The 144,179-nt window shown below is 38.3% G+C and overlaps 6 protein-coding genes across 11 annotated transcripts in view; 3 read left to right on the forward strand and 3 right to left on the reverse strand.

Annotated features, from left to right (window-relative positions):
* LOC121941493 (homeobox protein Nkx-2.3-like) overlaps positions 1-925 on the forward strand; it is a 3,710-nt gene extending 2,785 nt beyond the window's left edge. Inside the window, exon 2 of the mRNA XM_042484289.1 lies at positions 1-925. This exon is cut by the window's left edge and continues 226 nt beyond it. Within this exon, the coding sequence (XP_042340223.1) occupies positions 1-418 (418 nt within the window). The 3' untranslated portion in view covers positions 419-925.
* Positions 926-18,894: 17,969 nt separating this feature from the next.
* On the reverse strand, positions 18,895-31,023 carry LOC121942542 (mitoferrin-2-like). Its single transcript, XM_042485778.1, has 4 exons — positions 30,542-31,023; positions 23,280-23,508; positions 22,459-22,515; positions 18,895-20,586 (listed from the first exon to the last, which is right to left on the reverse strand). Exons 1-4 carry the CDS (start codon positions 30,881-30,883, stop codon positions 20,003-20,005), a joined length of 1,212 nt encoding a protein of 403 aa, XP_042341712.1. The 5' UTR covers positions 30,884-31,023; the 3' UTR covers positions 18,895-20,002.
* A 3,143-nt stretch (positions 31,024-34,166) lies between these two features.
* LOC121941584 (ectonucleoside triphosphate diphosphohydrolase 7-like) lies at positions 34,167-49,436 on the forward strand. Its single transcript, XM_042484409.1, is given in 14 exon segments — positions 34,167-34,171; positions 34,360-34,536; positions 37,323-37,459; positions 37,462-37,533; positions 39,461-39,552; positions 39,555-39,622; positions 40,527-40,627; positions 41,078-41,127; positions 42,526-42,692; positions 43,961-44,162; positions 44,338-44,457; positions 44,555-44,640; positions 47,019-47,180; positions 48,571-49,436. Coding segments are annotated over 14 exon segments (1,656 nt in total). The 3' UTR covers positions 48,788-49,436.
* A 17,586-nt stretch (positions 49,437-67,022) lies between these two features.
* LOC121942120 (CREB3 regulatory factor-like) lies at positions 67,023-103,799 on the reverse strand. Of its 6 annotated transcripts, none has more exons than XM_042485230.1 (10): positions 103,717-103,799; positions 92,446-92,524; positions 90,213-90,277; positions 89,964-90,080; positions 87,638-88,376; positions 78,938-79,111; positions 76,676-76,865; positions 71,851-71,924; positions 68,416-68,544; positions 67,023-67,459 (listed from the first exon to the last, which is right to left on the reverse strand). In XM_042485230.1, the coding sequence occupies exons 3-10, from the start codon at positions 90,219-90,221 to the stop codon at positions 67,344-67,346; spliced, it is 1,548 nt and encodes a 515-aa protein (XP_042341164.1). In that variant the 5' UTR covers positions 90,222-90,277; positions 92,446-92,524; positions 103,717-103,799; the 3' UTR covers positions 67,023-67,343. The 6 variants fall into 6 exon arrangements, with proteins under 6 accessions (XP_042341164.1, XP_042341163.1, XP_042341166.1 ...); XM_042485229.1 differs by having other exon boundaries at positions 103,002-103,799; XM_042485232.1 differs by lacking the exon at positions 103,717-103,799 and adding an exon at positions 102,230-102,984.
* Positions 103,800-114,564: 10,765 nt separating this feature from the next.
* On the reverse strand, positions 114,565-122,772 carry atpv0e2 (ATPase H+ transporting V0 subunit e2). The gene is made up of 4 exons (XM_042485396.1): positions 122,577-122,772; positions 121,005-121,052; positions 118,439-118,537; positions 114,565-116,147 (listed from the first exon to the last, which is right to left on the reverse strand). The coding sequence occupies exons 1-3, from the start codon at positions 122,678-122,680 to the stop codon at positions 118,444-118,446; spliced, it is 246 nt and encodes an 81-aa protein (XP_042341330.1). The 5' UTR covers positions 122,681-122,772; the 3' UTR covers positions 114,565-116,147; positions 118,439-118,443.
* A 2,422-nt stretch (positions 122,773-125,194) lies between these two features.
* Positions 125,195-144,179, forward strand: part of LOC121941585 (STI1-like protein) — a 24,447-nt gene continuing 5,462 nt past the window's right edge. The window contains exons 1-9 of the mRNA XM_042484411.1: positions 125,195-125,419; positions 137,798-137,880; positions 138,087-138,170; positions 139,695-139,754; positions 141,034-141,207; positions 142,467-142,595; positions 142,686-142,731; positions 143,759-143,849; positions 143,985-144,126. Coding sequence (XP_042340345.1) covers positions 125,374-125,419; positions 137,798-137,880; positions 138,087-138,170; positions 139,695-139,754; positions 141,034-141,207; positions 142,467-142,595; positions 142,686-142,731; positions 143,759-143,849; positions 143,985-144,126 — 855 coding nt within the window. The 5' untranslated portion in view covers positions 125,195-125,373. The remainder of the gene's footprint in view (positions 125,420-137,797; positions 137,881-138,086; positions 138,171-139,694; positions 139,755-141,033; positions 141,208-142,466; positions 142,596-142,685; positions 142,732-143,758; positions 143,850-143,984; positions 144,127-144,179) is intronic.

Below are 144,179 nucleotides of genomic sequence, written 5' to 3' on the forward strand. Positions count from 1 at the left end.
GTTCCAAAACCGCCGCTACAAGTGCAAACGGCAGCGGCAGGACAAGTCTCTGGAGGCGGCGGGGCAGCACCACCCTCCGCCGCCGCGCCGTGTCGCAGTGCCGGTGCTGGTCCGAGATGGGAAACCCTGTCTGGGCGGCGCGCAGAGCTATGCAGCCGCTGCTGCTCCTTACGGATCCAACCCGTACAGTTATAACGGATACCCGGCGTACACATACAACAGCCCCGCATATAACACCAACTACAGCTGCACATACACCAGCATCCCCGCCCTCCCTCCGTCCGGCTCCTCCAACGCCTTCATGAACATGAACTTGGGAAACGTGAGCGGCCTCGGCGGCTCCCCACAGGCCCAAACACATCAAGGGACAGCGGTCACATCCTGTCAGGGCTCCCTGCAGGGGATCCGGGCCTGGTAGCCTCACCACAAACTCTTTTTTAATGGAGCTTTTTCATTTTGGTCATTTTTTTTTAGAAGTGTGTAAACTTGGTCAAAACGCCTCAGAAAACAGTGTTGCTTGTATAAAGGATGTGAGTTTGGATTCACCTGTCAGATTAGATGAAATTTCATCCACATGTCCGGCTAACTCGAGTGTATTACAGCCTAAATTTGTGGGCGCAAAAAAAGCTAAGCGTCAACACAGAGGCACACGAACAGTCACAGCTTGGGTGAAATTTGATTTTGTGGTCCGAATATTTGTTGGTGCTCTAGTTTGGCACTGAAGCGCAGAGGAGGAAATTACGCACAAGATTGCGCATTTCTCCTTATTGAACTCAAAAGATGATTTTTTTTTTTTAAACATTTGTTTTAACATGTTTTTAGGCTCTGGAGAGACTGAATTGCTTTAAATTGTTTTTTTTTCCGCAGAAAATAATTGTTTTAGTCTATTTCACATCTATTCAAATAAATCAGAGGAATGAGAAAAGGTGCGTTTGATTCTATTCAGGCAAACCTTTTTGTGTTGTTGAAATAACTGCGGGAACTTTTCACTAATGGAAAGAAATAATAATTCATACTGTATATTATAGCTCCCATGCGGGGTCACATAAGTGAATCAGACGCACGGAGGCAAATTTTGCTCGTAAACATATTAAGGGGAGAGCTGCTGGAGGAGGCCGGGCCACAGGAACTCTTTGTCCCGGTGCCAGGCGACGTGAAAGGAGGAAGTTATTCTCCATTTGAGGTCCTTAAAAGGACGCGATTAAGCACCTAAAATACCCCCGAAGAGCGAGCTGCAGCCGGGCCAGGGAGTGGGAATAATGGCTCTTATTGGATTGTCGGACAAAAGGTGTGTGGTAGGCAGAGCCGGGCACTCAGCAAAGACAAAAGCGCACGGGGGCCGCGAGATTGACGTCCTAATATTCCCATTTGAGGGACAGGCAGCGGGTTATTCTGCGCGGAGAAGGGGACACGGAGGAAAAATGTGGTCACTTTTGTTCCCCTTCTGGAGGCTTTTTTTGTTCGCGGAGAAAAGCTCTCCGAGATCCCCAGCCGCGAGGCTTCGGGGGCAGCCGGGCTGGAGGTGATGGCAGCGGGGAGGCGTTTGTGTGAAAGAAGGGGGTATTATTGCTACAAGTTTCACCATTTATCCCCCCAAAAATGGACGGGGGAATTTTAAGGGGAGGAGGAGGGAGAGAAGTTCGTGTCCTGTGCGCTATTATTTCAGTTTAAGGGCGTTACTTCAGCTCAGAGCGACGCTTTTCTCACAGGTAACAGTCTAACCTCAGAGGAAAATCGACTGCAAAAATCCTACAAAAAATAACTTTGATAAAAATATATGACAGAAAAAATCGAGCAATTCCGCAGGTGTCAAAGGTCCTGATTACACACGACAGAAAGAGAGAAAGGGATATTATTGAGGGATTCATGCATCAGTAGTTTTGGGGTTATAAAGACGCAAAATATCTATTTGGGGTGATCAGTTATTGATTAAATACGCTAAATGATCCACAAATTAAACGAGACAGTTTTGTTTTTTTGGTCAAAGTTTTAGAGCTGAAATCATTATTAAATGAGTCCTTAAGAAAATTAATTGACAACATTTTGTCATTTAACCCTTTGAACCCTTATCAAATTGGTTAGATTTGTTGTAGAAACATTGAAATTAGCAGGAAAGTAGTTTAAAAAAAAGTAACAAGAAAATTACCCGAAAAATAAAAGAAAAGGAAAAAGAAGTGATAACACCAAATAATCCTCAAAATATTAAAAATACATAAATAATTATATCTTTTTATAATAATTATAGCCCACATAAAGCACTCGACGCATTTTTTTGTAGAATTTTTAAATTTTAATCTTTTTTATACCAATTTTTCAGGTAATTCTCTTGTCACCTTTTATAACATTTCCAGCCATTTGCATGCCATTTCTGTCTGTGTTGCTCATTAGCCTTTTTGACTCACGTGTTCATAAGAAATAAAGCCAATTTGCTCGAGTTTCAAGGGTTAAAGAGCTTGTAAAAGGCATATCAGCACAGCGCAAGAAAACTGATGGAGATCCAGGTTTCAAGGGGTTAACAAGCAACAAATGCCAAATTTTTACCTCTTAAATGCGAAAATTTGGTGCTTTTTCTCTGTTTTCTATAATTGTAAATTGGACTGGTTTTATGAAGATATAACTTGGGTTTAACTAGGAAGTTTTTATATACTTTTTACTAGTTTCAGTCATTTGTAAAACAACAACAACAACAACAACAACTAAATGATAAATGATTATTTGAAACAGCAATATAGAGCTGAAACCAAAATGAGAGGCGTTTATAAAGTTAGAAGGCTTCTTTATTTAAGGTCGCGCAGCCTAATTGGCGCTGTTAATTAGCCATTACGCACAAATAAGGGCTACAGAAATTACACTCAGGGGTCAATTTCACACCAAACTCGCCTCTTATCTTTGTTTTCTCAAAAATCTGACGATTTATTTTCTCGACAAATTCTTGGGAACATAAAAGATCGTGAAAGTTGTGTGAAAATGAAGGAGGGAAAGCATCAATTGCCGTTTTTTTTTCCTCTGCGCGTTATTGTTCCTCCTGCCTGTTGTTTCCTAAAGCCATTCTTGTATAATTGCAGCCACACTCATGTCGATTATGTGCGACAGCAGCTAAGACTGAGAGCAAACAGCGGGAGCCACTTGTGCTAAAATGTCTCCCACTGAAACCCTCCAGAGTCCGTTTATTCCTATTCATAGGGGGAAAAAAGTTGGAGCAGTTCTGATGACTGACAGGAAATCAGTAGTTCCTCAGTATAATAAAGATTATTTTTAAAAGGAACATGGTCTCACAAGTGCTCCTTATGCTGTACTATTTTAAGTTATTATTTCCCGACTCTATAAATAGCTTACAAGCTTTACGCACATTTTTCTCCCACTTTAATTCAATTAAATCTGATTTATTAGGACCAAACTGATAAATCTGGATGTTATCGGCAGTGATCGGTGCGTCCCTCCGGCTCCTCTCCGTGCCAGACAGTCGGTCTCTAAACTCAGATTGAGATCTGTCAGTCTGAGCTGTTAACCAGCTGATCTCCTGTTTTAGGACAAAACAGAGATAAAGTCCACTACAGCGGCCTAATGCCCCCTCTTTACTAATGGGGATTAATAGAGAGGTAAACAGAAAGCTGATAAGCTGAGCGCCCCGAGGTGCTGCCCGGCCGCAGGACAGAGACTGATGGAGGCAAATAAAGACGAGACAGAGAGGCGTCCGGCAGGAAGACACCGCTACCTGCCCCGAAATACAGAGAATATATAATAATAATAATAATAATAATAATATAATGATAATAACAATAATAATAATAATAATAATAATAATAATAATAATAATAATAATAATAATAATAATAATAATAATAATAATAATAATATCACCATCATGGTTGGTTCAATAATAATGATAATAATTCATATTTTGATTTTTTTTATTGTTTTCATGGGAACATTGATTTTTGTTTTGTTTTTTTTTTTTAGATTTGTCTAATTCCACATTAAAATAAATACACAAATAAATGTATTTACTCCTCAACAAATCAGTGTCATCTTAAAAAGTTAAAAGTAGAAAATGGGAATCAGATTTCTGACAATATTTGCAAACATATTTTTTAACTACAACCTCAAACATTTATTCAAAAAGATTAAAAAAAAACAAACAAACATTTTATCTAACTTTACTAAAACTTTACTTAAATTAGCATTATTGTGGCACTTGTATCATTGTTATTACAGCTATTAAAATTAAGACTGATTTAACATTATTGTCATACAAATAATATTCTTAACTGAACTTAAAGTACCACGATGTAAAATACTCTATTACAAAAAAGTCCTGCACTCAAAATCTTTTAAAAGTCAAAGTTTAGGAGTGCCAAGTATCTAAAGTGCTCATTTAAACCGCAAAATTACCTCTCAGTTTTATTATTTTATATTATTATGTGGACAAACATGAAAGCCTGTTTTTGAGTAACTACTTTATGTTCTGCTATAAAAATGCATCATCTTATATCATTGGTCATACATTTTTTGCGTGCAAATGTAAAGTAACCATAAATTTAAAAAAAAATATATATATATAACAATTCCTCTTCACTAAATATTGAGCGGCAGAAAATGAAAATACCCCAGGAAAGCACCTCAAAGTTGTCCTTCGGTACTGAACTTGAGTAAATGTACATATTCCACCACTGCTTATACTGCTATTTTCTACAGATGAAGTTGTGCAACTAAACTTTTATTTCTGCTGCCAGTCTTACTTCATGAACACCATCACTACTCATCCCTAAAGGCCATTCATTCTTACTCACAGACAAACTTGCGTCACAGTTTTTATTATTTGCTCCATTTGTTTACTTTCCACGCAGCAGCTAACCACAGCTGCTCATCAAACAGACACCAGTCATCACCCAGTGCGACGCGTCTCTGTTAACATGTTTGAATTTTAAAAATCTGATTCTTTAAATCTGGCTGAGATTCTTTTCAGATTTACTGTAAAGTTTCCCACAAAGATGCGTCTTTTCAGTTTGGGGGTCTGAGTGTGGGAGGTTGTTTGGTGTACAGAAACCAACTGTGACACACAAATCTCACTGACATGCTCACAGTTAAATAAAGATAAACTCAGCCTCTTAATCTGACATCTTAACACAAGTCTTCAAATCCAAATGTTTATCATGAAGAAAACTATTCTTTTTATTTCAACAGGATATAAAAAAAACTTACCTTGCATCATCAGTGATGAATAATGCAGTCATCAGCAGGACTCTTGGTCCCCGGCTGCACACGGCACGCTTCCTGAAGGTCCGTGCAGCATTTTGCACTAAAGACATGGGGGAAACAGTAACAGTTCAAATCTTCTCCCAAAGAGGTTAAAAAAACAAATGTTTTAAAACTTTAATCAAAATAAATAGTTTATACAAATAAAATTTGTAAATTCATTATTGGTTATTATCTTTAAAGCAAAGATTATCATGCGTGTTTTAAGGGAAAAAATAAATTTAAAAAATCCTCAAAAATCATCTTGTAAGTTTCATCTAAAACTTGTTTGAGCTGGACGCTGTAGGAATGGAAGAAAATATTACAGTCAAACACTGAGTATGATTCTTATCAATCTGTTTAAAAGTCAAAAATCATAATGATTTTAGATCTTATATATGAGTGGAAGACCATAGTAAATACACACCATTGTGAAAATTTAAAAAAAAAAAAAAAGAGTGGGAAATTCCCAAAAGCTTTCAATTTTCTATCACATGTCATTTCATCACGTGTGGTGGAATATCTTTGGAGAGCTTAAAAACAGAGATTTGGGGAAAAATAAAACTCTAATGCTGCTGAAAATACATGAAAAAAACATTGTCTATGCTGTCATTAATAAAATATTAAAGCTCAACATGTGGCGCACCCACGAGTTAAGTTCCACATATCTTTATTGTTCTGTCATTTTTCAGTGAAAACTGAAAATAAATAAATGTCCTCAGTTCACATTCAGCTCCTGCATTATCATTTAGCCCCAATAAACCTACAATTATGAGTTCATTCAATTAAAACGCGCTTTGTGTCTCATCCGGGTGCTCACACTTCAGTTAAACTGCACTCTGTGTCTCACAGAGGAGATTTAAGTGCTCTACAGAGTCTAATGAGAAAGATCTCATGTTAAATGTTTCTCTTGTTTTTGTATCACTATCAGTTTGGAGAGTGTTTCCTGGCTCGCTCTCTGTTTCTGTCATAACACCCTCATGTTGTTGCAGGAGGTGCAGTTAGTATCTGCTGCAGCCTCCACTCACACGGCTCTTATGATTGGTCATTAAAGGAGCGACACTCCTCCCATCAGAGGAGGATCAATGAGCCGCTCAGGCTGCAGAGCTGAGTGCCGACAGGCCCGGACAGGCCGCGTTTACACCAAGATACTTCAACTTATAGCACAGTGATCTGAACTCACTGCAGAGCCTCCACAGCAGGCAGATTACAGTATTAATACTACTGCAACAAACAGTACTTCTACACCTACGCTTTTCTTATAATCTTACCGCCATACTACTACAACTGCTGCTTCATCACCCAGATGGACGTGATAAAGGGTTCTGTGCATAAATAAGCTGCTCTCCACTCACTCTACAACAAGAGGCAGGTTTCCATAAACCCTGAAATTGTGCATATTTAAATTGTGAATATAAAATACGTCTAATGGAAACACTACAATTTTTAAAAAATTGATTGCGATTTGAAAAAGCCATACTCTGCAAAACTGCAATGAAACACTTTTTTGTCTTTTCTAGGTCACATGATGCAATGGCTATGAGCTCACCAGTAGGAACTGACTCCCTCATGATGCAGCAGGAGCTGCAAGAGCTGTTATTGCATCACGTAACTCTTCAAAAGTTCAGTGGATCATCCTGAAGTTTTGAATCCACAATTCCTCTGTGAAATCGTGGACTATCACCTCCCAGAAATCCCTCATACGTAGTTGCTCCCACATATAAGCGGCTCGCCTTTCCATCATGGCTCCATAACACGCCTACGTGGCCTTTGATTGGAAATAATGACAGCTAGTGCGGCGGCTGCAACAGAAATAAAGCTACTAATGTTTTGAACATCCATCGAGATGCTTTTAGGAATGTTATCACGAGATCAAGTCGCAGAACATCACTGAGCGGAAACACAGTCATCTTGAAATTGTGGAAAACATCGTTAAAGTTTTAATGAAGTACAAAAGTCAGCAGCACAAACACAGATTGGCAGACCGCCATTGTTGTCATTGTTGTCACACAATCGGCTCATTGCCAGTTTACACAGTGACAGAAAGGGCGTGTTTTCCAAAAATTACGCTCTGGAACCCGGCTTCAAAAGTTTGCATTTTCAGGCCCCCAAAACGCAGATGTTGTGTGAACAAAAACACAAACCGCAACAAAAGTTTAAAGCTTCACGCAAGAAATGTTGCTGCGTGAACGGCCCCTTAGTGGGCGTTCTATCAGTCAGCTCAGAAAAAGATTTTACACCTATGAGGAGTCATCATTTAACATATAACAACAGAAATCCAGCTTTACACAGAACCAAACAACGGCAGCACCAGTGTTTGATTACGGACAGCATGCCGGCATCAGAGAAGCAAAAAAAGATGCTACAAGCATGACAAGTAACACAACAACGTCTGCCTTGAAGCATGATATAAGACATACGTAACGCTTTGTAAACAATAACAATGGCATAATAATATCACCTCAACAGACATTTGGCACCCGCCTTCATTCACTGATGTGCGACTGTGCCCTTACAAAGTAGTCCACGAGGAATTTGAGATATCAGCACAAATATCATTGAGTACCTTGGTGTCTTGCTGGAAGACGTTGCGTTGCTGCAAGAACTGAGCCTGGTTCAACTTTTCTGTAGGACGTCTCTGCATTTGCACCCTCAGGGCCCTCGCTGCGTCTCCGGACCAGCTCCATTCACATGATTAAGGAGGCTCATTTATAAGGCCTGGGATTTTTTCCTGCAAAATCAATTTATATTAATGAAATTAATGAAATTGCTGCCATGAACTCACTATCAGTTAAACTGTAGAAAAACTGTAAACTGTAAAAAAGTATGATTAAAATAGTATCTCAAAGGAACTTCAAAAATGTTGGTTAAAATACTGTATGCATTGTGGGAAATGCGATGTGGTGAGGTCATAGGTCAGTAGCATTGCGAATAAGAGCAACATGGCTGCAGACAACGAACGTACGACTCCACAGTAACGACATCTTCACGTTGTCCTTAAGACCCACACGGTAATTATTCTTTATTTAATTGATGTATAATGTTGTTTATGTGCGTTACATGGACATTGGTGGTGCATTTTTGGTCATTTTGTTTTACTTTAGCACATTTTTGTCATGCTGGTTGGACTTCTCAACGATGATAAGATTGAAAGTTGAGCAGAAAATGTATGTTTTTCAAACTTTATGCCTTTTTATTTTTGTTGTAGGTTTCACGGTGTTTGACGGCGTCTGAGGAAACAAAGGAGAAAGGGAAATGTTCCGAAAACATCGGTGCAAAGCATGGCCATTAATTCTTTGGGCTGCTGTACCCATCCCGACAGAGCTGACCTTTGAGGGAGCGGAGAGCTGCGGAGTCAAAAATGGAGAAAGCTAACAGCTTATCAGCTGCATTGCAAAATCCTCTTTTATTTAAGCTCTTCTGTCGGAGTGTAAACTGGTCCTCAACAGAGCGATGGTCTGCAGACATTTATGAGACAGGAGTCTCATAACACAGCTAATAAGCAACAAGAGCGTCCTCGAACTTGTACTTTTCCGCTCTCAGCACCATCAAAAGTCACTGTAAAGCGTGCATGTGAAAGTTCACGGCAGCAGGATGCAGATTTTCTTCACCAATACAAATGAATCAAAGTGTTTCAAATCAAATTTACTTTTTGAGTATTTTATTTATATATTTTAGTCTTTTTTTTACAAGATTATGTATAATTTTTAACATTTTTAAATATTATTATTCGCACTGTTATCCTTTTACTTATATTTTATCTACTGTTTCTAGAGTATTTATTTATTTTTATTGTTTTATCTATAGGTTTTATCCTGCCTCTGGCATTTCCTCACTTATGGTAGTGTTTCCTCTGCTCCCGGTTTTAATCAATACTCTTATTTTAGTCTTTAAATAATGTCAAAGTTTTGCTTTTTTACCCATGTGTCTGTGTACGTGTGTGTGTGTGTGTGTGTGTGTGTGTGTGTGTGTGTGTGTGTGTGTGTGTGTGTGTGTGTGTGTGTGTGTGGTGGTGAAAAGTGCTACACAAATTAAGTCTGACTGATTGTTAAAATTAGCCCAGGGGGACTATTAGATATGATAAAAGCAAATGAGGGAAAAATACGTGGAAAACTATAGTTCGAACTCTCTTAACCTTTTGAAACCTGAGAAAATTGGTTTGATTTCTCTCAAAAACATGGGGAGGATGAAACCGTAACCTAACAAGATACGTCCCAAAATGTTTGCCAAAAAATAGTAGAATTTTACCTGAAAATAAGCACACACAAAAAAGTACAAAAACAAATATGTTTATGTATGGTATGTTTTTTGGATGATTTTCAAATAATCAGCTTTTACTAATTCCTTTCAATTTGTGGTACATTTCTTGCCACGTTGGTTATTACCCCTTTTCCATGTCTTCAAAAGCAATCAAACTAATTTTCTCAGGTTTCAAAGGGTCAGATACCTTGTGGAAGGCGTCTGAACACAGTTCAAGAAAACTTTCAAAAGGTTAATTATATATTTTCAATTATGTCCAAGAAAAAAAGGGAAAAATGTTTTCAGCACTTTCTTCAGGTCATTTTCTTTCATCTTTTTCTTTTCTTTTTTCCTTATTTTTAGGTAATTTTACTAATTTCTTGCTAATCTTTGGGACATTTTTTTTGTCACTCGTTTTCCATGTTTTTGAAAGAAATCACACCAATTTGCTCACATTTTTTTGCTCAGGATTAAAGACATTATTGCCTCTTACTATCAGCAAACACTTGTCGGCTCAGTCCACATTTGTAAAAACTCTGTTAAATATCAGCGTGAACTCCTCTGTGCTGATCTCAGGGGATCGCAGTCTGTGGGAGTTTGACACTTAGATGAGATATCCACCAATTGAAAATTTGACACCTACAAGTTTCAGTGTAAAGTGCTCTTCAGACACTGCACAGTGTCTTCATAGTCGGCTCACATGTAATGCTCGCTGACGTCAGCGTAATAGATTTTGCAATGGACGTGGATGTTTGGAAATGTCTTTTTAACTGGTTTCCCGTGTCCTGGGATGGGAGACAGGAGGAAGGCGAGCCAAGAGAGCGGCTTCGGCTCGTCCATCAAGCCGAGATATCTAAATATTTATCCAGTGATACACATTTATCCGACCACTGGTGCAGCTTTCTGGGTCAAAAACGTTATGTTTCTGGGAAGATACACGAGTATACAGTGTTTATCCAAATGCTACCCACAGAGATTTATCCTAAACTGTCACGGTTCACAATAACACACATAAATTGCAGATTGTGTCTGACTAAAAAAAAAAAAAAAAAAAAAATCATTAGAATCATTAATTTGAGCTCTGCAGCAGCTGGGAAAATCTGTGCAGAAGTGAAAGAGTAATGCTTTGGCTTCTATCAGCAGCTGATAGCCCGGTGCTCCTGAGCAAGGCACTTATAACAAAGCTGATGAAGCCGATTAACCCTTCGAAACCTGGATCGCCATCACTTTTCTTGTCCTGCTTTTAGACTCCTTTAACAAGTATTTAAGCCTTTGAAACATGAGCTAACTGGGGAAGATACAATGAACAACTTGGCAAGAAATGTCATGGAAATTGCACGATTTTGTAGATTCAGAGAATTAGAAAAAAAAATATTAGAAAATGATCATAATAAAATATGAAATTATGTTACAGTATCAGCACTTTTTTTCTGTGCATTTTATCATTTGTTTTTACTTTTCTTTTCTTCCTTTTTTTCTAAACTCCAGTTAATTTCTAGCATGTCTCCTCGCTTTTTTTTTTTGTAAGAAAGAAAGCCAGTCTGCCGACGTTTTTAAGAATTAACCAACAGCTCAGAAGTGTAGCTCTACCATGAAAAAGATGCATGTCGATTTTAGTAAAAATTAAATTGCAGGGATTTAACACTCTAAAAACCTGGATCTACATCAGTATTCTTGTGATGCATTTTGATGCCTTTTACAAGCATTTAAACCACTGAACTCTGAGCAAATTGATTTCTTTCAAAAAAATAGGGAAAAAATAATCAGCAACGTAGCATGTAACATCCTGCAAATTGCAAAAAAAAAGGGTAAAAGGTGACAAAAAAAAGACCTGAACATCAGTTTAAAAAAAAATTATCAATTAACAAGGAAGAAACGTCCTAACATGGGGAAAAAAATGCTGCCACCAACATAGCATGTAACATCCTGTTGCAAAAAAAAAAAAAAAAAAAAGAGTAAAAGGTGACAAGAAAATAATATGAAAATCAGTTAAAAAGGGAAAGAGACAATCATTGGGAAATTATCAAATAACAAGGGTGAAATATCAAGAAAACTATGATTATTTTAATAATATATTTAAAATTAGGTTACAGAAAAAAACGACATATTTATATTATTATTTATATTTATCGTCTACAGGACATCTCCAGTTTTTCTTCTTTGACCTTTTTCCAAGTAATTTGCTGGTGACTTTTTACTAATTCCTAGTTAGTTTTAGGGTCATTTTTAATTATTCTTTGTCTTCTTTACATGTTTTTAAAAGAAATCAAGCCAATTTGCTCAAATTTCAAAGGGTTAAACAGCAGATACATGTCTACACCCACGTGTGTTTCTAGAGGATGAAGAAAATTCATCTTTAAGAGGAAATAATTGGGGCTTCGACCATGGGCAGGGTGTGGTGCACAAACCCAGACACTCGAGTGGGAGGTTATGGATAAAAAGCGTTTAGTAAATATGGACTAATTCAAACATGAGGACACTGAGGAAGTCATGCATGCTCATTTTGCGTTGGCGTATTTTTATATGTATTAGCTATTATTGACTAATGGGATGATTCTATTCAGTTTAGAGCCAGGATATTTAAGGCTACACCCTTTCCATGGAAATGTTTTTTGCCTTTTTATGGCTGGAAGATTTTTTTGTTTTAAATGTATATAACATATATATCATGATGTTACATAAATTTAAAAGAGCAATATGAGGCAGTTTTTCCGGAAATGTACATGGAAGAATAAATAACAAAAATATTATTTGGTTTTAGTTCCAGTGTGCAGGATTTAGAGAGGTTTACTGGCAGATATGGAATATAATATAAAAAGTATAAACGCCTGAAAATAATGCTGCATTCGTGTGATGCCGAAAGGTCGAAGCTTCTGATGTGGGAAGTCGTTTTTCAGACTTTATTGTGTTCATGAGCTTTGGGATCGTAAAGTGGGAAAAAATCATGGAAGCTACAAAGATGGGTTATAATGCTAAAAAGTTTAAACAAGAGGTTGATAGCTGTTTGCAGTTTATTTATATATTATTCGTGTTATATATTTTATATTTTGATATTTAATCTAAGTCACTCTACATGGACACCATATTACACTTTATATGTGATCAAAAATTAATATTTGATACAAAAATGATTTTAAAAGTCTCTTACCGTTGACCAAACATTGAATTTTGCCCGCCATGTTTATGCATTTATGACATCAAGTCGGCAACTCGTGTTTTAAAATAACATTATCAATGTTATTTTACTCGCCTTGCATGCATTATAGTTCAAAATTTGCTTGCTTGCTGCAGCTAATAGATGCAGATACTAAAATGCACAACAACTAAAAGTAAATGAAAGCTACTAGGAACAAAAAAACTAAATATAATTTTTTTTATACCGTCAATTGTTGACACAGTTTCTGCTTCCCGCCATTTCTGCTTCCGTGAAAAGTCACGCAAACATCACAACGTGGCAACTCTAGCATCATCGAAATTTCATATTGACTTTGGAGGGCCGCTCATGTGCCCGTAACTCATAAATACGATATTTCCGAGGAGCATGTGAAGGAAACATAAGAAACTGCTGTGTTTCTGTTACCTGAGAATGAGCCGGTGCTCTGTCACTGAGTCTGTCATGTTGTTTCTAGATGTTTTCGAGCCCAGAAAAGTTAGAAACCAAAACCTTTTTCTTAGTATGGACCACATTTGTGAACCAGCCTGCCTGAAGACCTGAGGGCATCAGAGAGGAATGATATTTTTAAGAGTAAATTTAATACTAATCTTTACAGTCTGGCTTTTAATTGAACTTTATCTATTTATTTATTATCTATTACCTATCTATTTATTATTTATTAACTATACATTTTAATTTGTTTTACTAGATGGTATATTATTTTATTATTTTTTAACATTTTTATCAATTATACTTTGTGCTGTTATGCTTTCATATAATTCAGAGTATTTTATTTATCATTATTAATTTATTTATCCATTTTCTATCTTTTTTATCTATAGGTTTTAAATCTGTTTTCCTCACTTATGGTTGTGTTTCCTAAGTTCCTGGTTTTAATGAGTACTCTTAGTGCTTTTATTCCTCACTTGCTTTTTTATCCATGTGCGTATGTGTGTAGGGCAGAGGGCTTTGTGATTATATTGTATGAAGCACTTTGTATTATTAGTTTTGCTTGGATGAAAAGTGTTAAACAAATAAAGTCTGACTGATTTCATAAAGCTGTGCACAGTAATTGGTGTGATATTTTGCTCTTGACCTCAGACAATAATAATGGAGATGATTTGAAAAAAGTCAAAAGACAAAGACAAGTTTGAGCAAACAGACCAACAAATGACAAAACTGTAAATTAAAACTGTAAAACTAGTTTTTAGTAGACGGTGTGTGTGGAGAGTAATCTATCACTGCAGGGGAAACACATTAATCATCCTCGGTGGCTTTCAGGGTTTGTTCCTCTGGAGTGGCCCGACTGTAAAACATGGCACTTCATAAAGCAGCCAACATGTGGGGGAACTAACGCTGCCACATGCCACCCTGCTACCCTCAATTATGATTAATGCCGTTTCTGCTAATCCTTAGTTATATGACACGAAGTAGCATCTATATTTTTGTGACCTGCAGGTGGAGCGTCACCGATGGAGAGATTATCATCAAACATTTTAACACAGAAGAAAAAGCATCTATCAGAGAGGATGGCAGGGAGGCGTGTTGGTCCACATCTTGTCTTTTTTACCTAAACATACACATAATCTGGATTTAGAGTGATGTGCAGAAGGTGAGTTGGGTTGCCGTCACCTCATTTGTCTTTGTATTTCTTCCACACACACGCCTGATGTTGACCTTGGCTCTGACCAGACCTGCTGCCGTGCGCCCTGCAGACGAGGGCCTGACCTCACTTGCAGAGACCTTCCTGTCCCGACTAAATGGATCACCTTACGTTTCAGAGCAGCGGCGCTGAAAAGGAAGAACAGAGGGAGGAAAAGGCGGTGGCAGGGAGGGGGGTGAAGTCAGAGGAGAGACGAGATGAAAGACAACATTTTAGCTTGTAGGCCGCGGGGAATGACAACAAACACGGGGCCTCGAGTGAAACAGGATCCTCTGCAGAGGGAAGGTGGAGGTGCTGCTTTCTGTCAGTCTGTCTGCCTGTCAGCTTTCAACCAGGAAGAACACAAAGATTAATCTCTGCAAAAAGACGTGCAACAGCCAGTTTACCTACGGAAGACCTGAGGGGACAAAAAATAACTATTTTGCAAACTTTTGATGTTGTATCATCCAAGTAAACATCCATTTCTTCAGTTTTTCCTTGTTCTTGAACAGGCTTAAATTTGGGACACGCGTCTATATAAGATGGGCTTTAAATCAATTTCACGCAAAACTGTTGCTCAGCAAAGATTGGAAAGGCAAATAGGCTACAGAAGACTGTAATGAGCGACTAAAGAAGAAATGACCCAGAAATTAGCGAGAAATCTGTTAAAAGTACAAGAAAATTAGCTTAAAAATGTAGATTTGGGGTGTTTTTTGTTGTCTGTATATTACTTTTTTGTCTGTCTGCTTGGTTTGTATGATAATCACTTTATTTTCTTTTTTACAAGTTTAAAAGAAATCAAATCAAATATGAAAAAGTTTCTCTGGTCAGGAAACACTCATTGTTTTGAAGAAATCTATATTTCCATTGATTTAGTTATTATTCATTAGGTATGGAACTTTTTTCAACTTGCTGGTTGTGTTTTAACAGTCTATAAAATATTCAGTTCAATTCCTTTGAAACCTGGATTGATATCAGTTTTCTTCCGCAGTGTTCAGATGTTTTTTGCAATCATTAAAACCTTTGAAACCTGAGCTGATTGGTTTGATTTCTTTTGAAAACATGGAAAAAAAGATAATGAGCAACTTGGCAAGAAGTGCCTCCTATTTTACAAAAAAATTGATAAAAGGTGACAAGAAAAATTATGAGATTAAAAAGGAAAAAGAGAAAATTAAAGAAAACTTTTATTTTCACAATTATATTAGATTTTTAAAAATATATTTTTGTACTTTTTTCTGGTCATTTCATTTTTTCCCCTGTGTTAGATTTCTTGTAAAGTTTCTCATTGCCTTCTTCTTATGGTGACAAATCATGCCAACTTGCTCAGGTTTCAAAGGGTTGAAAACTGAAAAAAAGTGAACTGAAACCAATGAATGTTTGGCATTTTCTTGATATATGCCTTAAACTGCTGATCAATTAACAAAATGTCCCACAATTTACAAGAAATGAATAAAAGGTGATAATAACAATGACAAATAAAAAGATATATACATATATATACATACATATATATAATAATAAATGTATATATATATATATATATATATATATATATATATATATATATATACATTTATTACAGTTATTGTACAAAATATTTTACATATTATTTTACCACTTTTCTCTTGGTTATTTCTATTCCTGTTTTGTTGGTTTTTTAATCTTTTTTTTTTATTTACAGGATTTTTTTTGGTAACTTCAACTAATTTAGTATTTTTTTTTTTGCTATTTTTGGGGGTGGGTTTTGGGTTGGATTTCTTGTAAAGTTGCTCACTGCTTTCCTCTTATGGTCTTTAAAGAAATAAGGCCAATTTGCTCAGGTTTCAAAGGGTTAAAAACAGAAGAAAGTAAGTTGAAACCGGTGAATGTTTGCTAGACAAATTCTTTTTAACAATTAATCAATTGGCAAACTTTTTGGCATCTTTCTGCCCCATCAATTAATCAAATTTATTTTTTAATTAATCCTAATTTTAAAAAAGCATCTCTACTGTCACCTCTGAGCTTCCGTAGTTTCGGTTTCCTGTCTTTAGCAAAACAAACGATTACTGCTGCAAGTAAACACTGTCAGTGGTTTTTAGCTGATGTAAATCATTATGGAAGAGGTCTGATCTTTGAAGAGTTGGCCATCATTCCTTTTGGGTTGTCATAACATTGCAGAGATCTGTGCACACTAACTAACAGATTTGTCAGTGCGGGTCATGCCTGCGTCAGCGACTCCTGCTGGTTGGTTGTGACGCCTGCGGCATTAAAGCTGCGCTGGTCGTCTTGCACGTGTCGTCTCAGCATCTGCAGAAACGTCTGGTCGCACTGAAACTTTCCAAACAGCTCGGCCCTAATAGAAAGCTTCAAGCGGAGAGAAATTGTTAAACATTAGATGACAAACTACAAGCACCACTGTGGCAAAATAAAACAGGGAATTTTGAGAAAGCTAAAGGGAAAGATGTTTTCTGATTCACCTGCAGACATATATCAGACTTAAGGGGGAAAAAAGGTCACCACGTGGAAGGAAAGGAGTGAAAAAGGAAGACAAGAAGACAAATTGTAATTTCTCTCAGCGCTTTGAGAGCCAGCACCAAGAGAAGACCCTGCTTCTGCGAGGAGCTGCCTTAGCGAGTTTATTTACAATTCACAAAATACAGGTGTCGCTCTCAAACAGTGTTCAAGCATTTCACATTAGTGCCGTCATTCGACAAAACCACAAGTTCCTCCTCTCCTGCGTCTCCCTCTAATGCTCTCAGTCTTTGGTTTCCCAATTTTGAAACTTGGCTTCACATGAGCAAACACTCCTACAATCATTTTTTTAAATACTCTTTACCCATTCAATAATTTTCCACTCTCACATGGTCTGTCTGAATTTGAAATAATCCAGTTTTTTTTTCTTTGTTGCTACCTTCCAGGGGAGGATTTCTGCAGGCTTTCTACAAAAACCTGAATTTACAAGCTTAGTCTTGATAAAACTCTTCAGTTTCATATTTGTATAGTTCAACGTAACTTTAAAACTTAGCTGGTTAGAGTTTGGGTTCATCTATATTTGTCCATATATATATTTTATGTACAATTTCATCCTCTTTTATGGCTTCAAAACGCTATATTACATCTCTATCTGAGGATCTCATTGTAGTAGTTGTGCGTTGGATGTATGGCGGCTAACTGAAGGCATGTGCACACGTAAAGTTATTCTGTGTATTTGTTCAAATGTTACTTTTTTAAATCCTAACAATGATGAAGTTTCTATTAAGTGCTTGAATGCTGTTTAAAAAAAAAAAACACAAAATAAAACTAAACATAAAAGTGATTGTCAAAGGTGAATACTCATGCTGTTTCTGTTCATTCTCCATGAGATTTTTGCTCTAAAACAACACATAAGCACTGTTTTTCTTGTTTGTAATGCTTACATTTTGCTTTAGAACAAAAATCTAATATCAAATGTACCAGCATGAGTCTACAAACCTAACATTAATGTGTCCATCACCCTACTGGCTGCATCCGGAGACGATCTGCAGCCTTAAATTGTGCGTGAATTCGAAAGCACCGGTGCAAAAATACTGATGTGACAACATGAAAACTTGATGCAAAAGCCTGTTTCATACTGAGAAGTTTTACTGTCTGATGCTGACCAGAAAAAGAAATCAAATTATTTTGACCCACTTTTATATTATGTTACTGCATTTTACTCTGAAGGACAACGCAAAGTGGATCGCTCAGTTAGGCCTGTCACAATAATTACGTTACTAACTTAAAAAACGGAAATGACATCTGCCGTTTTATTTGTGTGAGTGTATCCCCCTTTTAATTATCATATATCCCCTCTCTAAATTCGGATGTTTTCTCAGATCTGAACAGGCAGAATATATCTTGAGTTTTTCCTCAGCTGCAGTTTGAGGTGTCGCAAGATGAATCATTGATCAGTAGATCCTGTCACAGCTGATCAGACTAATGGATGAGATCAGCAGCTGCAGTGGAGGCAAGAAAAAGCAAACTTTAAGACCAAGCTCAATGAATGGTTGAGTTTCATTTTTGCTGCTGCTCGTCTGTGTTCGGTGTGCTGCAACAGCATATATATATATATATATATATATATATATATATATATATATATCAACAGTACTTCTGCTGAATGGTCCAGCTCCTTCAATATAAAATCAATACGCTGCAGCAGATGTTTTAATTGTGGCAAATCACCACAAATAAATGGATATGTGGGGAAATCCTGCATTTCAAAGACAATTTGGAGCTACTTCTTTAAAAAGGTACAATAATTTCATCTGAACTTTCTTGTATTTTAACTACTTTTTTAAAAATATGCTTTATATTTTTTGTATTCAAATTCCAATGTCTGAATATTCTTCATAAAATTGCTGTTTGAAAGGGTGTATTTTTATGATTATGATATTATGATATAATAGTGACATAAAATGGTCTATCGACAAAAATATGGATTATCGAAATTATTTTTCGTCCCACAAAAGTAGTTATTGTGACAGGCCTGAGTTGAGTTTAAGTCGCCGCTGAGCTCTGTGGCACTCATCCAGTCCCTGTAAAAAAAAAAACACACACACACACACACACACACACACACACACACACACACACACACACACACACACACACACACACACACACACACACACACACACACACACACACACACACACACACACACACACACACACACACACACACCTGCTCCACTGTTAAATCCTTGAGTATTTTTCAATCCAAAACTAATTTAGAATTTTAAGTTATTCCTTTTCTTTCAAAATAAATCGTCTTTAATATATTTTTGCTCCTTCCTCTGAGTGGAGCGTTACTTTACATCACAAGTTTTATTAAATTAATTGTATATTGCTGATTCTGTAACCTCCACGAGTTTGTCCAGTTGTTAAATGTTTGAGCTGTGCGCCCCCCTGTGGTCAGAATATGGTAGTTCATACTTTCCAAAAGTGCAACATGTGCAGTGAAGAGAGAGACATTAACCCAGTTCTTAAATTCTTTTTTTTTTGTTTTGGCGCTGTACTCAAAAACACTGGATTGCAAGCATGAGGTTAAAGTACTGAATTTCAAATCAGTTTCAAGTGTAGGATTTCTAGCCCTTTTTTATCCATTTGTGGGGTTTGTATAAAAAATGCTACAATTTCTACACAGTTCATTTAAAGTGAATGTTAACACCCTCAAATTAAAGCTCTAAATCAGCACTTTAACATCAGTTATTTTTAATCCAACGCACTTGAGTTCAGAGCCAAAACAAACAGTCTAAAATGCACTAAAGGTGGTTGATGAGACGCGAGCGTTTCTTTGTTTAAATGGCAAAATTCAACTTTGCTTTATAAATAAGAAGCTTTTTGAAAGCCAATACAGGGAGCCTTTCAAATTGAACACTAGTGAAAAATAGTTAAAGCATTGCAATTTAGGGAATCACGACTTCCTGTCAGCCATCTAAAGGCTCTTTTCTTACCAATGCGCACTGAGGGATATTTTGTCAACCCCACATAAAATAAGTAAAGTATTCCTGACAAGCTGTTCTCTAAAGTTGTACGTTCCCTCCCCTGCTATTAACTAGATCCGACCGCGCTTCATAGATCTCAGTAAACAAAATAAAAAGTTTGCTCAAAGAATCTAAAATTCTGGAGCTTTTCAAACCTTTAGATGTTTAGTGATCAATACCGATAACCGTGTTCGGTACGGTGCAATAACCCTTTGTGTTGCCAATACTCGATCCTACTGCCAGGTGGTCATTTGTCGCCGTCACGATCTCCACGCAGCCGCCTCTCGTGCTGGCGCTTGGTGATGATGTATTTGAAGAACTCGTAGACGGACCAGCTGATGGCTGTGGAGGGCATCTGGTAGATGATCCGGGCTTGGACGCCTTTAAAGAAGGCCGGCATGCCTCCCATTCTGTACACCGTCCGAAATGCCTCGCCAAGACCAGAGATGTGGCGGCTGCCGGTGGCGGCGGCTGCACCAACCGCTCCGGCCGCTGCAGCCTCGGCCTGGATCACATGTATGGTCTGAGCCTCCTGAGTGTTGAGGAGGGTCTTGCAGACGTCGAGAGGAGTGGTGGCAGCGGCGGCCAGAGCTCCGGCCAGCGCGCCCGACACAACGTGAGAGGAAGGGTTGTACTGTCTGTGGGGGTTGAGGAGCTCCTGGAGGTACTCGTAGGTCATGAAGTGGAGCGCCTGGAACGGTATGTTCATGGTCAGCTGGGTGGTGTAGCTTCGGTAGAAAGCGGCCGGGCCGTCGTGCCTCAACAAAGAGCCCACACAGTCAAGCACGCCACGGTACGGAGAGTTAAACATCTGCATTCTCTGTTTCACAACTGAGGAGGGAAAAGAGGGGAAAAACCCAATTACATATTTTACAAGATTCAACATGGGACTGAAATAAAGGAACACTAGAAAGAAAGGGAAGAGTAACCAAGTGTTGCCTCAAAGACATTTTTTTCTTAATACAATAAATAGCAACAACGAGTTGAACACAAACAAAAAATAAAAACCTGTTAAACAGAATCATTAAAAGCCAAATTCTTTAACATAGAAGAATAGAAACATAACGACTCCTTTAATCATATTTAATAAGCCTTTCGTTCATCAGAATGTGCTTCTTGTCGTCTTAGGGGACGATCACACAGAGACGCGTTGCTAGAAAAGCCTCGCCAGCAAAACCACTGTTCCCTGGGGTACAGCGCACCTGTCGGGCGCTCCTCTCTTGCTGCTGAGTGATGTGTTTTTTCTGACAATTTTGGGGCACGCATAAAAGTTAAAAATATTTTCAACTTTTTAGCTCAAGGTGCAGAGTCGCACCACTCGTCAGTGTCAATTTTTGACCAGATGCGTGATGCGTCTCGATGTGATCAGCCCCTTATCCATCCATCCATCCATCCATCCATCCATCCATCCATCCATCTGTCCATGCGTCATCCGTCCATCCATTTATCCATCCATTTGTCCACACATCCGTTTCTGTCTATGCATCCATCCATCCACTCATCCTTTAAGATTCTTTTTAACCCTATTTAAGACGGATCTTGACTCTTTCAAACATCGCTGGTCAGTATCATATCTGTGGTCCCTTGCAGAGGTAAGTTTGATGAAAGAATATGGTTATTTGAGTGAGTTAGGCTAATCTATATTTTACCAACGAGCACGTGTAAGTGCAAACTATCAGGTTCAGAGGAAGGTTTTAACATTTCTAACATATGAAATGTGGACTTTTACACAGAAAGGTTTGACTCATTTTGTCACAAAGAAACTAGAAGATGTATAATTTAAACTGTGACACATTTTTCCAGTGAAACAGAATATTTGAGAGGTGCACAGTCACAGAAGAGATTTAAATCAAATCCTTAACATTGGATTTGGAAATGAAAACAAAGGTTTTGCTCCCTGCTATCCAGTCACACACCTCTTCCCATCTCAAGCCTGAATCTCGATTAGCTACAACAACCCACAGACCGTTTATATGACCGGTGTGGCTTGCTGGCCGCCAAGAGTCTCTTGATGGGCCGACCTTTGTAAAAACACCTGAGTGCCGGATGAGTTTAACAACTGCAACTGTTCTACAGAAAGAGAAAAGACGGGATCTTTCGTAAAAATACTCTTGATAATGAATTCTTCATAAATCTGGCATATAATGGGAGATAAATGATCAATGAACACTGAGACATTGGATTCAAACCGGGGAAATGAATTTTTCATTGCATAGGGACTTCAGACAATGCAATTACTTTAAAGGCCTATTATTCGTATAATGTACTTAAGACATTAAAAGGACCTGCAGACATCCTGTAAGAATCTTATGTATTTTAAGAAATATTAAGATTACCATTAAATTATGAATAAATTTTGTTAAGGAACTTATTTTTTTCAAATAATGCAAAATATATTAAATCTTTATAAATTACGCATTCTGACTATTTTGTAAAAACAAATTTCAAAGTGAATATGGCTCTGATGGACTGATTTGTTTCTGTAACATTTAGGTTAAAGGCTTTTCAGTGACACATCTCAGAGTCTGCAGCTCCACCAAGTGTCTTGATGGTAGAACAGCACCATCAGAGGGATTTTCTATAAGAGTCTGTGAACAACAGTAAGTCTTTACTGTGCAGAATGTACGTCGTGTGTGTGTGTGTGTGTGTGTGTGTGTGTGTGTGTCAGGTGGGCTAATAGAGGCAAAGAACAGGAGGTGTTACCTTCGGCTGGGTTCATGGTGGCGTCGTGCAGCACCGTGGCCATGCAGCCCGCCACGCCTGCAGAACAGAGAAAACAGCGGAGGAAGTTAAAGCCTCAACCACAACAACCTTCTCGCTTATAAACAAACTGAGAATCACTGTATCACTTTGTGCACAAAACGTGCTTTTTCAAAATCAGGCTTTAAAAATTATTATATATTACTATTTTCTACTTTCATTTAGTGAATTATTTTAACCAACATCAGTTCCAAATATAAATATTTTTTTTCATTCATTTTAATAATTTAAATCCTTTAAATTGCAGGTTTTTGTCATGATGCCACTACGTTATTAGATTTAAAATACACAAAAAATGAACTATTTTCAATATGCTTTATGCAAAGTGGATTTTTTCTTTTATCACAGTCTGGGATATGTCAATGATTAGCAGCAACATTGACTGTTACAGTGAACCTAGTGGAAAAAGCAGGCCTTTTTTCCATATTTCAAATATGGTAAAAAAAAATGTAAATGGCAGAAATTACAAATTCCAAGGCAAAAGCCCAGACGACACCCAGAAATAATACAATGCATGTTTTTATGCTTTTCTTGGCTGTGGAATCAAAAATTACAGTTTGAATTGGATTCAATGGCACATTTTTGCACTTAACAATATGAATGTAACAATTTTGTTAACACAGTGTATTTTAGACTTTTTGTAGGAGCTGAGCTGGAAATTGCAGGATTAAACAAAAATACACAATCTTGTCAAAATCTATGCCAAAAGATGCATGAACACAGCCAAAATTATCAAAAAATGAGGAATGAAAAGCACATCTTACCATTTGCAAAGTGGCTGTTGGTTCCGGGATGAATGGCATCACTTAGCGTGAACTTGATCTTTTCGTAACAGGCAAAGTAGAGCGCATGGGCAGGCCCCGCCCCCACCGCCAGCACATTTACACCTCGGATTGGCCGCCACACGCCCTCGGTCCGCACAATCTGCCGCAGGGCGTCCATCACGTTCCTGTAGCGCGCTCCGGGCTCGGGGTGCAGGCTCTGCATGCGAGTCTGTGAGAGAAACAAGCACACATAAAAATAACATTTTAATCCAAATTATTTCCACAGAGAATCTGCAAAGTTCTCATAATAATTCAAAACTTTTTAATTCTTTTGACATGCGTCTGATGTTCTTACAGAATGAGAACAGAACAATTTGCATTTTCAAACATATTCATATTATTGCATACAGTTTGCATACAGAGTTATATTATTGCATACAGAGTTTGAATAACATGCATATCAAAACTCAGGATGTCAAGTGTCCTGATATTTCTTATACAAGATGATTGATAATGAAAACAGTAGACAAAACAAGCTTGAAAACCACAACAGGAAGCAGTTTCACCACTGTTTCACCACAGTGTGTCCCAATTTCAAGTAGTTTGTGTCCCTGAAGAGTCTACATCTCGGTCTGACAACAAGAACTTCAGCCCACACATTTAAGATGTTTACGACTTTGATTTTAAACTTAGACACAAGCGACTGCAGTCAAGGTCGCCAGCCACAGACCACACGAGAACTGCGAGTGGTGTACGCAGGCAGGAAGTGGTGCATAACAAAACGCAGCCTACCACTTGCATTGCTCAGATAAGAAGTAGTGTTTGCTAATGAACAAGGAACATCAGTGAATCTGTGCATGGCTGAATGAAGCCACCAAATACCAGAGCTAAGAACAAAACCCAGAATCTCCAAACCAAGATGGCGCAATCTTAAAATTTTTCATAACGGCAAGTAAATTGCCCCTGCCTACACCCTCCCCACAGGGTAAATATTTACAGCAGAGGAGGGAGAACGGCTGCCTCCCGAAAGCTTAGTGCACGGACTTTCCTGCGCCCCGCTTCTGGGAAATGGTAACTCACATGGAATGTGCCCAGTCATCCAGGATATGAGCTGTGTATTCAAGTCTGGTGGTATTTTGTCTTTTTTAGGTTTTGGAGGGCCAAGCGGGGAGATTGCTTAATCCAAGAGCCAGACAGCTCCACCAAAACCAGAGTCAGGTGTCAGTGAATAAATAACAAAACAGAGGGCTTGGCGTTAATGCCACTTTTTCACATGGTAACCCAGTATCTTGACATAAATCTTATTTAGACTCTGGGGAAGTACAGCAGCCGAAGCTTGCATGCAAACAAGACAGCTGGAGCTATTTTAAAGCTGCATTTGTCAAGATATAAAAATCACGAGGACCTCAGTCATGCAAATGACTGCTAAAAGGCAAATATCGGGATGGAGTTATTGACTCATGAATGTGGCATATGGTGTTACGTATTACGAATTGCCAAGGGGAGGTGAAGGAGTCCATGTTAAATATATGCAGTGTTTGACGCCACAACATCTGAACAGGAGTTGTTTTCAACTTTGGTAGCTGTGGTGATTTCTGTGCCTTCAAAAGGTACTTTGCATTATTACTTTATTTTGTGGATTACTAGTATTTCCGTTATAGTTCTACTGCATGTTCTCTGTGTCTCTAAAAGGGATACTTCACCCTTGTGGGAGTGACCACATATGAGGGATTTCTATGAGGTGATAGTCCATGAATCCACAGAGGAATCGTGGATTCAAAACTTCTGGAAGATCCGCTCAACGTTTGAAGAGTTATGAAATGCAATAACAGCTCTTGTGGCTCCTGCTGCATCATGAGGGAGCCAGTTCCTACCAACAAGTGCATCATGTGACCTATTAAGGCCAAAAAAGTGTTTCCACTGAAATAGGGCAAAATATATCTTTTTTTGAATCGACTGAAATACCACCTTACGCAAGCGTAAAAACTTTTTTGCCATAAATGGGTATTTTTTCAAAACTGACATGTTTCCTTTAGGCGGATTTTATATTAGCAATTTAAAATTGCACAGTTTGAGGGTAAATGGAAACCTGCCTGTTGTGGGTAGAAACTGTCCTCCATCTAACCAGTGCCTTGTTTCCAGATTATGTAATTTATGTCATTTGGCAGCATTTTGTTGGCTCTTGGGGCTGTTGATGGAACTTCAGTCTGCACTTCTGCATTTTCGTATTGCCCACCAACCTCCACCACCACTTACTCAAAGAGTATATAGCTGATCAAATATAAAGCAAGATTCTGTTACGGAGTTGCGTATGTATTGCCTCAGATGTTTTCAGAAACATTAGCTTACCGCATAACTGTGATACCAGAACTGGTTGGCCGCCATTTTTTCACACAGACCTGCCCACATTACTTTTCTCTGTTTTTTTCTGTTTATGTTGCACCAATTTCAAAGACATTTGCATTTTTCTACTGCATAGACAGCCTAGTTTCATGTGAGGGCCTTCTTTATTTTGGTGAAATACTTCTTTTGGTTTGCAATTGGCCTGCAGGATGACAGACACTAACATCTGCAACTAAATATTAATCTTCAACCTGGCAACCACAGCTGGCTCAAACCTCACTTAGTAACAAAAGATCTTTGATTTGACTGGATGGCGAAGGAGTAATACTGTTAACATATACTGTCCACGCAGCCTGCAGAGCTGCAGTTTGTCTCTGCGCTCAAGTTGGTCAAGCAAGTCTCATGAGTGAAATAACAGATATCATTCGCTGGGTCATTGCCATTACAAGGACAGTGCCAGTGTTTTATTTTTATCTTTGTACCAAATGTCGTTCATCTTTCTCTTTAATATTATTCCTGTTGGTGTCTCACCACTATTTGAGAAAATGACTATTTCATAGTAAGACGAAACTTACAATGAACAATTTTATATTAAACATCCCATTATTCTTTGCTATCACACTGTTACGGGAAGCAACAAACCAATCTACAAGGAAGTAGATCTGTAACATGCATGTGTCTTTACAGACATCATCGTCACGCCCATGTCCTGGAATTTGACGTGTCATTGCTGTCATTGCGGAGAAAACAATTTATTTCCTGCCAAGTTTGAAACAGTGAGGCCTAAGTCTGTATTTTCTATTTGTGATGAAAAATGTTTCTTTCTGTCTAGTTATGTCTAGCAGATCAGTGTTTTGTAAGTGGTACGACACACCTGCTGCTTATCAGTCAGTAATAGAAACACAGGTGTTTGCTTACTCTACTATAGGACATTAAGGAACAGGACATCTTGTTAAAATATGTTTAAGTATGGTTTATAATGTTATAAGAGTTGTTTTAGCCATGCACTAATACCCTGAAAGAGGGCATTTTAAGTGTGTTTGACCAAAATCTGGTTGATAAAAAGTAAATGATTAACACTGTTTCAACATGGAAAAAACGATTTATAAATACAGGGTACCAACACATAACATTTAACAATGAATTTTCAAAACCTTTCAGTAGCATTTGACCCAATTTCCACGGCTTTATTTAAGTACTGGCTGTCAACATTACCATGACAATGATATCAAATAGGAAAATTATTATGTTTAAGGTTTAATCTCAGGTTAGGGTCACTATAACAATCTCAAAATAGATTATATTCTACCAAACTAAAATTTTATTGATGAAGAACATCAGCAATAGATGTGAGTGCAATTTCACATGTATTTGAATTCTAAAATTAGTCTGCTATTGGAGGTGCAACTCTGTAAAAGACTTTCAAGAAATGAGGAAATAGACTTTGAAATTTGTGAAAAGAACAAACAAGACGTAGATAGAAATGTTGGTCAACCTGCTGTGAAGCAACAAGGAACTAAGACTGTAAAAAATTGAGAAATCTTGGGATAAAGGAAGCTGACCACAAAACGATGCTGTCATTAAAAAAAATATATATAGCACACTTCCTCCTATTTCAACAGCGTGGCTGATACAGGCAGCTACAGTATGGACTGAGGCGTGGACTGAAAAATTATGGGAGAACAGACCAATAAAAAATGTCTTCTCCTAAACTGCAGTCACATTTCTTAATTTTGTGCTAATTTAAATCCAGTCCATGGCAACCATTTACAAGACAAACAAAACATCAACCAAGTAGGTTCTTGTTTGACCAAGATTTCATAACCTGCCATCCTTTGATGGCTGGTCCTTAGCTTGAAGTCAGGAGTACAGGTTAAATTGTTCCTAATTTTTCAAAAATGTGGAACTCATGTTAACGTTTGTGTATGGCAAGATGTTTTAACATACAATGATGTTCCTTAACTACCAACATTACAATCCGCATATAAACTAATGCTTTTTTGACAAGTTCTTGTGTGATGTTTTAAAATGCCATTATTTATCTATTACAATAGGACAAATAACATAAATTCAATATATCTTAATTTAAACTTTTGATAATCAGAAATAAGTTTTCTATCCAAGTAGAAAGTAATATTTTCAGCCCCATAACAAGGCAACCTGCTGAGCATAATGTGACTGATGCAACAGTCTGCAATGGGAACTGGCCTTGTGAATAATGGAGTGATCAGGTTAGAGGCCATTTTGCCAAAAAGTGCTATGAACCGGAGGAGCTTATCATTTAGGAATTTGTAGAGAACAAGAGCATTGTTAGATTGACCAATGAGAACCATTTGTTCTTTATCTTCTGATACAACACGAGGAACTGAACAACAGTCTGGATTACAGAGTACCAATGTGTGCCAATGTCCTAAGAGCGACCAGCTGTAGACACCAAGAATAATTTGCATTTGGCATAAATAACTGCTTCTAACCCTTGAAACCTGAATAATTTGGCTTGATTTCTTCAATAAACATGGGAAGAGGGCAACAAGCAACTTAACAGAATTGGCCAAAAAATTAACAAGAAATTACTAAAAAGTTACATGAAAATTAACTTAAAATAGGCAACAAGGAAAAGAAAATAAAAACAAAAAAGGAAGGAAAAAAATGACCTCACTTTTTTTTCCTGTAACATATTTCTAAATATATAATTATGAGAATCATAAATATAGTTTTCTGGATATTTTCAATCATTTTTTGATACTATCAATAATTCTGCCAAGCTTATTTTTAGATTATTTTGTCTGCGGGACATTTCTTGCCAAGTTGCTCATAATGTTTTTTCCTTTGTTTTTGAAAGAAATCAAACCAATGTTCTCATATTTCAGATGTTAAAGGGACTGATAGTTTTGACAAGTCATTCGCCATTCCAGTTTGTGGGTCTTTGTGGTGAAAACTGGGTTATAGCCTCAGTGCAATAGCTTTTAGGGAAAAAAAACTCCAGGGTTGAGTTATGTTTCAGGTTCAATCGTTGCAAGATTGGAGAGTTAACTTTCAAAGTCCAAAAAGAGTGGTTAGTTTGAGTTGCTCATATTCAGGCCAAATAAAAGGTTCCTCATTTGACACAGAGTATCTGTGTTGCAATTGTGTACAGTCTGTGCCAATATGCTTATCTATATAGAATAGTGTTTTCATAATCAGTGTACAGGAAATTAATGTCCTTCTCTGTTTTGTACAACAGGAAATAACTAACATAAACGTACACATAAGCAAACCTCTTCCCAGAATTTTTTTCCCCTCTCTCTTTTTTCCCCCCACTTGTATGCTCTTCAATTTTTGTTGTATGCTGCATTATGGGGACAGTGTATTTGTACACTACACTCTAAATAAAATGAATTTATTCTGCATCACAAGATATTTTATGTATTTATTATTGTAGTCTTTCTGCAGTGTAAGCATGCTGCATACTCTTTTTTAGGAAATAGTACATATCGTGTAACTCAAGAACATGAACTGTCATGGTTGGGTAATCATTAAACTATCCAGTTGTGTCATCTATATTGGTTTACAGTACATGTACACACGCAAATATGACTGATTGATAAGAAAATGGTGTATCACACACCCCTCTGCTAAGCCATGGTATGTTATTTCAAAGAATTTATCCATTTATACTGTCAGCCACTGATCCAGTGACTCATGACCCATCAATGTTAATTATTTACTAGTATTTCTTCACTGTGGACTTTCCACATGACATCTTTTGACAGTTTGGAAAACTAAATTCTCAGTGTTGTCCTGTAATCATAATAAAATAATAATGCATCTTTGTTAAGATGACCTATGCTAACTTGTTTAGTTTGTCTAGATGAGGTTTAGATGCTGAACCTCTTTTTCCACCTAGTGCACACAGCAAATGCTAAATCCTTGTTATTTCAGCTTTTGGCAGGTCTTACTTTACCAATACTTCCAGTAGCAGAATGTCACTAAGTACATTTACTCAAGTTTAGTGCCCAAATACAAATTTAAGGTACATGTACTTAAAAAACTTTTGTGCCACTTTATACTTTTACTTACTACTACTTCACTACATTAATCTGACAGCGTTAGTTACTAGTTAATTTATGACTTATGGTTTTTGTATAAAAAAGTTTATAAATTATAATATTTTATGATAAATTAATCTACCCAACAATTTATACAAAACAGATATGAGATATTCTTACCTGATAATGCTTAGTTTTACCTACGTAACATTTACAAAGCTGGACTTTTACTGTCATTGGAGCATTTTCAGTGTGGTATTAGGACTATTGTTTAATTACGGGAACTGAATACTTCCTGCACCACTAAATATTGCCAAAAACTAATTATTATGTGTTTAAAAAGTGGTAGGACTCGAAATAAAAAAGCACTTACAATGTCGCTCTCAAACGCTAGTGACATGTGGCCCTGTCTGATTGAATTACAACTGTGAAATTTGAGATTTATGATGCCACTGAAGAGCAGGAGAGAGACATGTCATTTAAGGTTGTGTCCGATAACGGAATCATCGCATGAGCTGTAAGCGGTAGCAGGCTAGTGCATGTAGCATGTTAGCTAAAATGAGATAATAAGCACCTGACAGTTTATTATTACACAACCGTCTACTAAAATGAGAGCTGAACTGCGACACACACATATCCAGTCGTGTATGAATTTTCACTCTTACCACATTTAGTTGCGTTATTTCCTTGTTTAGGTAACGTTGGTTAGTTAACTGACCTCTGTTAGCAAGGTTACCCCGCTGTTAGCTTTTAGCCTACTCGAGCTCAGGCTTGTGTTCGGGCCTAGCTGTTACGTTAGCTCTGCGCTTAAATAGCCGCTCAGTGTGACATAAACAGGGCCTGGACGCATTTCTACATACGCAGAATATTGAATATTTGTGTTTTTAATACCTTGACACAGTCGACTGGGTACATAAGGCAGTGCTCCATGATCCCAGCCACGGCTCCTGCCAGCATGTGAGTGCTGGTGGCTGCTCCCTGAGGCAGCCCCTCATAGTCTATTTCTGGCTCCACGGAGATCGAGGTCTCCGGAGTTGCTCGAAGCAGCACCGGGGAAAAGTCCTGCTCCCCTGCCATTCTCGGTGAAAGAGACCCAACAAATCCTCCCGTTGCATCCAGAAGCCTGCCGCCCAGCCATCGAAACTCTGCCCCGGCTGCAGCGCCCGAAACCCGGCTGTCAACGCTCGGTGTTTCCACGGACGTTCGCCGGGACAAGAAGCCGTCCGCTTCCATAAAGAGTTTAGTCCGTGCAAAATATTCGAGTCGACGACTTCGGCGACCCGCCTGTTGGTGTTCCCGGTAGTTTAATTAGTTTCCCAGCCGACCGGAGAGAGTTGGCGGGTCGCTGCTTCTGCGCGGCAGGCAGCTGAGGAGAGTCCGGGAAGCGGGTGTCCGAGCAGGTGTGTTTGTCAGTGAGTCACACATAACAGCTGAAGCTGATTGGACAGACTGCCTGTCAATCACCAACATTCGCTTTCCATTGGTCAGTTTTTCCTCTAAATAAGGCGGGCACATTGAAGTGATTTTGTAACATCGGGATATCACATGCATGTTCGGGAAGGCTATTAACCCTTAAACACCTGAGCAAATTGGCTTGATTTCTTTCTCAAATGCATGAGAGGATGAAGGCAATGAGCAACAAAAAACAAACGAACAAACAAAAAAAACGGCCAAAACATTAGCAGAAAATTTGTATACAGTTACATGAAAATTACCAGAAAATATAAGCGACAAAGAAAGGGAAAAAAAACTTTTAAAAAGTGCTATTTTTAAAAAAAAAAAAAAAAAAAAGAGAGAGAAAAAGAAAAATATATTTAAGATGTTTTATTTTGTAGAATAACAAATGTTCTAATAGTATAATAATAACAATAATATACACACGCACATGCAGAAAGTATAAGAACGCTAATACTGTGTAAAATAAATTGAATCATGAAGTTTATATTCTCTGTAAATGAAAGCGAAAATAACTAAACTGCAGAATTTGAGAAATCATCTGCAACATGTTGCTATGTTTCCACAGGGTGGCGTATGTTGCTTTCAGGTGCCATCCGAGATACCATCAAGTAGTATGAAATCCTGATTCAAATTTTCAAACTTTGTATAGGCAAAGACACGGTCATATTATGCCTAAATGTGTGGTTTTTAATGATGATTACATATAGTCTATACTATGGAATCATATGCAAAATTTGTAGCTTATTTAGTTGCCTTTAGGTGCTATGCTTTTGTTCTTTAATGGCATAAAATCTGAATATATCTTATAAATGACAAAAAAAGATAAAAATGCATAGTTGAATAAAATCTGAATATATATATTAAATTACGAAAAAGTCAGCAATGCATCGTGGAATAAATTCTGAGTATATTGTAAATGACAAAAAAGGCCAAAGTGCATCATGGAATAAAATCTGAATATATAATAAATTACAAAAACAAAAGTAAAAAATGCGACATGGAATAAAATCTGAATGTGTATTATAAATTTCGAAAAAATAAAAAAAGATCATGGAGATAAAAATCTAAATAAATAGATAATCATAATTTAAGGGGGGGGGGGGGGGGGGTAACAGCCAAATACACACCAATTACATTACTAAAAAAGTTTATATATATATATTTATAAAGTTTATATATAGTATATATATACTATAATTATATATACTATCAATTATCAAATTACCCCCCAAAAAAGTCAAAAATGCATCAGTGGAATAAAAAATCTGCATCATGGAAAATAGTCTGAATATATTTATTATAAAACGATATAATACGAAAAAGTAAACAATAAATAAATAATAAATACAACAATAAAAATAACAACTAAAAACATAAAGGAATAAAGTCCCTGAAACATGTTGTGAATTACAAAAATGTCAAAAAATGCATCATGGGATAAAGTTGTGAATATATATGTTATATATTGCAAGGCGATTTGTTTATTTATTTAAGAGGAGTGGGTGTATTTTATTCTTCCCAAATTATCAATTATAAAGGATTTTTCTAAAACACCTGAATGCAGCAGAGCCCAGATACCGATATACGTATTTGTGATGACGTATTTACAGGGGCCCGACCTGGAAGTCAGTTGGATTTCTCTCACTTCCTGTCTTCGCCTCTCATTTTACTGTCTAAATATCATATTCCGTGAAGCATATCGAGAAAAAAATCACATTTTATTTTTATTGTCTGTCGAATTAAACAACCAAAGCGCACAGACGGACGCGCACCGTGATGGCGGAGGATCGGGTCACGTTTTAAGGTGAGATTCACCCTCCGTTATTAACGTGTTATTAACACAGCCGTTATCAGTGGAGCGGAGCTAGCGCGTTTGTAACGGAACAGCTGCTAACTTACATTAATACATACAATAAACACGGCTGTAGGGTGGAAAATATATGAAGATGTCTCATCTATGTTATTTTAGATCCGTCACAAACAGGCTAACTGTTATTTTTTATATAACAGATGTATCTTATATAACTGGAAAATAGCCCGGTCTAGTCTTCTTCTAATGGCCTGTATTGGAAAATACTATTTAAAAAATGCAGTTTAGAGATGTTATAGAGACAATTAAATCAACACTGGAGGTACCTGAAACATTGCTACTAACAGCAGAGGAAAACCCAGCACTAACATCTATCTCTGTATTGATTTGTAGTTATTATAAATTTACACTTTGTATATATATTAATCTACACCTTTACTAATTCCTTATGTAGTAAATACCAATACTATACGTAGTAAATAGCTGATATTCTATTCCGATGTAATAATGCAGTACTCTGCTATGTATAGTAGTTATACTATCTTAATACCTTTCACCTTATACTATGTCTCATTTTTCCAAAGTATATTAAGAATTTGCAATTTATGCTTTATAATTATATTCTAAAAAGGTTTTACAGTTTGCATCATTAGTCACACTACTCTATAACTGAAAATATAAAAGTAGCTCATGTTGCGGTATTAAATCACAGTGCTCTATAATTTAAAAAACATTATAGAGTAACTGTCGCATCATTTATAAAACACAACCTGTATTATTGACAAATAAAATGAAATTAAAAATAGAGTTAGCTTTGTTACATTATTAAATACACTACTCTGTAATTAAGAAAAAAGAAAGATTAAAAAAAAAGTAGCTTTGTTACAAACAGGCGGAGATTCAGAGACTCCAGCAAATACAAATACACAATACAAATTATGTTTTTTTTACCTACAAATAATAAACAAAATTATCAGAGCATAGTAAAAACTGAGAATAGAAACAACCAAAACTAGGACGATACCCAAATATACACTAATAAAGTTTTGAGCAACTAAAGAATTATAGTTTTCAATATTCTGACAATATGGATTTCTTCTTGTGTGTGTGTTGAATTTACAGGAATGTGACCCCCTAGTATATCATTTGTTACGGTTTTAAAATTTATTTAGTATTCTTTCCTCTTCTTCCTTCAGGTCAAAGAAAAGACTCAAATCTGGACAAGATGTCCATCAGTGTGCAGGCACCATGAGGTGACGGAACTGTGACATTCTCTATTATTGCCAACTGGGGACTTATGGCAAGGTAATAGACTGATGAAAAGTACGAATGTGTGCTGCAAAAGTTTGTTACATACGGTCTTAACAGCACGTGGCCTGTTTAAAACCTCACAAATCACAGCGCGTTTATGTCATTTTTGGATTGTGTTCTTCCTCCCTAGATCACTTTCTCCTGCCTGCCGGCCCCTGGTACTGCAGCGTGTCCCTGCTGTCTCTGGGCTGAGCTCCCAGGCAGAGACTGCTGCTGCTGCTCATCATCACCTCCGCCCTCCTCCTCTTGGGAACCTATCAGAGGCAGCTTTGGGGCCCGCACCGACGGCCGGGTCCGGAGTCAACAAGTAAGTGAACATCAGAAGGAGATTGTTAGTTCTGCACAAACATGATCTTTATGCCTTTTCATGCTGGAAGTTTTATAGTGTGTAAAAGCGAGACGTTTCTGTAAAAATGTTAAATTTCAGGACTCTAGCAGACATGCAACTTCAGCAAGGATCAACTGCGGTTTCATAGCTGATAGATTTTGAAGTATTTTGGGCTTGCAGTTTTTCATTTTTTAAAGGTTCAGTGTGTAAGATTTAGAGGGATGTAGTGCCATCCAGCAGTGAGGATTGCTGATTAAAACTATCTGAATCTTCTCTCAGTTAGATTTCCCTCAGTGTTTATTGTTCAGGAGGTTTTAAAACCGGGAGCCAAAATTATCTGCAGAGGTACTCTCCCCACCTCTTCAAAACAAATGGACCAGGTGATTAAAACTGGTAAAACACACCCCTGAAACAAAGAAGTTTTATGCTACAAATCAGTTTATCTAACGCTGTTTGGCATGTCAGAGGGGACGACCGCTAGCCCAGCGCGCGTTAATGTGTGCTCCACCTTTTTTCTCTAATAATTTAACATCCAGATGTTCAAGAGGTTTTCTACCAGGAGCTGAGTTTTCCACCGAGGTCATTCCTCAAAAAAAAAAAAAAAAAATCCACGTCCACATGTCCAACATGTTCTCATCACAACTCATCGCACGTTGCAGCTTTTGTCAGTGACCTTCTGCATCTACTTACGACGTTTTAGGTATCCTTTCTGCGTCAGCTGTTTGTGCCTGGGGACGCTGTTACTGTGATGTCAACAAATGCATACGGCGGCATGTTGTTATGTTTACACAACCAAGGGGATGAGCGCGCATAGCAACCAACGCGACCGTCACCATGATTAGGATTAACGCAACAAAGTCAATGGATGGTTAAGTTTAGGCGAAACGGGCACGTGGTAAGGTGCAGGAAAAAATGGTAAATGGACCTGCACAGGTGCATCGCTCTTTTCTCTTTTAACACGCAAAACACATTCACACACTGGTGGACGAGGCCAGCGTGCACGAGCCACCTGCTACTCTGTAACCATTCACACACTCTCACAGACATCGATGGAGCAGCAACGGGAGTAATTTGGGTTCAGTATCTTGCTCAAGGATACTTCGACAAGTTGAATGGAGGCGCTGGGATCAAACGGGCTGACCTTCTGATTAGAAGGCGACCCGTTACACAAAAAACCCACATATCCACACAGGAAGCGAACACCGCCGCACTCCCGCTTGAAAGTCAGGTGTCTGTGGGACACATCACACCCCTCCACCTGCCGTGTAAGCGCACTCGTGCTCCTTATATTACGCCGTCGACAAAATTAGAATCCATCTACCTACTTCTTACAGTTTTTATTAAAAAAATATAACTTTAAAATAATTCTTTTATTTCTAAAGAAATAACTAAAAAAACACCACAGGATGGGAGGTGACATGCTGAAACATGCTGTAAGTGTAATTGCATTTCAGTAATCACACGCCAAGAGGCAATGCTGGAATATCTGACTCAGGAAGTGAGCCAGCAAATCACACAACAAAACAATTCTCACCTGTTATCAACCAGGTTTACACTAATTTAAAGAAATATTCCTTATTATTAGCAAAACAAAAACATGCATATAGTCCGCTCATTTTGGCCATATGCTGTTTCAACTCGGCCCTCATTCATCCGTGTGAACGCGGAACATTTGTGCTCGACTAGGAAAATTCTTGGCAAACAGAGCGAGCAGATAACAAGCTTGTGAGAACAGTTTTATCTAATTTGTGGTCCCTGAAGCCGAACGCTCAATGTGACTCCCTACTCGCTTTGTGTAGAGAGACTGCAGGAAGCTGTCTTTAGTAAGCAAGGACAGACAGACAGACACAGACATGACTTATATGAGACAGAATCGCTCCGTAGTTTTGTTTTTTTTTAAAGGAGAAGTTGCATCTCATTATGTTTTTGTATCTCCTGTGTGTGTTTTAAGTGTTTTTTTTCCAAAATAGTTGTCACAGAATGCAAAGAACGTTTAAAAAAAAACTATAATTAATGAAGTTTTATTTGTTTCAGTGTAATCATACAAACAGTGTCATTATCTTAAAAACCTCAAGAGGTCTGTGAAAAAAATCACATTTTTATAATATCTAGAATGAGACACTTAGCATTTTCCTTTTTTTGTTTTAAATACTAAATACTTTTAAATAATAGACTTATCTCTATGTGTCTGCTTTTTATTAATCCCCCCATCTATTTATTTATTTTTTTCTTTCGCATTTTTATGTTGTTATTTCTTATAAACTTGTTTTTTTTATGCGCTTTTTACTGTTTGACTTTCATTGTGTATATTATATATATATATTAATTGTATTTAATAGATTTATTGATTTTATACTTTGTACATCACAGTGTCTCCACATACTTAATTACATTTCAGATTAATACATGCCTACAAATAGATAAATAATATAAATAATAACAATAACATAACAAAATAATAACAATAATAATAATAGGAACAATAATAATGACAATCCTTGACAAGAATTAAAGTTGAAGAATAAAGGGGAGAAAAAAATAAATAAAAGTATTTATATATATTTTATGTATTTTCCACTTCTGGCCTGTCACCAAACCAACCACCATGGCCACCGGACGATGATATGGGTCTTTGTATGTGTTCAAAATGTGTCACAGATTCACCTCAGCGAGTGGCTGAGGTGGACGCACGTTAATACCATTACGATGGAAGCACGTTTATACCGGGAGTAAACAGGCTCGTGTTTGTGTGTTTTGTTCTGCAGTTACCTCTCCATCGCAGAGTCCATGGAGGCCACCGACGTCCTCAACCCCGCTCTGAATTATGGGATCGTGGTGGACTGTGGCAGCAGTGGCTCTCGGGTCTTTTTGTACTACTGGCCCCCCCACAACGGGAACCCTCACACCTACTGGACATCAGACAGATGAGGGACCTTAGCGACCAGCAAACCCAGTGCGTCAAAAAGATCAAACCTGGTGAGGAATGCAGAGCTCAGTTTTGTCACAGCGATTTTTGATTTTTTTGTCACGTCATCATTTGTTTCTTCTTATGGTTTACTTTAAGAAATTGTGGATGTTTGTGCTTTCTTATTAACATTTTGATGTAAATTGTTGCTCTAGAAAAAAAGTCCCTGCACACAATTCAAAGAACATAAAAAAAAAAAAATAGCCTGGCTCTCGACCTGCTGAGGACTTAAAAGCTGTATATTTCTGCACGATTACAGACACACATCTTTACTTTTCATCTCACTCTGAAAAAAAAAGTAGCAGTGATCGAGCCAAAAGCAGAAACTCTCAGTCCCTCTGTGTATTTTAATAATTTAAAAACCAAACCTAAGTCATGAGTTTACAGTGCAGAGGAAATGCAGCAAAGTCAGCGGTGAAAAGGACAAAAAATTCCCCAGACATCTGTTAAAAAAATCCCTATTTTCTTATTGTTTGACTTTACAAATGGTGCCGTTTGAGAAGCAGACAGATACTCAGATTCAGCCAAGCGTCGCTGTTGGTGCCAACATGAGGTTCGTTAGTTATCAATGTCTTTCCCTTTGGCTCAACAGCCAGAAAAGTGAAGGTCAGGGTGTGTGAAAAAGATATGAGAGAGCATTCATGGACAAGAGAAAGTAGAAAAAAGGTATTAATGTTTTGTTTGTGTTGATAAATGACTTATTCGTCCCTCAGCTGATCAGAACATTTGTTCTGATGTTTACGCTTGTGTTTCTGTAGTCATGTCCTGCAGGGAGAAGGACCGTTCAGATCCCTGTTGACTTTGTTTTATCTCAGTGGACAGTATTAGATACGCCGGGTTTGTTTCTGCAGCAGCACCAGTTAAAGGCCACGTGAAACTTTTGAACCCTGGGGACAACCGGTATAATAACCTTTATGGAGAAACCAGTTCTCTGGCGGGCACAGCTGTTACCCCTGAACAGGTCAGATAATCGCAACCATGGTCACTGGTTTTCAAAATTTCTGAATCCAGAATCAACATATGTAGAAAGAAAGACAACCACTTTCTTTTCCCAAACTCACTAATTTTCCCTACTCATATCCAAATCTTGCCGACCCCCTCGATCCCGCCCCTGGTAGGCGAGCACATGCCAAAAATAAAATATGGGCGGACACAGGCACCCCATGTATGAAGGCAATGTCCTTGTTGCAGCAGCCGCAGGTTCAATTCCGGCTCACGGCCCTTTGCTGCATGTTTTCCCTGTCCCTCTCTGTCCTCTCTAAAAAAGGCAAAAATGTTCCAAAAAAATAATCTTAAATAAATAAATACATAAAAACAAAATACAGCCTGTGATAGCAATGCTAACAAACAAAATTACACAAGCAAATGCACAACCCCGAATAAAATTAAATAAAACACAATTACTAAGAACTATATAAAATAAATATCTATAAATAAATAACTAAATAAATTAAAAAGGGGAGACAGAGTACCAAGTACATAAGTAATGACAATAAAACAAACAATTGAAATGTAACCATATAAATCAAAGATAATACTGCATATATGTGTATATTAAATAAAAGATAGATAGAATGGAAACAGGCTATTTAACTTTAAGTGTACAAACTGCAGTTTGATTCAACTGTATAATGCAATAAATCTAAAAGCAGCATTTTCCCAAATCATGTTATTCAAGGAACCTGCAGCACAGATCAGTCCCTGTGGTTTTTGTGTTTCGTGCTCCAACTCTACCGCTCAGCAAGTGATGTTAAATATGAGGACAATTTTATGGAGAATTCGACTATGAATAACTAAAAACAAAATGCTGGGTCCTCTGTCTAATAGAGAGAGTTTATGTCTGTAGAATTTGCTCCTTTGTGAAAACAAATGTGCTTTAGTTTAGTTTTTTTTACGCTGATCGTGTTAAATGCGTGTGTTTCGGTGTCCCTCTCTCAGGTATCTCCACGCTGGCGAACAAACCAACGCAGCCAGTGGACTACCTCCACCCTCTCCTCAGCTTCCGCTGCTGCTCACACGTCCCAAAGAACAAAAACACAAAGAGAGACGCCGCTCTATAACAACCCTCTGCACCGCTGGCATGAGGCTGCAGCCGGAGAGGTAGACGACACGATGAGTCTGTTGGTTAAAAAAAAAAATATAAATGCACACTGGAAAAGATAAATTTGTATTATATAGTTAAAAATCACTGTTTTTTCCATAGAGCTCATTTGTGGTACAAAACCCAGCAAAGTGATTTTAATTCCAACAACTAACCAGTTATTCATTTTTAATTTTCTATGTTTTCAACAAATCAATCAAAGTTTCCATAAAAAACTGTTTCAGAATTAAAACGAGTTACAGGTCCAGGTTTTTTTTATGAAATCTGCATGCATCTTCCTATTACACATTTCTGTTTATTTACCAGGGACCTTGTACTGGTCGTCGGTAAATGACGTGGTTTGTCCCAAGTGGTGTAGCCCGTAGCTAGCTGGTCAGAGATGCCGACCTTTTTGCACACGTGCACCTAATAATATCGCATATCGCGTGTAAATGTGCCACAAGAGCGGTAAGGAAAACGAAACAGGTATAACCAGACAAACAGATGCCAGAGGATGAGAAAATGCAATTACAAAGCTGGACAAGAATATACGTTCAATATAGAAAGTATATAAGGATGCGCGTAAATTAACCTCCTGATGTAGCCTTAACATAGTTTTGGTTGTTCATGTTCAACATATCAAAAATATCAAAAAGAGGTTTGGATTTAACCCTACAGGCTCACATCGGTCTCGACAAACCCTTCTTGTCATACTTGGCCCTTCTTCCTGGTTTCATGGCGTTTGTCTTCCCACAGTGTTACATTTCTGCACCTGCTGCATCTGTCCCAGCATTACCACGACCTGCGTGGAGAGACTCAAGATGGAAATGTTCTTGAATTTAATGCATGTGTGAATAGTGAAAATCTCCAGTGATTTCTGGGAACTATGTGTGAAATTGGCTCGTGTCCTCTGTATGTAGCCAGCAGGCGGGCCATCTTGGAGGACCTGGTCACTGACGTTCCTCTGGAGTTTGACTTCCTGTTCTCGCGCTCTCATGTTGAGGTGATCTCTGGGAAACAAGAAGGTGAGGCGGAGGAGCACTGTGATGCTGTTATCATGCTGGTTTGACGCACACTGTATTTTAAACTGAAATATAGCTTCTATCTGGCGTTTTCTAACGGCTTCCTGTCTGTTTTTGGTTCCGTATCGGCTTCCTGCTTCCTCTCAACCCTGAAAGGAAGTGTACGCGTGTTTATTGGCATTAACTTTAGTTGCTTGGGGCCGCTTCGTTCACGCTGATGACGGTGAGCAGGGGTGGTGGATTTTTGAAATTCGCTTTTTTCAAACACCAAATATTTTCGGCAATAACCAAAATAACACCAAATAAACACCACAGATTACCTCCGGGTTCCATCAGATGGGATCGCCAAAGTAGAGGGTGGGACGACGGGCTTTCAGAGATCCAGCAAGCAATCAGCAGGCGGCGGATCAGGTGGGCAATCATGGATATTGGGTGGAAGCCCTCGTTGACTAGATCCCCTACGGAGGTGCCCGGAGCCATCACCTTCAGTTTCACCACAGGAAGTAAAGGAAAAGTGCAGCGAGACGTCTGTTACTGGCACGGAGTTTACTGTTATTCTTCATTACTTTCACATGCTACACTGAATATTTAAAACCGAACACGACAATATATCTAAATCTTGACGTCGTGGAACAGCATGTTTTCTTTTTGGATAATCCACATTAGGCCTTTTGCCTTCGATCCTAAGGATGGTTGAATATTATTTTATTCCGGTTTTAGGGAAAGCATTTTATCGGGCAATCTACACAAGCAGTACGGTGACGTGAATCTGCTAACACCAAATTTTTCAACTGCAGTCTGCCATAACCACAATATCCGGCCGCTTGTTCGTGTTTCAGTCGGCTCTGTGCGTTTGTCACGGATAACGGAAAAATTAGTTTGGAAAAAATTCTGTAGAAGGTTTTGGAAAAAGTCATGGTATTTGTTGTGAGCCGAAAATGGAGATTTGACTATAAATAATGCCTTCATGAGCCATATACCTTCCCAGTCAATCAGGAAGTAAGAGAACGTGCAGCGAGACTCTTACTTTTACTGTTATCCTTTCATACTTAACGTCTAGCTTTAATATGATTAAGTGGGAACACGAACAATATTTGTAAATATTCATACTTTCACATGCACATGAACTATTAAACCGAACACGACAATATTCTAAATTTGACGTCGTGAGAACAGCATGTTTTCTTTGGATAATCCAAATTAGGCCTTTTTTCGATTAAGATGTGTAGAATATATATTATTCAGTTTTAGGAGCATTTTATGGGCATCTACACAGCGTATTCATAATATGCAGGTTTTTACTGCAGTCTGCATCACACGGCCTCTTGTCCGTTTACAGTCGGCTCTGTGCGTTGTCACGGATAACGGAAAAATAGTTTGGAAAAATTCTAAAAGTTTTGGAAAAGTCTTGGTATTTTGTTGTGTGAAATGAAATTGTCAAAAATAATCCTTCTTGGATAACCTTCCATATCATGTAAGATAACGGCAAATTTATTTTCTGAAGCTTTCAACGTAACGTAGCTTTAATATATGTCAGTGTGTGACGAAAACAGTGACTACATTGTAAATGTAGTCACTGTTATCTTTTACAGCTGAACATAACATTTATTTTCCTTTACGATTAATTGCATATTATTTTCTTGATTAATCATTTGATGGTCTAAAAAACATTGAGCCCAGTGAGGCATCGTCAAACGTCTTGTTTTTATGTGACAAAATGTCCAAAACTCCAAAATATTCAGTTAACAGTAACGTAAGACCAAAAAAGCAGTAAATTCTCGTAACTGAGTACCCAAAATTTTAAAATCTCCAACACTTTTGCCTGAAAAATCATACTTAATGTTAAGTGTTGGTCTTGACAGCTGGTCTGCAGAAGTGTAACATCAGTGTTTTTTTCTCAGGAGGAAGCAGGGAAGAGTGTTCTCGCCGAGTTTAATCTGGGCTGCGATGTTGAGCACACACAGCATGTTTACAGAGTCTACGTCACCACGTTCCTCGGCTTCGGAGGAAACATGGCCAGACAGCGCTACGAAGACCAGCTGGTCAACAACACGCTGGCCAAGAACAGGTTCAGACTCACACATTCACATACACAATGTGTTCTTCTTTAGGCGTGCCGTTACAGTTTCGGCTGCTTTCATGTCCTCTGATGCCAGCTGTATCAGTGTTATCCGCAATCAGGGCTCAGTTCTCATAACTCCTTTCAGGCTTTAACAAAGTATGTGAAAATGTTTGGATTTTTCCATCAGCAGCTTACGGCCTCCAACACCTGTCAAAACTGAAACTGTCAGCTGTGTGAAATCAGCGCCCTCTTTCTGCTTTGTGCCATAAATCACGATGCATATTTTCTGGGAGATTACCAGGTGGAACAAGATGTAAAATGTAGCTGACAAGCCGGGAAGTACTGGCAGTCTGTTGTTTATGGTAATGATACTATTATCTGCAAGTGAATATGGTAATTAAACCTTGTGAAGATGCTGTAACAGTCTATAGTAGATAATTCTGCTAGAGTGATACTCAATTTATGGCACATGGACCAAATGTGGCCCTCGATATTCACAATAAAAATAAACTGATTCATACAGGGAATTGTTTTTGTACCTTAAGTATACATAAGGTGCCAGAGTGCATAAAACTGCATAAAAACAGAACTTGTTTATCAAAAAAACTGCCATTGAAGGGTTCCCCGAACTCCTTACAGAGGTCCTAACTTAGCCCATAATGTCCTAAAATCCTAGAAACGTCCTAGAATCCTAAAATATACTAAAATTCTAGTCACATTGTAAAATCCTAGAAATGTCCGAAAACGCTAGAAATGTCCTAAAACTTGACAAACATCCTAAAATCTGAGAAACATCTTAGAAATTTGCTTAAATCCTAGTAAGGTTCTAAAATCTAAGAAATGTTATAAAATCCAATGTCCTAGAAACCTTGTAAAATCCTACAGATTTCCTAAAATCCTAGAAATGTCTTAAAATCCTTGAAAAGTCCTAAAATCTTAGAAACGTCCTTAAGTGTGAGAAACATCCTAAAATCAGAGATACTCGCTAGAATCTGAGAAAACAGCATAAAATCCTAAAAATGTCCCCAATTTCCTAGAAATGTCTTAAAATCCCAGAAATGTGCTAACATTTTAGAAAGACACTAGAGAGACACTTCCTAAAATCTGAGTGTTATAGTAGAAACGAGTATATATAGTAGAAATGTCCTAAAATTTGAGAAACGTCCGAAAACCAGAGAAGCGTCTTCAACCATTAGAAATGTCCTAAAATACCAACAAACATCCTAAAATCCTGGAAATGTCCTAAAATTCATGTCATGTTCCTGTTTGTCCAGGTTTCTCACCACACAGACAGGCCTGAGCGAGGACAAACCGTACCTGGACCCCTGTCTGCCGGTCAGCCTGTCGGACACCGTTGTCAGGGACAACCGCACGTTGTACCTGAGGGGTCAGGGCATGTGGACTCGGTGTCAAGAGGCCGTACGACCCTTTCTGGGCCTCCACAACGGCACCATGTCACCCGGGGGCGTCTACCAGGTACCAGCCTTTTTAGCACCACTGAGCTTTTGCAACAGATGAAGAACAATGTGACGCATTTTATGCATTTTTTGTCCCATTTTTAGGGGAGTTCAGAGCTCCAAAGACAGTCTGGGTTTGATTCTTTACTGAGCAAAAATGCCAAAAATAACTTTTAGTACCATATGTCTTTTAGGCTCCCATCAACTTCAGCAACAGTGAGTTCTACGGTTTCTCAGAGTTTTTTTACTGTACGGAGGACGTGCTGAGGCTCGGAGGACAGTATGACAGCGAGAAGTACTCCAAAGCTGCTATGGTATTTTTCCATTTCTCCATGAGTAATTTGGCTGGAAAACATTATTTTACTTTTTGTTTTTCTTTTAAAGAAAGTTGAAAAATGTGTTTTTCTGCAGGAATACTGCTCCACCAAGTGGCCGACACTGAAACAGCGTCTGGACAACAAGCTTTTCTCTCAGCAGGCCGACATCAGCAGACTCAAGTAAGTCCGTCTGCAACTGTCTGAATAAAGCTGGTTCATCTTGTGTCTATTCTCTGCAACACACACATACACACATACACACAGACACACACACACACACACACACGTCCTCTACCAGATAATACACAGAGCAACATGATACAGTCATGAACTCGATGAACTGTAGGTTTAAATATTGATTATAAAGTATATGAGTGCATAAAAGTTGCAAAATTGTCATTTATTTACAGGAAAATTATGCATCTTGTCATTTTAAAGTGTACAAAATGTTTCTTTATTACAGCCCTGCAAGAGTAACTACATGGTACCTCTTATTTTTTTTAATGCACACAGCAAGAAACAGATAAGACGTAAACTTTACTTCATTGTACATATTGTATCTTTATATTGTATTTTTATTATTATTATTATTAATTTAGGATACCTGGTAACATCAGGCAAAGGACTACTGATGAAAACTAGCTCCCCAGCTAACTCGGGTGCATTTGCATTTGTTTAAATCTGAATTAATGTACATCGTCTCTTCTTAAATATATTACGAATTCCTACCTGATGTGCTTTGCATTATGTGTGTAAATTGCATTTTAATACAATGTGAACATGGGAACACAACACCCACGTCAACACGCTAATTTTAGCCCCTTAATCACCGAGATTCAATAATGCACTACCACAACATGCGGTCCATCACCGCCCAGGCAGCGTTCAAACATCGGTCAAAATTAGTCTGCACTGAGTTTAAAAGATGTCATATTAAGTAAGAGATATAAAAAGGAGTAACCACTGTAAAGGCCTCCATCCCTGCTGCTTAACACGTTTAATAACCTGTTTTCAGTAACAGTAACATTGAATGTCACACACCATTTTTAAAAAACAAACCTAAAGGCATGCTTGTCTGCTGCAGAGCCGTGTACACAGCTCCGGTCTACTGGTAATGGGAAAGGAGTCTGTAGCCTTTCACTGAGCGGATTTACTGGTGTTTACAAAAAAGTATTCATGTGCTAAATTTGGTCAAAAAAAAGTGATATTAAATCACAAACTCACTAATTCACATGGAGCAGGCTGCATATTCTCCACAGGGAGGTGCCGTTCAGTCAATATCGTGTTGGCATTCAGCTGTCAGGTGAATTTTAATCAAAGTTTTGAAATGTCACAAAAAAGAAAGACATATGTTTCTAGTTTTGTCTGAAGTTTGTGGTTTAGGCATTGCGTTGTGCATGGCTGTAATCTGCCAGTAAACAGAGTAGAAGAAATAGAGCTTGTTTACTGCAAACAAAACAAGTCACTTTGGCCATATTTATCCGTGCATCTAGCCCAAAAAATGAGGGAGAGGTCTTCAGAAATTTGTTTGAACTGGGCAAGCATTAATTGCTTTTTCATATCACCTATCCATCAGTTATATCAGTGAAGACCAAAAAAGTAGCAAAAAGAGCTAATCAGACATGTGCGTTAAATGTCCGCCACTTTAAAAGTCGTTTCCATGGTCCATTTAGCCCACCAACTCTTTCACAACAGCAACCAAAAAACACATTTTACCCAGTTTTGCTGTCTGCTTACAAGTTTTCCAGTGCGATACATAAAAACATGCATAAAAATAGTGTTATGGAAACACAGCTTTTATCATCCTAGTTTACAATCGATCTGCGCCATCAAATGGACAGCAAAGGAAGAGCAGCAGAAGACGCAGACGTTTCCGTATCAACACCTTCAGACGAAGACAGCTCTGTTTTAAAATAGCTGCTGTGTGTATTTGTGAGATTTAGAAAGAGGAGGAGGAGGAGGAGGCGTGGATGTCAAATACTCAAACAGAAATTCAGTTTAGCTTATGGCTCTAAAAGACCAAAGTTTGTAAAGACTTTGTAAATGAATGTTTAACTTCTCCTCAACATAAACCAGCCTCAACAGGAAGCTTTGGCAGGGACCTGAATTTTCAACAATCAACACTTTAGCTTGACAGCTGAGCCTGAGTGTTAATTTTCTGCAGTAACAGTCAAAGCTCCACCAATGAACAACAGTACATTTTGAGTGTATGTAAATGAGTCCAGCAACACCCGAGTGTGTAGCTCAAATATTTAACACCAAAGACAGAACAGAGTCAACCTGCGGTGAGTGATTTGCTCTTAACTTCCCTGTTCAAAGCAAACGGCTCATATTTCCTGGAGGACACATGAAGACATCCAGCAGAGCAAATTCTGCTCTCTAAAATAAAACCTCAAACACGCAGCGATGGTTAAAGATGGTGCACATTGGCACGTCACATCTGCAGGTACAAGTCGGTACAAGTAAACTGGCTGATCTGTCTTTTTGCAAACGTCTACAAAATAAAAACCTGCTTATTTGTCGTTCTCTGACACGTCACCCTGCTCTCGATCTCCCAGGTATCAGTGCTTTAAGTCGGCCTGGATGTACGAGGTGTTGCACTCCGGCTTCCGGTTCCCCACCGACTACCCGAGTCTTAAAACGGCCCAGCTGGTTTATGACAAGGAGGTCCAGTGGACTCTGGGAGCCATCCTGTATAAAACCCGCTTCCTTCCTCTCAGGTAACGCCATCATCACAACACAAACGCACATCCAGAGCAGGAAAGCATCTCTGAAAAATCCTAATTAGATTTTTCACGATTTTAGAGTAATGGACTTGATTTTCACTATGAGCCTTTCACTGACATTTTGGAGCATATCGGCATCGGCGTATATTTTCTCTGATATGCACTGATAAGAAAACTCTTTTACAGACCATATAATGCAGAAATGATGCTACAGTGGTTTACAAATGGTCCACAACTGACTGATACTGAACAGTACTGATGTTTATTTAGCTTTTTAAATGCAAAGACCATACAGTACTGATGTGTATTTTATTTGCATGTTTTTGATTTGAATGGTCAGTGAAGACTGATACTGACTGTATTAAAACAGAAACATCCTGTAATCCTGGACACACTGTAAAATCCTAGAAATGTGCTAAAATCCTGGAAATTGGCTAAAATCCTAATAAGGACTGTTATAAAATCCAATGTCCTTAAATCTAAGAAACATCCTTAAATCTTAAAATCTTAGTAAAATCCTTGAAAAGTCCTGAAATCTTATAAACTTAGTATATTTTATTTTTTTTATTTATTCTTTATTTTTCTTTGTGTGTAATGTTTAATAAGTTAATTTTTAAATAAAGCAGCCTTCTGATTACTTTTGCACAGTCATATCGGTGCAAAATCGAGGCACAATCCACATAGAAATCATCTATTTTCATTCCAGCTCAAAAACTCACTATATCGGTCGCTGTATTGGTAATAAGATGAGATAAGATAAAACTTTATTGATCCCACACCGGGGAAATTCACTTGTCACAGCAGCTCAAAAAATAATTTAAAAATATACAAATATAACAAAATATAAAGTACTAAATGGGCAGGGCTACACACACAAGACCATTTACAGTATATACACCTTTCACTTGTACATATATATATGGGTATATAATCTGTGAATTTTTCCACAATAAAATCTGTGTCAACCTCACAAATCCCATATATGTCGGGCTCTAATTTCCACCTCATCACTGTCAACGCAGCAGTTAAACTCACGGCTGTGAGTCAAACGTGACTCGATCTTCTGTCATGTCTCTTCCTTTAGACTCAGGTAGAATACATGTTAGGGACTCACGAGCACTCACGTTTGTTGGACGTAGCCAGTACATATGAGACGCTAAAATGAGTCTTTCAGAAACGTTCATTTTCACTACTGCAGGTTGAACATTAAATAAAACATATATATTTTGTGCGAGACACATGGATGACTTTGGTGTTTCTGTTAAAGGACCCTCAGAAAGCTGTTATTACTGTTGTGCTCGAGATCAACGCGAGCCCTAATTTGTATGAAACATGTGTCGGCGCGTCTGTTGATGTCGTCTGCTGCCCCTCCTGTCTCCTCCAGGGACCTGCAGCAGGAGACACTGCGGCAGAGCCACCCCAGCTGGCTGCGCTCCTCCTTCGTCTACAACCACCACCTGTTCTCCCTCTGCATCCTGGTGGTGCTGCTGGCCATCCTGCTCTACATCCTGCGCCTGCGGAGGATCCACCAGCGCGAGCAGCGGCAGGCCGAGGCCCTGAACCTCCTCTGGGCCGAAGAGGGCGAGGCCCTCCTCCCCTGAGAAATGTGACGGGGCCGATAACCTGCCGCGGTCCTCCATGACCGCAAAACTAAAGAATGTGAGTTTGGAGGACGGATGAGCGGATTTCCCTCCAGCTGAGGGTGGGACTCGCCCGGCGAAGATATATGGAAAGATTTTTCCGTGTGCAAAAACATCAGCGTACAGAGACAGTTTAACGAGCCTGGAAATCAAACTCCTCTGTACATTCTTTGATCGTGCAGCTTTAAACACGGAGCCTATCTCAGACTGGAAAAATGTTCTCTGTGTTCACTTTTTGGAAGAAAACAATCAAAACTGAACAACCGTCATAAGTTTGCAACCTTTTCTTCCAAGATCCAAAGCCATCTTTCTGTTCTCGTCTTAGTTGGACTGTTTGCTCGGATTCAGCGGGTTTGACGAGCGTCTCAACTGCTGAGCAAGAAGACGGAGGTGCTAATCATCAACAGAAAATCTAGCATAGGAATATTCATTTAACCCTTTGAAATGAGGAGCGACATCACCTTTCCGGTGCTGCTTTCAGATGTCTTTGTCTACCTCTGAACCTTCAGCAAATTAGTGTGATCTCTTTCAGAAACGTGAAAAAATGCAATTAGTGACTTGGTAAGAACTGTTTCACAAATTGCAAGAAATTAGTTGATGTAGAGAATTATTTTTCAAAAACTTGGGAAGATCTTTGGAAAAAAATGACGTGGAAAAACTATATTTATAATTACAGATTTTAAATGAAGTTACAAAATTAGTAGAATTTTAAGCACTTTTTCCAGGTCATTTATTTATTTTATTTTATTTATTTAACTTTTTAAATACTTTTTAAGATTTATTTTTACGTACTTTTTTTATTTTTTATTTTTTACTAATTTCTTGCAAATTTTTGAGTCATTTCTTCTTCTGTGGCCCATTGTCTTTTTCTCATGTTTTTGAAAGAAATTGTGCTCGGGCTGAGGTTTCAAGGGGTTAACTTTGAATACGGTTTCACAACCACTTATGAGAGGCTGTCTGCAGGCACATGAAGCACTATTAGGATTCATATCTTTCGCTGCTAGCAGTGCAGCTCTGCCGGGCGACCAATCAGACGACTGTAAAGTCTCGCATCGACAACCGTCTTCGCTTGAGAACAAAGCCTAGCGACTTTGTTGACGTGTCATCTATTTAAGTCAGGCATGTCAAACTGGTCCACAGGGGGGCCGGTGTGGCTGCAGGTTTTTGTGCCAACCAACCAAGAGAACACAGTTTGACCAATCAACTGTCTGAAGACGAAGATCAGTTGATTAAATGAGTCAAGTCTGGTGTGCTGCTACTTGGTTGGAAACAAAACCTGCAGCCACACCGGCCCCCCTGTGGACCGGTTTGACATGCCTGATTTAAGTCCAACACCTCGGTTTTTGACGAGATATCTTCAGAACAAATCTAGTTTTCCTCAGCTGTACTTTGAGCTTCAGGCCAACAGAGCAGAGACAGTATTTATGTCGTTGTGGACGGATGATAGAGATTGGGAAGATTCCCACGTTCTCGAATTTGGAGTGGTCACGTCATTGTATACAAGTTGGTCATTTGAGGGTTAAAAGTACAGTGCATTGACGTCATGACCCTGGTTCCCTCGTCAAAAAGCCTGTGGGATTTTTCCATTAGCTTTTGGATAATTACAGAAAATTAGCTCAATGGTAAACAAACATTTATTATATTTACAAGTTTGTTTTTTAGCAAGATAATCTCCATAAATGATGGAAAAAATGGATTTTTGAAGCCTAGATACAATCACCAGAAGTAAAAAGCTAATGTAAGGCTATAAACGAACCGCCCTAACCCTAACCCTAACCCGCCACACCTCCACAACCTCCTTTTTAAAAAAACATAAAAGCGTAACAGTTCGTGAGTGTGGTATTTACTGAAATATTTTATGTCAGATTTCAGACATTTAACCAAAAACTGTTTAAAAAAAACCCACTGACTTTGCAATGAGGGAAACGGAGGTGCTGAAATGCTAACTCATTTGCGGTTTTAGGGCCAGCTCTCTCAGGTTCTCTATAAATCTTTACGTTGGGGTTTATATAACTGAGGCATCATTTACTAACTTCTTCAGGTATTCTCCATGCATTGTTTAGACTGACTGGATGTTGAATGGCTTTAATGAGTTTCAAACTGGTATTAATTACAGTAACTCAGAACATGGAATAATATTTTAAATATTAGCTTGTTAGCATGCCCAGCTGCACCCATTTTAAAATGCTAAATATGAGCCCGCTTGTGTTAGCTGACGTTTTTGCGAGTTAGCTGGACCACAATCTTTGAATCTATCGACTATCATCGACTGTCGACAATAGCTTTGGAGGACGAGGGCTAATATTTCGGGAGATCCGGTTTAGCCGGCGTAAATCTGGGCAAAACTCCAGATATCAGCATATTAGAGCAGATTAAAAACAACAAAAAAAAACAACTGCTAAAATAAAGATAACTCATTATCAGACCATAGCCACTGAGGTCCGAGATCCGAATCTGGACCGTTCACCTGCCATTCAAAGCAAGCAGCAACCTCCGGGGCTGGAAAACTGCAGTTCCTCTAATGACCACTTGAGGCTGACGTCAACAGTGAGTCAATCCCAATAGACCCGCATGTTAAAAAGGCCAATTTTACAGCAGAAATAAACACGGTTTTGGTCTTTAGAGCGAATTTCAACATTCAGGACAACTGTGCAGGAGTGAATTTTTATAAAACTTTACCGTTTAAATGTTATTACGGCTTCAGGTTATGCCCATTCAGTGGTGGGTCCACTTTGAGTGACAGGCTGTCCACTTTAAGCTCCAAAATATCAAGTTTTTCACAGCCAAAATGCCAAGCTGGGAGCTTCAAAATGGGATTCCACAAACCGTACCGACATCCATTATTTTTATCAATGTTTCAGACGTGATCAATACTGAACACAAACCAGAAGACTTCTGACACCAGGATCTCAGCGGCCACACGCTCTGCAAACATACGCAGATATCTATTTACAGAGATCAGCTGGACTCTAACGAGGCTGTGATGGACGTTTTAACACGTCAGCACGCTAATGTTATCTGACTGAACATGAAAGTGTTAATTCAGCTCAAGATGCAGCTGAGAGAACAAAGTCTGGCTGAGACGGAGGAGATCTGCAGAGTCTAAGGCGAGCTCTGCACAGGCGTTCAGGCAACAATCGTTCAGCTCTTCCTCTGTTTTGCGTCTCTTCTCCAGCTTTGTCTAGATCTACTCTTCACACGAATCCGTCGCTCTTTTCAACCTGCGCGTGATGTTTTTATCCGTCTGCCGACAGATGTGAACATCTTCACTCAGCTGGAAACTGATTGTTTAGTTCACCTTCAGTCTCAGCGATTTAAATCCCTCCGCCACCATCGAGCAGACGAAACTTCACACCCCCAAAAGTGATTACACCTCAGTGCGAGATGACATCATGCGTGCAGCAGCACTTTTGCTGGAAAGCAGCGCTGCAGGCCGATGATGTCAGCCGCAGAGCGCGGGCCTCAGATCGGGCTTTGATACTTGAATGCCACTGTTGTCCTGCCAAGACCTCCGTCCAGCTCTGATGTTTATCAGAGCAGAGACAGAGCCAAGAGGCTTTTTAGCCGAAATAAGCGGAGAGATCTGCGCAGTGTTTGGATGAAGGCGCTGAAAGCAGACGAAGGCCCCGGAGGCCTGATTTAAACAGATAACTCCTCAAAGGGAAGAAAAAAAGTGTCTCAGGCCAAAATGGATGCTGGGACATTTAAAAAGTGCAGCAAAGATTTCACTTTGTGTGAAACATCTAATGTGGATTTCAAAGTGAACTACTTCAAAAGCCATTTTTGAGGGCAAAGCCTTACCCTGAGAAAAGGGGGTCTGTTTTATTCGGTTTTTCTTCGCCTGCTGTATTTCAGAGCTGTAAATGAAGCCGCTGTTTTGATTCTTGGCATCGTGGTTTGTGCTGACAGACCGGTGCAGAGCAAAGCATGACGGTGCAAATATGTGTCCGAGGAGCACCTGGAGAAACTTCCTGAGAAGTTAAATAATGTCTCGATCCCACAGTGGGAGTTTATTTTAATGTCCAAAATTCTGATTTCTTGTTAATTTTTGCTGATTTCAGTGAGAGGTGTGGAGAATGATTCATCGAGCAAAATGATGACTCCGCTGTTTAAAAAGAGATGTTCGTGGTCCGTACTGTGGCGCTGATGTGAATGTTTAGTTGTTGAAAGAGAGGAGAGATTTCTGCATCTCATAAATGTGCTTCCACTCGTGCTGAATATGATCTATACGCACGTCTTCTTTGCTGTCCTGACGCGGACGAGCTCTGACGCGTCCTTGTCAAACTGTCCGTGTGTGTTTGTAACCTTCGTCTCCTCGTCTGTGCTTCAAAAACACTTTTTCACTTGTGAATCCTGAAGTTTACAGCAGATCTGAAATTTAAGATTTATTTCTGTTTAATTCCTGATGCCGTCACATACTTTGTGAGGCAGTGATACTCAACGTAAGGCCCGCGGACCAAATCTGGCCCCCCATCCATTTTCTGATTCACAATAAATGTAAAGTGATTCACACTGGGAACACACAAGGTGCCAGAGTGCAGAAAAAAGCATGAAAATGGAGCTTGTTTATCAAAAAGGTGCCAGTAGAGGATCCCCACAGCCCCCCACAGAGGTCTTAGCTAAGACCCTGATGTCCTAAAGTCCTGGAAGCGTCTTAAAGCGTCCTAAAAATGTCTGAAAATCAAGAAAACATCATACAAATATCCCAAAGTCTTAGAAACATCCTAATATCCTAGAAATGTCCTAAAATCGAGTCCTGCAATCCTGAAAACTTCCTAAAATCCTGGAAATGTCCTTAAAATCTTACCTTAAATTCTCGAGAGTACCTAAATCCTCGAAACATCCTAAAATCCTAGAAACATCCCAAAATCCTATGAAAGTCCAAAAATCCTTGAAGCATCCTTAAATCCTAGAAATGTCCTTAAAAAACAAGAAACTTCCTTCAATCCCAGGAGCTACCTAAAATCCTAGAAATGTCTTAAAATCCTAGAAACTACCCAAAATTATAGAAAATACCTAAAATCCAGGAAGCAACCTTAAATCCTAGAAATGTCCTAAAATCCTGGAAATGTCTGAAAATCCTCGAAATGTCCTACGGTCCTCGAAATGTCCTAACGTTCTAGAAATGTCCTTAAAACCGAGAAACCTAAAATGCCAGGAGCTACCTAAAATCCTCGAAGCATCCTGAATTCTTGGAAATGTCCTTAAATCCTAGAAACTACCCAAAATTCTAGAAAATACCTAAAATCCAAGAAGCGACCTTAAGTCCTAGAAACGTCCTAAAGTCCTGGAAAGGTGTTTGGGGCTGCTGCGATTGGCCCCTGGCCCCGGGTTGAGTATCGCTGCTGTGAGGCGACTGTGGACCTCCTTCTGATTGATCCTGATGTGGTTTCCAGGATTTCTGCTGCTCCTGTGATGTTTTGAGTCCTGACTGGGGACCAGAACGAGTGTCTTTGCGGAGCTGGGCTTTGTGCAATGTTGAACAGTAACTCGATGACTTGACTTTGATGTTTTTAATTAAGGTACCTTTTTAACGTCAGTGTGAAGAGAAATGATTCCAATCCAATAAAGATTCCTTTTGTAATAAAAGCTTTCGAGTTTCGAGTCTCGTCTCTCGAGTGCTGCTGTGACTCCAAATGTGTTTGTGATTTTGGGGCATTTGTTCCCTTTGTACTGTCTTACAGACAACCTTTAAAAGAATACTTCACTCACAAAATGTATTTATATCAGTAACCAGGGTTTGTAATGGTCATGAGAAAAACCTGGTAAAATCATTGAATTTGTAACTAGTAATTTCCAGGCCTGAAAAAGTTTTGGAAAACTAGATATACCCTGAAAGTTTTGGAAAAGTCATGAGGTGTTCAGGGACCATTGGAAATTTGAAAATCCAATGAAGGTTTCTATTTTTACTGTTTGTAACTGTGATATTTGGTGCAATTTTTAGTGATTTCTTTTTTTTTAAATCACGTTTTTTTTAAATTCCCCACGAAATTAAAAGAAAAGAAAATAGACTTTTTTCTCTCTTTATAAATCTCCCCCAAATTTTAATTAATTAATAAAAAATATCCCTTTTCTTCTCTCTATAAAGCCCAAATAATTTTTTAAGAAATGCTAATTTTCTTCTTCTTAAATCACCAAAAATGTCTAAAGAAAATAATATTACCAAAATATAATCTTTTAAAACTGCCAATTTCTTTAAATAAAAAAAATGCCAAAAATAAAAAAGCCCAGAATTGTAAAGAAAAAAATCCCAATTTTTTTTCTTTAAAAATGACAAAACAATCAAGAAAATAAATCTATAAATATATATCGATAATATATATCAATGTATAATTTTATATATTTTCAAAGTTTAACTCATTAGACTGAAACTAATGTACTCATCATGATGATGTCAATGAACTTTACATTTGTGATGTTATGTAATGTTGAACCAAAGTCGGCACAATTGTTGCTGCCTATTTCTCCCCTGATATATATTCATAAACATATATTTACACCCTGACTGTTGTAATAACGAGAGATTGTGCCGCCATACTGCTTCCTGCGCAGTTAAAACGGAGGCGGAAAAAACTGAGGTCAAACTGAACTAAGCTGCTTATTTCTTGTGCAGAAATGGTTTCAGAAACATTGTTTTTCTTACTGTGTAACTGCAGTACGAGATCCAGACGGCCACCGCTGTTTCACACGGACCGGTCCACGTTACGTCGGCCACCAGCAGCAGAGTTTACTGGTCTGATCAGGCCCAGAGCATTCTGGTAGTTGTAGGTTTTCTACCTCTTGAGCAAAAGCGTCCTTTACTCCGTCCTTCTTCTGCAGAGACGGCCTGGTTTTATGTGAAATCCTTCTGTATGTCAGTAAAATGCTTCTTTTAGGGAGCGGATGAGTGTAAATGTTGCTGTTGTCTTTGCAGAGCTGCAGACTTGATGAGGCCAATCAGCTTCATAGGACACAGCTGAGCCGTGTGCGGTCCGTGCAGGAGACAGAGCAGCAGCAGACAGACCTCCTCACCACAACTTTGCTTTGTGTCTTTTGTTTTCATATTGACAAAGTGGTTTAAGAAGTATTCAGATCCTTCACTTGAAGTAAAAGTACCAATACCACCCTGTGAAAACACCCTGTTACAAGTAAAAGTCCTGCACTAAAAATGGGACTTAAGTAAAAATAAGTATAATCAGGAAAATGTACTTAAAGTATAAAAAGTAAAAAGTGAGCAATGCAGAGGAATCCCCAAACAAAAAAAGAGCACATCCTAAAACTAAAAACTTTAAAACAAACAGAAAAAAAATCTGCTGTGAAAAAGCTGCATTGGGAAACTTAATGAATGAATTATTTAAAAAAAAATCAAATTAAATAAAAACAGGAGGAAATTACCCATAAAAGTGCTTAAAATTACAGTGATTATGTCACATGATTTTAAACGTGTAATTATGATAATACAAATACATTTTTTCCTTAGCTTTTTTCTTCTTTTTTCCCTAGACATTTCCCCCCTCACTCTGTTATGTATATATAATATATATATATATATATATATATATATATATATATATATATAGCCTTTATTTTTTTTTAAAAAACAATCACACCAAATTGCTGTGGGGCTCAAAGGTTTAAATAATTGTGAAAATCATCTTAAAGCAGCACAAAAAAATGATGTTGCTCCAGGTTTCAAAAGATTAAATATGTAAAAACGTATCTGAATCTTATTTAAATCTTTTTTTTTTTGTGAACTGACCCTTAAAATTTGGGGTTTGGTGAGTTCAGTGCAGGATCAAGACCTGGGAGCTCGTCAGCTCGGAGAAAAAACGCAGCTGCCGTCCTGTCAGACAGCGCTGAGGGCTGCAGGACGCTGGCGTGAGCTGGTGAATCGCTGCCAGCCTGTAAAAAAATCATCGCCAGAGCTCGCCAAAACTTACACAGGGCCCATCTCTGCTTTCATTCCTGCAGGATGAAGTTATGTAAAAAAAAAAAAAAGCTGCTTTCATAACTGACGCAGTGTCTGTGAGCGGCCTGCTGGTGGAGCTGCGCAGCATCCAGACCTGCTGATCCCACAGTCCCAAATCCTGCAAGATCCTGCAAGATCCTGCAAGACGCTAATGAGCCAAAAACAAACAGTAACACCTTTAATTAATCACACTGTCATCTTCACACCTGACAAAACATGCAATTAACAAGTCGAAGATTTAGACAAAGAGTGGACCAAAAACGCTGATTTTTACTTTTTATCTTCATTAGGGACTAAACTTTTCAGGAGGGGGGGTTAGTGCGACTTTCTGTTTGCTTATTTGTTTTATGTTGACTCTCCTCTGAGCCACAGACAATTTCTCTTAATCCTCCCTGACTGACTTTAGGAAATGCATGATTCTCATATATATATATATATATATTTTTTTGCCAAATCTGAAAAAAAAACCAAACAAACTTGTTTTTTCACTATTGTCATGCATGCAGGAGCACAGAATTTCTTTCTTTTTTTTTTTTTAACCAAGATCTTGTTAGTGCAAACTCTTTAATTGTGACACAGAAAATTAGGTGAGTAGCTGGATTTTGCATTTATTCCTTAAATTTTAAAGAAAACCTTCCAAACCTGCGGGCACGGAGGTTTGAAAGGCATGTTTTCTTTAAAAAAGTGTAGCTTTTTAAAAATTATTAATTAATCTTTTTTTTTGCTTTTTATATTCTATTTACTTTTTCTCTTTATATATATATTACATATATTTTTTAAGGATCCAGTTTTGCAAATTATTTTTCTGTAAAAACCTTTGGTGATATTTAAAAAAAAAAAATAAATAAATAAATAAATAAATAAATAAATATATATATATATATATATATAAGTAAATGTGGCCTTTTTTCTTTGAAATTTTTGGCAATTTTTTAAAAGAAAAAAAAAGAGCAAATTACACAATTTATCATAGCCAGAAATAGTGAAAACAGAAATTATAATTTGAAATTTGCAAAGGTCCTTGAACACATCTTCTGTTATGATACAGATTTGTGAAACAAAATTTCATATTCAGTTAAAATTCCATAACTTTTCAAGGTTGTTCATGACCGTTACGGCAAGTATTAATCTTTTCTGACTGGACATGTTAAAGGAACACAACCCCCATTTTTATTTTAAAAATATACTTTTAATACAACAGCTGCATATAAATATTAAAATATACATTATACAGGTGTACAGTACACTCACACAAAAACCAAAACAAAAAATATTAGGCTTCTATTTGTACGGCACTTCTTGTAATTTTTTTTTTTGTATTTTTTTGTACTATTTTTTTAAAGGTTACTTACTGACGAAGTACATAAAGATGTGTTAATGTGTTAACAGGTCCGAAGTATTACTGTAGTATTGTGATTACTGGGTTACAGAAAGACAGACGGAAAAAGGGAAGAAGAGAAGTTAAGGGTTGCTGTACATTATATGACATGGCGATGTGGAATGTTTGCTAGTCTCTTGATTTTTGTCTTTTCCTCCCATCGTTCAATGTGTTTTCCAGGCGGGTTAAAGACCCAGCGGGGACGTGATTTTTCAGTCTTTATTCTCTCCGCAGGACGCGTTTCTCGGATGCAGAAGTATCATTTCGTTTCTAACGAGACATCCTCGTCCTCACGTCCACAGCCGACCTCTGACCCCGACAGGAACGACTGACTCGGTTTTGGTTAAAGCCACAAGGTGCGTCTCAGCTGCCTCTCATTTATCATCCTCGTATCTGAGTTACGCGGCCGAGCATCTGCGTTTCACATCTCTGGCGATGTTTCAAGAAGCAGAGAGGTCTGTCAGCCTTTCACCGCCCACTGTTTACCCCGGCGATGCTCGCAGCGCGCAACAGACCGCTGCATGAATATAAATGTTTCATACATTTACAGAACTGTGCACAAGTCTAAGGCCACCCTAGACTTTATTTTTTACTTTAGCAAGGTTATAATGATCATACGTTTTTATTTCTCAGTAGTCTCTTTACTAAAATACAACCAGAGCATGAAGAAAATGTCTATACAGTATTAAAAATGCAAATATTTCACAGTAAAAAAACTTAAAGTATTTAGTGTGACCTCCCTCTGCACTCTGCATGTCTTCCACTCTCTTAAGCAGAAAATATGAGATTTAAAAAATTAATATTCTGGTATATAAGATGTCCAAAGAACAGTATACGAGGCGACAGATTATCGGGCCGATATTTGGCATTTTAGCAATTATCTGCATCTGCGTTTTCTTCTAATGATCGCAGATAAAATTAATTAATTAAAGAGTGCAAAGAAAGCGTCAGCATGGGAGAAACTTTTACTTTGCAGAGCAATTTTACTTATTAATTTTTTTACTTAATTTTTTAAAATTAAAATAAAATAAGTTGCTGGGAATCTGCTGTATTTGATGTTGAAAGTCTCAGATTTGATTTAACGTTTGCTAAAGGCATTTAAATAATGTTTTATGTTGTAGTTTGCAAATTGTAAATATTGACAGAAAGATTTTCATTTTGATTGTAAATGCATATCGGTCCTAAATATATCGGTCTCATTACCTACGAATAATCAGCATCTGCCCTAAAAAACAACATCGTGCGACTCCTAGTTTGAGCTACTTTCTGTACGATTCCATGTTTCACACTAAATGTTGAAATGTTTTGGTGTTTTTGTGTGTTGTGCATGTTCTCTGTAATTTCTTTATCTAATAAAGAGACATAAATAAATAAATATATATCCTAATTGTAACTTTGCTAAAACAACAAATCGATGGCGGCCTGAGACTTTCGCACAGTATTGTTCATATATGCGAATATCTGGGAACAGAACAAAGATTCATTCACACGATGGTGTTTTGGGGGCAGAAAATGCAAACTTGAATCTGTCGGCGTGTAAAGTGGCGATGCTCAGATGCTGTAACAACGGCGACGTAACGGCCACAGTTTGCACATCCGCATGTTGTTCTTCTATAGCGCCATTACAAAGTTACACCGCCAAATACTGGCCTGGCGTGCGTACTACAGCGTTTTCGGGTTTTTGCGATCCGTGTACACGAGGATCGTTCTCACAATGTTATCATACGAACGTGGACGTTTTTAAAATTGCAAAGCAAAGACTTGTGCGTAAACATGTAAAAAGTCAAGTTAGCAAGGTTAAACCCGGCACTATTTTGGTTACGTCTGCCATCGCACGAAATGTCGCCTCATGAAGGAGATAACGGCGGAAACTCTGATGTTTCCCACCAACAACTCTGATTTCCCGTTTACACGTCAACACTGAAAACAGTCTTCACCCTGCAACCAGTTTGACTAAAAGGCCGTTTTTTCACTGTCCCAAAATGCAATTTTAAGTGCAGTTTACGTGGGAACGAAATTTGAAAGTTTTCACATCAGATTTATCTATATTGATGCTATTCTGCAGCGACGCACCGAACGAGAAGTCTCCTGTGTAAAATAACTTCAACTGTTCCGACTTTGGCACGCGTAAGATCTCATCGCTCATTTTAAGATTAAGGAAACAGGTTTTTTCAGCTCCTTTTAACGACCTTTCTGTGTTTTTGAAAGATGGCCAGAGATTTATATTTCATAAAAAACAGATGTTCAGCTCTGAGACGAGAGACGCACAAACCGGAGCGAGCTTCAGCCAGCGTCGACACCTCCGCTTCACTGACAAGAGAACTCAAAGTGTCCCCGTCCCCGATCTGCCGTCCTCCCAGATGGAGGTTTCCAGATCGGCGACGAAGGAGACGAGAAGCATCACGATGCAGGCTGCAGCGGCGAGCGGCAGCGACTCCTCCTCCTCCTCCTCCTCCTCCTCCTCTGCAGCTGTTAAAGTGTGAGGAGGGGGGATTTAGAGGTTTTGGATAAACTACTCTGAGGCCTCGGCTAAGTGCTGTTTCCCCCGGCCTCCTTTGCCCCGAGGCCCATCGCCTTTGAAACCAGAGACGCCCGAGTGTCTCCGACAATGTGAGCGCTGGGGCGGAGTGGGGACGGGCACCCGGAGGTCAGCAGCGTCCCACCAGTGTAGGCTTACTGATGGGTCTATTCAGCCCGCCGGTCCACAACGCCAGGCCCAAAACCACACGGCGCTCACAGGAGAGGTGGTGAGGGAGGGAGGCCAGCAGCGTCTCCCCGTCCTCAGACACTCAGTGTCTCCCAGGCAGGGACGGTTTTAGACTGGGGACATCTTAACCCAGTCATACCAGCACTGACACTAATGCAGAGACATACCTCTCTGCAGGGGCAGGAAAGGGTTAAAAACTGCTCCAGCCAATAAGGCTCCAACTAAAAATCAATGAATCTATTCATTTTGTCAATAAAATGACGGAAAATAGAGAGAAAATGCCCAACATGAGGTCTAAAAGCTCAAGACGAGCATTTCAGGTGGCTCGTTTTGGTTTGGATTCATGATAGAAACAGCAAATCCTGATACAGCATGGAAGCAGCTGATGTTTTGTTTTTTTTAAGTGTTTCATCCGAATTTGATGTTGACCAACTGACCTCGAGATGTCGACCGATGTGGCTATTTCCTAAACTTTTACTACTTTTTTCAGGTCATTTACTTGTTTGTTTCTTGTTAATTTTCAGGTCATTTCCTTTAATTGATTTCTTGCTTAATCTTCTGAGTAATTTCTTGTTAAGTTGCTCATTTCCTTCCTCCCGTGTTTTGGGGAGAAATTTAAAAAGTTTCAAAGGGTTAAACACAGGACAAGGAATTTGAGGAGATAAATCTCCTCTGTCTGTCTGAGGGGTTTCAAGCTGCCACTTTGTCCCCAAAACAGCAGCAGAATCCAGCTTTCACTGTGAGGACAGAAAAAAAACTTTCCCTTTCTGAGAAAAAAAGCCAGCGACAGTTTCAGGACTGTTTACTTCTCTCTGTCGCAGCCGCCAAACCAGGAAGTGACTCGGCTAAGAAATGTCAGAGTTTTTGCAAAGTCATTGTCCATATTAGGTCTAAATCTGCGGGCTGAGAGCATCACTTCTGTATTCTCTAATCTCCGGCTGCACCTCGGGCGCCCCGGGCCGACCTCGACCTGTCGCGACCCCCGTGAGCTGCAGGAACGTGACCAACCGGCAGACATCTTTGGGTCACTCCAGTCCGCCCCCTCCCTCACATATCGGCCTCCTGCTTCCAGGTACACATAAACAGAAACCTTCTGGGAAAGTGAGTCAGGAATGTGAGCCGAGAGCGAGCCGTGCCAAAACTGGCCGCTCCCCGTTAAAGCTTTACAGTTAAAGGGATATTATTCCTTCATACAAAAAAAACAACAAAAAACTTTAATGCTACAGTGTCGATCTGAGCCCTTGCACGAGCTCACGAGTAAAAATCCGTGTCTTGTTTGGATCTGTGTGGCAGGAATTCACTGCGTTACAACAGCTTTCTCCTCGGTTCAGTTTTTTGGCATATAGATGAATGTACGCAGCAGATGGCGTGTTGTGTTAAATAACACCACTTTGGAGGAAGGAAAACATCAGGACAAACTTATGCATGCAGAGTGGAGTCCCTCTTAAACCCAAAGACCTCGTGCGCCTCCGACGTGACAGATGGGAGCAGTTAAAACTGATGTGTACAGTTATGTTTTTTTGTTTTTTTTCGTTTCCTCTCCTTATTGTTTGTTGTTGCGTGAGGGCACGGGAAGGAAGCCGCGGCCGGCAGCAGATCCTGTGACTCCGCTGGCAGCGTCGCCAGCTTCCCGAGCCTCGACGGAGAGCGTGCAGAGCGCACCTTTCAGCAAACAGGCCGAGCTTTCTTGACCTTGTTTCACTGGAAAATAATCACCCTGAAACCCGACCAGGTTTCTGTGGTGATGCTTAAAGGGATAGTTCGGAGTTTTTTCAAAAAGCTTGTATGAGGTACTTGTACATAGACGGTGTGTTACATGCAGTACGTGTCAGTCAGCAGGCAGGAGTCTGACACAAAGCCGAGCAATCAACTGCTGTGGACAACTAAAAAAACTCTGTTTCAGTGTGCACTATTTTGAGTCATTTTTACTACTTTACCTTGAAGAGAAGATCCTTTATTGGTCCCACAATGGGGACATTCACATTGTCACAGCAGCCAGGTGTGTACAAGATAAGCAAGCACACAAAGGAACAATATAAATTTAATTAAATTGAATGAAAGTAAAAAAGGTGCCCTATTAAAAACAACAAGGTGCAATAGTAAAAAAAACCACAACCTTTGAACCTAAGAAAATGATTTCTTTAAAAAACATGAGAAGGAAAAGAGCTGTGAAAGAAGAAAGGACCCCAAAAAAATTGCAAGAAATTAGGGGAACAAAAAAAAAAGACTTGGAAAAATTGCTTTAAAAATTAAATGATTCTGTAACATATTTTTAAAAAGACAATAATGATATTTATAAATGTAATTTTTTTTCTGTGGATTTTTTTCTTTTTGCCCCTTGATATTTTCTTTAGAATTTAAAAAAAAATAGTTTTCTAAATCTACTGATTTCTTGCAATTTGTGGAACATTTATTACCACCTTGCCTTTTTCCTATGTTTTGACAGAAATCACACCAATGTGCTCACAGTTCAAAGGTTTAAATACTTGTGAAAGGCGTTTGAAATCAGCATGAGGAAAGTGACGTCGATCCAGGTTTGAAAGAGTGATTTTCTAACCGAAGAACGAAGCTGTTACGTCGCTCTCTTCACAGCCAGACTCTGCTGAGAAAAACAGTAATTTAACATCTCTGAACGCAGACAAAAACGAACTGATTAAAGCAGCTGTAGAGCAGCTTTTGTCAGTTTTGTTTTTGTCAGTGGAGTCTGGTGGCTTTGACGAGAGCATCGATGGGAAACTGACGCCTTTAACAGCTTTCCCATCAGATCATCTGACACACAGGTAAAGCAGTGAAAATACTCTCAATACAGCGTACAATTAAACTGATTTCTTTAGGTGCAAAACTACAGTTTATTGCGGCTCATCCACAGCAGTACATTGCTCAGCTTCCACGTCCAACCTGCTTCTCCAAACTTGTGCAGACTGACATCCACTGTGTATAAAACACCGTCTATGGATAAATACCACATACAAGCCGGCTTCCAAAAATCCAAACTGTCTCTTTAAGAGGCGTCAGTGACATCAGAGCCTCCTGCTGCTGCATCAGACTATCTGTCTTCAGCATCAGAGCTTAAAAAGCTCCGCTCACAGCGACAGACCTCCACGGTAAAACCTTTCCAGCTGAGCGACAGGAATCCTCTGTTTACAGTACAGTTCTATACTCACGCAAACATGAGCAACATTTTCCAGAATTTCAACGGAAACAGGAGCGAGACAAACTGCCCTGAACTCCTGTGTCCACAGCTTTTCTTTTTTTTTTAAATGACCACGAGCGAGACCTCCAGGAGGTGAAGAGTTTAAGGTCCACTGTTCCTCTTCTGGTTGTGACAGGAAATGGAGTTTCCATCGGAGGGGAACAGTGTGTTTTAGAGCAGCAGCTTTGGATCGCAGCCCAGACGGGCGCTCAACAAGGTTCAAAACAAAACAAAACAAAAAAAAAAGGGAATTGCTTTAACTAACAGCCACTCCTTTACTTATATTTTCCAGAGTTCACAGAAACCGGTGCACGCTACTGTTTCCATGTACAGGTTTTGAATCTGAAAGGAAAATATTTTGGTTGACTTTTTTGGCTGATCGGACCAGGCCTGCAGGGTTTTCTCTTTTTTTCTTCTTTCTTCTGAGTCAAGTGAGGCCAAGCCGGGAGCAGTAGTCATGGGTTACGTTTCACCTTGTAATAGGGTTCAAGATCAGGCATAATAACACAGGTCCCTGTGGCTCTAAGCTCCAGGCACTTCAGAAAGGCGTCATTATGCAAACAAACTGCCTATTACAACAGAACATGCTCGCAGGCCAAAACCCAGTCAGCAGTTACTGCCTGATGCCTCCGCTCAGGTTTGCATTGCTTTTTTGAAAAAATGTTTTCACCATACAGTAGCACCAAACTGTCACAAAGCGCCGAGCGCCCACGACGAGCCTCTCAATCAATATCTGTCTTTAGACAAAAGGTGCCAAGAGTCTTTTTTTTTCTCTTTTGGAGGATCTGAAGCCCTCTTCGAAGGTGCTTAGTTGCTCTTACCACAGTGCAATTCAAAGGGTCCTTGACTTTTTTTATGTCCAACAACATTTAGAGACCGTGGACAGGTTGGTCTTCAGCTTCAGCAAAGACCACAGAAGAAAGGCAGAATTCAAAACTCTCACGCCCACTGTGTGGGCGGTGGCATTGCCAAATAACAACAAAATCAGAATTATATTAATAATAATAATAATAATAAAAACAAATTATTTGCTTTCTAGATCTACAAGTGTTTTTCTCTATTTGTCATTGCAATTCAGGAAGGTGCGCTACATAATCAGGTCAGGGGTTGAGGAGGGGGCTCGGGGAAGGCTTTGAGGATAGGCTTGGGCGGTATACCAGAGAGTTTAGAAATCCAGAGGTATGTTTTTAAAAACCGTCATAAATAGAGACGCTCCTCTTTTATTAACCCTTTAAAACCTGAGCTAATTTGTTTCAAAAACATGGGAAGAAGGCAATGACTAACAAAAGATGAAATGACCCAAAAATTTGCAAGAAATTAGCAAAAAGTACAAGAAAATGACCTGAATAATTGTAAAAAAAAAAAAAAAAAAAAGACCTGGAAAATGACCTGGAGTTCTTGAAAATTAAAATTTTAAAAATAAACACAAATTGCCTTCTGAGACAAATAATAACATGGCATTTAACTGAACTGAATTAAACTGAAAAGAAGAAGTGACCTGAAAATTAGCAAGAAATTTTTCAAAAAACAAACAAAAAAACCCTGGATATTAAAAAAAAAAGAAAGGGCCGTCAGTGGAAACATGTTAATGGATATGTGACTAAGGTTCATACATAACGCATAAAAAAAAAAAAAATCACGTTAATCGTCGGTTAGTAATCACAATTAATCACAGAAATTCTGATATTAATTACGATTAAAAATTAATCATTTGACAGCCCTAAAACATATCAACAAACATACTTTTAAATATGCAATTATAATTATATATATAAATGCTGTTTTTCACTGATCGTACTCACTTCTCACAGTTCCTGGAACATTTATCATTTCGCTTGTTGCCTTCTTTCCCTTATTTTCAAAAGAAATCAAGTTCATCGGGTTCAGAAGTTGAAATATTGTCTGAAAGCAGCACAAGACTCCAGATTTCAAAGGGTTAACTAGAAAACTATGTGAGAATATCACTTTTCTGAACATTTTGTGGGTTTCTATTATGTGTTATTTGTCTGAAAAAGCTGGAATTAAGTATACCATGTACCAAGAAGGTATGAAGGAATGAAATATGACATACCGCCCGAGCCTAACTGAGGACTCTTCCCTTTTGTGGGTAAAAATAAAAGCCACTGCAGAAACGCTAAAGGAGCACCAGGCTGCAGAGCTAAAAGGCTGAACTGTCAGTCGTTTCCTGTCTGTCACACCAGGTCCGTGATAGTAGTGCATTTCGGTGAAGGGAATTAAAAGTTCGCCATCCTTTTTTTTAAGAGGATGCATGCGGGTAAACACAATCAAAAATATTTCAGTCCCTCACTTCTGAAACAAAAGGATGTTTTGATGGCTGGCAGCATCTGAAGCGGTGAGACGTTTTGGTGTCGGAGTGGTTCAGCAGTATCTTTGGTCAGTTTGAATTAAGGTGCAGTTTTCTCTTTCGTTTTTTACATTTTGATGGGGTGACGGGGGAGTTAAAGAAAGGAGGGGAGAGGAGGGGTGTTTAAAGCTCCAAGGACTTTTCCACAACAAACACGCTGTTGTTTCGGCTAACAGCTGGTCTGGCATCAGGGGACTCTGGACTCCGTCACTTCTTACTGACATTTCAGATGCAATCCGAATGGTATGCAGCGCTTCTATAGGAGCTCAGGCCAAGCAACAACATAAAAAAAAAGCTCACACCGGCTTCTTTGTCTTCACGGCCTGCGCTCCTCCCACTTCCGTATTTTAGCACTTCCTCTATCCTCAAATGCCCCCTCGCCCTCGCCTCACTACCGGCCCCCTGCCGACAACTACGACCATCTACAAAACAGTGCAATGTCTATTCATAGGCACACTGGGATACAGATACAGCACACAGAGGGAGAGAGGAACACTATACACTCATACGGTATATTACACACCTTACACACACACACACACGCACGCACACACACGGACACACACGGACAGAAACACAGAATACGGAGACGTCAGCAGCAGCAGCAGCAGCAGCAGCAGCAGCAGCTCTGGCCTGGTGGTGGTTGTGGTGCAGCCTGCAGAGACAGAGCGGTGAAGACGGCTGCTGGTTCGGAGGGCCAACAGGAGAGCAAGGTGGCAATTTACTCCCGTGTTGTTTAGGCTACTCCTTCCTCCTTCCTCCTCTTCTTCTTCCCCGGCATCTCCGCCTCTTCATCTCTTCGCTCTTACTCGAATGTGTACATCGTGAGAGTGGAGGCGGTGCAGGAAAGTCGGTCGGGGCGGGTTGTTTGGATGGTGGTGCTGGGAGGGGAAGGAGGAGGGAGGAAAGGGGAACGCGGGGTGAGTTTAACCCGCCGCCTCATCGCCTCCCTGCGGGTGCTCTTTGCGCTGGTTCTGACCGCCGGCACTGGCCGCCAAAATCCTCTGCACAAAGTCTTTGGTCCGCCCAGCGACCAAGGGACCTGCAGATGTCACGGAAAAAAATTTAGACAGTGTGACAGAGAGAAAAAGATTCTTAAAAAATATCTGTGTATACAGATATCAAAACCTAAAGAAGTGATACGATATGATACGATACGATACGATACGATACGATGCGATGCGATGCGATGCGATACGATGCGATACGATACGATACGATACGATACGATACGATGCGATACGATACGATACGATACGATACGATACAGTACTGTACTGTACGGTATGGTACGATACATTTTTTTTTGTCTTGGACTCAGTGCTGCACAGATAATGCCTCCATAGTGACTGTCACATTGCTTTTTTGTTCTTTACTGTATTTTTTGAGCCCTATTTTTACTTTTTGACTCATGTTTATTAAAATATAAACCTTAAACTACCCTTCTGTTACTTATAAAAAAAAAAATAGAAAAAAGGTAACAAGAAAGTTACCTGAAAGGAAGAAAAAAAGAGAATGCCCTAAAAATACTGAAAATATAAAATTATTTATTTTACTTTATTTCTGAAACATAATTTAAAATTTAAAATTATTGTAATGAAAAAATACAGCCCCCCCCCTATCTTTTTGGATAATTTTCAATAATCCTGCCCTCTTTTTAAAAGTAATTTTTGGGTATAATCACATTTTAAGAATTTTTTTAATTCGGAGGACATTTCTTGCCAATTGGTCACTGCCTTTTTTCCACATGTTTTTTGAAAGAAATCAAACCAATTTGGTCAGGCTTCAAGGGTCAAATAGCTTGTAAATTAAATCTGAACCCAGGTTTCAAAGGGTTAAATAAGGAATAATAAAGCTCACTGCTGGTATTGGAGACCATGTTATATGCGAATACGTTTGCGCTGAGATTCATCATAGATTAAGAAGATCTTTGTATTTGTCACACAGCAGTTAAAAGTGATTGTATTTTTTTAGGTTTGGTGTGTTTGAGTTTCTCACCGCTGGACTCTCGGAGGATGTCTTCCAGCCGCTGGGTCATCCCTCGCTCGTCCGTGTCCTCCTCCTCGCTGCTCTCCACCCGCAGTCGAATCACCTCCTTGATCCGCAGCAGAGCTCCCAACAGGTTCTCTGTGCAGCCAAAAAAAAACCTCAATTACTTTCATCTCAAAACACTAAATCAGCGCCGAAAGGCAGTAAACTGGTACCCGATGTAGGAGGCGTTCTGCAGCTGAGAGTCGACAAAAAACATCTGCAATCACATCACTGATTGAGGTGGCTGTGGTTCAGGAAGTAGAGCATGTCGTTTGTAGTGATTGTTTCAGCCGTGTATATAGTGGTAGTATATATACGTTATATACTGTACATTTTAAAACCATGAGCTTCATAAAGGCTGAGTATCTAAAGACGTTTTTCAATATCTGAGCCAGTACCCTGTCCTCTTACCATAACAAACCAATACTAATACATTGGTAAGGTTTGACAAAGCGTATTTGACCTTTTGAAAAAGTGATGACCTGCCCTGGATACACGTTATATTTAGGTCTTTTTTTCGGTTTATTTAATTGTTTTTTTTTGTTTGTTTGTTTGTTTTGTGCTAATTTTAGATTCTTTTCTTGGATTTTTTTACCACTATTTTTCACTTTTTACTACTGGCTATTTTCTTGAACCTGTTTTACTAATTTCTTGCTATTTTTAGGTTATTTTCTTGGAAAGGTGTTACTAACTTAATGCCAATTTTTGGATTATTTTCTTCTTTAAATTTTTTTTTTTTTTTTTTTTTGCTTATTTCTTGCTATTTTTAGGTTATTTTCTTGGAACAGTTTTACTAATTTCTTACAAATTTGTATTTCATTTTCTTGTAATTTTTTTTAAAAACTAATTTCTTGCTAATTTTTTGGATATTTTTCTTGGATCTGTTTTACCAGTGTCTTGCTATTTTTCAGTTATTTTCTTGGGACTATTTTCCTAATTTCTTGCTAATTTGTCGATTATTGTCTTGGAACTTTTTTTTATTAATTTCTTGCTAATTTCCAGGGTCATTTTATTTCAAGTTGCTCATCGCCTTCTTTCTGTGTTTTTGCACATAATCAAGCTATTCTGCTCTGGTTTTAAAGGGCAAAAAGAGGAAAATGAAAAGTAAAAGACATTCAAAGCTCAGTCAAATGTAAGAAAAGTGAGAGTTCTGGTGGCCTAAAGGTTAGAAAAGTGAGTTTGATTTAGATGATGAGTGAAAGACTGACAGCCCTCAGACTGGGGTCGCAGCCTCCAGGTGTGAACGTGTGATGCTCTGAATCATCGGCCCCTTCTGTGACTCTGGCTCCCCCCCTGAGGGGTCATGTGACCTGATGGCGCCATGACACCCCTCCTGTCAGCAGCGTATGGATCTGATTCCTCTTTTGTGCGACGCCAGTCTCAGCAGGGAGTGTGTGCGTGGGCGGAGGACCACGGTGGGTCTGAAACCCCCCGACCGCACATCACACACCCTGTAACTGAAGTCAGGACGTTTCCCGGGCGCTGGCGTGGCGCCAGAGTCCTGCTTGTTTGAAGTTTCCTGTTGAATCTGCTGCTGAGCATGTGGAGCGTGTTTTGTATAGATGCAAATCACAGCGGTGGAGAAAGCGGGCAAATAAGAGAGAGCGAAAAAAGGGAAAGAAGGAGGGAGAGGAGGGAAAGAGGAAGCCAGGGGATGTGTGAGGTGAAGCCCTGTGTGTGTTTTGGCTTCCCGCCAGTGGCACAAAAATTTGCAGGAGCCACAACTAAAGCCTTCGCTATGAAGCGCCGGTCCGGGATCAAGAATGACTGGAATGTTAAAAAATGGGAGGAAAAAAAAAAGAAAAAAAAAGGGGACAAAGGCAGTTGGAAACTGGTCAGAGTCGGACTGAAAGAGGTCGTAGCAAACCAGACAAGGAGGAGGAGGAGGAGGAGGAGGAGGAGGAGGAGGAGGAGGCGGGCTGACACATTTGGCAGAGCAGAAGTGTTGATTATCTTGTTACGATCAGCTTGCTGCAGCAACGTGATTTCTCAAAAAGGGCGTCCTCAGAGCGGCCCGGAAAGACGTTTTCTTAGTAATTTGCAGCTGATTTGCATTTTGTTCTTATTCTAAAGAAAACTTGGATAATTTTATCTCTTCCACTCTGCAGCTGTGATTTCTGTTTGTTGATTTATGTCAGAGGACCTCAGTGGAAATAAACCATTTTGGCTTCGGCGGGATTTTATCCTACCTGTTAACCCTCTGACACCTGGACTGACACGAATGAATAATATTATTTCGGTTACATGCATCATGCAAAACAGATCATTTCACACAATTTACATTTACAGCAATCAGTAACCGAAAAAGGAATAGGCTTTATTTTCTGTAAAAAACGCTTTTCTGGTCATTACGTCATAACTCAGGAAGAGAAGGGGAATTTAAAGTGAACATTTCACTGAAAATGTTCATCATGATGTACTTTACAAGAGTCTCGATCTGCATTATTAACTCATTGATATAACATGAGTTTTGTTTGCTCTGCAGTAATTCAGTCATCAAAAACAGAAACAGAAAACGATCCAAGTTGGAAAAATATATAGAGACAAACAAGGCTGGGACTCACAATATTAATAAGGCCACTAATAAACGGCGTTATGTTGCAGAATATCACATAAGCTCAATAAACCCAACAAATTGTTAAAAAATTCTCAATGCAGAAAAAACCTCTCAGCTCGTCCTCTAACAGACATATCTTTTTTACAGTATTTTTCATATTTTAATTGTCATTTTTAAATTGTTTCTTGACTTTTTTTTTGCAGTGCTTGCTTTTTATTTTTCTTTTAGGACATTTCTAGGATTTTACGACATATTTAGGATTTAAGGACATTTCTCAGATGTTGGAACATTTAAAGTATTTTAGGACATTTCTAGGATTTTAGGGCATATCTGATTTTCTGACATTTCTACAGTTTTAGGACATTTTTAGGACGCAGAAAAAAAATGCACAGCTCGTCCTCTTACAGACATATTTTTTACAGCATTGTTTCTAGGATTTTAGGACATTTCTCTGATTTTTCTGGGATTTCTAAAATTTTAGGACAATTCTAGTTTCAGGACTTCTCTAGGTCTTTAGGACATTTCTAGGAATTTACGGCATTTCTCTAATTTTCTGACATTTCTAGGATTTTAGGACATTTTTAGGACTCAGAAAAAACTTCACAGCTCGTCCTCTGACAGACATATTTTTTACAGTATTTTTTCAGATTTTAATTGTCATTTTTAAATTGCCTCTTTTTATTTTATTTCCTTACACTATGTTTATGCACCAAAACAGCACTTCTTTGTATGTAAAAAATGGTTTAGTGATGGAGCTGAACCTGATGAATGTGAATCCTTCAGTTGTATTTAAACACGAAAATCAGACTTCGACGTGTGCTAAGTATGAAATCTGCAGTACTGACCGTACTCCTGGTTGAGCCCCCACAGCTTGATCTTGTTGGCTTCGTGCTGGGCCTTCTTCTTCAGCCGGCAGGCCCTGTTAACGGAGGAAAAAGAGAGCTCCGTTATCTCTGAAACGGGAGACTCGGTTCTCCACGTTCCCCACGTGGTCCTGTTACTGTCTCTGCACGTTCACGCTGCGAGCGGCTGGAGAGCGATGAGCGGAGGATTTATTTCCAACCTGTGAGGGAGATTGACTGGAAACCTCCCTCATCCCTCCTCTGCTCTGCTCTGCTTCCATTTGACACAACAACTCTGAAGGGATGCGGCCGGTTTTGGTTTTTCGGAGCATTCGGTGTTGAAAATAGGCAGCGGAGAATGAATCAATCAATGCATGTTAAATATTAATGCGTCTCATGGGGACTATTCTCTGCAGCATGCAGAGAATTCCTCTTTCCTTGCAGCCGTGAGTCAGCTAAACGAAACTTCGGTAAACAAGGTCAGCGTGTCGGACAGAATTCTCCATCTGTGCGTCTCTGCATGTTGAAACGTGTTTTTCTCCACAGTTTTTGTACCTCAGTCCCTGATGATTCGGGGAGGATGTGGATGACAACACAATTAAGATGCTCTTAATCTGTACAGGACGGATACTCAAGGTGCTCTGCTCAGGGGCCACTTTTACAAAATGATAGGAGGCCAGGGGCCAGTCGCAGTTTCCAGTATTTTAGGATATTTCTAGGATTTCAGGGCATTTCTAGGATTTAAGGATGTTTCTAGGATTTTAAGACATTACTCAGATTTTAGAACATTTCTTTGATTTTAGGATATTTCTGGGATTTTAAGATGATTCTAGGATTTCGGGACATTTCTCTTAATTTTAGGGCATTTCTTTAATGTTCAGATGTTTCTAGGATTTTAGGACATTAGTCAGATTTTGGGACATTTCTGGGATTTTGGGACGATTCTAGCTGCAGGACATTTCTCTTTATTTTAGGACATTTCTTGGACTTTCTGACTTTTCTAAAATTTTAGGATGTTATTCGGGTATTTCTCGGATCTTTGGGCATTTCTAGGATTTCAGGACATTTCTGGGATTTTAGGACATTTCTGGAATTTTTGGGATTTTCAATGTATCTAGGATTTCAGGACAATTCTAGGATTTCAGGTCATTTACAGAGTTTTAACAAATGTATACGATCTTTGGACATTTCTAGGGTTTTAGGACAGTTCTCAGATTTTAGTACATTTCACACATTTTGGGATGTTTCAAGGATTTTAGGACATTAGGGGCTTAGCTAGGACCTCTGTTGGGGGGTGCAGGGGATCTTCAAATGGCACTTTTTTGATAAATAAGCTCTGTTTTCAAGCTGTTTTAAGCACTCCGGCGCCTTATGTATACCAAAAATGGAAATGAAATCCAACTGTGAATCACTTTTTCAAAACTGTGAATTAAAATATAGTTAGGGGGCCACCTGGCACCCTATCAGGGACCAGAATTGGCCCGCGGGCCTTAAGCTGAGTATTACAGCATTACAGGGACGTTCCAACATGTACTACAGCTTTTTAAAACCTGCAAATGTGTTTTCCCGACCTTCTCACAAGCCCCTGAACACACCATCGATGCAGAGTTTAGTCGAAACATTCCCAGCTCTCAATGCAAAACCAAAAATAGCCATGCTGTTCATTGTGATGGCTCACCTACAGCTGCAAATTGATTTAATTGCTGTGCTGAATAAGAAGAAACCAGTGGCTGCCTGAAGGGTAGGAAGAACACATTCACCAAATTAAAAGCCTCTGGTACTTTGAAGGGTTTTGGAAAACTGGCCGCTGTGGTTTGTCTTTAATACACTTGGAAGCGTATCAAACTTGAGGCTTTACCTATTTTTGAGATCAAACCTAGCAACCGATCACACGATGAGTCTGCAGGGACAGAATGACTCAGCAGTGTCACTGCGGTGTGGACAATGTTGCAGAGGGAAATTATTAAAAAAGTTAAATCACGATAGTCTGGAGCTCTCTCACAAACAATTTGATTCATTAACATTTAACCAATAGTCCAACATTTTGGTTAAACAAGCTTATTTTCTGTCTTTTCATGGCTACGAAACAGGTAGTGCTGAAGGAAGTTAATGCAGTTCATTCAGGCAAGTGTATTTCAGTCACCGGCACTGTCGCTTTTCACTTAATAAAAGGTGATTATAACATTTTGGTCACCTAAAAAAGTCTTCTTCAGCATTTTGATAAACCAAAACGCCCTGTATGGAGTCGGATATTTGTAAATTTATTTCATTTAAATGGTTTCAAGCCTGTTTTTCACAAACAGGTTTTTGATCAAAGTGGGAATTTGATTTGATTTAAAATATCCTTCACATAACAGAGATGGCTGTTTAAATCAGGAATCTAATGGAAATGAACTTTTTTCACCCTTTTCTTCTTCTTAGTATTATTAATGTATTTATCTGTTTATTTTATTTATATACTTTTTAAAAAAACATGTTCTTATGTGCTTTATGTACTCTATGTACTTTTAATTATCACCTTTTTTGGTAAAACAGGCTTGAAGTAAAGATTTTGTAAGATTGTGCAACATAAGTGCGCTTGGTCTGCAGGTGCATTAAATGTTTCTTTTTTTTTTCCTTTTTTAGAAGAGCTGCAGATGTTATGGACATATAGAGCGATCATATCAGCTCAGTAAGAAGTCTCAGAAAATGTACATTTTCAGGCAACTTTTGGAGACAGAAAAAACCCCAAATCTATTCTGTAACTTATTCCTCCACAGAGGGACCAAACAGAAGAATCTGCATTGAGACATTTGTCGTTCATTTGCAGATTGTAGTGAAAGAAAAGGCTCATGTATTCTGTGTATACAGTAGCTTTTAGCTGTTTTATGAAGCTTTTTATTTATCAGTTCCCACCAGCTTTCAGTCTTTATACCGAACACACAGATTAAACTAAGTCTTATCACGTAATTCCCAGTAAGAAAGTAAACGATCATATTTTCCAAAATGACGGATTATTCCTGTAAATCAGTGACCAGGACACGATCTCTCCACCGCTAACCGAGTTTACTGGAGCGTCCGGCCAAGCTGCAGACACCACAGCTAAAAACTGGGCGAGTGTTTTTTTCTCCCCACGCCGCCTGAACGCCCCGGGCAGGTTTGTTTCTGACAAAGAAAGAAAAGAAGAGACTGGAGTCGTTCCGGATAATCCCACGGCTAACTCTGACCTGTTCTCAGGCGGCCACAAAGAATGACAGCACAAAAAGATGTGAATCTCCACAGATGAGATTCCTGCATATAAAATTAAAACGTGAACTCAGGCACATCGCCGTGCGAGGGAAGAAGACGGTGACTCTAAGTGAACACTTCACGCTCACCGTCTCTTTTTCTTTTGCTTTTCCTCCAACTTTCCACCGATGATGTGTTTGTGTCGTTTTTAATATGTTTGGAATAATAAGATACTCCCAGAGTCCCTCTCCTCTTTAAACTCACTGTAATAATGTCCTTTCCTCCAAATTCTCCCCTCCTCCCTCAGAGAGTTGAACTCGCGGTGACCCTCCTCCTCGTCTGCCTCCTCAATCCTGCCCTGATTTCCTCCGATTCATCCTCTCATCCTGCCTCCCTCCATCCCATCTCCTCTGTTGTTTTTCTCCACTTCCCTCCATCTCTCCCTCATTTGTTCCATGACCACGAAAACTCATTAAAAAAAAGGGCCAATCAACCCCAAAAATACACTCATGGCCTACATTTTTAAATCATTTGTGTTGTGTTTATCATCCTCGGGGATGCGCGTGTTCGTGGCGGCAGTTTTCTCCGAATTTATTAAAGGTCATCCTCAGTTTGGTTCGCTGTGGGAAGAGCTGAGATCAAACGCTTCCTGCGGGGTTCCTGCAGACGAGGGGAAGACGGATGTAAAGACATTTTTTAAGGGCTCACTTTTATTTTCAAGGATGAATTTGTTTTTAGGAAGTTTCCAGGACTTTAGGAAAAAAAAAAATTAAGAATTTGAGAAGTTTCTCGGATTTTAGGATGCTTCCAGGATTTTAAGATGTTTCTAGGATATTAGAACGTTTCTAGGATTTAGGACATTTCTAGGATTGAAGGTTGTTCTGGGATTTTAGGACGATTGTAGGACATTGAGGGCTTAGCTAGTTCCTCTGTAGGGGGTGCAGGGGATCCTCCACTGGCACTTTTTTTTTGATAAACAAGCTATTTTTTATGCACTTTGGGAAGAGTTTTTGTAATTTTAGTGTACATAAGGTGCCAGTCTGAATCACTGTATTTTTTTATGTGAATCAGATAATAGTTGGGGGGCCACACGTCACCATTTTGGGGGCTAGGTTTGGCCTGCAGGCCATAAATTGAGTATTTTTTCCTCCTTTAACTTTCACTTAAGTACTTTTTCAAGTACCAAACTTAAAAAAATGTCTGATTTTCAGTGCCATATTCAAGGACTTCAAGCACCTCAAGCATCTTGACACTTCAGAATAATTATTTAAGACAGTGGAAATAAGACCATTTTCTTTGTATTTTCTTATTTTCCATCCAACTGTGCCTTAAATTCCTCTAAGATTAGATGCTTTTCTCAATGTTTTCTCCTCTTTTTGTCCTCCTGAAACACTCTCACAAGGTCAACTACTTAAACGCACCACATATTTGAAAAACCGATCTCGAAGGCTAAAAACTGCAGAAACCAAACCACAGAGGTCTGCAGGATTTTTTTTTTTACTGCAAACGATTTACAAACACTCGAAATGCCCACTCACGCCTTATAAAATCAATACGGGAAGTCTCCAGGGCTCTGACTCGGCGCAGAGGACGTAGGAGGGCAGTAAGTGGAGTCTGGTACCTGGAGGCCAACTTGTTCTTCTCCTTACGGGACCGGGCTCGGGCCACGGCGGGCAGGTCGTTGACCGGACCCATGCCGTCGATGGCGGCGTTGAGCTTCTGCAGCTGCTCCCCGATGTTGTGCAGCTTCTGGGGGTTTGGTGTCAGGTCGCTGGCGTCTGTCTTGCGAGCTTTGCGGCGTCCTTTTTTGCCTGGACAAAGGACGATAGCATGAATGCAACGCCTGTCTGTGAAGGGCTTTCAGTCCTCAGTCTTTTCAATCCCACCAGTGTAAGTCTAAATTTAATGCTGTGCAGCAAGACGCTGTCCAGATCCACATTACTCTGGCAAGATCCCAAATCTGTCACCAAGAAATCCTTGGAAATATGATGTAAGCGTGCAGCTACAAAAAAGACATCCTAGCTTTTAATATCTCAATCAAATGTTAGAATAAGCAGCTACAGAAAACATCAACGTGGCAATCTGAAATGTTAATTTCAGAGGCTTTACTAGTTTGTGATTGTTTTTTTGTGCATTAAAGGGAGTGAATCAAATCTTCTGAAGAACAAAGGCTGCCAAACTGCTGCACAGCTTCACTCCTGCCTGACGCAAGATTCACTTATCAGGGAAATGATGAAAAATTCAGATTTTGACATGAAAGTTGTATGTAGGGCACATGCCTGAGGGTCCTCGATCCCACTGGTGTCACATGAGAGAAAAGAAATGGGACACTTTTAGCTGCAGTGTGAATATCGTTTTAATGACTACTGCTGCAAAAAAAAACACGTCTTACATTCAGAAGATCTTTACACCTCCATGTTCACCTCTATGGGATCACTACCAATTAATCTAATTAACTTAATCAATTAACTTTCTGATTAATCAGGTCATCAGATTACTCCAACACTGAATAATGCATTTTTGTGATTCCTTAATATTTTATAGAATATATATACAAAATGTTAATAAAAAATTACTTTGATCCATTAACCTTTTAAAATCTGTTTTCTTGTACTGCGTTCATTTGCCTTTAATACGTTATTTAACCCTTTGGAAACCTGAGCTAATTGGTATCTATCTACAATTTTGGAAATCTGAGAAGCCCCTGACGTTTGATATGAGGCTGAAGGAATTAGCGAATGTTGTACATTTGGAGAATATAAGATTTACTTATTCAAACAAGGAGAAACTCTTTCAGAAAATCTTGCAACCTGTCGTTAATCTGATCGGAAAATTGTATAAAATGGTTAATGGTCTGACGGGTTGTATGTATGTCAATAACCTGCAACTCGTGGTTAAGTGTTTGTCTTTATTTCTGGTCTTTGTTATCACCAATGTCCTGTTTGTTTCTTGTTTTTTTTTTTTATCCATCTTTTTCTGCTTATGCAGTTAATGTTTTCTTTTTTGTTGTCATTTCTTTTTTTAAATTGTATTCTTATGTCAAAAAAATATGAGGAAGAAAGTTAATGACTTACTCTGCTAGAAGTGTCCCACAAATTGCAACAAAAAATTACCTGAAAAAAGGGTGATTCAAATTATTTAAAAATAACAATTAAAAAAACAAGGGAGAAATGTCCAGAAAATTGCATTCATAATTATTATAACTATATACTGAAAATTATTTTTCAAAAAATATATACATATGTTTTTACATTTTTTAATTTGCTTTTTTAAATGTAATTTCTGTTTCTTTTTTGTTTTTAACGTTTCTTCTTTTTTCAGATAAATTTCTTTTGGTACATATCTTATGTACAATAAACCCTTTAAAACCATTTAAAAATATTTTTCCTGTGCTGAGTTCAACTGTCTACCACAATAGTTTAAACTTTTGAATCCCGAGTAAATAGCTTTTGTCTGTTTTCAAAAACAGGGGTAAAAAGGTAATGAGCATCTTGGTAAAAATGACCTGCAAATGGCAAGAAAGTAGCAGCTTTAGATAATTATTTTTTTTAAAAACCTAGGTAAATATTTCCAGGGAATAACACTTGTAATTATCATAATTAAAATTATACAAATTATTTTACTGAATAATTCTAATTTTTAAACAGTTTTTTTTCATATGATTTCCCTATTTATTTGTTATTACTTGTTTTTTGTTTATTGAGGTTTGTTTCTTGAGCTCATTTTCAGGTACTTTTCTTGTCTTTCTATGTCTTGCTAATTTCTGTGTCATTTCCTGTTAAGATATTTAGTGCCTTCTCATGTTTTTGAAAGAAATCAAACCAATTTCTTCAGGTTTCAAAGAGTTAACAGTCTTATCTTTTCGGTGCTGTGTAGTTCTCACCTTCTCGGCGGTACAGTGTGCTGGGTAGAGTGCTGGAGCTCCACGACAGAGACCAGCGGACGTCTCCGCCCAGTTTCTTCTTTGTGGCCGACTCTCGAGCGCGTCGGTACTCCCAGAAACAGCGGCGCTTCGACGGACGCTCGCCCGGCTGCCTCACCGGCTCGGCCTCCACCTCTGAAGGGAAAACAAATCAACAGAAAGGTCAATTTGTGATACAACTTTTGTCCCAGAGGAAAGGCAAATTCAAAATAAGATCTCTTCTTTGTCCAGCCAAGGTTTTTAGACAAAACAGAGCTCAATATAATATCAAGGTGAGATTTTTACCTTTTTTCTCATACTCTCCTAAATTCAGCTCCTGAGAGAAAGCTTTCCTCATGTCCTGGCCTGATACTAATCCAAGATCTTAACATACTCTTTTTTTCTCTCACTGCAGTGATCATTATTTTTCTAATAAACTCAGCTCAAGAGATAACGGTAAGATTCAAAAGAACATTTGAGTAGCTCATAAATGAGCCTACAAAATTTCAGAAAGTCTCAGTGATCAAATTCAAGTCTTAACTCGCGTTTGACCTGTTCTGAAATTTGTCTAATTTCTGAGAAGCCTACGAGCACAGCAAAAACAAAAAACTGAAAAGCTGATTTATTAATTATATTATTATAATGAATATTTATTTTTTATAATAAACCAAATAATCCACAGTTCACAAATTATTCAAATAAATTGAGTTATTATAGGTTACAAGATAACTTAGTTAACTGGTGAGACAAACAGTGAAATAAAAAGTTTTTTAAGTTATATGTTTAATCAGTTTTTCCCATCTCTCAAATATATGGTTTGGTTTCTAATTCTCATAGTTATCCTCTCCATTACATGGATGTCATTCACAAGATCTTTTCATTTATTATGATTTAAACTGTCATTTTTTAACCAAATTCTTGTTATTAGTTTAATATTGCTACCCGTATCATTTAGACTTTGCATTGTGTTCTATGCATTTTTGTTCGTTGGTTTTTATTGAATTAATGTTAACTGGCTAGTTATTTTTTCTGCTCTTTGTTAGAAAGCAGTTCATCATTGAGTCTAAGTGGATGTTTGGTTTAAATTTGAAGAAATTCCCTCAAGCTGTTCTTGAGATAACGTGTTCACAAAAATGAGTCGGATGGACAACTGGAAAAAATAATGCCTTCGGCCACAGCTATCACCAGCATGGACACATAAATGGAAAATCACGAAAATCTGTCTTTTCATAATACCGTCAAAGTGGAACAAACCTGGTTAGAGTCTGGCAAAGAGCTGGAAACTGTGGTTCAGATATTTCCCTCAGGTGTTGGTCCAACAGAGAGACATCACCATGAGTCTGATTAAAGCCCACGCAAGGTTTTTATGTCAAACTGTTCTGCTCTGTGTCTCATCATGTCTGATCTAATCTTCACTTTTTTAATTTCACTGTGAAACACACTGCATTTAATTACAATTATCACTATATAAAAGGGAAAGAACTGCTGAGTCGTCAACAAGTTTGATTAAACTCTGGCTGATCTGTGATGACACATTTTATAACATCTCCTTTGGCAACAAATCTGAGAATCTCACTCTGTTGTTTTCGCTGTGTTTTGTCGCTGCAATCATTTTGATTCCAGCAAAGTTCAGCAGCAACTTTATCAGCAACTTTATTTTTAACCTGCATCGACCAATATTCAATGCAGGGTTCACACACACATTTTCATGGATAAAATTTCAAAACTTTTCCATGACTTTTCAAGGACCCATAACAGAATTTTTTCTTGCCAAATTTGCCAGTTATTTTTTTTTAAACATATGAAATTCAAACTCTGTTCAAACATGATTTCAATGACCTGACATACATGAAGGGAGAGACAGGATGTGTTGAGAACATGGAGAAATGTATGCATTGGTAAACAAAACATTGTCACACATCGTTAATTTTTATATCCTCGGAAAATGAATGAAACAATGTCATCGCAAAAAACAAAATTCCACGACTTTTCCAAAACTTTTGAAAGTTTATTTGATATTCCATGACTTTTCCAGATTTTCCACGACCCTGTCATGGTAAGTCAGCAACCTGTAAAAACCACTTGAATGTCTGGATCTTTAGTCATCAGAGAGACAAGATGAGCACACGTTAGCAGTTGCTGGGCTAGTGGGCCATCTCCAACATGCCAAACAGGGACAGAAAAACACTGATTTCTAACATAAAACTGCTTTATTCTGTGTTTTTACCAGTTTACCACCACCTGGTCCATTTGTTTCAAAGAGGACAGATCTTTTCGGTTAATTCAGCTCACGGTAAAGGCTTCCTGAATGTTTGGATCTTAAGTTATCAGAGAAAAAGGCGAGCACATATCGGCAGGAGTTAGACTGATGACCTGCCTCTGAAATGCCAAACAGCATTGGAAAAACAATGATTTGTAAAATGAAACAGCTTCATTCAGTGTTTTTAGCAGCTTAAATCACTGACTACATCTGTTTTAGAAAGAAGAAAACATCTGTGGATAATTCGGCTGATGGTAAAAACATCTTGAACATGTGGATCAGAAATAAGATGAGCACACATTAGCAGGTGCTGGCCAGTTTGGGATGTGCCAAACAGTGTGGGTGAAACCCTAATTTGTAACATGAAACTGCTTTATTCAGTATTTCATCAGTTTAAATCACCTGGTCTATTTGTTTTTGAGAGCAAGAAACCTCTGCAGATAATTTGGGTCATGGTAAAAACCTCCTGAACGTCTGGATGTTAAGTTATCAGAGAAAGCAGGTGAGCACACATTAGCAGAGTAACCCGCCTGCAACATGCCAAACAGCATTGAAGAAACACTGATTTGTGCAACGAAACTGCTTTATTCAGTGTTTTACCAGATTAAATCACCTGGTCTGTTTATTTTTGAGAGGAGATCTCTGCAGATAATTCGGCTCCTGATTAAAAAAAAAAACCAAAAACAGAACAACGAGGAAATCTAACTGGGACACGTTTTAGCTGTCTGCAATCTGCAATCCTCACCACTAGGTAACACGAAATCCCCCTAAATCTTACACACTGCTCTTTTAAATCTGGAGAAACAGCATTTATAAAATGTCATATTCAATCAATCCATTTAAAAAATAATAATTATTGAATGCAATCTGGTCACTTACAGATTGGGACTACCGAAAAGAACCACTGATGCAATGATCCAAATACAGAATCAATACCCCAGGCAGGTTTTATTCAAAATTTATGAACGTAACAGAACCTCATGCATTATAACGGAGGTGGACAACATTGACAGCCATATTTAAGATGTTTAATAGAAGAGAAATACCCTGCGACTTAATGCGACAGATGAAACCCCAATCATAACTGACAGGTATTAATGTTGACGTTTGCCTGGTATGAAATCACGCTGCGAACCCTAATCCACAAACACACGCTGTATGTCCTAATGACAAAGCCACCGGCAGCTAAAACTGTATGCATGTGTGCTGCTTCGGAGGCAGACACCTACACGAGCACACAGACGTCACAGAAGATTAGCCTCAGGCGCACAGAGCCATGAATAATGCTATCATAAATAATACAACATGCAAAGCTCCACCAGCAGAAGAGACGCGTCTTCAAAATCCACCAGAGCTGAGTAAAAAAAATAAATTTTGGAAAAAAAAACAAAAACATGCTGCAAATAATGAAAGTAGTAATTCCTGGCGGGATTAAATCAGATTGAAAGTTAATAACCATGAAGTCCTATCCGAGCCATTAGCGAAGGCTATCTGTTTCTCACACACACACACTCACACACACACACACACACACACACACACACACACACACACACACGGCTTATGTACCATCATGCCATCTGGTCCAGTCTGCAGATAGCGCCATTGTCTGCACTCTCCCCTCACCCTGATCTTTCACTCCGAGGGGCTTCGTTTTCTGTATGGTATATATATAAACACACACATTATTCTCCTTAACCTTCTGTCCAACTCCTACACACACACACACACACACACACACACACTTCTCCATCCATCACACAGCTCGACCAGGCACAGGCGCACACACACACACACACACACACAGCCACAACAATAGAGAGCAACAATGGCGTCTCGCGACCGTCGAAATATGACCCGGGCCGCTCTTTGAGAGCGAGCCAGGCGACCTCTCTATTACCTCCCAACAAGAGGCCTGAGATTTGTTTATCCAACGCCAGGACGATCAGAGACAGCGAGAGCCTGGGAAAAAAGATGGTAATCTGAGGTGAAGTCAGTTTACATGTGCGTTATCTAATATACGTGTTTATGTTTCGTGTCCTGTTGTCTGGCCATGAAGTCACCTCTGAAATTTAAACCATTTATCGGCACAGCAAGCTTCAGCTGATTAAGTGTCGAGAACGCAGCTTTAAAGTCCTGATGGATGTATTAGAGAAAATGATCACTTCTGCCAAGACGCTTAAATTCAGCTGTTTTTTGTACGTATGTTGATTATATCTTTAAAAATAATTAAATTAAATTACTCCAGAGAATTAATAATGTACTTCAATAAAGCTAGACTTAAAAGAGAGAAAAGTTCAAAGTTAAAAAAAAATAAAATAAAAATAAAACAATAAATAAAAGGAAAAGAAGAAAAAAGAAAATGACTTAAAAATATTGAGAAATTAAATTATGTGTATAGCTATATCTTTGACTTTAAGTTATGTATTTTTTATTATCATTATAAATATATTAATATACTAGTTATTTATAGAGCTTTCTTTCTTATATTTCCTTTGTTTTTAAATATTTTTTATAAAACTCCACTCCTCTCACACACAAACTTTTTAAAGCTAATTTTCAGGTCATTTTCTTGTTTCCTTTTCTTAATTTCTTGCAATATGCAGGACATGTACTGCCAAGTTTCCCGTGCTAAAAAGTACTACTGTACATGACTAGTACATGGACTGGGGAAAAAAAAAATTCAGCAGCGTGCAGATTTCATTAAAATAAGGCCAAAGTGCGAGAACAAGTCAAGCAATAAGTGGCTGGTTTTTGGTGCAGATCCACAAGTTCTGCAGTTTAAATAATGTGAAAATAATCCTGCATCAATCTAATTTTTCTATTAATATGATTTTTTATACAGAGTAAATAATGTCTAAACCTTATTTACTGCTAAAATAAAAGACGTAAAGGCTTATGCAGCCTTGAGCGAGGTATTCATTCTCTGGGCCAAGGCCAGGATTTTAGAAATACTGAGTGAGGTCATTATTATGCCGATGCCCTCGATAACTCAGCAAGAATAAAATTCTTGTGGAGAAATTAGTTATTTATTTATTTTTATTCTAAAGTAAGTTTTACATAAACTGGATCGAAAAATACAGGAAAATAATAACCAGCTGCAACTTCTCCCAGTTAGAATTCCTGCAGTGTTCATCGTTCAGGATGAACACCCCAAAACACACGAACCAGGTGATTTAAACTGGTTAAAAAACACCAAATTCAGCAGTCTCACTTAAAAAATAAATAAAATATAATGAAACAATACTTTTCTGACACTCTTCTTGCAAGGAAGTACTAAAGTACTACAAAAATGTAGATGCAGAAATGCAAAAATGTGAACGTCCGTATCCGTCACTGGTGTTTGGTTTGTCCATTCTGGGCTACTGTAGAAACATGGTGGTGCAAAATAGCGATCTCCATAATTAAAGGACAGCTCCCTATGTAGAAATAAACAGTTTAACAGTCTAAGGTAACAAAAACGTAATTCTAATTTTAGGTGATTATACACCAGAGAAAACATACTTATCATATCATATTTCCTTCCTGCCAATATATACCCCTAAATCCTACATACTGCACCTTTAAATGGAAGTTTTTCATGCCAGATATGTGTGCATGTGCAGGCTTTAAAAACAAATATCACTCTAGAAATGAATGATTAAAGTAAGTTGATAAGTCACTATAATTTTGTGTCTGTGTTTGTTCAGACGTCATCGTTATCTGAGGGGCTTTGTTTCATATATAATTATACAGCATCACTGTCACATACTGAAGCAGTGCAACTTGCTTAGTTTTGATCATTTTCTAAAATCCCTCAAATTGGTTTTTAAATGCCTTCAAAAATCAGCACCATATATTTTATGCAAATTTATCAGCAGGCAAAACAGTGGTAGGAACACCAGGGGCACAGCAAGCAACTGTAAAATCACACATCATAAAAACGTCCTCAAGGCAGTCAGCTTCATACACAAAAGGCTCCAAAGAGTGGAATACAATACCACCCGAAATACAACTAACAAAAGATACTAAGGTTTTCAACAAAAGTGTTAAAGGTTTGCAGAAGCAAAAATCAGAGATGTGAGCATTTTTCACTATTTTATGTCTGATAGTTGAGTGTTGTAAGTACAGGTTATTTTGATATTTGTCTTGTTTGTGTTGTAATTCTATGTAATCTTGATGTAAATATGTTTTACAACTCATTGCATACATGTTATTGTATGTAACCTTCATATTTTTTTTTCGTTTTCTTTACTAAAAGCTAACTAGGGACAGGAGTTTAATCTCTGCATGTGAAACATCAGTAACTGTAGCTTGTTTGTAACAGGCAGAAGTTGTACTTTGTGAACTTGCAGTGTCCCTATCAAATAAACTACAGTATATGAATAAATAAACAAATCTAGTTTTGACTTCTTCCTTGTAGCATGTGGATGCAGTAGGGCTGGGAAACTCCTGAGACCCCACAGTACAATATAATAATATGATACTAAGATTCAAAATTATTGACATTTTTTGTGATATGTTGAGTATTTTAATAACAGTAAACATATTGCAATATATTGTGATTATTACCTTTTAACAACTGCAAATTATGTCCGCAAAGGTAAAATTAGTCAACATGTGTTTTATCTAATAGACTTTAAAGATTAAGTTTCTTTTTCAGTCATTTTATTGCAGGAAATTCTATCTAGTGGAATGAAAAAGCAATTTGTAATTGAACATAGCAAGTTTATAGTAAATTCATATAGTGAAATATCAGGATACAATGCTGTTTTCATTTTACCCCTCCCCTAAAACGCAGAGGTCAAGGGTCAAAGCTATCACATCAGGACAATAGCTTGTGTCCCATGTTTCAGAGCTACTACTCATGAAAAATTTCTCAGACAGCAAAGCGATGACTTCAAATGTTTGTTTGTTTGTTTGTTTGTTTTTGTCAGACAAACAGTCCAAATCCCATATGCGGAATATTGCAATAACAAAATACATATTGCATTATATTGTGACCTTTTCACAAATGAAAATAATGTCCCCAAAGGTAAAATCTGTCAACATCTGTTTATTCGAATAAACTTTAAACAGTAAAGATCCTATTTAAGTCAGTTTTATTGCAGCAAATTGTATCTAGTTGACTGAAAAAGCAACTGAATTTATTGTTCTACTTAAAAGTTTAATTTGTATTTGTAATAAAATACATCACATTTATAGTTAATCTATGTTGCAAAATATCACAATACTAGGCTGTGTTCATTTTTCCACCTACCCTAGAATGTAGAGGTCAAAGGTCAAAGCTATGGCACCGGGACAATAGCTTGTGTCCTGTGTTTCAGAGCAGCCACTCATTAAAAATACCCCGTTTCTCAGAGAGCAAGGCGATGACTTCAAATGTTTCGTTTTTCCTGACCAACAGTGCAAATCCCATAAGCTGAACATTGCAATAACAAAACATATATCGGAGAATATTTCGATTTTAACCTTTTTACAACTGCAAATTCTGTGTCCAAAGGAAAAATTAGTCAACGTGTTTTATTTGATATACTTTAAAAGATAAAGGTCATTTTTCAGTCTTTTTAAATGTGGAAAATTGTATCTCATGGACTGAAAAAGTTATTGGGAAAAAGTTAATTTGTATTTGTGATCAAATCTAGCAAATTTAGAGGAAATCCCCACCCCACCCATGAATCTGGAGGTCAAAGGTCAAAGCTATGGCACCGGGACAATAGCTTGTGTCCTGTGTTTCAGAGCGGCCACTCATGAAAAACACCCGATTTCTCAGAGAGCAAGGCGACGACTTCAAATGTTTAGTTTTGCCCGACCGACTGTCAAAATCCCAAAGACAATCAGTTCTTCGCGAAGTAGAAACAAGCAGTTTTTTGCTTAAAAAACAACTCAAACAATTAAACAATCATCAAAATACTCACAGATTTAACTAATCAGATAATTGCTCCACTGTGTAGCCACAATATTTGTGAATGAGCTGAGTGAGGTATGAAGAAATAATGAGGCAGCGGCTGAATGTAGCCGGCGTGTTTGTGTTGCTTTTGAAGCCGCTCTAAACTCCAGCTCTTCTGTAACGCTTGTTTAACAATCTGCTTCAACTTTCATACCCTATTTAACATGTTTTCGACTACAAGCACCCCCTCCCCAAACAGACACGGCGCAGCGTGGCGGCTGCAGATGGTATTTGTATACATGAAGAGACTCCAACCCTCAAAGCCGTTTCATAACAGTAAAACTGAAGCCACTGAGGCGCTGTGTTGTCCGGGAATTACACCCGCAACTTTGGTATTTAATGTGCCTCTACTCAGCCAGCCGAGTCGCACCAGGCGGTCTGAGGTCGAGTCTGGACCTGAGACAGATTAAAATGGTTTCCGTGTGGGCAGACGGGCTGCTGGCAGCGCCGCGATGAGCCGAGATCATACAAACAAACTGAGAGCAGAACTCACCACATTCAGTTTCCGAGGAGCTGGAGAGCTCGGCCTCCACCGCCGTCTCCTCCGCTCCCTCCTCTCCTTCGTCCTCATCCTCTTCTTCCTCGTCCTCCTCCTCCTCGTCCTCTTCCTCCTGCTCCTCTTCTTCCAGATCTAGCTCGGTTTTGGCCTCCTCTCTCCCCTGCACCTCCTGCTGTGTCTCCCCCTCTGTCTGCTCCTCTCCCTGGCTCAAGGAGTAGTTGTGCTCCTCGCTGCAGTGCTCCAGAGCCAAACCTGCCGCCACCGCCGCCACCACCTCCTCTTCCTCTTGTGCCACCTGATAAACCTCCACTGTGTGCTCCCTCCCATCCTGTCCTCCTCCGGGCGCTCTTCCTGCAACAAATAACTCCTTCTCTGTTGTCGTGGTAACAGAAGTGCGCCCCTCCTCCCTCCCTGCGGCAGTGACTTCCTGGATGAAGGGAGGTGCTGCTGTGTGTCTGCTCCTCCTCCTCCTCTCCTCCTCCTCTTCCTCCTCCTGCTCCTCGCGGCTCCTCCCCCAGCGGCCCATCAGCACGGCCTCCTCGGAGCACGCCAGCAGCTCCCCTCCCACCCCGAGGCCCAGCTTGGTGTAGCGAGCCATCTCGTCCAGCGCAGACACGTCCCAGCGCTCTGGGTGCAGGTCCTCGCCGAAGCCACCGTCGTCCACCAGGTCGCTTAGCAACTCAAAGGGCCGTTTCCTTGGCGATGCCGGGGAGCCCAGCATGAGGAGCACACTCTGAAAGGGTACAGAGATACTTAAATATGAGTGATTTGGAACAGACAGATTTAACAGAGCTCCTGCATCACATGTCAGCGTGCTCCTTTACAAATATAATATACAGGAGGAGGTCAGTGATTAAATATTCGCCCCGCTGCTTCTTAATTAAACTCATCGTTACAGGCGGCTTTTTAGGCAAGTAGCAACAGCTTGCTCCATACAATGATAATATGCGGAAAAATAATGCAATCTTCATCACAGGAAGGCTCATAAAAAGAGTTTAATTTAATACCATTATCAACGTTAGTTATATTAATAATCTGTAATTTAATTATCTACACAGGCTGCTCTTCCTGAAAGCCTATATGCTTTAACAATAAGACAGAAGGTGGCACCCGCAGAGTGATAATTATGTGCAGCTTGATATTGAGTTTAGTTCTACACAAAAGCAGACAAGCAAAGGCAGGATCACCGGTGTGAAGTGATGTTACGGGAGTCCGTTATATAATAAACATGCACGTTCTTGTTCACGCATTTTTTTAATACTTCTTAAGAGCTGAATGAATGATAAAGGGACTGTTTGGATTTTATGACGCTAGAGTCAACTACTACGACGGAGGATTAGGAGCCATGTTAAAGAAATGAAAAAGTTAGACTTTGAGAATAAAGTCAGAATATTACTAGAACAAAGTCTTTATTTTGAGAATAAAATAGTTCAGCACTGTTCACCCTTAAGATCAATATCAGTTTTGTTGAGCTGCATTCAGGCTGATTTCTGTAGCATTTACCTCTGAAACCTGAGAAAATTGGTTTGATTTCCTTTAAAATCATGGAAAAACATAATAAGCAACTTGACAATAAATGCCAATGAATGACTTCAATGCAGAAAAAGGTGACATGGAAATGATCTGAAAATTAGCTTGCTGGATTATTAGATATTATCAAAAAAATTCCAGAAAAATTATGATTTTCTTAATTATGTGTTTACAATGATGTTAGAGAATATAAAAAAAAACAAACATTATTTTTTAATTTTTGTAGCACTTTCTTGAGGTAATTTCTTTTTTTGCACATTTTCAGGTATTTTTCTTACACCTAATTTTTTGCTAATTTTTGGTCCATTTCTTGTTAAGTTGCTTTTCGCCCTGTGTTTTTGAGAGAAAAAGAATCAAAATCAGGCCATTTTGCTCAGGTTTTAAGGGGTAAAATCATTGTTTTTCTTAATGGAGTCTCACTTTAAAGAGGGCGATAACAGAAAGTATTCTAAATATTATTAAACTTATATTGTTTTTTTAGGTGTCTAAAATATGCCATCAAATCATTATTTTGCAAGCCAACTGGCATGCTCTTTTTTCCATCAAGAACAAATCCAGACATAAAATTCAACACCCAAAAATCACCCCTTTTTGCACTTCACTTGCTGGGTGGCGACCCCATGCGAGACTGTCAACTGGGGAGTTTCAAATATTAATAAAAGAAATAAATCATACTGTTAATAAGACACCAGAAAAGTCTGCTGTTTCTCAAACAAACAAAGCTCTGCCGAAGTCTCACTGTGAGTCACGTGACTCATCGTGAAATTCGTGGCTTTCTTCGTCGTCTCACCTGGTCGTACTCCGTCCTGCCCCCCTGTGGCGACATGGCCAGAGGGTAGGGGCTCAGCAGACCCCTGTGCCCCCCGTAGGCCTCGCCAAACGCAGGCTCCATCCCATTCATACCCGGCTGCCAGGCAGGAAACACACACACAAAACACACACAGAGTTAGATAGGGATCCAACAGGAAGACCACGAGGAGGTTCACTCAGAGGTGACGGGTGAGAACGGTGGGCGGTTTCGGCGATGTTCCTACTTTACCTGAGGCATGCCCGAGGCAGGAGGGTGTCAGGTCGCGGTCACAACGTCGGTTCAAGTGAATCAAGCTGCAAAAACAAAAAACAAGTTCAGATTGGGGAGACATCAAGGAGACAAGAGAGGACAAAAAATGTAATGTGTGAAAAAAGATTTAGTGTGTCCTATTACACGGTAAAATCAGTATGCCAGAAATACCAGGATGTTCTTCTGCATCTGGTCGCATTTTGCAGTTTGCAAACTAGCAGAAAGGTTTCCTGATGGTTTGTGTCGTCGTTTGTTTTTCAGCACTAATTTGGGATTTTAATGTGCTAACTAGCGTCAAGACAGTCTTGTGGTTTTAATTTTAAAATTGTGATTACAGACGACCGCCGTTTGCTGGCATGGAGAGTTGTTTTCTCAGGTTCAGAGTATATGTGCTGGTTGGCTGTCAGTTGTAGTTTTTGCGGTGTGTTCATATGCAGCTTTTTGGCTGAGATACAGGCAATGTGAGGTGATGCAACTCTATACATTATAGGAGAGCAGCTATGAATATTTCATATGTGGCTTTTGGTAAGTTTTTATCATCTCTCCACAGCCAACACTAGTTTTTCTACTTTTGTTATTTTATTGTTGACTTGTTTTACATTTAGGTTTACATTTCTTCGAAAATCATACAGATATCTGAGGTCTTTAGTCCCGTTTACAGTTAGCATTTTAAACAAGTTGCTCTTTTTCATTAGGTTGTATTGGACTCTGAACGCTTTGTCTCATTGAAATTCATATCATGGTGACATGTGTTGTATGCTATACTCACTGGCCACTTTATTAGGTACACCGTTTCAACTGCTAGCTAACACAAATATCTAATCAGCCAATCACATGGCAGCAACTCCATGCATTTAGGCAAGTAGACGTGGTCAAGACGATCTGATGAAGTTCAAACCGAGCATCAGTGTGGGTAAAAAGGTGTTTTAAGTGACTTTGAACGTGGCATGGTTGTTGGTGCCTGTCAGGCTGATCTGAGTATTTCAGCAACTGCTGATCTGCTGGGATTTTCACACACAACCATCTCAGAGAATAGTCTGAAAAAGAGAATATGTCCAGTGAGAGGTGAAAATGTCTTGTCGATGCTGGAGGTCAGAGGTGAATGGCCAGACTGGTTCAAGCTGACAGAAAGGCAACAGAAACTCAAATGACCACTTGTTACAACTGAGGTATGCAGAAGAGCATCTCTGAACACAACAACACATCAAACCTTGAAGGAGACGGGTCACAGCAGCAGAAGACCACACCAGGGTGCCTCTGCTGTCAGCTAAAAACAGGAAATTGAGGCTGCAATTTGCACAGGCTCGCCATTATTGGACAGCAGAAGATTGGAAAAGCGTTGCCTGGTCTGATGAGTCTCAGTTTCTGCTGTGACATTTGCATGTTCGGGTCAGAATTTGGCGTAACCAACATAAAAGCATGGATCCATCCTGCCTGGTATCGACGGTTCAGGTGTGGGGGATATTTTCTTGGCACACTTTGGGCCCCTTAGTACCAACTGAGCACTGTCTAAACGCCACAGCCTATATGAGTATTGTTGCTGACCATGTCCATCCCTTAATAACCACAGAGTGCTCATCCTCTGATGGCTGCTTCCAGCACAATAAAGCACCATGTCACAAAGCTCAGATCATCTCAAACTGGTTTCTTAAACATGACAATTGACTCAAATGTCCTCCACAGTCACTGATCCCAATCCAATAGAGCACCTTCTGGATGTGATGGAACGAGAGATTCAGATCTTGGATGTGCAGCAGACAAATCTGCAGCAAGAATTAAGACAATTCAGAAAGCAAAAGGGGATCCAACCTGATACTAACAAGCTGTGCCTAATAAAGTGGACGACGAGTGTATATATTGTGTCTATTTATTGTATTATTTTATGATGTTGGTTGTGTGTGATTTTGGTTGTGTTGACTCCTGCTGCTAAAGTGTACAATAGACCTTTTTCACAGACTTGTGATAGCAGGAAAAGCACAGGTGAAACTGATAACATTAACGATGGCTCAGTTCCATTAAGTGTCCCAGAAAGTAAGCCAGCATGGACAATACCAGAACCTCTCCTAAGTGGAATGTGGCCTTCATTACTGTTACTGAATAGTTTTTTTCTCCACACTATGACATGTTGAAAAAAAAGGCCTATTCAGACCACAGCGAGAAATTCTTTGGAAAACAGAACAAAAGGGGAAGAAGAGGAGATGATGTAATTTACCGAAGGTTGAGAGTTGAGAGGGTCAAAGGGGCGGAGCTCCTTTCACATGTCGCAGCCCTGCAGCGCTCAGCCTCCCAGCCTGCAGGACAGAGGAGGAAATCATGAGGTCAACAGAGGCCACGATGTACATTATATAGCAATAAACCAGTGAATGTAAACATGTTAAAGCCCAGAGATGTGCGAGGATGAATCTGTGCAGAGTGTGGACAGTTATATTGTTTTCTTGATAAGATACGGCACAGTTTGGTTTGTTTGATCGGCACAATAAGAAGAGGCGACAGGAGAAGATAAAATGCAGGTTATAAATGTGTCTTCTTTATAATAACACACATTTTTTTAAGCCTTTTAACAGAAAACTTTTCACAGAAGTAATCTGAGAGCTTTATTTAGTGTTTAGTGTGATGTGTTTTTTTTTTTTTTTAATTCAGTGTTTATGAAGTTAAACATTAAAGATGTCAAAGCTCTTTTTTTGTCTGTTCAGCCCATGGTGGCTATTGTTGCTTATTTGGCTGGCTACTTTTTCTATTAATACACCTATTTATGCAACATGAAAAAACATGCTGCTGCTGCTGCTGACAGAAATGTAGGACATATCATTTCCAGAGAAAGGCCTGCCAAAGAAGAGCATTTAAAATAGCAAACGCAGGAGCTTTTATGCACCAGATAAAGGTTGAGTTTCAGTGTGTAGAGTGAGCAGAAGTATGCATGTCACATTTGTAGATGAATCTGTGGATAATTACCAACTAGCATTAGTCATTTTAGCGCTATGTGTTGTTACTATCACAAGATGCATCAAAGACTAACTTTGGTGTTAATTTGTTAAAAATTACACCACCGGCAGAGTTGAAGACATGAAGAGTGAGTGAGTTTAGAAAGATGAGAAAGATGGAAACAGATTTGAGCTGAGCATTTCTCAGAGGTGAAAATCATCTCGGTGGTTCAGTGAAATCTCAATGGAAGAAGTGAGAAGCCACATTTGTGTCCAAACTAAAGGGAGAGGAGGAAGTTAACAGTCAGTACATTTACACAATGTTAGAGAAAGTTGAATTATTGTGTTAATCTGACTAAAACTTGACTTTTAAAAACATGCAAACATGTTAGTCAGATTGAAATCAGACTAAATCGAATTTCTAAAAATCAGACCAACACACCCAGATAATGCGATTAGAAGTCGAGCTATCCCGTCATGTTATCACCTCAGTCGGACTTTAACTAGACTTGGTGTTCAGTGCATGCTCCTAGTTGGCATGCTGGCCTCCCTCAGTGGTTCGGGATAGGGACTGTTCATTATTTATTAGGTGGGAGGGGTGCTATAGTACAGTCCCATAACACCGGCATAGAAGCTAAACAATGCCCTGCGATGTGGAAGCAGCAAAACATATTTTCGCCACCTAAAAAGATCAGTGTTTGTGTACACTACATTTGGATATTTTCTCCTCTTTACCTCCCACAACAGCTGATGGAGGCAGCGGTAGAGCAGCAGCTCTGCCGTTCAGTGAAGTAGAATGACTTTCTCTCAGTAGAGTCTGGTGTTTTTGATATAACAGTTTCAAATCAGCGTCAATAAGGGCTGTCTTAGGGTATGGTAAAGCGGTAAAAATATTCTAAACATAGTATAAACTTAAACTGATATTGACTCTTTAAGGTGGCTTAATAACTAATCAATGAAGGCAGAGTTTGCTCAGCGCTGTTAGATTATATGTATGTGACACAGCGGATTTCTACTCTGAAGTTATTGTAAATAAACAGTTATGATTGTAATTCAGTCTACATCATAGACCGTATAAATATTATAGATCTATAGCAGCGGACATGCAGTTTGGGGGGTACGTTTTCTTTAAAAATGACCCAAAAAATTTTGTGGTGGAAAAGAAACTCAACCAAAAAATGTATATATTTTTTAAATCAGAAAAAAATATTTAAAGACAGAAAAAAATCATAAAATCAAATATTTCAGTGTTTTTTTCCCTACAATTAAGCCCTCAATGTCCTTAAATACAAGAAACGCACCTGGTTTTAACTTATTGCACCTTAATCTTATAATATGTTTTATTTAATTGTGTTTTAAACCCATGTTATTTACATTTTGTCAAATTAAATATGTGGTAATTTCTTTTACGTGTGGACCTTAAGTTATCGACCGAGGAGAAATCTGGAGCCAGTGGCTGGACCAGTTGGGAACCAGTGCTCTACAGAGCTGCTCCTTCGACTCCACCCAATACGGTTAAACTCCGCCAATGAGATGCTTCCTGCCTGCGGAGCCGCTCTCCGCATCAGTTAATGTTTGTGAAACCAAAACTCCAATCCTCCATTAGAGAGGAGGCCACAGAGCAAACTCCTCATCAGACCGAGCTCTTTTTCAGACGGGGACATGATGAAACACTGAGCAACACCAGCACGAACACACACACACGTGCACACGCAGACACACACAAACACCCGCACACACAGCAAGAACAATGCAGACCTACTGTTCAGCACCTGTAGAAAACCAGAAGAAGGCAGCTCAAACTGACCCGGGTTCAGTGATTCGAGAACAATGCCGTAATGCGTTCTCTGTGGATTGACCTCAGGCACACAAGAATGAGGAAATGAGGATTGGCTGGGCGGTTATGACACTGCCTTTGGCATGCCACATGGAAAACTGGTATTTGGCACACAGAGCAAGGCAGCTGACACTTGTCAGACACAAACAGCGTTTTGAAGAAGATAACAAACTGGTGGAACAAATGTAATAATCCCAGCAAGCCATGAATATATGTTTGCATTTTTATCATTAGGTTTCAGCAAAGAGGAGGACTGTGTGAGATACACTGAAGGTTTACATTAGGATTAAGATTGTGTATCTAATGTCCGCAGTTTGTTTGTATCAAACATGCAACTGGTCCAGGTGCTGATCATGGATACTCACACATTACATTTATATTTTAGGTTATATCCCTGTACTACACTATATTACTGTATTACTACCTTGTATTTTATATCTTATACTATAGTAACCCTTTGAAACTTGGGCAAATTGGATTGATTTCTTTCAAAAGTATGAAAAGACAGCAATGAGCAATGCAATGACCCCGAAATAGACATGAAATAAGTAAAAATTACAAGAAAATTAACTAAAAATTGGCAAAGAAAATAGAAATAAATAAAAACTGAATAAAAAATAAATAAAAATTAAGTATTAAATACCTGAAAACGCTTCTTAAAAATTAGAGCAATTTTCTAATAAATAAATTTTTTTTATAAATAATTATGATCATTAAAAAAAGGGTTCTTTGGGTTTTTTTTCCAAGCTTTTTTTGACAATAATTTTCTAAATCTCCTAATTTCTTTAAATTTGCAGGACATTTCTTTCCAAATTGCTCTTAGCTTTTTGCCCCAAGTGTTTCTAAAAGAAATCAAACAAATTTCCAAATTTTGCATACTTGTGAAAGACATCTGGATACACAAGAAAAGTGATGTTGATTGAGGTTTCAGTGGGTTAAGTAACTACTGACTCATTTATGCGTTACTCATAAATTATGTGCTATATAATAATTCTGTATTATGACCAACACTGACTATCATTACTTCATAATAATATATATTATTCTGGTGTTTACAGTAGATAGTATCATATTACTCTTACATATACTATTCTTTGCCGCCACTAATTACACCATTATGTGACTTTGCTTGAAACTGTATTGTACTAGTTTAACTCTTTGAAACCTGAACAATTAGTTGTTTTTTTTTTAAACATGGAGGGAAATGGTGGGGACAAACTTGGCCAGAAATTCCCCACAAATTGCATGATATAATTAATGTTCGACAAAAATATTATCTAAAAATTAGTTTTACAGAGAAGGGAGGATTGTTAGATTTTTTTTTTTTTACAATTATTAATTATTATTATGATTATTTTCAGGTAATTTTCTTTCAACTTTTTATCTAATTTCTTGCTAATTTTTGGGCCGTGTCGTGTTCATTTGCTAAAGGTTGTTTTAGAAAGAAACCAAACCAATCTGACAAAGTTTAAAAAGGTTAAAGAAGCACATTTATAAGCCATTTTAAGCAAAGATCGTGCGATAGGACCACAACCAAGACTTTTCACTAGATCAATTTTGCTTTTTGTTTACGGAACAAAATAAGGCAGGCATCATGCCGACCCAGTGTGGGATTTTAGAAAACATGTCAGCGTTCCAGAAGCAAAAGAGACGTGATGTGTAAAACAACAGCTCAGCCTCGAATGTGACATATAACGCATGTGTCAGGCAGCACTTGGAAACAATAACAATGACATAATATGGCAAAAACACTCATTAACCTTCTCTATTATATGGCGGCTGATCTCATCCTCTGCTCAGTCAGTAAGGAGCTCCTGGACCTCACTGGATATGTTTACATGCACACCAATATTCCCCTATTTTTCCGAATATGACAATATTCTGAATTTGATGTGGGTCGTATAAACAGCATATTCTGTTTAAATATTCTGAAATAGGACATTCTCCAAATTTTACTTTTTCTGATTAAGACATGGGATATGTTGATGTTATTCAGGTTTTAAGAGCATTATTATCTATACAGCCAATGTGGAATATGTGTCTCAATTAGGGTTTTTACTGCAGTTTGCAACACACAGCCTATTGTATGTTTACAGTTGGCTCCGTGTGTTGTCATGGATACATTGTACACAAACCACACTGCTCACTGCACACTCCATTTAGACGCCTACCAAAAATAAGCCTGCCTAGCAAGTGGGATACATAAACAAGACTCAAATGCGATCACATGCAACAACATGTACGCGAGGCTGGACTACCGACCACAACAAACAACAGAGAAGCTCACATCACAACACACACAATAGTTGCTCCAATATTAATGTTCAGAACTTTGTATAGATCTCCTTAAGTACTCTGAAACTGTATATATACTGCTTGCCTTGAAATTTTGAGTATTTTTAGTTTTTAAATACTCTCGTACCGACCCATCACAATGTTTATTTACAATAATATCCAAGTAAAAAAAAAACCCTACATCATGCACATAACATGAAATGGCACCAAGCAAACGCTGCCTCAATTGGTTAATTTTTAGCTACCAAAAAAGGCCTTCCTAGAAAATTAAATAACACTATTAGTGTATGCCATATTTAGAATTTTTTTTTTTTTTTTTTTTACAATATTACCTTGCTGTAAGACCGCAATGTCCAACAGGGAACCAAAGTCATTATCTCTAAGCCTCAAAGGCTCCCTTGAAAAAAAAAAGTAATTTTACTTCGCAGAACATTGGAGTTGTTGGTCTACCGCTGCCTCGATCAGTTAGTATGTGAGAAAATATTACAAATATCTTACAAATACAGCTTACAAATATGTTTTCTTTCTGCCCTGTCCACGGCAGTGTATTGCTGAGCTTTTGTGCTGGTAGATTTGGTTTGTCAAAGACGCAATAATAGCTACACAGTACATAAAATAAGCACAGCAAATACATCGGAAAGGTCAGAGCATCGTGTTGAACTGTTTATCTTTAAACGTTACAGTTATAGCTGAAAATTACAACAGAAATTAATAAGTTTGCTGAATTCACATATCTTCAAAATTAAAATAAATTGCCAGTTGTCTACCCAGAAGTGATTGTTGTTGATTTGGTCTATACTTTAAATTTTTATCTATACATTTTTTTAAAACATACTTTTCCCAATTCATCTGTATTTATTCATGTTCTTGTGCTGTTGCAGCACCTGGATTCCCCAAATGGCAATCAATAAAGCCTCATCTCATCTTATCGGCTATCATTTTGTCAGAGAAGCTATATTCGTCCAACTAGCCTATTTCATAGTGTAAACAAGACCGTAAAATATGAGCACACTCATTCATCTCCACCTTCTCCTTTAATCTCCTTTACAGCGCTCCTCAAGGTATTTGCCATCTTTAAAAGGTAAATTTGCACGGCGAGATCGATGCACACACACACAGGTTCTTATTTATATTTGTTCATACTCCTGCTGATATAGGAGCCAGGCGTGCCTTCATCCAATAACAATCCTGCAATCATTTATTGTGTGTTGGTTCAACATAGGCTTGGTCCAAAGGTCTCCGCGCTCATAAACACACACACACAGGCAGAGTTCACTGTAAGGCAACTGGGAAGCAAAAGGAAATTGCTTCAACTCACACGACTGTGGGTCAATAACCACCAATAACCATTGGCTTTACGTTCAGACAGCAATCCATTTAGCCCTTTGTAAACAAGACTACAACCGCGGCTTATGTAACAACTACAGCAAATACATACTGACAAAACAAACATGCACGCTTGCATTCGTGGCGTGGTGAGATTATGGTTGTTTGTGCATGACAGAAGTCACTTTTACTTATATAAACCAATCTAAATGCCCTCTAAATATCACAAAAACTTCTTCTCATTCAGAGCCATATTCATACCTACAACTGACCCTCATATTAGTGTATTATTACTGCACCAGAGCAATTATCATAGTACTGTGTGGGCATAGAAAATGCTAAATAAAAATAACCCTGTATCCTTGTAACAGCTTATATAACAAAGGGCAGGGTATTCAAATGAATGTGTATCATGCCATAATGTACTGAATCATTGTTATATTCTCCAGCTGCAACTAAAGATTATTTTATTATTGATGAAGCTCACATTTATTTTCTCACTTAATGGATTTTTTTTTTTTTAGTCATCAAGGCCGTCACAATTTCCTATAGTCCAAGGTAAAATCAAATTGTTTGTTTTGTCCTGCCGACAGTTTAAAATCCGAATATTCAATTTACTATCATGTAAGATAAAGAAAAGCAGCAAATTGTTACAACTGAGAAGCAATAACAAGAATCTATTTTATATTTTTGCTTGAAAAATTACTTTGACAATTGCTCAGTTGTCGAAAATAGTGGCAAATTAATTTTATGTAAGTCAGCTAATTGATTGATTAACTTATTGTTCCCACTCTCCTATGTTCAACATGGTAATATAATGATTTGTAAAAATCTGACTATGGCCATTTTTGTCATATAGTATCACTATGAGGGGTCAAAGGTATATAGGAGTTATTATACTTTTACAAAAAAAGTAGCAAATTAATTTTCTGTCAGTCAAATAATTGATCAGTCAACTAATCATTTCAGCTATCTGATATTAAAACATGGTAACAGAATGTGTTTGTTGTAAAAAAAAAAAAAATTGCAGAAAACAAAAAAAACACCTCATATTATAGAGGGGTCAAAGGTATATAAAAGTTATAATTATACTTGAAAAATTATTTTCTGACAATCAGCTAATCATTTTGGCTCTCCTATATTTCAACATGGTAATACTATATTTTTGGTAGAAATATGACAATGGCATTTTTTGTCATATAGTATCACAATAAGGGATCAGAAAAGTCATTATACTTATAAAAAGTAGTTGCAAATGAATTTTCCGTCAGTCAACTAACTGATTTATCAACTTGTTTTGGCTTGCCACTATTTCAACAAACAATCTGTTTGTTGTAAAAATATGACTTTTTTTATGGCATTTGTTGTCATATAGTATCGCTATAAGGGTTCAAAGGTATATAAAAGTTATTATACTTTATCATTAATCCTCTAATGAGTAAGGGTGTTTACGTGTATCAGACACTTATATTCAATGCTATTTTAAGACCTTTTCAAGATGATTTTTAACCAGATTAAAGAGGGTTTTTGGGACTAATCATTTGGCTGGCACAAGGAAGTGTTTGGTATTTTTGCCTAAAAAATGACTTAAGCAATAACTCAGCTGTCATAAATAGTTGCAAACTAAATTGCTTTTAATCAACTTATTGTTTAGGCTCGCCTTTATTTCAACATGGTAATATAATGTGTTTGTTGTCAACATGTAACTATGGCAATATTTTGTCATATAGTAGCACTGTAAGGGGTCAAAGATATATAAAAACGTATCAAAAATACTCCGATGAGTTTGGTTTCTCAGGATGTCTCAGACATTTGAATCTGATATGTTTAACGACCGTTGATTTTTAACCAGATTTAGGACCATTTTTGGACAAATCATCTGTCTGGAACAAGAACTGTTAAGTTTTTTTGCTTATAAATGACTCCGTTTTTTTTTGTTTTTTTTTTAAATAAAGCTGCAAAATCATTTTGTCAGCCAACAAATTGATTAATCAAGTATTTGTTTCTGCTCTCCTTTATTTCAACATGGTACTGCAATGTGTTTATTGAAACAATATCTGGCAGTTTTTGTCATGTTGTATCACTGTAAGGGGTCAAAAGTAGATAAGTTATTGTACTTCGTTATTAATACTCTGATGATATTAGTTTTTCAGGACGTTCACAGACAGCAGACACTTGCATTTATTGCTTTTATGGACAAATTATCTTATTCTTATTCAAGCATTGCAGGGAAGTATAAAGGTAAATAGTGTATATGTGGTCTCCTGCAGAGGTAGGTTTCATGTAGGATTATGATTATTAAAGAGTTAGGTTAATCTACATTTAACCAACTGTTAAGTGCAAAATGTTTAAGTGTTTACCATGAGCTAAATGCAGTTTAAAGTCAAAAGACAGTATATCAGGTTTAAAGATCTGTAACATCAGAAATGTGGACTTTTTATGCAGAAGGGCTTGACTCATTTTATGAAAAAATAAAATAAAATAAAATAAAAGATGGATTCAGTGAAATCAGATTAAATGGTTGTAGCAATTCTGACAAAAATAAATAAATTTAAAATTATTTGACTTTTAAGGCCTAATATTTGCAAAGGACCCTGTTTCTAATAACCTTTTAGTACTTTAAATGTGTTTCTATCCCATATTGTGCCAGTACTCTAAAAACTTACAGTAACTTATATAGAGTGACTATAGCTGACACTAACGCACATCCAAACATGTGGCAAACACATCCGAGAGTGAAAGCAAGTCATGCTGACTGTGGACCATGAGGCAAATTAGGAGCATGAGCAGTCTGACCAGACAATGAACCTTTAACAGCTGGAGGCCTCTTTAGAAAAAAAAAACCCTCCAGTGTGATAGAGGACAGCACGGTAATGGATGGATGGAGGTTACGCACGGAGATACGAAAGGAAAAAAAGTAAATTAGGCAGGAGTCTGTAAAGAGGCTGTGATGGCGGAGAGTGTGCCCGAAAACAGCGAGGAGGAGACGGGAGAGCAGGGGAGGAGAGACGGTCAGGCTGTCGGTCTGTCTGGGAGGCCAATTTGCCAAATTAAAGCTCCCAAAATCTGGGCGGCGGACAAAGCTCGGTCTCGCCAGGGAAATGTCCCCTTCTCCTCTAATTAAACACCATAAAACTTCAATCACAGCAAAGAAAAACAACAAGAACAATCACCCCAAACGACCTGGATGCGCCCCCTGTCTCTCCTCTCCGTGTCCTTGGAGCTCCGTTTTCCCCCCGTAACGAAGGGAAGCCAAAGTGGCCCCGTCTGCCGCCCCTCGCCTCGCCTCGCTCCCTGTCCATCCGGTGCGCGTCCCGCTCTCTCTCCCCGAAAATAATAATAACGAAAAAAGAACACCCAGCCGATTATTTCCTCAGTGCGACACAACTGATGGGGCATGACGGTGCTGTGTGTCCGCACAGCTGGATGAACAACAGCAGAGCCAGAGCGGGGAAGAGAAGGTGCCATGGTGGCAGCCAGCAGTGTGTCCCGCATGGCACGGCGAGCCGAGGAGCCGCACTTCCACATCCAAGACCCTCTTTTTATTCTATCCCTGCAAATTCACAATCCGTGCATTTATTAAAATTTTTGCAACAAAACAAAGCTTAAATTCCTACCTAAAGCAGCCACCACGCGTCGCGGAGTATCCAGCCGAGACAACAGGGATCCTTTCAGCGCAAGACAACAATAAAAATGGGGCGCAGCTGGCAGTGCCACCGGATGTCCAATATTAATTGTTAATACGGCCGATTTGTGAGCATGTGGATCGGCTTCAGCGCACGCATGCAGGTATAAAAAGTCTCTTTTTCTGCAAAGAAAAACCGCCTCGGACTTTCGTTAAATATTAAAGTTGACGCGAGGAATAAATCACTGAACAAGTTTGGCTGCTGTTTGTCCACCTGCAGGTGCTGCTGCCGATCGGTGGTGGTGAATGTTAACAGGCCCTGGCAAGTTATCTTCGGTGTTAAATATGCTTTTATTAACACTAAAATGTAAAAGTTTACGAGGAAAACACCACCCTGGGAGCTTTTTTATCCACAAACATGAGCGCACAATTATGGGAAATGTGTGCAAAATACGTATAAATGTGGAAAATGGTTGTCGAATTGTAATTAAGCACCAGTAAAAATGTAAATATGTAAGACTGAATGATTATTTTCTTGCATGTGCATTTTTAAAAATCCAAGTTAATGTGCCTTGCATGCTACTGTGTGTAAATCCATGTGAAAGTAGCCATTTTTATCACACAACACGGTTAAAAGCAAGATATTTTTCCACTCCACGCTCAGAGTATTTGTGAGTAACTTCTCCAAACTTGACGCAAATGGATATGGCGCAAAGCTGCGCAGTGTTGTTTTTTTTTTCCTTTTCTTTTTTTTTTTTTTTTACCTTATCGCGTGTCCTCGGATGTCCCCTCGGAGTTAAGGCTCCTCCGGACCGGGGTAAAATGTCGGCCTCGGCCTCTCCAGATGATACGATTACGCACCATCCACAGACGTGAGTGGGACCCGCGTGGACGGACAGCAGCGACCGCTCAGCTAGAAAAAAAATCCCGTCTCACCTCCGCGGCCACATGCAGGAAGTTAGTTTGCAGTAGTAGCGAGCTGGCCTGTATGGCGGATAAACGGGACAGAGAAGATGGTTGTAGGACTGTTCAACACCCCCCTCTCGCCTCCTTCACCACCTCCTCCTCCTCCTCCCTCCTCTCCACTGGAGCCTACCGTTTTGGAGATGAGAGGGTGGGAGAATGAACGCACTCATCTCTCCCCCCTGAAGCCAATTTCTTTATTAATAAAGTTTTACGGGCTCGTGCAGGAGACCCCCTCTGCGCCTGACATGGTGCCGTCCACCCAAAACAAACACTTTACGCACCGGCTGCGCGCCTTCAAACTCTTTTTTTTTTTTTTTTTGTGGGAGGGGGGGTAGAGAAGAAGCGAAAGAGTGAGATGGAGGGCGTGGATGCGTTGCGCAGGCTTTGGGCGCTCTTTGTTGTTGTTGTTGTTGTGCGCCCGGGTGTTGTGGCTGTTGTTTCCGCAGTGGTTAGCGACGTATTTTAGGTTTCGGCGCAGCGGAAAGCTACAGAAAGCAGTTGTGAGTGACTGACCTGATCGAAAAGGGAAGTGTGTCAGCTGTAAAAACAGTTGCAGCTCGCATCGGAGAATTGGGGGGCACTTGAGTTCACGAATAATCCCGTAGACGGACTGTCAATCTCGAGAGATTAGCGAGCGAGACTTCTGGACTGGCGTTTCACAATAAAGGTCGCGTTGGGTGTTAAGATGCAAATTTTGAATTGTAGGCCGATATTATTAGCCTGTAGCCTACATAATATCTAATAACTGTATTTGTATAACAAATTTCATTCAGATATTCTGTTGAACTCTTATCTTTACCATTTTTAACCATTTGAAACCTGAGCAAATTGTCTTTTTTTAAACAAGGGAAGAAGGCAAATTTAACAAGAAATGACCCCCCAAAATTAGCAAAAAATGAGTAAGACATTACAAGAAAATTGATTAGCATAGATAAAATAACTAACTAGCCTCAATAAATAAATGAATGAATACATAGATGGAAAAATAAAAATTAGTAAGAGTAAAAACAAAAATAAACAAGGACATTAACTGAAAAAAAGCTAAGATATATATATTCTGTAACTAATTTTGAATTTTTATTTCTGATAATCATTAATATAGTTTACATTTATCTCTTTTTTGATAATTTTCCAAAACTCTCTCTCTCCATCTCTCTTGCTCTTTTTTTTTAAAAAAATTAAAAAACAAAAAACAGTAATTTAAACAGTGTTTTCTTGTCACCTGTATTGTAGACGAATACTATTAGCCTATAATACAACAAAAATATCTTAGCTATTAACCTTCTTTGTAAAGCATATTACATGCAAAGATAGCACACTGATGAACCAGAGCTATGAACTCATCGCTTATATGTCACTTTTGCTTTCTTTAACTCTTTGAAACCTGAGCATATTGGCTTGATTTATTTCATTATTTAATTAAAATACGACAAAGGCCTATTTAACATGAAATGACCCCAAAATTAGCAACAAATTAATAAAAAGTTGACTTAATTAACAACAAAAAAAGTCAAAACAAAAACAAACAGGTAAATGAAAAAAGACTGAAAAAAATCCAAAGTATTATATATTAATTAATCTATATCCACCAAGCCATGTCAAATAAATAAATAAATGTGCATTCAAAAATATAGCTAGTGTTACTCAACTGAAAAGTAAATTGACTCATGCAAGATGTCATGTATCAAATTTTATAATAAATTTGAAGCGTGCTTAAAATACATAAAACATAACTTTTTTGTTAGTTTTCGTGGGTCTGTGCAGCTTTTATTATGAAAAGCAGTGTCCCGCGTTTCCGGGTTGTCTCTGATGGACCGTTGACAGCTTGACCCACATAAACGACTGAAAACGAATACGGTTTGTATCTACGACACGGCGACGTCACAGGGGCGGGGTCACACGACCCGTCTTTAAGGACACCGGGAGGACCGAAGTTGTGAACCCGCTGACCCCTGCTCTTCCCCGGTTAGCTTCAGAGCGGAGTCCCGCTGGAACAGCTTCTCCTCCACACCGACATGTTAAACGGAGGAGCAGACCCCGGCAAGAGGCCTCCTCAGCGGGCTGACCACATCGCAACAGCCGCTAAACAGCCGCTCTGACGGGGTTTATTTTTGGCTGAAGAGTGATGAATGTAGTAGGCTGGGCTTATTTTAAAAATGGGATGGACGAAATATTAAAAAAGACCAAACTTTTCAACTTTTAAACTGGAGTAAATTGATTTGACTACTTTTAAAAACATAGGTAGAAAGCAAAGAGCAACCTGACAAGACATGGCCCAGAAATGAGCACGAAATGAGTAAAAAACAACAACAAAACACAAACCTGAAGATAAAGAGGGAAAAAAGAACAGTTTCAAACAAAAACAAATTGTCCCGAAACATTCCTAAAAAAAAATAAAAATAAAAATAAATAAAAGAGATAGAGAGAGAGAATTTTTGTATAAAGTCTTAGGCCACCTTAAACTTTGATATTTTAGCAAGGTCAAAAAGATATACATATTTATCTCTTATTAGTCTTTACTAAAATACAACCTCGACATAGAAAATATGTGAGTATTTATAATTACATGTTTCAAACTAAAGCCATTTGGTTATGATTTTTTTTTATATATATATATATATATATATATATATATATATATATATATATATATATATATAAAACAAAGTTATTTTCCTTTTTTGTCTGTGAGTTATATTCGCTTATCTATACTTTAGTATATTATTGTATTGGTGATGTTGTTTACAGTTGTCATAAGCAATGGATGATTTAACATTAAAGAATTTGTGATATTTCTTAAATATCTATTATGTAACATTCTGGGAACATTGGATTTTTAATATGAATTTTGCAAATATACCTTGATAGATTATTTTATTCATATCACCCACTCATTGTTATTCAGAATAATTTTAATCTTTTTTTTTTTTTTTTTTTGCCGTAATGCTTTTTTAGTTTATTTTTAACTGTAAAATGTCAAACCTAGACACAGTGCTCTAATAACCAAATATATTTGTTTATTTAAACAAAAAAGAATATCAATAATGCATTATTATTGAGTTATTTCTCACCACCAAATATGAGGGTATCAGACTCCAAAATCCTGCATTAGTCGTGCTGCGTTTCACACTTTATATTTAAATGCAGAGATTAAAATATGCATTATCAGGCTTGCAGCTGCTCCCTTGTGATGCAGAGAAACAATCCTCTATATTAGAGGCAGCGTTATTTAGGCCAGCTCATATAGCTGTTTGCATAAAGATTGTTAAATCTTAATGTACTGTTGCCGCAGAAAAGTAGGTTGTCATGGCGCATTAAGCCACAATTTATGAATATTACAGAGGATAAGCTGTGGGGTGTTTGTGTTTATCTGCGTCTGTCAGTTAAAGCCCATATGTGTAGGCCTGTAGGTTGTTTGTGTGTGTGTGTGTGTGTCCTTAAATAATGTGTATTAATTTTCATCTGTCTAAACAAAAATGTAGGCCAAGGCTTGGGTATATCATACTTAAAGGACAATACTGCCATTTTTGGTGAGTGGGCTCAGTGTAATAGTGTCCTCGCTCACTTATCTTTCTTTCTCAGTTGTGACACCCGTCGCTCTGTTGGCCAATCAGTCACATAAACACTGCTGCTTTTTCTGAATGTCATGTAGATTTTATGGGCTGTTTACTCATTAATCTGCATTCGTAATGACTGCAGCGCTGCAACACCACTCGTTTATTTTGCAGCTGTGAATTATGCATGGCTGTTTGTCCTCATCAGTGGTAATGAAATAAGTCATTTTATATAACATAATCATAATCCAGAACAACAATGTGTGCTGAGCCTGCAGGTACACATTCAACGTGTTTTAGTTTGTTTCTGTGCATTATTCAGGGATTGTTGGCTGTGCTGGAATATTTATTTAATATAAAGGAACAGTGTGTGAGATTTAGGGAGATTTAGTGGCATCTAGTGGTAAGGACTAAAGATCGCAGCTAGCTGAAACTTCTGCAGATTAGAGTTCCTTCAGTGTTCAGTGTTCAGGTTTTTAGTGGGAGCAAATTATTCTTATAACATTCTTCCTCTCCAAAACAAATGGACCAGGTGGTTAAAACCGGTAAAAACACTGAATAAAGCAGTTTCAGGTTACAAATCAGTGCTTCTCCAGTGTTGTTCTGCATCCACTTAATACACGCATCTGCAATTATAATTCCATTATGTATTCATTATACTTCAAACAAGTTTTTAAGGTGCAAATAATTCTTTATATCACTGCCTTAACTGCAATATTTGGCGCAATATTTCAACCACAGCGATCCACTGTGCAATTTTTCAAATGTGCAATATTCTTCTAACTCTTGAATGTAAGCTAATGTGACACATATTTTAAATATTCTTATTATTATTACTTATTGTTGTTAATTGTAGCATTGCACACATACTTATAATTGAACTTATATATTAGTTTTATACTTTGCATTGTAGCATAAGGCTCAGTTTTATATTTTACACACTAAGCACCTTATACTAATTGTGATTTAAATATTCACATTGTGCTAATTATTTATTACAGTCTTTCTTTAAATTTCTATTTTTACATCCTCTACTTACTCAGCATATTGTATATACTTTTATTTTTTGAATACTCACATACTAGTGCTAATTGTTAACTATTACTGTATTTCAATTTTATATTTCATAATTTTATACGCTTGTGCTCGTACTTATTTCTCCTTGTAATAATTCTCTATACTGGCATCAGAGCGACTTAAACGAACCACAATTTTCTGATGTTCAGGAGGTTTTAAACGGTAATATCTCAGACTTGCTGCTGATAATTTCCTTGTGTGTAGGTGGCACAGGTTGGAAAAATTAAGTTGGGCCTGGTTTCAGTTGCTTCACACCAATGACTGTTACCCCTTTTCCACCAACATCAAACTGGGATCATTTCGGTTCCCGCACCTACTTTTGAACTGCTGAGAGCATTTTTAACAAAAATAACTTCAAAACCTAAAATTGGTTCCTAAATAGCATAGGGTTTTTTTTTGGCCTGAGTGCAAACAGTGACAATATCAATGGGTGCGTCATATTCTACAAATTGGAAAGAGAAGACAACAATGGATACATAAAATGGCAAATGCATTTGTACAGCACCTTCCTAGTCTTTTGACCTCTCACAGCACTCGACATGTCACATTCACACATTTACAGTGGTGGAGGCTTCCATACAGGGGTCCACTTGCTACTTAGTAACCATTCACACACAGACACACACCAGTGAAACAGCCATCCGGAATTTGGGGTTCAATTTCTTGACCAAAAATGCTTCCCTATACCGACCATACCGACTGGATGTACCAGGGACTGAACCGCCCATCATCCACCGACCTATCGCTGACCTCTGCCCCCTTTGCCCACTCCGACAAACACTTATGTCTGCTGTCAGTGTCAAAAACATGTCCAAAGATGCTATACACAACTTTTGGGGACAGACGCTCCTTATTTCACACAGAAGTCTTTAAAGGCGTCTTCAAAATGCCCTGGTGTTAGCGTTAGCCAGCCTTTGTTTTAATGTTAGAGCTAAGCTAATCGTTTTTAGTTGGATGGGCTTTAATTGCGACCTTTTGCTACAGTTAACAAAGATGGCCAGTTCTCAAAGAACAAAAATACTAAAACTAAGTTGAACACAGGACACGACGAGGTAACGTTATGTAGCTGAAATTGGCTATTACTAGCGGCTATTAGCTAACTTAAGCTAACGTTAGCTAGCGAAGTTTACTACAAGGCGACGTTAGACATAATGCTGCCGACATGATGTATCAGGTTATATATACTTTTGCTAACACGATGTTGCCTTACCTTAGAAGAAATGTCGACATCGTTGACATGTTTATCTTCTTTACATTGAGCTGAGCTTCATCCAAAAAGACATTTTTCTCTGTTAATGTGAGTTTTACGGAACCGGAGAAGATAAACTCCATTCCCTAACCTTTCAGGATACCTTGAAATAGTGGTACATTTACCCCATGCACATAGTTTGAAAATTTTTGAAGTTATAGCCTCATAAACTAAAATTAAACCGCAGGAAAATTGATATTTCTGGTGCTTTTGTATGGAGGTCTGCAGATGTTTCAGTGCGTCGTGTAGCTGCACGAAACGTGATTGGCTCGTGGCGTTTGAGGGCGGGGCTTAGTGATAGGTCAATTAAGGTGGCATCCCAGGTGTCATTAATGAATTTATCAGCTGAAGGAGATGCCATCACACAGTCTGTCCCCCTATTTTTGTTTTTTGGTATTATAAATACTTTGGGATCATCATCACTAGTATCTTCAGATTGGACTGTGGAAATCAACCTGCTACAATCAACATTTAAACTCATTAATTTTTTAACTCAAAACTCATCTGCTTATTGTTTCATGAGGAAAATTGAGGAAAAAAAGCTAGGGAAAAAATGTATTTATAATGATCCTAAATACACATTTAAAATGTTTTTGTGACAATTTTTTTTCCATTCATTTTCTAGTTTTTTATTATTATTTATTATTATTATTTTTCTTTTATATATATTTAATTTTCCGATTAATTGTCTTGTACTTTTTTTTCTTTTTTTTTAACTAATTTCCTGATAACACATTTTGGTCTTTTTAAAGCCAATTTTCTCTGGTTACAAAGAATTTAAAAGCAAATCATCTTATTTACAAGCAGTTAAATGTACCTTACCTTGCAAAGTCTCTTACTTTGCAGCTCCTTCAATTTTCCCCTTCAAAAAGGTTATTGAGGGAATATTTTACTTAAGGTCATTTCTGAATTTGAGTATTTGAATGGTCAAAAATTACTGTTGAGACCTCTATTCTAAGTTCTTAGTTGCAGAATACATGCAAAATATCTCCATCTGAATCATGCATGAGTGCCTCTTTGTATCACTGTGAGAATATTGAAGTGAAAGTCGACCTTGTCTTTGATTGCCAAGGTAACTCAACCAACTGCCTCAATCCTTCACCAGTCAGACACCCGTCCCTCTTCGAGGCAGAGCAACAACATCAGCAGCAGGAAGGTCAACAGGCATCGAGTTTGTTTTGCTCTTTTAAACAAACACGCAGGACTCAAAGTAATACGATTAACCTTGTACATACCGAATGTTTGGAATGATAAGATATATGTGTTTATGTCTATGTCTGTACTTGTTATTGTACCCTTGTGAGATAAGAGTGCGTTTGTTTAAGGATGAAGCGTTAAAGGGGGATACTTAGCCAGTTTTTTTAACCCGTTCTGTATCAAAACAATGTGTTAGTATGTGTGAATGAACTGTGATAAACTTTTTCAACCTAACCAGCAAAACTCTGGTAATTATAATAATTAGATCTACAATTTTTGGACTTTTTCCCTATTTAAAAAATGTTTTTAATAATCTCTCTACCTCTATTTACATGATTTCACCATCTATTTAAATCACCATCATTTACAAATTTATTGCATTTTTTGGGGATTTCTTGCTGGTTACCTTTTTCTCCCTGTTTTTGAAAGTAATCAGACCACTTTGCTCACGTTTTAGAATTTAAAACGCACATGAGAGGGTCTGAATTCAGTACAAGAAAACTAATGTCGATCAGAAGTTTCAAAGTGTTAACTGTAGTACCAGAGTATTTCCTGCTGGCACGCTGCCATTGTTGTTATACGAGTTTGAATTACCAGCAGGTGCATTTACTGGTGTGGTGTTACGCAGTATATTCTGATAGTTGCAGGTTTTCTACCTCTGTTTTCACCAATTTCAAAAGTATTTGCGTATTTCTATTGCAGAGATGACCCCGTTTTATTAAAAGGCCAACTTTCCAGCTGCGAAACACTTCAAGTATTTGCTGAGTCATGCAAAGAATCTGTGTCCTTTTGTCAAATGGCTTTGCACTCAGAGATTTCCATTGAAACCAGAGTATATAAATGTGTACTGTGAATGTACTGTGTGTACTTCATTCACAATACGTGCATTCCAGTGCGCTCAGGAGGAATGTTCACAATGTCAACAGAGCAGCGTGACTGTATGAGACATATTTTTTTTTATTGGGTGTTTCACATTTGAAGCACTTACTTCACACTAATACAAGGTCACATATAGGATCTCATCTCCACCAACAATCAGATCTCTTCTTATGAAGATTTTTGTAACCATGGCGACTCCGAACACACACAGAAAAATCTATCACTGTCTCCGTTTGTGCTGCCAGGAATATTTAACAGATAAGCAGCAGCCAGTTATCAAAAGAACAGATTTAAAAGGAAAAGAAGCCCAAGAATGTTTTTTATTAAGGGACAGTTTACACGCAGCATGTTTGGAGGGGTTTATAAAAGTGTGGAGCGTCCACTACTTTCAGTTCAGTTTGTTTGGCCGGGTGAGAACCGTTTGTTGGACGATGATTCACTGACACTGACTATGCCAGCTAACTGAAGCGCACAGCATGATGAGTGGGACTGGGAATGAAATCCAAACCAACAACGGAAACAAACCCAAAAACACAAGGGTTAATGGGTCCATCTGGTTAATGGTCGGAAATCCCAGAAGACAGAAGAAAACGAATTGAGTGCAAAACCACAGTCTGGACAGATGCTCAAATTTTTCTTCTTGCGCTCTCCACTGGTATGGACACCAAGCACCAAAACACAACTCTGCGGCTGAGCTTCAGTTAAGGAACCTGTGGTGTCAGATATGTGTGGGCTGAGGATGTCACGAGAACTGTTACTTTATTCAGCTTTCAAGTGGATGCCAAAATTTTGAAAACCTGACTGGATTTGTTTTGCTCCAGGACAGTAGGCACCGGAGATGCAATTCCTCTAAACCTGACGGGGCAGCATATACGCCTACAGTTGTTTTAGTCTGCTGTTAAATGCCAGAGGAATAAAAAAAACACCACCAGACGCAAATTTGTGCATCCGTGTTGCCTAAGCTGGTTGGATTGGTTAGGTTCAGGCAACAGGAGTGGGCTATTGGTTAGGATAAAAATGTCAGGGTTTGCCAATCAGAGGCACACAGTAATTTTAAATCCAACAAAGGGACTCTCTCTGTGCATGGGGGAGGCTTCCCGGTAGCATGTAAACACTGGCATGCACATACTGGCTTTTTAACGCTTGTTTTAACGCTTGCATGAGGTGGTATTTCAGGTGATTCGGAAAAGCCATATATCTAAAAAAACTTTTCTAGGTCAAATGATGTTATGGCTACGTGCTTGTCAGTAGGAAAGGCTCCCTCATGATGCAACAGGAGCTACGAAGGGCTGTTATCGCATCGCAAAACTCTTCAAAAGTTGAGCAGATCATCCGGGGGTTTTGGATCCACAATTCCTCTTTGAAATCATGGACTATCCCTCATACATGGCCACTCCCACATAAAGGGACTCGACTTTCCATTACTGTTTGCGTAACACGCCTACGTCGCCTTCGATTGTAAATAGTACCTTCTACAGAAATAAACCTGCTAATGTTTTGAACATCCATCATCATGGTTACTGGAACGTTACCGCCAGAGGAGAAGTCGCAGAACATCACCCAATGAAAACGCAGTCATCTCACAACTGTTTTTTATTCGACATTTTGAAAATATCACTTAAGTTTTGCACAAATCTGTGATAAGCAGCACTGTTGAAAAAGGACTGCCGACGCGTACATTATATGTAATACTAAAGGCTGATGCTGTTGTGTTAAACATCGCGTCACTTTTGATTCCACTATGCCGGCATGCTATCTACATCGACACACTGGAGCAGAACGCCGATTTGTGTAAAAATGCAAAGACGACGTAAGGAGGGGACTTTGTAGCGTCTCTTTAGCATTATCTGTGTAAGGGCTTTTGATGTGTATCTCCACTTTTATAACTGACACTCAAATGCTGTACAGTGTATCCACTTTTAGACGCACGCCACCACCACAACTACCAAAGAGGGCTGGAGGAACAGATACAACGCAATTTGGTCTTTCTAAAAAGTAGCTGTATATTGATTTTGATTCTTTTTGGCTGAAGCAAAGTGGTTTTAGAGAGGAGGACAGGGAGGAACAGTGCTGAGGTAGGAGGGAGGGGGCTCTCAGGGTTGAAAATGGGGAGTAGGAAAGGGGAGATGCAGTTGTGGTAGTGGCTCGCAGCTGTGACACTTAAAGCGATCAGGAGGAGGCAGGTCTGTCTCACCAGCATCCCATTCAACGCAAATGTTAAAAAATGGTAAAATATGAAACCTTTTTGAAGCAAGCTGTGGACCCGAAAACAAACACAAACTATGAAGTGTTGGTGACTTCCCCTCCAAGCATGACACGAACTACATCATTGACCTTGAAAACACAAGTTAACTGATAATGTTCAGACTACTTTATAAGCGCTAGACCAGAAATGCTGCACTGACAGACACCAACAGATATAACATTGACCTTTTGACCTCCACCGACCTAATTTCCAGTTGGTGGCACACTGACGTGCACACTCACACTCAAATGCATGTGTACAGATTAACATGTGCCCACTGTCGCATACAGTCTGTACAGTACAGTTGCTGTACATGTAATTACAATGATTAATCTTGTTCTTATAAGCGTTTTGAGATTTGAGGCCAAAATTGTACTGTGACTCAACTAAATAAATACATTAAATAAATTATAATGAGAGAAAAGCTCTTTTTTTGCAAACTCAGCAGGGGCGGAGCAGTGGGGTGGCCTGTAGGGCCCCAGCCCCATATATTTTCTCAGACCTCTCCCCCAAATCTATGCTATTTCCTAAACATTAGGAAAAGGACAGATGGTTGGACGGGATCATGGGAAGGACGGGTGTGAAATTTCAACAATGTGTAATGCTTAATTATTTAAAAAGCAGCTAGCAGCAGGTGGCTAACTCAAAGAAGAACAATGGATGTAAATGTCCGAAAATTGGGAAAACAATGAAGTTCAGGAGCTCCTTAAATCCTCCTAGCAGAGGATAAGATCAGCCGCCATGTAACAGAGAACGCAGATGATTGCTTTTGCCATGTAGGGGTGGGCGATATATCGAATATACTCAGTGTATTGTGGCTTGATTTATGCAAAACATAAAATGACTATATCAGAGACATTGAGTATAAATTGTCAGATCATAATTTCTAATAAGAAAGAAATGTCCCCTCATGTAACAAGAAATTCGTAGAATTATAAAATTATTCTTTTTTTCAAAGCAGGGGGGAAATGCCCATTCAAATATATTACTAATTATCATAATTATGTATTTTTCATATGAGCCTTGCCTTTGCTTCATTTTTTTACTGTTCTCTTTTTTGTTCTAATTTTTTGGTAATTTTCTGTTTTGTTTTTTTTTTTTTACTAATTTTGTGATATTTTTTGGGTAATTTCTTCATTTGTTGCTCATGCCTTTTTCCCCATGTTTTTGAAAGAATTTGTTTCCCAGAATTAATAATTTTGTGTTTGAGAAGTTTACATTAGTTTAAAGGAGATCCTAAAATATACATTGTGCATCGCGATAGCCTAAAAATACTGCGATATTATTTTAATGCCATATCGCCCAGCCCTATTGTCATTATTGTTGTTTAGAAAGGGCTGCCAATGCTGATGTTATAAGTCAGGCTAGATTCAGATGATGTTATGTGAAACTTAACACCTGTCATGGCCCTTTTGATTCTGCGACGCCGGCATGCTGTCTTAAATCACACACTGGAGCAGCATGCTGTTTGGTTTTGCATAACAATGCAAAGGAGCATAAAAAAAGGGACACCGTAGCGTGATTTCTGTGTGTAAAAAGGGTGTGATGTTGGTTTGCAATCCTCCAAAAGTTTAATCTATTTTAACTTTTCACTGCTGCTGCACTAAAAAGCAGCTGCACATTCAAACGAATGAAAGGAGTGCCTTTTTTGCCACCAATGTTGAATTTGCTGTGAATTCACTCCAAAAGCAGCTTCGTCTCTGCTGCTGAAAAGATGTGCGGGGTCACTCTGCCTTAAAGAGTTCCTCACCCTGAAAAAATGCACTGGCTGAAGTTTAACTGAGGAATTTGCTGTAAAGGCTGACTATAAAGAAAAGTACTTGAGAAGGATTTTTTTTTCGGGGGGGAATGAGGATTAAAAGATTTCGAGATAGTGGATATTATCACCAAATCTATCAGCGTCTACCAGCAGCCTTCGATCCAAAGACATGTCCCTACAGTACATCTGTACACAAGCAGGCAAGAACGGGCAGGATTTCATCAAAAGGGGTCGAGTGGAAAGGGACTGAATTGGGCGATGAGATCACCATGGCAACGAGAACCTCCGCGGTGTCGAGCATGAGGGGAGTGTGGGAGGGAGTTTCATGCTGAAGTGGTCTAAAGTGGAGGGAATCGCTCTTCACTTTTATGGTTTCGGGAGATTCTCATGGCCGTGGTCCAAGCACTCACAGTAATGAACTCTTCTTACACACACACGCACACACGCACGCACGCACACACCATTACATCACACATAATAACAGTTATATAACAAGACCGTGCGGACACTGAGGTAATCACAACGCGCTTACATCAGTGTCCGCGGGCCAAATAAATACAAATACTTAAAAATTCATGTTCCCTGATGGCGGAGACACAGAATGTAAACAAACAAAAAGTAAACTAAAGATTGCACATTTTAGGGGAGGAAGATTAACGTCTACTCCTAACAGATGATTTCACTGGAAATCTTTCACACACACGAAAAACACTCAATGCTTTCCTAATTTTTTTTCATTTGTTCAAAAATCCTGCAGACTTCAGACTGTGTTGTACTAAGGTCACAAGATGAACTATTATTCATTAAAACCTCACTTTAAATGTTAAATCGCAGATACTGTGCATAAAGGCTGCAAAGAAAACTGACTTTTAAGCTTTTTTCGGCTTCAGATTGTGTGTGTGGGAATGCTTCATGTTTAGGAGTTATGCTGAAATAAAAGTCCAGCCAACCACAGGACAGGAACGATGATCACGTCGCACAGTCCTGGAACAGAGAGAAAAACAGATGTCAGCCCGAGCAGAAACGTCCTTAATCGTGAGCATTACTTATGAGCCTGACTATTGACTGTAAGGATCAACACAAGATGTCAAAGAGCTCGGTAATCTAGAGCACTTCGTGATCCAAGAGCACGAGTGGCTCGGAGTAAACACGCTTTTCAAAAATCATGAAAGTGCCATTTTTTTCATTTCACTCAGCTCATTTTTTTCATGGAGCTGATAAATATTTATGCCTGAATGCCACTTCTGTCACTGTAGACAGATTAGTGGCAGGGATTTTTTTTCTCCACGCTGCATTCTGAGAGAGAAATATGGAGTGGTTTTTAAATTGCAAAAAGGCGAGTACAGTACGCCACCGGAGCCAAGAAGCCAGCAGAAAAGAAAATAGACAAAAGTATAATTGCTCTCATTTTCTTTCAAACCTTTCAACACCTTTCTTCAATATTTTGTGTCCTTTTCTTATTTTTTGTTACTCTGTGAATATTACGTAAAATGAAGTGACAGTAAATAACAGTAAAACAGCAATAAGATAATATGAAACTTTATTTATCCAAATGGAAATTGTTGTGCAACAGTTGCAAGTGGGAAGAGTGCAAACACAAGAATGCACACATAAAAAGTGAATTTCCACAACATGCCTCCATGAGTCGGTCAAACTGCATTTGCAGTTTACATCCATGTCTGTTCAGACTCATGACAATTTACGACGCTTTAAACATGGATGTTGCTGCAAAGAAGCGGAAAACCAGAAAAGTGTTTTTGCAGAACTTTCTGATGTCACAGTGAAGTTGATCTTTGACCTTTCCGATAGAAATCGCCATAACTCCATCACTTTATCCTATCGGACATTTGTGTGAAATTTTGTCATATTTAGCGTATGACTTTTTGAGTAATGACCAAAAACATGTTCTGTGAGGTGACAGTAACCTTGGACCACCAATTTCTTATTAGTTCATTGTGGCCAAATTTAAGCAAGTGTTCTTGATATATCGCGTTCACAAGACAGACACAAAGCCACAGTGATCGTGACCTTTGATCACTAAAATTTAAACAATTCATCACTGGGTCCAAGCAGACATTTGTGCCAAATTTAAATTTCCTCAATGCGTTCTTTAGATATTAAATTTACAAGAATGGGAAAGAGAGACAACTCAGCAACTCAGCTGTCTCAGCACAGAGGTATAAAAACCTGTGAAAAAGGTGTGAATAAAGTGCAAATCCAAAATATATACAATACCAAAATCAGGTTAACATTATAAATCATAAAAGTATAAACAGAACAACACAATAGGGATCTCGCTAAGTGAGGCTGCATTAATTTAGGCCACTTTTGGACGAGAAAGGCCCTAATAAAAATGGAAAAGTGCACAAAAATCATCGCGTACACAGGTCCTCAAAAACAAGCGAAAACTCTGTAGTGTGCACGCCAGGCCAGTATTTGTTGGTATCACTTTGTAATGACATACCATAAAAGAACACCACGCACCTGCGCATAAAAGCGTTCTTCTAAGAAGACAAGAAGACGATGGCGAACGCACGAGAACCGACAGCGTTAATAACCTCAGCCTATTTGTCTGAAACGTAATGTGCATGTGTGAAGTGAGGCTGCGATGTCACTGTTCTCACAGGATCTGCACACTGCCGGTTTACACGGTGACAGAAGGAGTGGCGTTTTCAAAAAATTACACTTTGGAACCTGGTTTCAATAGTTTTCATATTCAGGCCCCCAAAAACCATTGCCAGCCCCTTAGTATGTAATTTTTTTCAAAATATCGCAAACATCTATACATACATGTGGTGAAACATGGATGCATAACTGAAGAGGTTTTGATTAAATAACAGCAGTTTAATGCAGGAACTATTTTCTGTCTGCCGAACTCACTGTGAATGTCACTGTGCATCTACTGCCAGTTCACCGAGCGCCACATCTCGTGCTGTCACGACCACGAGCCTCTCATCCATGAGTAGATGCACGCCTCCTTCTGTGCAGTGATACGGTTCAGAAGAAAGAAAATAGTTCCTACGTGAAACTGCTCACACCAAGGGCTGTGGATTTAGTAACCGGGTCATGATTTTTGGAAAATGACAGTACTTTTTTGTGCTATCTAGTTCCATTATAGTGGAGAGAATTCAGACATCTCTATGGACGATATCTCCAACACTCAGGAACTCACACCAAAATAATCTAGACAGATAAACAGCACTCAGGTGAGACAACAAATATGTATTTACACATTTTTTGGGGTGAACTGTCTCTTTAAATGCTCAGAAACTCACCTTGCTTACTCCCAGAAGTAGCGCAGATACCATATAGTTTCATTTTTCAGCTGAGGGCCAAACAGAGGGTTGGCTTGAGCCAAAATGGCCACTAACCAACTGAGAAAAAAAGAGAGAAAAGACCTATTATCAACACGGAGATTTTTAGTGTTACACAGGAGCAGTGTTTGATTTGTCTCCTCAAAGAAAAGCAGCCTGGGTCTTCTTACCGCACTTTTGAGCAATACTCCGAAAGATTATATTATTGTAATAAACACCATAACTGTAAAGACAGCAAGAGCGCACCACAGGAAACAGCTCTGTAACAAGTCCGAGGAGACACACAATGGACTCGGCCAACTTTCAACCAGTTCTCAAAGCATCTGGACGTCTTAATGAGCGTAAACACCATCGTATCGTCCTGTGAATTCATCATGATACTAATGAGTTCAACCTGCAGGCTGACCTGGATACAAGCGGGGTTTTTTAGGTCTCAGTGGACTCGGCAGTTGTAAAGCAGTTTTCAGCGCTCACGTCCACAGTCTCTGCAATAATGGTGGTGAATATAATGCGTTTTGGACCTTTGTGCATTTGAATTAGCAATAATGATAAGATGAGTATATGTTAGGTTTCTACAGTTTCCCTCCTCACATCCCAGTGAGTCATATGTTGTTTTTTCTTTTAACTTTTCAAAAGTACACTGATAAGGCTTACTGTATATTGCATAACAGCATCTTTAAGATATAACATCAGTGATCCATATTATCTACTTAATGACTAATCAGCGTTCTCCAGTTACTGCATATATTGTGTATAATGCAGCAATTTGATCATCAACATTATGGATTTCCTCTTTATCGCTTTATCACTCTACTTCAAGCTCCTTCACCTCATCCAGGTTCATAATTTCCAAACTAAAGCTAAAACCGCGTTGACTTTTTAAGTTATCGAATCTAATTTTGCCTCATGGTGAATTGATTCCCCCCCCGAAAGAGCCGGGGCTCCACCTAGTGGTGCAAAACTAATCCTGTGTGCAAATCCAATTCCTCTAATGTTTTATGCACATAGTCATAGTTGCAAAAAAACATCACTATTCCAGATCATTTTCCAGACTTTTTTAAATCATAATTTCCTCAAAAGACAGACTCAGACTTCCATGAGCGAGTTTGTTTTTTAGATCATCTTTGTCAGAGAGTAAAAGCTCAGAGAGTTGTCGTTTTTTCAACACACAATCAACAAAAAAATGCTACGTGTATCCTCTGGTGGTCAATAACTCTAGCTTGCATCTACTGTTCACAGCCGGCACTTTCTCTTGCTGGATGCCCTTTGAGTTGGACAAATAAAGTTGTCCTCTGTGTGCAGGGACCATCTGCAAAAAGCTGCTGCAAAAATATTCAGTAACTTCACACATAAATGGTCTCCTGTCGGCTTATGCCTCAATATTTGGCTTTTCGTAATTCTGGTCTTTCTTTTCTTTGGAGAAAATATTCATTAAATTCACTCTTATACTGTGTATCTGCCAAATATTCAATTCACTCTCAGAATATCGTTGTGTTGTTTTTTAATGAGCAAAAAGTTCTGAAAATTCAAAGTAGCAGTTGTTAATAGATTTCGCTGAAATATTGTTCTCTTTTAAAACACAAAAAAGTTATGATTTAGTGTTAACATTTACAAATTATTATTATTAAAATACACTTATAGATATCAGAGAAGCCAGCTCACAAAACGCATCTGTTTACTCAAACCTTTATCTAGCACCGGCTTTCCAACACTCTTCTTTACACATTTCAGACTGCTGCTTCTTTTAAAATGTTTTATCTGAACTGATTTTATGATTAATGCTTTTATCAAATGATTTTATGACTTTAAGCACTTAATTTTTATGCTGAAATGCCTTGCTGGCCTGTTTTTATTGTGAAGCCCCTATAGGTTGCATTTCTTGTATGAAAGGTGCTATAAAGTTTATTATTATTATTAGTAGTAGTAGTAGTAATAGTAGTAGTATTATTAGTAGTAGTAGTAGGAGGAGTTTTATTAGTATCATTACTTTTATTATTCTGTGGCACATGCACCATTTACGTGCATTGTTGAGAGTCGTTTGCATGAGCAATTGTCATAAAAAGCTACAACAGGCCAAATATCGCCCCGCTCTGAACAGGCATGTTTTGAGTGAGTGCTGCATTATTCATGCTCTCACTGTTCCAACAGGAGCAGCAGAGCTCCTGATTTTAATTCTGATACTCAGCTCTTAAGCTGGCTGATAGCTGGCCTTCAGCTTGTGAGTGTGTTACCGTCTCAGGATGCCTCTGAATATCTTGTTTCAGTGTATTCAGACTCTTCATCATGTCTCTTGTAAGTTTCACTTTTGCAAAAATGCACGCAAGTTTACAAATGATAATTATCAGTGGAGCTTGCCTGTCTCTTCCTGTCCTCCCTGCAGAAAGTTCTCATGCAAGAAACATTTTTAAAGCGTTGTGACTTGTTATTGATCTTCACTTCTCATTTCTTATTGCAGAGAGACATGCAACGTGCAAAAGACAGAAGCTTTACACCAAAGAGAAAGAAGAGGAGGATTGTTTGTACTTACAACAGGTAACAGCAGATCGCCGTGAGGATGAGACTGGTGACGATCACACTGTCAAAAAAAAAAAACAGAGAGGGGGGTGACACTGCTGCAACTCTCTCCAAATATCTCCATATGACAATAACATCAGTGGGATAAACTGAGGTAGTTTGACACTTAAATAAATAGTGCTGTGGTATTAGTTTAGTGTACACACCTTATTTAAAGTAGCAATGCACCAAATTTTAATAAACTTATAATTGGGCTTGGCAATATAATAGATACCATGAGATATGTAAATTTGCAAAACTGTCAAGGAAATCATTTATATTGAGGTTCACATTTTTAATTTATATCTGTGGTTGTATTGGGCTGTTACAATGTTAAATGAGCATAAGTGGGGGAATATTTGCATTAACTGCATTAAGAAGTACCTTGATTTTCAGCTAATTTCTTAGCTGCTTTAGCCCGAAAATTGAAATTTCTGTTTGGTTATTTTGTCATTTCTTGATTTACCAAATAATTTACTATATCAACATATAAAATTACACATATGGTAAAAAGATGATTTGAGACTATACTTATTCTGAGGAAAATTGTTGTGCAGAAGTTGCAGCACAAAGTAGAAAATGGTGAAGATGTACTGTATGGTGGCCCTGAGGGTCAAAACAAAATGACATTTCACAAAACACACCCAAATTCACAAAACACAACATTTAACAAAATACTGCATATGAAAAAAAAAACCCTTAACATTTCACTAAACAAATTGTGTTTTGTGAAATGTTACGTTTTAGGAAATGTATTTTTTTGTGAAATGTTGACCATAAGGACCACATAATATATAAAAAAGGATTGATTTTTTTTCTTTTATTTGGTGATTTGCTTTTTCTCTAAAGTTTTTGTACATTTTTGGTTATTTTTACAGAAAACACACCTTCCAAACTGAAATAAAAATCGCCAAAATTAATCATTTATCCCAGCCAGTAACTTTTATAACAGAAATAATCACTGGATTTTCAATTTTCCGACGGTTCATGAACACAACATGTGGGACAAACACTTCATGCATTTCCCTCGAGTCACTCAGGAGGCTCAAGGGAAAATATTTGACACTTGACATGGTCGTGAGTCACTTGTGGTCCATTCAGAGTGGACACGCGACCCACTTGTGGACCGCGACCCACCCACTGGGAACCAATGAACTAATGTAATGGCAGCATCAGTTTATTCATCCAAGCACCAAGACTCACAATTCCGACTTTTTATCGCATTAAAACCCAAACAGTAACAATAATATCTTGTTATTATTAACCGAAATGACCTCGTTAGTGCCTGACTGACCCTTTAACCTTACTGCCGTGTTGTGGCGGATGAATGGGAGGAAGCAGAGGATGTTAGGATGACGCAAAATGACGCTCGGGGCCTCCATCACATGAGCACGAGCACATATTTATGAAGATGCTACGCAGCTGAACATTAATTCTTGAATTATAAAAAACCAAACTGAGGCTGTATGGTAATATTGTGCATAAAGTAAAAGGAAACACTCGATAATCGCCGTTAATTGCAGTAAACTGAAGCTAGACCACCTACCCTCGGTTGGGTCCTTTGGGCACTAAAAACGGAGCCACGCCGCCCACCAGAGCCCACAACGTGGTGAAGCAGATCATCGGCAGGGCGAGAGAGTGAGAAACCATGGCTCCAGTCCGCACAAAACCGCAAATTTGGAAGAAATAACCGGTGTGTCCGTTTAGAGATGAAGCGCATCAATGGCCGCTGAGCTAGTGCAATGCGTTACGATGTGCCCGCCCACTTCAACCAATACGACACGTGATTGGTCCAAAGCCAGGAGACAGCGGACTCTGATTGGTTTAACTGGATGTCCATTTGTATTACATTGAGAGGGATTGGACGCCTGTTTGCAGGTTGGAGGCATTATTTTTTTTTTCATCCCAAAAATATTGATTTATCATCTGTGATTTAATTTCCTGAATAGAAAACTATTTAAAACACAGTTAGACAAAATCCCACTTCTGCTTTGTTTGTCAAAGCACTTTGTTAACCCTGTTTATAAGGTGCTTTAGCAATGTATTTATTATTATTGTTGTTGTTGTTGTTGCTGTTGTTGTTACTATTACTTACTACTAGTAGTTCTCTTTCTCTGTGAGAATCCTGAGCTGCTCCTCTGACTCAAAAAAAGATGTAGCAGGATTTGAGAACACATTTTAATTTAATTTTTTTAAAACTTAGTTTAAAAAATATCAACTACTTACAACAAAAACAACAACAACAACCACAAGAACAACAACATCAAAAACATATAATAATATTGATAATAATAATAATATCAACAAACAACTTAAACAGTTTTAAAAAGAAATGCATATTTATTTATTTAATTCCTGCTTTTTATTTTATTTAGCTTTCTATAGCTCCATAAATGCAAGAAATTAGTAAATTTTGAAAATAAGAAAAAAAGCTAGAGATAAACTTTATTTATACTTATCATAATAACCTGTTTAAAATTATGTTACAAAATTATTATTAAATGTTTAATCATTATTTTATTATTATTATTATTATATTAATTTTCTTGTACTTTTTACTAATTCCTTGTTTATTTTTGGGTAATTTTGTTGCTCATTGCCTTTTCCCATATTTCCAAAAGACATCAGCCAATTAGCTCAATTTTAAAGGCTTTATTTTCCAGCCAGCACCACTTGTTTGAGTTGCAATTTCCCTGAAAGAACAAGATATGCAGGTACCATGTTTGCAGAAATAAACATTTTGCATACTCCATCACCCCCCTTACATGAAACCTTCTGATATTACCTGGGTGTAAAAAGATAGCATTTAATTTGGGCGTATTTGGGTTCTGTGTTCTTTGAGGTCATTGGGGGAAAAAGGAAGAGCAGCAAGCCCAAAATGGAGCTGCAACGCTTCACCATGATCTAACATAACATGCTCTAATGACAATAATACCTTTGACACCACATGTAAAGGTGGCCTGTCAAAATCTTTTCTCTATATGATGGAAGATCGAGCAGTAATACCACCCTGTGGACAAATGCACAGTCTACATTCCTCGTGTAGTTTCCCCTGCAATCAATTTTATCTGTGCCCGCAAATATTCCTCCCATCCAGACCAGAGACCACTGCTCTCCAGTTTTAAGTGGGTCAACCTGCCAGGAAATACCAGATGGCTTAGAGTCTGTTGTTCTCAGGATATTTCTCATTTCTTGGGTAGACAGCGGACGATTTGTCCCTGATGGGAAAACAGAGACAAAGTTCTGAAACTGCTGTGTTAAGTTCATAAGCCTTCAAGATTTTGTTTGATATTTGCATAGGCTTTTATATTGTATGCCCATAGCCTGTAGACATTTTAAACATTTTTGTGTGCAGTTTATGAATTGTTTCCAGTTAACTGGAATTGTGAACCAACTGAATGCTGTCTAATTTTTCCTCATAATGAATACCAAATTATTCCACAATTACACAATTCACATAATTAAACAGAACAGGGTTTGTAGTTTGTAATCTTGATTTTGTATGTATGTTATATATATATATATATATATGTATATATATACAATATATATATATATATGGGGTGTATTATAAAAAAAAAATCATTATGTTTTTATTATTTAGCTTCAGTAAAATATGAAAAATGCAATAATAATAAGTAAAAATAATATATAATAACAATAATAATAATAATAATAATAATAATAATAATAATAATAATAATAATACATTATTAGAGTTTTTCTCAGTGTGGGCATATAGGATAGGATGAAATAGGATTAAACAAAACAAAACAAAATAAAAAATATATATATATAAAATAAAATAAAATAAAATAAAATAAAATAAAATAAAACACAAAACAAAACAAAACAAAACAAAAAAAAACAAAAAAAAATAAAATAAAATAGACACTAAAATATTCTGAGTGCAGTAACAGTACATTTTGAATAAATTACAGCAAAGTGGATATTGAAATTAATCACTTTTTACTCTACTACTCTACTACTCTCTAAATCCTAAATCGTTTGATATAAAAAACATCTGACCGGGAGGAGGATAATTTCAATCCTTTATTGGTTTTATTTTGATGGTTGTAACCGGAAGTCACCTTCAAATTCTGCCCGTCATTGTTTTATTGTTGAAAGTGCGTGCCGGAAGTCGTGTGAGTGTTGTCGGCGGTTAGTCGGTGACTGGACGGCAGGCGGAGGACCAACCAACGGGGCGACTTTTCACATGAACCGGCGGCCTCACCGGCGAGGTGTCAGCGGTAAATGAAGACTGAAGACTTGTCTTTTTGTCCGGAGTGACAGTTTCCATGTTTTTTTGGAGCGTGTGCCGATAACGCTGGACGGTAAACGGGATGAAGTTCACCAAAGATATCTGCCGGCTGCTGGGCTTAGGAGGCGGTGAGTAACGCTGGCAGGCAGCCGCTGACAACTTTTGGTTTCTCGGGCAGATTAAGTCAGTCAGTGCCAACGGTTTGCATGTAGCTGTGATTAATAATTTCACGTCGCAGCCGATGCTAGCACTTTTAACAACACGGTGAAGCAATACAGCCTCAAAATAGTGTTAGAGTAATGATTAAAAACAGTAAAACCGGCAAAAGTTTCGTTAAATTATATTCTGAGCCCTTTTGCTAACAGTTTGTGTTGTGAAACTGGAGTTTTGGCTAACCGCTAAATTGAGTTTACAGCTAACGTATGAGCTGAAATTGTTGGTATGAATGAATGTAAATTTGTGCCTATATGTATATATATTTGTATATATATATATGTATATATATATATATATATATATATATATATATATATCAGAATCAGGTCAGAAATACTTTATTGATCTCCGAGGGGAAATTGCCTCTAAAAATGCGGAAAAAATAGAAAGAAGAAGAATGAAAAGTGCGTAAAATGCAGGAAAAAAATATATTAATAAAAAATTATAAATAAAAATGTATATATATATATATAATTAATTAATTAAATTTGTTTCTCCCAGCCCCAAGGGACTGTTTGGCACCCCTTACGCATTTTTTTTCTTCTTCTTCTTTTTTTTTTTTTTTTGCTAACTTTGACTGTTTTCATGCATGTGGCATACATTTTCGCAACATTGTATATCTTTGTTTTATCTTGGAATTTAGGGATTGGCTTTAAAGTAAAAAAAAAATGCAACGATTTAAAGTTGTATGCCACTCCCCGAAGCCAAAAATTCTCTCCTCTCCAAAATCCTCTCCAGCTCTTAAAAAAATCTTTTGTCATGCCTCCCCCTTTTTGCAATATCACCTCTGCTCTAAAACAAAAAAAGGAAAAAAAAAGTCCTTAGCCAAATCTTCATTTTACTTTACTTTTAATTATTTTGCTAGTAGGCTAGCAAAAGTTTAATTTGTAGTTCCAAATAATAATTCATGTAATTAAAAAAAGATAATTGGTGTCCATGTATATGATATTGCCACACAAAAATCATATAACCATGCTGTCTGGTGATTTTAATGCCTGCAGGAGCACTAGGGATGTTCCTAAAAACCTTCCTATCCCTTGACTTTTAAAAAGAAGATGAAACTTTGACCAATTTGAAAATAAGAAAACATTCAGGACAACAACTCGCTAAATAAAAGTTAACAATTAACATTTATTGATAAAATATTCTTTTGGAAACAGCATTCTCAGTGGGTGACAGGAATTCCCCTCAGGCTCTACTTATAATTTTATTAATTTTAATTGATTATTTGTTTTTTTTAAATGGTGCTGCTTTTTATCATTTTATCCTTTTTAACAACTTGGATTTGACTTATTTTATGTATCTGTTTTTATCTTTTGTCATGCCAGTGGAGTAAGTTTTTTTATTTGTGCACGATAAAAATTCCAGTCCACTTCATTGATCGCAATAAGAATTAAATCTTGAATCAAACCTCAAGCCAGTATTACCCAAACCCCAATTAGTCAACTCTGCAAATGCCAAATTATGACGTGATCATGACTTGTAGTAACCCCTTTTCAACCATGAAGGGCAGCGCTAGGTGACATTCTGTCAAGGAAATCAGACTTTGATAAAATCCTGTTACGACAAGACCAGCGCAGAGGCATCTGCTCACTTCAGAGGACTCCTTTTAACAACACCTTTTATATTTTAACCCTTTATATTGCAGAATATTTATCTTTGGGTGGCAGTTATTGTGGTTTTGTGTTTCCTGTGTTTTCATATTTACAAAACAACAACAACAATAACTACTATTTGATCAGATTTAACTTGCTTTGTTGATTTATATGTGCAGCGTCAGCTGGCAGCATTTCACAACCCAACCAAAAATATTTGCCTGGCAAATTAGTTGTCACCACCCCACAGGAATGTACAGAAACTGGTTGGACTACAACTGCAGCTTTAAGATTGAAAATAACTCTGCCATTCATGTTATGCCCTGAAACCACTACATCATGAAAATTTAATATGCTTTTATGAAATAAAACTAGAAAATATAAAAAACTTACTATTTCGCACACTGAATGCCTCTTACTGAATGAGTGTGGCTATTGTTTGGACAGCCATCTACTAAACAATTTCCTTGGGGAATTCCTGGACCCAACAAAGTTACATCACCCAGCCATTTCCCATGAAACAAACATTATGTCCCAAAATAAAAGTATCAAACCTCTGTAATTTGGGTGAAAGGATAGAAAGGACTAGCTGAAGGAGATTACAGATTTGACGTTCGATATTTAGATAGTAAAATAATTATTATTCAATTCAAAATAGGATCATTTCCATATTTTAAAAGTTTTCTTTTATGATTGATATTAAGTTTTGCTGACCAACGTTAGCTTTCAGTGGTGTAAACGTAAACATTTCTGTACGAGGAACACATGAGATCAATGTGTCCACTTTTTAGGGTAGCACCGATTGTGAAATTATGGGCCAATACCAATACCAAAGTAACAAATTGGCCAACAGCCAATACAGATGTTTATTAGCTGTTTTCAAATTTGTCTTTGTTGTTATTTGTCCACCCTTTGTGCCAGAGAAACAAAGAAATCATCATTATAAAAAATAACTCACCTATGATCATGATGAATTGATGATTGATTAATCGGTTGTTAAGAATTGAATTGAACATGTGAACATTACAAAATCAATTGATAGGCGATGCAGTGCTGTCAAAGTGTATTCAAAAGGTTGCTGTGAGCTTTGATTGAGAAAAAAAAAAGTTTTTTTAATGTCCCTAAATTGATTTACTGACAAAAAAAACAATAAGACTGATACTTTATTTATTTTATATAAAATAACCTTCTTTCACATAAAAAAAACTGCTTCAAAGTCTTTCTTACAATACTACTATTTTATAATATTGTGAATATAACACCAGATTTCTCCCTCAGACGACTGTATTTATTCATGTTTCTTGCCAAAAACGATATTATACTTGAAGGAGTTTTTCTCTCGATTGCTGCAAATAGAAAAAAACTCTCACCCTCACAGGGTGAGCGCTATGTTCAGAATTCTTAAAAGCAACTCAATGAACAGCAAATGAGTGAATGTCCACACAGAATTTAGAATTTTAAGTTCAAACCTTTTAGTGAATCTTTTCAAGCAAGCAGTGAGCAGTTTACAGAGCTCTGGATCAGAAATGCCTCTCCCTAGCCGACAACATCAGCGAGCCAGCCTGCAGTTCTGACAACCTGTCTTTCCCTGATCCAGTATTTTATACTATTACAATAACAAAAAATGTGAATGTAGGTAGAGTCATCTTCTGGTTGGCTCCCCTCGTTATCTGGCTCCCCTTCCGGCATGGTATCATCTTTGGATTGGCCAACCTCAAGGACAATCTCTTATTAGGAATTGTTTTTTGGTTTTTCAGGGTGCCCTGGTGAACAACATTATAGATACCACACACCCACGCCCTTTTGATCCACATCCATCCCACACATCTCCTCTTCATATCTCCAGGTACCAAGTTCTCCTCACGTCATGCTTTCACACACCACTGCCATCAAAGATTTAGATTATCATACAGAACATTAAACTGTCATCCAGAGCCTCATGCGTTCACTCCCACCGCTGACCTCAGAGGTTAGATTGTCATACAGAACATTGAGTTATTACGGTACTATATCTTGTATAAGGAATAAATCATAAGAATAATCAGGATAAAAGGAATGAACATGAACATGAACATTGCATCATATACTTACATACTCCAACATACTAGATTTCGTTATCTTTCGATACAGTTTTTTTTTTTCCTTGCCCATGTGCCCTTGTGTATCCTTCTGCCTGTGTCCACTCACTAAATTTATTTTTGTTTGGTCTGCGAATGCAGCGCAGGCAGAACTCTTTTTTTCCCTCAGCAGCGGTTTGTAGAGTTTTTTAGTCGTGGGGAATAACATTTGATTTGTCAATGTGATCAGAGCTTCTGAGATCAGTAGATGAGAGGAGCAGTTGTCTGTGAGTGAAAGCAAATTTTTAGACCCATCGCCATACACGGCTTAGTTTCACTCTCACTGCGCCTGGCGTTCTGCTACTCCGTCTGTGCCCAGAGTACGCTCTGTGCTGCAAGAACATTATATATCCCAACCCTGTACCTAATAAACAGTCCAGCTCCAAAAATACAAATCAGACCATGGTGGCAGATCTTTCAATCATTGTGGACTGCCACAAATAAATGAATATGTGGGAAAAACATTGACCACTACCACTGGTGAATGTAATCGTATTTTCCGAAATATTGTATGTATGTCACCCTTGTATTGTATGTTTTTTCCATATCGCCCAGCCCTACAGTCAACCTTAGTGCGTTTGATCTGCTGACTTACTTACCTCTAACAAAGTCAGCAGACGTCAGAAGCAAACTCGACTGAACTGAATCATGAATGACATTATAACATCCTTTAAAAAAAACAGTGAAAGATCATCAGTCAAATGTTGACCTTTGGTGCCTGCAGCCTGGCTTTGGAAGCTGGAGTCATTCTGGTTAGAGCCAACCACACAATCTTTGCTTCCTGTCATTTATTTCCTCCAGACATAAATTAGGTTTAGCACAAATTAGTGTGAGTTTCCTACCGTGTTCATCATACTTCTTGTTACTGGACTCTCTCCCTCTCGTGCCACGTGCTCCTCACTTTGCTGTCACTTTATTTCCTCACATCTCCATATGTATGTATATATATATATATATATATATATATATATATAGATATATATATATAGATATAGATATATATATACACACATACACACACAGACACACACACACACACGTATATATATATATATATATATATATATATATATATATACATCACACTTTTGTATAGGGATGCATGCATACACATACATGTGCACATACTTGCACATACTGTACATATACATTTTTATACAAACAAAATATATCTTCACATTATGCATAATTTTATTTTTTAAACCGATGGGCCCATTGGATCTCACCACAGTGTTTTTTTTGCTTGTGTCAGCACAGAGCGAGTATATGTTGATGAGTCAGAAGGAAAGCATTGCGTAGTCCAGACCTGCATACTTTTATAAGCTTGTTTAGTGTAGCATTTGTGTACGTTTTTTGTCTCTTTGGGTGTGCCGTGTGTGTGTGATGTGCTTGGTGAGTTGGCTAAAGGAGGGGCAGATGACACAGTGCTCACCACAGACGTTCATTAGCTCTGAGTTTCCTGTTCCTTGGAATGATTTAGCGAACGACAGACAGGCCCAAGTCCAGTCCGGCTCTATACCCTCGTAGTTTGTGACAAAGTGAATTTCATCAGTAGTTGCTCTCCCAGCTGAATGAAGCACCCCTTTTTTAAGGGGTAGGGTTTAAATACAGCTGCAAGCTTTGGGATCAACTTCCCTTTCTCCGGTGATAAAGAGGAACTGACGTCAGTTTTCATAACCAGGGATAAAAAATAAAACTTGCTCTCATTTTATGTTTGTCATATGTATTTGTATCACTTTTAATTGATCTGAAGCTGCTGCTATTGTTTACCTGTTTTCTTTTCTACATTTTGATTTGGGCATGAAAATCAATCAATCAGGCAATTAATAAATTAATAGAATTAAAAACTCACTCCTAGCTTGCATTCTTAACCCTTTGAAACCTGAGCAATTTAGTTTGATTTCTTTTAAAAATATGAGAAGAAGACAATGTGCAACTTAAAAAGAAATGCAGAAAGAACAGATTATTCAAATAAATAAAGAAAGAAAGAAACAAGAAACTAACCTGAGTATTGACAAAAATGAAAGTAAAAAAGGGCTAGAAAATCACCTAAAAATTAGTTAAAAATTAAATAAAACAACACTATAGCCAAGGAATGTATCTTAAAAAGTGCCTAAGAAAAATAATTATGTAACTTGCTTTAGATAAATAATTAGAAATATAAATTGGCATCCCCCCAGCTTTTAAAAAAAAACCCCAATCTAAATCTACTATTCAGGACTCACCTCATAGAGATGTCAAAAAACAAGATAATATCAACAAAATCAAATGAAAAAATAGACATAGAAAAAAAAAAGAATTTTAGGCAATTGGTGGGACATTGCTTACCAAGGTGCTGATTGTCTTTTTTTTGATTTCTTTGAAGAAATAAAACCAGTCTGCTTCAAAGGATTCAAAGATTTAAATACTTGTGAAAGGCATCTGAACCCATCACAAGGAAACTGATGTCAATCCAGGTTTCAAAGGGTTAATCTGATTAGTCCCTGTTTTGTTTTTTCCACAGTCCCTGAAATATTACAAACCAGACAATAAAATCAACACGTTCAACCTTTTTTTCCTGCATTTCAAAATACAATGTGACCTCTAATTCCTTAATGTGTGCACAAAATTGTCCATCACATGTCTGTTTTGACTAAGGCAGCCTATTACTTTTCCTTTCCCAGATACAAAATAGGTGCTTCACTTGATGAGTGTGGTTTGTAAGCTGGCATTGATTCAGACTCATTATTGGAGGGTTTTATAACCCACTTCCACTCACTGCTAATTGCTTTTAGATGGTGCTTAATATGGTGAACCCTCCATGTGAACATGCAAACAGAGTGGAAGTGGTACAAAGAAATGTAGGTGTAACTCCTTTCAGTGGTACATAGGGAATAAATAAAAATGATTAAAACTATAAATAGGTCAATGCAACAACTCATACATATGAAGTAAATGTGTAACAGCAGTAAATAAAGAAATAGATATTGCACAGTCCCAGCAGGATAATATTATTATTGCACTCACCCTTGATATTGCATATTTTTTTTAATGTCTTATGGGTTTGTCTCATCTCTTTTGATGTGAATATAACCTTTATTTTCTTAATTTATTTCCTTCATTGTGAGTATAACCTCTATCGTAGCAGTGTTTGACTCTCTTTGTGTCATCAAAACATTTTCCTACACCAAACCGCTATATGCAAACAGTGCCATATTAATATAAGTTGTTTGTATTACCATTATTTTTTGCATTTAAATTCTGTGTAAACCGTGTTTAGCTCCCATTTTGCATTTCAAAGTACAGCTCTAGTCCTGAAGTTTGTATTTAGTATTCTATTTAATGTGTTCTTTTTTTTGCTCATAAACAGAAAGACAAAAGCTGAAAACACTGATGTCGGGAGACGAGGGCGGTGTGCGTGTTAATATGGGTCTGTGTTTAACAGAGGGGAGGAAACTGTCGAGGCCACCTGCCCGGCAGCCTTGAGAACCAGATTTCTGCACAGGCGGTTTTCATATCAAACAGCAGCACATGGTTTATTACACAGGGCTCATTCTTGATTACCCCCCGCCCTTCAACATTTTTGTCTTTGAAATAAAACAGCAGAGATATCAGTCCTTTTTACTCAAATGGCCGATGCCTCTCACAGTGTATGGCAGTACTTAAGACAACTGTGCAAGTCTGACATTTGGCCAATTATACATGAGCTCACACTCACATGCAAATCACTTGCAGCATTTGGAAACCTGGCAAGCACTTTTCAGTTGTCTTTCGTAGTTGATGTGAGCGTTTCCATGGTGTTTAATCTGCTGAGTAAATATTATGAAGCTAAGATGAATGAAAACCAGTAAGACCTCATTGAATCAAAATGCATGTTCATCAGAGAAGTGTCTTTCAGTCAGTCATTGTGTGACACAGTCTATATCTAAACCAAAATGTTTCAGATTTTTCCTCTGGTGTATCCTGTTGATGGCTGTGGGCTGGTCTGCATCAAAGTCAAAACCATATGTGGTGTAATTATGAGCAGGAATACTTTTTTTTTTAACACTTTGAAACCTGAATCAGCATCACTTTTCTCGTGAGGCGTTGAGACACCTTTCAAAAGTATTTAAAACTACGAATCCTGAGCAAATTGGTTTGAACTCTTTTGAAAACATGTCCCACTTATTGTAATTTTTTTTCCTCTTAGAAAATTACCGAAAAACTAGGAAAAAAACGTCTAGGAAAAATATTAATATTTATAATATATTATAATATATAATAATAATATAATAATATATATATATTATTATTTTGTAAGTTACCATGACAAAAAACCTGACATTTAAAGGTTTAAAATTCAGAAAATTAATGAATATTTGATATTTATTAATAAGACTGATGTTGGTTAAAAAAAGAAACTCAGTGAAAGTAGAAAATGTTATTACTGTATGATATTTTTTAGCTTGATTGCTTGAAAATGCATTTTGTGTGCAGTGTATTATAAGTTTTAGCATCTGACACAATCACAATCACATCTGCACAAAAAATGATAATGTATAAAAATCAATGTTTCTGCTAATCATTGACATAACCGAGGCTGTGATAATTTAAAAAAAATCTACTTAGCATGTAGTATATTGAAAATAATTCATTTTTTGTGTTGTTTTTTTAAAATCTAAAAATCAGGGGTTAAAATTCTGAAAATCAATGAATATTTGATATTTCTGATTAGTTATATTTAAGACTGATGGGAGTGCGTGTTAAAGCGGGCCCTAAGGGTTAATAACAGCGGTGCTCAGGAGCTCAGTATATATCCTAAAATATCTGGTGGAGTATTCTATAGGATGTCTTTATGTACATGATTTTGTTTTGCAGGGAAACCTGTAATTTCAGATTGGCTTTCCAAAAAAGAACGGCGTGTTTTTTTCTCACTAACATCCGTCTCTCCTCCCTCTCTGGTTCCTGCTTTTCCTCTGCCTTCGGTCTTTCTGTGAGTCAGGTGCTGTTGTGGCTCTTAATGCCAAACAGATTCAGTTTCTGCTCATTCCAAAACTTTCTCAACGGACGGTGAACTATTCTGGGACACAGTTTTCTCCCCTTTGACTTTCATCTGTCAACAAATTGTATTTGAGGGGAAAGGAGACTTGAGACTGTACAGTATACTCTCTCCAAGTACTTTTTATCTGTATTTATCCAGAACGTGCAACTCGTTTCTCCGTATTAGCAGTTTGATTTTGATTCAAGCAGTGCAACCTGCTGGCTGCTGATGAAATCTGTTACACTTCTTGCACTCAACATGTGGTAGGGCTACATGATTATGAAAAATACTCGTTCTGTGTGTGGGAGAATGAGCAGTTAGTTCATCCAAACTGTTTCTAATGAATTTCACTATATGGAGGCCTAGATTAACCCTTTGAAACCTGGAGCTACATCAACTTTCTTGTGCTGTTTTCAGATGTTTTTTCACCGGTATTAAACCTTTGATCCCTGGCAAAAAGAATAACTTGGTAATAAATGTTTCACAAATTTCAAGAAATTAGTAGGTATTATTTTTTTAAAGCTAGGGCAAATGTTAAGGGAAAAAAAGAAAAATGCTAGGGGAAAATGGCATTTATAATTATCATAATTTAAAATTAAGTTACAAAGTTGTTTCTATATATTTTTTTTAACTGTCTCTTTCTTTTTTTAAAACAAATTTTCTTGTACTTTTGTTTTTTAACTAAGTTTTTGAAAATTCTTGTGTAATTTCCTCTCTTGTTTATTGCCTCCTTCCCATTTTTAATGAAATCAAGCCAGTTTGTTCTGGTTTCAAAGGGTTGATAGTCCTGAAGACATTAGGGGACTGAAATTAAAAAGGGCCTGGAAAAGATAATGTAACCATGAGATAGGAAAATTCATGGAAATCTTATATTTTACCCACCAATGAAGGGTTTGTACATATTTAAGATTCAAGCAAACTGAATCTTTTTTTTTCCTCAAAGATATCTCAACCCATTTGGGAACCATTTAAATGGGCTGATTAGACTCATTTCTTTCAAAAACATAGGTTGTGAGGCAAGAAAATACTTTAAAAAATTAGCAAAAATAGTTTAAAAAAAGTTGAAAAGTTAAAAAGTTAAAATTAAAGAAAATCACCTGAAAATAAGCCAAACAAACAAGACAATGACCCAGAAAAAATGCTGAAAATCAGTTTGACTATGAAATACCAAATGCTTAATGTCCAGAACCAAGAGCCCAAGAAACCTGAATGTCTCCCGCAATCCTTTGTTTATTTGGCATTTCTAGAACACTGAATGGGAACCTTAAGCAATAATTGTGAAATTAAACACAGTTACGAGATGACTGCAACTCCGTTGAGTGATGTAATGCAGCCTCTCGTAATAACGATCTGAGAAGCATGGCGATGGATGTTCAAAACATTAACAGCCGTCATTATTTCCAATTAAAGGGGTGGTATGGAAGTACTTGCTTTTCGTTGCTGCTGCAGATATCGCCGTCATTTTTTTGTCTCATGTAAGACTTAAGAGCTCCCTCTCTTCCTCCACATATACAGCTCCATTTGACCTGTAAAGCGAAAAAAGTTTTTTTTTTCAAATATTGAAATACCACCTCATACGAGGGTAAAATGCGATAAATTAGTTTTTTTTTAAATTGATGCGTTTCCATTTGGCGTATTTTATGTTTGCGATTTCAATTTACTCTATTTGAGGGTGAATGGAAACACGCCTTGTTTGAACTGAAGAATTGTTGCTTCTAACTCCTCTATTTCTGTGTATCTCTTTTTAAATCCTTTTTCTATTAGAGATTATTTGTCCTCGTAGATTATTAAGTTATTAATGTTTCCAATAACTTGCTCTTCTTTCATCATTTTTAACAAGCTGTATGTACAATTCCCTAAACAGCCTTGAAGTAGAGTTTCGTCTCATTTTAAAAATGTATCTAAAGGCTTATCAACGCGTCTTTAGTCTGTTTACATCAAGTGTTTGTAGTAAAAACAGGTTGTAAGAGATAGATAGCAAAACTTAGCGTTCAGTGTTATTAGAACCCAACTGATACTGGATCTGAATGCTGGAGCAAAACATTTTATCAATTATCTTTGTAACAATGAGAGGTTTATATCCATCCCAAAGTCTGGAAACACAAAACACAATCAGTTGTAGTAGCTTCAAATGGATGTGTTGATATATTATTTGCGTATATTTTACAGATCTCATGCCTCAATCTTTTCACTAATTCACCCCAGTGCGAACTTAAAAAAAAAAAAAATCTGCTAGGATCTCCTGCAGCCTCAGAAATCCCCCAACAATAATTGTTATTTACTGATGTCGCTGTAAATAGACGGTAATTTGTAAAATACTGAAAGGAAAACAGACGAGTCTTCTAGCAATCACATGAAATGAAACGCTCCCTGCTCAGCTGTTGTGTGTCTTGTTGCTGGTGTGAGTTCATGGTAACTGATCTGCTTCTGCAGAGCGAGCGCCCATCAGCTGCGTGAAAATTTACTACCATCCAAGCTCTGATAACGCTGCTGGCTTTAACCAAAGGCTGGTGGGTAAATGTGTCAGAAAATAGAATTAATCTCAACATGGCTCTGTTGATATTTTAACAGCAATGGAGTGAAATATTTCTCTGTAGAGTATTTCTAGAATGCTTCTGAGTACCTGAACAGTATTTCTATCCAGAGGCCCCTCAGATATTTCGGGCGTGGTGACCTCTCAGTGTGGTATGAGGGGAAGAGGATTCCCTGCTTTCCAACTCACACGCCTGCCTGGCACCATATTAACATGCACCAAGAACTGGTATCATGACTGTAATGCATCCTGGCTAAGAAGATTGCCTGTTTACATTTCAAATTTGCATTCATAACTTGTACCCTGAATAAAAACAAGCAAACCAAAAAAAAATACACTGGAAACCCATTTAAGTGAAAACATTAAATAAATCCCTTATGGACGGATGTCAAATTTCAGTAAAAATAAAGCATTTAAGGGCCAGACACACCAAACCCACATCAAAGAAATAGTGGCAATGAAGCTGATTGTCACAGTTCCTCTGTGAAATCATGGACTGTCACCTCCCAGAGATCCCTCATATGTAGCCGCTCCCACGTATAAGGGGCTCGCCTTTCCATTATCACTCACATAACACGCCTACGTAGCCTTGGATTGGAAATAACGACGGCTAGTGTGGTTGCTGTAATAGAAATAAAGCTGCTAATGTTCTGAACATGCATCGGCATGCTTCTTGCAGTGTTAGAGTCGCAGAACATCACTAAATCGAAACACAGTCATCTCACAGTTGTGTTTTTATAGCATTTTAAAAGAATCTCGTAACTTTTGCACATATCTCTAATGAAAACCTGCCTACTGCTGCCTATAAGGCTGAATCTTTTCATTCTTCAGATGCATGAGGGAAGACATCAGATTAAATAAAGACCCTCACTCACTCTTTCCCTCTGTGTATCATCCAATCGCACGCTGCCACAAGATCACCTGTGCAGTTTTGTATTTAAAATGCCTCACTCAGCACACTAACGGGAAAGAGATTCACTCAAACCTGAAAATGGATGTTACTCTGTCACACACTGTGTTTTAATCCTGTGTGTGTGTTACTTTAGGAGGGCCATGTGAGGAGGAGATGGAGGTTCAGAATGGAGCTCCTGACCTGACAGACAGAAGAAAAGACCAAGGCTCATCACAGGTAGACTGAAAGGCTCATACACTATATAAACTATGATCAGTTTGTGCTGTATTGGACTTTATAAGCTTTAGGAGATGCAGAATCACTAACTGGGTGTCTCATGAGACATATTTTGTCATGAAAGCTATTTTCTGTCTCTCAGAATTAATGCTGTATTTAATAAAATGCAATAATAATAATAATAGTGTGTGTGTTACTGTCTCCAGCAGACTATGCTGAACAGCGAGGAGGGTTTGGATGATGACGAGAGAACGAGAAGAAGAGCTGAGAGGAGGAGAGCGAAAAGAAAAGTGAGTAAAAAGTGTTTATTGTGACTGACATGAAGGCTCATAAGCTGCAGCCGGAAAAATAAAATAAAGAGAAAGGACATTGAACAATTATTCATGGTTATTTACCAGGGCTTGACCCAAATGTTCACATGTTTGGGTATTCAGTATTCAATTTAGGCATTTGGATTTTCTTTTTTTTGCAGAGGATGAATACCATTTCAGTGTTTGTGATACTGCTGCTGTGCCTGTCACACACACACAGAGTGACAGAAATGATAATTTTACCTGATGCTTATTGACTGAGATAAGCCATTCAAACATGTGAGCCCCCCCAAAGCTAACCCCGAGAGGAGCTCTTTCCTGCAGCACAGAGCAGAACACTTATCATTTCAGACGCACGTCGTAATTGAACTGACTAATAGAGAAGACTGAACACAGATTATTGTACTGCGAAACTGTCGGAGGTTTTTTTTTCATTAAAAACTATAAAGTGTCAGAACGGCTGACGAGCAGTTGGAGGCTCACTGAGCTCTCACTCACGTAACTCTGAAGCTCTGTGGGGCACGGTGTCTCTCTTTCTCCCCTGAAACACTGAAACTGCAGGGTCAGATCCCATCTTTCCCGCATCCTCCCTCATCCGTGATGCTCATGGTCTCTTCCCAGCTGACGGTGAAGCTGTCTCTGGGGCGCAAAGTGTTGGCACAAATCTGTTATTTTTTTCAGTAGAATCTGGCTTTGTTGGGAGCGATATTTTCTGTTCGAAATTACTGTCTGAGATTAAGGTAAAGAAGTTAAAATATTCTAAATATAGCGTACACTTAATCTGATATAGATTTTTTGAGGTGGGAGGTTTTTTTTAGGTGGCTAAAATACGTTTTGTTCCTTACCCCTATTCACAGCAGTAGATTTCTTAGCTTACATATCAGAGTCCAGCCTTTTTCTCCAAACTGGGGGTGTGCCGACTGACATCTACTGTATTTAATATACTGTCTATGGATAAAACCTCATACAACCCCATCTCAAGAAATCAGAACTATCCCATTAAGTATTATACTTACTAGGGGTGTGAATCTTTCAGTATCTCACAATTCGATTCGATTCTTGGGGTCACAATTTGATTCAGAATTGATTCTGGATTCATCAGTAATATGATGTGTGCAGCAGTTTAGTCAAATGAAATGCAGTAACACTATGCTCACATTTTCACTTTAAAAATAGTCAACTAAGTTACAAAAGGAAATGTAAATATTCATATATGTTATCCATGTTGCAGCTCATGACTTTTTTTGCTTTTGATTCCTCCATTAACTGAAATGAATGTGTCTCTGACATTTCACCACCACACCCTTATTGACTCGTCACCTGTCGCCTCACCTGTCGTCACACCTATTTCACAGCTGTGACTGTGACTTCACCTCCCCGTCTCCAAACATTAACCACATCTTCCTTTTCACTGTTTCCATGACACATACATCTACCTGGATGTCTGTGTCCATACGTGTCTCTGTACCATCCCACATGTCCGTGTCCATGCTCTCCTTTCAGAGGCAGAAAGAGCGAAAGAAACTAGAGAGAGAGGAGAGGATGGAGGATGCTTCAGAGCAGGTAAAAACATAAAGGCCTGAAAGTAATCTCTTATCTGCTGATATTTCTCTAAATAATGACTTTTCTGACTTTTATCTGTGCAAAGTTTGTCACTGAGGTGTTTTTACATTCCTCTACTGAAGGGAACGATGCATTTCCCTTAAATCTGATATTCAAGCGTAGGCAAGATAGATTATGGACCGCACTAATATGAAAGTCGATTGCTCTCTAAGGCTGCTTTTACACCTACCCTGTTAGGGTCGGTTGGTACAAACTCAGGTTTGCTTGTGTGGCTAATACGGTTTGTTTGGACTGGTGTGAAGCTGTCAGTCAAACCCAGGTGTGGACCAAACAACCAGACCACCTGAAAAGGTGGTTTTGGTCCGCTTCAAACCGGACTCTGGTGCAATTTGTTTGTGAAGTGAAAGAAAAAAAACACCCACAAGAGATTTTAGCATGATTTTAACAGCTAAACCAAAAATAAATCTGTCTACTGATCATGAAATCTGTCCGCGATCTCATAATTTATCCTGATAAATGCCAGTGCTGCCACTACAGGTGTGCGCTTTTATGTTATTATTAGTTATTATACAGTCGGGATGCCTCTGCTGGGTGAAGTTTTTTAAATCTTAAGTTGATTAAAACATACCTGTGTTCAAAAATGGGACAGAAAAGCATTGCAGATTTTTAAATTTCACCATGTGTTCATGGATGTGTGTTCATCTTTATGTCCATATTTATGCACATATTCATGGGTATAAGCACCCATAGACCTGGATGTGCATGTGCAATATTTGCTCATGTACACTTTAAATTCAGTAGTGATATTTCTTTTCCATTGTTGCATGGATGAGAAGCAAATTTCTGCAAAGTAAAAGGGGAATTCAGTACATGTCTCTCTTAACTAGCTTTTACAGTAGAATAAGGAAAAAAGGTATTTAACATTTGCAGTCTATTTGGAAATATGTGATATTTGAACAAATCTGAGGAACCAAATGCAACATGAAGTTACTTTATGCCTTTATCCGAACAGTCTGTCATCCTTCGGGTCCTTAAACTATCCTGATATTTGTTTTCAAACCAAAAAACGCAGCAAAGCATTAAATAAACAACATATACAACCTAATAACCTGATAACACTACTGCAGGCTAATCTGCATGTCTTTATTTAATGCTTTGCTGCATTTCCTAGTTTGAAAATGAATAGCCTTTATTTTCACCCAAAACCTGTCAAGAATATGGGACCAGACTTCCTCTTCTGGGGTAATTTTTTTAAATGATGCTTTTCACTTTTTAACAGGAAGAGGAAGCGGCTGGAGCGGTGTCAGAGAGTGACAGTGAGGAGGAACTGAAAGAGGAGGAGGAATGGACCTCCGTTCGTCCCAGACACCGATGCAACCCTGAACCGGTCCCTGCCCTCATGACAAGACAGAACAAGAGCAACAGCGAGCTGCCCCACAGGACCTCGGAGGAGGTGGGTTGAAGTCAGGCTGGCATACTTAGTATGTCATTTTTCCTTCAAAATAAAAGAAATAATAAACCAGAGGACCTGGTTACCAAGATTTTAGGCCAGTGAAGCCACAGAGTGACACGATGATTCGACAATCGTGCAAAGTGTTTTGGACCTGGAATATTTCTCTGCTCACTCACTGCGAAGTTGGATGTAAATTCCTTGTAAAATTGAATTGCTCTAAATTGGCTTCGGCAAAATGGCAAACTTGTTCGGGTGTGGTGTCTTAAAAAGAAAAACTCAAACAGAGCAAACTGGTATTTTCTGGCAGTGTCATATTTGCCAGCAACATGCTTTATTGCTTTATAATGGGAGTGTACCAAGACCAAAAAGTCCCTTCGTAACTGGGGCTGGGTGCCAAAATATGTGCCAAAACTTCAGTTTTGAGAGAGCGAGAGCGCATGAAGGTGAAGCGTGACGTGAGAGCAAACAGTGCAATGTGTGCACAGTTCAGTCCATTTGTCAGTAAATAAATGCTACAACTCCTCAAGACCTAAGAATAACCCCAGTGTCTTGTTTGCCACCTGCTGATTAAAGTGAAATGAATTTGTTAGTTAGCTGTTAGTTAGCGACACGTGCCGATTCCTACGTGACCTCATGCCGCCTTTTTCATCAGCCAAGAAATAACACTTAGACACACCTGAAAAGACTACAGCCAACAGCCAACTAGCACGTTCCCTCTGGACATCCAAGAGAGGAAGTAAAATACGTTTTATCGTATTTCAGGCGATTTGAAATAGCCACATTTTGCAAAACTGCAATGAAACACTTTTTTGGCTTGTATAAGTCACATGATGCGATGGCTATATGCCGGTCAGAAGGAACAGGCTCCCTCATGATGCAGCAGGAGCTACAAGAGCTGTTATTGCATCACATAACTCTTCAAAAGTTGAGCTGATCATTTGGTAGTTTTGGATCCACAATTCCTCTGTGAAATCGTGGACTATCAACTCCCAGAAATCCCTCATATGTGGCTGCTCCCATATATAGGAGCTTGCCTTTCCATTATGGCTCCATAACACGCCTAAATCCAAATCACTGGATTGGACTGTTTTGAATTCCACTTCTTTGATATGAAGGATGATGTAGATGGACCTGTATTGATGTACCAAACATTCAAATCAGTGTTTGGTCAGAGCAGATGTTTCATGTTTTTTCAAGTCATAGTCATCAAACTGTCATCTGTTTGTATTAAGTGTTTATTTTACCTTCTGGTGTTTCAGGAGCCAGAATGGGATGTCAGCAGTGCATTTGTGGCCAACGCTGCGAGCCACATCAAAGTCAAAGCCCTGAAGAACAGAGCAAATCAGATCTCCAGAGAGAACAAGGAGAACGAGGCCAGGAGCAGCCAGGTGCATGCACATATACACATGTAGCTATTTATCCAACCTCTCAGCCCTCCTCGTCTGCTGTAGTGACACATCTGTCTGTTGTGATTACAGGTGGAGTGCACAGAAGAAATGAGGAGGAGGGGGGAGTCTCTGACAGGTGACTCTGTTCATTGTCCTTTAGATTCACCTCGTGCCTTTTTATTTTTGTTTAGTGACAAGATGCACATCCTTATGTTGTAGATTCATCCCTTCCATTACAAATATTGATTTAATATTTCATTCATCCTATTATTTCAAGCTCATTTTGTTTTGTCTTCTTATCACAAGTGGTGGAATTAAAGGCCCGGTTTGTAAGATTTAGGGTGATTTAATGGTGTCTAACAGTGAGGATTGCAGATTAGCTGAAACTTCTGGTTAGAATTCCTTCAGTTTTCGTTTTTCAGGAAGTTTTTACTGGAAGCTGAATTTTCTGCAGAGGTCTCTTCCTCTCCAAAACAAATGGACCTGGTGATTAAAACTGGAAAAAAACATCTAATAAAGCAGTTTCACGTTACAAATCACTGTGTCTCCGATGCTCTTCAGCTTGTGAGAGACCAGCCACTAGCCCAGCACCTGCTAATCTGCAGCCATCTTTTTCTCTGATAACTTAAGATGCAGGTGTTCAGGAGGTTTTTATTTGGGATCTGATCCATCTGCAGAGGTCTCCGCCTCTCCACAACCCCAACCTTACCCTGTACCTGTTGATTTATGTAGTTAATGTTAAAAAAATGTCCAACCCCGCTTATCGCAGAGAGGCTGCTAACTATGGTGGCCAAAGCAAAAACACAAACTTGAGATGAAATTTTCTGACATTGCTACTGATGCAAAACGGTAAGGGTCAGTTCACCCAAATTGCAAAAAAAAAAAAAAAAATTGAATGTGTTTTCTCACATTCCATGAAGGTCGATGTATATCTCTGTGAAGCTCAAAGGTATAAAAAAATACATTTTAAATGATTTAACATCAGTGTTCCTATTCAAAATCAAGGTCCTGTGTGATGAAATAATTCACAGAAAACACTTTCAACTGACCTGATATAGAATATTTCCTCCACTGAAAGACGTGTGTGCAAAGTGAAGTGAAAGTCCTCATCATTTTAAAAGAGTGTGTGTGTGCGTGTGCGTGTGCGTGTGTTCATTCTGCAGTGCAGGGCATTCAATTGTTCGGACAGGGCCAGTACAGCCAGGCAGTGGACATGTTTACAGAAGCCATCTACTGTGACCCCAACGACCACAGGTGAGCCGAAATGTGACCTCCAGCTCACCTGCACTGACGCTGTCATCCGCTGACCGTGTCACCTCGTTTTCCTGTGTCCGCCACGTTTACTTTGATTAAATAAATGTTTCCATGTGACTCTCTTTGGTCCCTCAGGTTCTACGGAAATCGCTCTTACTGTTACTGGTGTCTGGAGCAGTACTCCTCCGCCCTCACGGACGCTCAGAGGTCCATTCAGCTTGCTCCTGATTGGCCGAAGGGATACTTCCGTAAGGGGTGTGCTCTGCTGGGGTTAAAGGTCAGCACTTAATGTACAGCCGATTGATACATTCCAACAAAAAGATAAAATGT

Source organism: Plectropomus leopardus, chromosome 4, assembly GCF_008729295.1.
Source record: "Plectropomus leopardus isolate mb chromosome 4, YSFRI_Pleo_2.0, whole genome shotgun sequence".
Taxonomy (NCBI): Eukaryota; Metazoa; Chordata; class Actinopteri; order Perciformes; family Serranidae; genus Plectropomus; species Plectropomus leopardus.

Excerpts from the sequence above, each read along its gene's own strand:
- LOC121942120 (XM_042485230.1), bottom strand. Across the intron at positions 79,112-87,637 it reads CTCCTCGGAAACTGAATGTG|AGGTGGAGGCCGAGCCGGTG; the intron begins GTGAGTTCTGCT and ends TTTTCCCTTCAG. Across the intron at positions 68,545-71,850 it reads GGGGCTCAACCAGGAGTACG|AGAACCTGTTGGGAGCTCTG; the intron begins GTCAGTACTGCA and ends TTGGCTGCACAG.
- atpv0e2 (XM_042485396.1), bottom strand. The coding sequence starts at position 122,680 with ATGGTTTCTCACTCTCTCGCCCTGCCGATGATCTGCTTCACCACGTTG. Across the intron at positions 121,053-122,576 it reads CCCAAAGGACCCAACCGAGG|TGTGATCGTCACCAGTCTCA; the intron begins GTAGGTGGTCTA and ends TTTTTTTGACAG. Across the intron at positions 118,538-121,004 it reads GCGATCTGCTGTTACCTGTT|TTGGTTAGTGGCCATTTTGG; the intron begins GTAAGTACAAAC and ends TTTTTTTCTCAG.
- LOC121942542 (XM_042485778.1), bottom strand. The coding sequence starts at position 30,883 with ATGGAAGCGGACGGCTTCTTGTCCCGGCGAACGTCCGTGGAAACACCG. Across the intron at positions 22,516-23,279 it reads CAACAGCCACTTTGCAAATG|GCGTGGCGGGCTGCATGGCC; the intron begins GTAAGATGTGCT and ends TCTGTTCTGCAG. Across the intron at positions 20,587-22,458 it reads CACCATGAACCCAGCCGAAG|TTGTGAAACAGAGAATGCAG; the intron begins GTAACACCTCCT and ends TTCCCTCCTCAG.